The sequence below is a fragment of the Silurus aristotelis genome (assembly GCF_946808225.1).
Source record: "Silurus aristotelis genome assembly, chromosome: 6".
Taxonomy (NCBI): domain Eukaryota; kingdom Metazoa; phylum Chordata; class Actinopteri; order Siluriformes; family Siluridae; genus Silurus; species Silurus aristotelis.
Window position 1 is genome coordinate 26,547,832 of NC_139579.1, and position 144,179 is coordinate 26,692,010.

A 144,179-nucleotide genomic window follows, 5' to 3' on the forward strand; every position below is an offset into this window, starting at 1 on the left:
CATGAAACCACCTGAGGCGTTGATGAGACACCGTCCCCAGATGCACAGAGTTGCCTCCAATCGAAGAGGACACTATCCAGAGGCAGGCCTGGATGATGTGGGAGGAGGGGCATGAACAGTGGTCACTGGAACCTCAGGAGCATGTTAAACTTGACCAGAGCACCAAGCTTTTGAAGCAGCCACACTCCGGGTGGAGTGAGCTCCGACCCTGAAAGGAGCGGGGAGACCAGAGGACTCATAAGATTATGAGATGGCATCAATGATCCATCTGCTTAGTGTCTGCTTATTAGCAGGAAAACTTCTCCTGGGAAAGCTGTAGCAGACAAGCAGCTGATCAGTTTTCCTCCTAGGACCCGTCCTGTGGACGTAACTGTTCAATGCAGGTCATGGGACAACCGAGGGCTCACTGCCCAGAGAGCTAAGGGGGCGTGATATGCCGAAATGGCGGACGCGTACACTTTCAGAGTGGATGGAGCCAACCCCTTGGCGAACTGTCCTTGGAGGAACTCCAGCACTGAGCTAACCGGTCAGTGGACTGAATCCAGCTGGTGGCGCTCACACTATGAGCAGAACAGATGCTATCTGGTGGCATACAACCTCCTCATGGAGGGAGCTCTGGAGTGGAGAATGGTTGGAATTGGGCCTAGAGGAGTAAGGGAGACTGCTGTGTGCATGTCTGCTGCTTAGTTTAACTGACCCAGGATGTGAACTGCTCTCAATGATAGGATCTTCCCCTGGGCCCAAATGAGGATCTGTTGCACCAGCCTGTACAGGGAGCATGAGTGCAGACCTCCTTGATGGTTGATGTAGGAGACCATCACGGTGTTGTCCGTATGGATCAGCACATGGTGATCTCCGAGGTCTGGGAGGAAATGCTTCAGTGTTAGAAGCATCTCTAGGCAGTTGATGTGCCAAAGTAGATGGGGCCCTTCCCATAGACATTGGGCAGAGTGACCACTTATGATCGCTCCCAACCCCGTGAGGGATCTGTCGTTAGCGTTACGCAATGACCAGGGACTCCCAGCATGGGGCCTAGAGATAGGAACCCGGGATCTCTCCAAACATCTAAGGCACGCATCGCAACGAGTAGCACCATGTGAGCGGCGTGGAAGGTACCGCTGAAATGTCGCTGCCTGTTTCTTATTTTTCTGAAACCTCTTGACCACCGTGCTTACGGAATCGTCGAAGAGGACAGAAGTAGCTAGTGGGGCGTCCAGCAGTATGGCCCCGTCTCTATCAGACATTTGTGACAGAGTGAGCCACAGGTGCCTCTTTGTAGACAGCAGGGCAGCCATAGACTGTCCAATGGACCTAGCAGTCTCTTCAGTGGCTCTAGGAGCCAGATCCGCCGTGCAGTGGAGCTCGTGAACATGGCTGCCCGGGGCACCTCCCACATCCAGCTCATGCAGCAGGTCAGCCTGATACGCCTCTAACACCGCCATGGTTGCTTCACTCCATCTGTGTTTTATACATCCTGGTCTTGACGTCACCCAACCGGTGATGTCCGGCTTCAAATTTTTGACTGATTACACACCTTAGCGTTTTGACACAGCCGAGATTCTGAAAGGTAGTTGGATTCGATTTCCAAAGATGCTAAAAAACAATCTTCTCAAGGAAACAAGAAAACAAACAAACAAACAAACAAAAACAAAACAAAGCAAAACTTTTACTATATTAGTTATTACACCATTTATTTGAAAAATCTGCTATACAACACCCAAGATACAAGTAGGTGTTACTACTCAATGTATACTATATAAAAAAGGTGTGAGAACTCTCAAAATGTGAAATCCGGATCTGGAACACACCGTCAACGTGGTTAGGAGTTAAGAGAGGCATCAGCGCTTCTTCGCAGTCATGTATGCAGAAGATAGCACTTGTGTGTGTTACACCATTCTGTGTGGCTGGATGTACAGTATGTCAGCATTCACTTACCTTCACTTAGCTGGTAGCTCATGTATACAGCTGGTGGTACAATGACTGATATCAGCACATCAAGATTAAACTATTTGAACTGATACCATGCTTAGGTTGAGCCTAAGGCTTCTATTAATTTTGTATCAGTGCTGGATAGATGTGCCCAGATGTTACATGCTTGCCTGCTCCCTGTGGCGATGCTAGTAAAATATCCTGATGCACATCTGCCGTGATACCTATTTACACCTAATGCTTTACCTCAAGCTCCTGCGTCTGTTCCTCCTGCTGTTTTCCCCTCTACAGCTTCCTGCTGAAGAGGGTCATCTCAGCTGGATACCTTGGAGAATTGTACTTCCGGAAAAATGCTTATGCTTATGATTCACCTTCCTGCTTCAGCGATTTGCTTTCCCTGGATACCCAGGAGATTTGCACCACCTAGGAACTGATCTCAAAACTCCTATTTACAGTGTGCTCATCTTAGTATATCTTTAATATACAGTACATGCAATATGTTTAGTCTCTTACTTTATATACATAACTAACCATTGAGTGTAATTTTACACTCTGCTGTCAGCCAGGGTCCTTTCAACCTCTATAAATGGATTTCTGTAAAAATGTATACTATAATAAAAGCCGGATACACCTACAACTTAAAGAATGAAATAAAAAAAGAAACCTACTGTGTCAACATAAAACTAGACATAAATAGACTTAGATACAATGAACATCATGAAAAAGAGACCGATAAACAAAATGACACCCAAATGATCTCTATTACAGTTGTGGTCAATTACTGTTCTTAGTACTTGGCATTTTTTGTACATTTCTCATCTGACAAAGCTTCCAAAAGAAAAGGGGATGGTGATGATGCTGTAAGTCAATTCAATAATAACAAAATAATGTGCTATTTGTCCGTAATAAGAGGTGAGCATGAGGTCATTAAAAGAAATGTTTTGGCATTACACGTGTCAGCAAGCTCTCTTTAGATCAAGAACCCTCTCCCCTGCACAAATCAGATAAAAAAAGTTCATAATACTACTAGCATTAGATGTGATTTAAGGAATTAGGTGGGAGTTTTAATACCTACTACCCAGTAGGGATCAGTTATTATTTGTAATCTTCAGGTGTGGAAAAGGAGCTAAAGTAAATTCGATGTAAGCAGGTCAGAGCATATTATTCTTGGATTTTTCTTTTTTTTACATTGATGAATTTGTTTGGATGTTTTAAACTTTAAATCACATAAAAAATATAAATACACAAAATCCAATTGTTACACAATGTAATAAGGAGTACACGTGTTAATATATTTTTTACTAATGCCAATACAGTAGTACAGTATGCGTTTGACATTCAAAAATACACAAACTTAAACTGCATAAAAAGGTCTTATAACAAACAGATACTGTTTGCAATAATCTAAATCATCATTCTGGTTGACCTGTTTAGTAGCTTAATAATTTAACAAGTTTGAGCATATTGATAATGAGACCAATTACAGACCAGCATTCTCATTTACATTATATGACTTGTCTTTTAGACATTTAGACATTATATGTCTTGGTCTATTAGAGCTTAAACACAGAAGCTTCTAACTTAATATTGATACCTATAACTCCCAGGTTTATTTTTAGCAGTTTGTTGTTTACCAGATAAACGCTTCAGTTACACAATAGATACAAATGCTATTTAAAAAGCTATTTTTTAAAAGCCTTAAGCATGTACACTGTATAGACAATGTACAAGTATGTGGTTTTTGAACATCCTATTCCACATTTAGTCACCAGGTTGCTGTTTTAAAACATTCACTTGTTTGGGAAGATGTTCCAATTTATGTTGGAGTGTGTTTGTGGAGATTTGTGCTCATTAAATCACAGGTGTGTTAGTAAAGTCAAAAACTGATGTAGGGTGAGGAGGCCTGGGATGCAATCAGCATTCTGAATGATCCCAAAGGTGTTCAATTGGGGTGAGGTTAGACCTCTATAGCAGGCCATTCAAGATCTTACACTCCAAACCATGTACATCATTCTTCATTAAGCTGACTTAATGTCCAGAGGCATTGTCTTGCTGGAACAGCTTTAAGTTTCCTAGCTCAAGTAAAGGGAAAATGTAATGCTTCAACTTACAAAGACATCTTGTACAATAGTGTGCTTTCATCTGTGCAATTCATGGGGAAAAAATCTAGAATGGATAGAAAAGTCAGTTTTTTCAATACTCTTGTCCATTTCAAAATAAGAATAAGTTTTATTGTTCTATAGATTTTGGCACTCCAACAATAATTAATTACACACAAGAAAGGGCTGCTAATGTGCAGGAAAATTAAAGTTTACTGATCTAAAAACAATAATAATGTGCTGAAAATAGAAGAATGGAATGTAATCTGCATACCAAAGAGTCAGAGAACGGATACAAATGATAATTACGCTCCAACTACCGGATTTTCAGTTAATTAGAAAGTTTCTCTCTCTAGAAAGTACTCTTTGTGTGCAAGAAAGAAAAAAAAGCACAGCGTACGATGTTCAGGAATATACATATTATTTCCTTCAACATTTGAAGCATCCCTCAAACACTTCCTTACAGTCCATACAGTATGTATCATGTAATCTTGTAGAAGAGCATAAGAAAAGGACAAGTTGATATAGGTGATTATCTGTTATCTTGGCTCTCTGATCAAAACCATCCTTTCTAAACCTGTTCGGGCTATTCTCATTCGTTATGTCTAATGATGGGTTTGGATCTAATCCCGAATTCTAATGCAGCTTCTGTACTATTAGACATCAGCTGGGTTGATTTCTTTACTTGCATTCAGTACTAGATAAACCGAAAAACCATTTTCTTCTACTAGAGAGATTTTTTGGATGTGGTGTTCAGCTAGAATTCTGAGTTCAGGAGAGACTAAAGCAAAGTCTCTACCTGGGGGAACAGTGGTAACAGGGAGGTGTAGGTGGTACACTGTCTCTCTCCAGTGACATGTTATCCTGCGTGATGCCCTAAGGCCACATGATGCGAAAAAAACTCTGCCTTGTTAACAGTTGTGTCATCCCATCTTGTTAGAAAGGCATTGCATTGCTTTAACTTGCTCTGAACCTATAGTTCGAACCTGACCACTGGAGACTGAAATTATTTTTTTTTGCTTCATTGGCATGCTCACAGAAGCAATCTCATCAGTTTTATCTGAAATAAGACATCCCTTAAGGCTGCATATTCCAGTTAGCTAGAATACCTGGGCCAAATCTCAGCCGAAAAATAAGTAAAGCATTTAAAATGAGCATGTATGATGTCTCAAAGTATTAAATGGAAAGAGTATAGTTTGACTTCACGTTATAAGAATTGCCATTAAAGTGTAAAAAAAAAAAAGTATTTTGTTTTGTAGTAATCAAGAAATATTGAGTTAATAATGACATTGTCTTATTTGTCTAAGAAATTTATTGTGGTCACATTTTAAAAGGTGTATATGATTCCATGTATAATTATTGCTCTGTATTTGAGGTTAATGCTTCAGCTGAGTTCAGATAATATAACAGAAAATACTCTAATTTTTTTCTAATATGTCTTTTGAACCCTAGCAGTCGGGTTGAGCTTGAAAATTTAATGCAGCACTTCAAGAGGACAAGCTCATATTCATGAGATGCATCAGAAGTTATCTCTGATATTTACAAATGCATTTTTAAAAAGAGCCACGATGTGCTAGCCTTTAAAATCACTACTGTACAATTTTGCATTGCACAACCCAGCACAATTGAATGACTATGTCTTAACCTACAGTATTTCAGAAAACAGTTAAATTTTTAGGTTTCTTTGACAACAATTAGCTTAAAAATTTATAATAAATCCCCAAAGATAGCAAATGCCCAAAGCATGGTTAGCTTTATATTGGTATATATAAGGATATTACAGGCTTTCTAATAAATTGCTCTATTGCTATTTTAAACAAAATAATTATATAATTTGGCAAACAGGTGTTACAACCCTTATGTTTCTGTGCCTGTATTCTGTTGTATATGAGAACCGGAGTTTCCAGCCTGCCCAAGCCTGCCTTGGTCCCACCTCCAATTAATGATCTCATAGCTGATGCCTCTATTTAAGGAAGAGAAGCCACTGGGACAGGGTTGTTGTTGTGGCAGCGGCGGCATTCATAGATGTGGCGGTGTTTGGTGGTATTGGGTGTTGTGGTGTAGTAGTAGTGGGTTTTGTTTGGCTTAGTTATATAAGTTTGTTCTGGTTTTTGAGTTTGGCCTGTATTTTGACCATGAGCTTGGTTTGCCCTAATGGACTTAGTTTCCGTTTCTGTATATGGATACCACTGTTTGTATATCAATTAGTTAACTGGCAGTAGGGGTGTGGCTGCAATTTCCTTTGGGGCGGGGATTAATGATCTGTGTTTTGTAGTAATTGTAATTTATTGTAATTTTGTTCATTTTCTTTCAGGTAAGGAAACTTCTAAACTAATGTTTTGTTTATTATTTTGGCCTTGGCCCATACTAAAGACAAGCCATTGTACAGTTGTGTGTGTGTGTGTGTGTGTGTGTGTGTGTGTGTGTGTGTGTGTGTGTGTGTGTGTGTGTGTATATATCTGTAATAATCCCACTTGTCTTATTAATATACCAACAGTTTCAATACACTTTGTTTGTCTGATTTGTATTATTTTTTATGAAGGTGTTCATTCTCTTGAATCCTAAACGAGTTACTCTGTGTGGCCTAACCCTAGATTGGGTCGTAACACAGATTTGTACCTCATTAGTCATTAACAGAGTATCACAAAAAAAAAAAAAAAAAAAAAAAAAAACGGGGTCAGACAATAATGCTTTACTTTCGAGTCCTCTGGTCTTGCTTTTAAATTTGTACGCTTATTTTATTAGTATCTTGTCTTGTTTTGATTAAAGTCCTTTGTTTATTCATCCCTACATCTAATCATCCATCTTCAGTAACCGCTTTATTTTACTCAGGGTCAAAGTGGGTCCTAAAAAATCACTCGCAAGCCCAAGGCTGGAATTTACTCAGGATAAGGACACCATTAGAAGCACCACACAAACCAGCTCACACATCTTTTTTCATTTAGGGGCAATTTCTAAGACACCCAGAAAAAAAAAAAGCCTAAATATAAAAACGTGCACTACATAAAAGTTGTGAATTAGATCCCCTCAACTAAGTGTGTACCTGTTAGAAATGCTTTCAAGTATAAATCATGGAAGAAGTGAAAAGCTCCTAATTACTATATATAAAAATCCCAGGAAGACATTCCACCAAAACCAAGACTGCAACCAATCTATTCACTGGAGTACATGGGGGGAAAACGACATGAGTTTATAATCAAACCCCAGGAAATAAAATCTAACTGCTTTATTTTCAGTAGTATATAAAGCATGTGCTGTGCATTTCTTGACAAATGGGTAGTACCACAGTTATCTTAAATAGATATAAGTACTAACCATACACACTGTATATCACTGTCTACTTATCAAAAGTGCCATTACATCTCATTCTTACTCACTGCCTGAAGCATTTTATCTTAGTCAGGGTTGTGGTGGATCTAAAGTCTATCTCTGGAACACTGGGCATAAAGCAAGAATACACAAAAGGTAATTAAATGTACCCAGGGGCTTTAGAGTGGACTATCCACCATGTTTTTGGGATGGGCGATGCACAACTCCACACAGAAAAAAAGAACAGGCTGAATTCAGGATCTGGTGTGCCACTGTGAACAGAATGGGGTTAGGGTTTGTTGGAGGTTTCATGATTTTGTGTTTATACCCAGACTGAATAAATAATGCATCAAAATCCAGTCAGAAAAACACAGCAATGTTCAGCACACATAACTATTATTTCTTCAACCATAGCACCCGCTGCCTCTTTCGCACTGTATGTCTTATTTTTCGATCATTAAAGTGTATGGGAAAATAGCTGTTAAACAAACAATGAGGCGCACTCCTGATTAGAGGATGTTTTTGTTTCACTTATATACAGACGGGTCACAAATTTAACAGTAAACTACTGTCTCAGGCATCCTGGCAATGCTATGAAGGGTGTGTCCAGTTACTTAAACATCTATACAAGGTTTTTAAATGATTTTCTAGACAGCACTCTTGACTAATATCAGCAAAACACGATTTTAGGTAACAATCTTTAAAATATGGTGTTCACCATTCTAGTTCAGCTCTAAATACATATATGTTGGTTTATCCTTAACATCAAATGCAGTCTTCACAGGTAAAACCCAGAGCTCAGTTTCTTTAAGAATCCTTGTAAACTGCACTAACTGAAGCTATTCACCATACTGTATTTATTTTTTATTTTTTTGAAGTACTTGTATTTATTTTTTATATTTTTTTTATTTCTTCCCCCAAAACCAAAGATATTTGAGTTCCTAAAGTTTATCCTAATGGCATTTGGCTGAAATTCCACCTGCATGCAGAGGTGTTATAAAGCTATCAATAAACATATCCTGATACTGGTTCAATAGGTCATGGACGAATAATACCATCACTTGAAAAAATCAATTTCTAATTAAGCATTCATTACATTTTTGCTCATATACCAATTTATATGCATTTGAGAGAAACATTTTAGATCTAGATTAGAAATTTTGTTTATGTTGAAAATAACCTAAAAGAATGTCCTAGGACATAAGCTCTGTAATTTGTGGATTTTTGTGGGGAGAAAGCTTGTGTTAAGAATACTGAAAGGAATGTACATGTGCCAGCTTGCATGACTAATAACTTATCAGAGATGCCTTGCATCTACGAAGGATATTTCTATGCTGTTTGAGTGATTGTACCACAGACAAAAAATCAAACACACAAACAAAATTACAACAAAACAATCTAAATAAATTAACGAACATAGTGTTTTGCGAAGCTGTGCACACAAACATGACATATGCCGTTGTATGATTTAAGCAAATGTTTTTTTTTTATTGATATTTGACATTTTCGATATTCAAACATTAAACTTTGCCAAAATCAGCTTTGTTTACTTAAGTGCTTTTTGGCGATTATAAATTCTTAGAAGGACTACATAGTGTGACAAAGTTATGTATATTTTCTTTAAAAGAAAGAAAGTTTCATCTTGTGAAAATTTTCATTTATTTTTTTTGGTGTTTTATATAAAATATTCACAAAATACAAAAGCTGGACCATAACTATTACTCTGGAAATAGAAAAAAAACAACAACTTATATGTGTAATAATTGAATAAATAAAATAGAGCTAATATTTAGATCTTTTGCAATCAGCTTCTTTTGGTGCTGGCTGTATATAACCTCTGTTAATGTTAGAACTGTAGGAAACTAGCTGATATTTTAAATAATGTTGTTTTTGCCTGGTGTCTAATGTGCATATTAATGGAGTTGGAGTTCTCATCACTTGAAAACCACTTGCTGCTGCTGAGGATGTCTCCACATCGAAAGCTGGAAAAAAAAAAAAAAAATACTTTTTCTGTTTACTGTGGATGGTACCACTTAGTAGACATGAAGATTTCTTCATTGATATTTGACTGCCATAATATGAACATTTCTTTTACAATGTGTTTTGCACTCAAGTCTCCATTAGTGAACAGATGACCTCAAAAATGATGAAATTATAGTGAATGAATGCCCAGGGCCTCCCTGATGAAGATAGGTTCTTTTTTAATTTAGGTTTCTTTCCCATATCATCTCAAACAGTCGATCCTTGCCACTGCTGCTTCTGACTACTTATTAGAGATAAAATGTAGGAATTTTAAATTTAATGTTTGTTTGTTAATGTTTGATTTAAATAAAATTAATTTCATTAATGTTTATTTGTACATTACAAATAAAATAACATTTAATTGAAATCCAAATCCATGATCTAATAAAATATAATATAGGGCCTTACATAAAGTGTGCATTTTGATGACTTTTTCAGATCCACATCAATGGGACTTTGTTTGTAAGATCACTCACTACAGCATAGAGTGACTATTGGGAGGTTATTTCGAGGCATCAGTTATTTAAATTCAGAGGCATGGAAGGAGCTTGGCACTACCAAAGCTTCAATCAGAGCTGAGCTGAAAGCATGGACGTGTGCTGCATCCTCACATCTTTATGCCTTTCAGAAGGCTAATTTACACCCATGATAGAATATGGCATAGTTCTATGAATTCACTTTGATTGAAAAACAAAAAGAGTCAAAATATAAACTCAAAAATGACAGCCCAAACATTCAAATATCAAAAACAATAAGCATATAAGTACACTCTTTAAATACTACTAGCTTTCTCACATTATAAAGGTTAACACTAATGAAGGCAAATTCCAAACAGGTGAGAGCGATGCCTTGGTAACTATGGAAACAGTTTAGTATTCCTTGTGTGTGCATGCAGGTTTATACAATATCCTGTAAGGTTTGAACTCTTCCATGAGCCGTCATAACCTGCAAATGGTTTACACCATGAGAAACAATACATAAGTGTATTACATCGATTTTAATCACTTGTCCTGCTTCTTAAATTTGTGTGAACATAAATTAAATTAGAATTTGCTATCGATTTACTGATTCAGTTTTTGTCTTAAATGCCCGAGAAGAATTTTAAACTATATTTTAGAATAAAAAATAAAAAAAATCACACCACTTGAACACACCAATTATGTATTAGATTTATTGGCTGTAAACTGTAGATGTTTACTCTGGCTGAAAATACCAGCTTGGTATGAGCAACTACCAGCTGTCAAAGCATAGGCAAAGCTGATTAAACTGGTGGACCATCTTTGCCAGTTGGTCAAATTTCCAGCCTCCTTATTATGTTGGATTACATTGATACATGACTAAAATGCTTAAATTTAGTTTCTACTTTTCATGCTGTTGAGTGTTTTTCTTTAAAACAACTTAGTCCTTACTCTAATATTTGCATTAGTAGCAGTAATTCAGCTACATGTCCATTACAGCCTGCGTTTTGGCAAATCAGCTTCATTCTTTGGCAGCTCAGATTCCTCTTTAAGAAGCTTCAAGCTTTTTAGAATGCAGACAGTATGTTTGTCCTCATGAGGAAATGTTTAAGGCTCCAGTCAAAATTATTTTATATATATATATATATATATATATATATATATATATATATATATATATATATATATATATATATATATACAGCAACATCTTGCTGGTGATACTCTTTTTATATCTTAGAATATCTTGCTGATCTCCTGAAACAACTGGCCTATTGTGAGGTCTAATTTGAGAATTAGTCACATCTCTGAAATAGTGTTTGAGAAAGCATGAGTAATTTTAATATAATCTGAATTAATTAGTAAATATATTACAGAATTGTATACTGAGATGTACATTTATTATTTAATGTCATAAAATAACGTCTCCAGGTTACGTATAAAACCATGTTTTCAGAGAAAATGAGACACTGCCCTAAAAATGCTTTGAGAACACGTCCGCATTGTCCACACTCTGAATCATGTGTATAATTATCCAGTTGAAGGCGTGGGGTCACCGGCGGGTCACCTGACGTCACGATCAGGAAGCATAAAAGCACATGAAGTGAAACCAGCACTAGCTTCTAAAAAGAGAAGGAAGGATTGACCAATCCCTGCCCAGTGTGGATGGACACAGCTGGGGCAAAGGACAGAGGGGCCAGGCGTGGAACTGAGGTCAAGGCTATAGAACCTGACAAAAGTCAGCTGGTTGGACCAGCTCGCAGCATTGCAAATGTCCTAGAGGAAAACTCCAGAGGACAATGCCTTAGAGGCAGCATCAACAATCTATCTGCTGAGTGTCTGTTCCGTGGACGTATATGTCCAGTGCTTACATGGTCTGGGGCCTAAAATGGAGGAGGAGAGAATGCTGGAGAATAACAGGTTGTGGGAATACCCTGAGCTAGGGTAGAGAAAGGCACTGGCTAAGCCTGGAGTGAATTCCAGGAAAGAATGGGCCACAGAGAGGTCCTGAAGTTCCTCTACTTTCTTAAGAGAGGAGATGGCCAAGAGGAACCCATTTTTCCTTCATGTGGGCAAGAACGACATCTCGATGCCAGACCGCTAGCTGCTCTGATTGAGCCAATGTAAACCAATCATCGATATAATTTAGAATGTGGATGCTCCAAAACGGGGCCAGTGCTGCATCCACACATTTTGTTAAGGTGCGGGGTGAGAGGTCAAGACCAAACGGAAGGACTCGATATTGGTAAGCTATCTGTATATATATATATATATATATATATATATATATATATATATATATATATATATATATATATATATATATATATATATATATATATATACAGTGGGTACGGAAAGTATTCAGACCCCCTTAAATTTTTCACTCTTTTTTATTTTGCAGCCATTTGCTAAAATCATTTAAGTTCATTTATTTTCCTCATGAATGTACACATAGCACCCTATATTGGCAGAAAAACACAGAATTGTTGACACTGTTGCAGATTTATTAAAAAAGAAAAACTGAAATATCACATGGTCCTAAGTATTCAGACCCTTTGCTCAGTATTTAGTAGAAGCCCCCTTTTGATCTAATACAGCCAGGAGTCTTTTTGGGAAAGATGCAACAAGTCTTTCACACCTGGATTTGGGGATCCTCTGCCATTCCTCCTTGCAGATCCTCTCCAGTTCTGTCAGGTTGGACGGTAAACGTTGGCGGACAGCTATTTTTAGGTCTCTCCAGAGATGCTCAATTGGGTTTAAGTCATTGCTCTGGCTGGGCCATTCAAGAACAGTCACAGAGTTGTTGTGAAGCCACTCCTTCGTTATTTTAGCTGTGTGCTTAGGGTCATTGTCTTGTTGGAAGGTAAACCTTCGGCCCAGTCTGAGGTCCAAAGCACTCTGGAGAAGGTTTTCGTCCAGGATATCCCTGTGCTTGGCCGCATTCATCTTTCCCTTGATTGCAACCAGTCGTCCTGTCCCTGCAGCTGAAAAACACCCCCACAGCATGATGCTGCCACCACCATGCTTCACTGTTGAGACTGTACTGAACAGGTGATGAGCAGTGCCTGGTTTTCTCCACACATACCGCTTAGAATTAAGGCCAAAAAGTTCTATCTTGGTCTCATCAGACCAGAGAATCTTATTTCTCACCATCTTGGAGAACTCCATGCGGGTTTTCATGTGTCCTGCACTGAGGCGAGGCTTCCATCGGGCCACTCTGCTATAAAGCCCCACTGGTGAAGGGCTGCAGTGATGGTTGACTTTCTACAACTTTCTCCCATCTCCCGACTGCATCTCTGGAGCTCAGCCACAGTGATCTTCGGGTTCTTCTTTACCTCTCTCACCAAGGCTCTTCTCCCCCGATAGCTCAGTTTGGCCGGTCGGCCAGCTCTAGGAATGGTTCTGGTCGTCCCAAACGTCTTCCATTTAAAGATTATGGAGGCCACTGTGCTCTTAGGAACCTTAAGTGCAGCAGAAATTTTTTTGGAACCTTGGCCAGATCTGTGCCTTGCCACAATTCTGTCTCTGAGCTCTTCAGGCAGTTCCTTTGACCTTAATGATTCTCATTTGCTCTGACATGCATTGTGATCTGTAAGGTCTTATATAAACAGGTGTGTGGCTTTCCCAATCAAGTCCAATCAGTATAATCAAAAATTTCTGGACTCAAATGAAGGTGTAGAACCATCTCAAGGATGATCAGAAGAAATGGAGAGCACCTGAGTTAAATATATGAGTGTCACAGCAAAGGGTCTGAATACTTAGGACCATGTGATATTTCAGTTTTTCTTTTTTAATAAATCTGCAAAAAGGTCAACAATTCTGTGTTTTTCTGTCAGTATGGGGAGCTGTGTGTACATTCATGAGGAAGAAGAATGAACTTAAATGATTTTAGCAAATGGCTGCAATATAACAAAGAGTGAAAAATTTAAGTGGGTCTGAATACTTTCCGTACCCACTGTATATATATCTCAAAGCATTGTTGTTTAGTATCGAATATTAGTATAGTGTAGTAACACATGGTTGAAGGACACTGTTGAAAATGCCTGGGCTGGCAACAATACTGATGCCTGTAGGGCTGACAGGATACTCTGACAGGATAACTGTTTATCATAGTCAAGTCAAAATTAATTACACAGCTTAATTCTTCATGTGTGGTGTTTGGGTTGATCAGTTGCTTATTCACAGTTGGTGAGAATATCCAGCACTCTGCCATTGTACACAGATGTGAACAGATGGTCACAACATGATTTAATTGAATAAAAAGTATTATAGCCAGAAGGATCTGGCTTGCTAGGTTTGGTCAGGGTTCAGTTACTGCTAGCTTTCTGCAAAATGTTTTTAAATATTACAAAAACATATTTTAATGATGGACAGATTGTCAAGAGGTCTGATATGCTGGAATAACAATGTGTGCTGTTGGATTAGTTAAATTAAATTATGATTTGTGCTTTAAGACGTTTTTAGTTTTTGGTTTTAGTGTTGTAGCACTTACAAAATATAGACATATCTAGAGAAATTTGTAAACATGCATGTGTCTTTTTTAATTTATCCAGATAGTTAAATAATTAATAGCTTGTTTTGGTGATTCGACACAGACAGCTATTTGAATAGCTCTGTAGTGAGTACTGAGCTATTTAGAGGGGAATAACAAGGTATAGTGGGATCACCAATATGCTTGATGCAGATTAATAAGACACAATAAATATTACTGAAATATATGCACAGCCCTGTGCATAGTCAGGCCACTCGTTCAGATAGACAGGGGAATGTTTTAGCTCAGTGTGCAGCTATTGAGCTAATGATGAAGAAGATGATATTAACTCCTTTGCCTCCACAGGCTTATAATAAACGGTACCTCTGCTCTCTAAAATAGCCTCCCACAGCATATTTCCGACCCAATTTCAAGGGGCATTTAAAAGAAATTCCCCCAAAGCCATCTCTCCCAAGTCAGTCAACTAACCAGTGTTTCCATTTCTCATTCCTTTAGCAAAGGCCATTACTGAATGCTTTACAACACGCCGTCATGCTGACAGTCCTCAGGGTCTGAAGGATATGAATCAACCTGAAACAGTGTGTACACTCGAGCCTGCAGAAATGCTGAATTCTACTTTAGGTTTGTAAGAAACTAGACTTTCTGTCAGACCTTCACTTGTTTAAGAATGCATTGAGATTCACTTCATAAATTACAGACTCCTATTCTCTCGCCCATTCACTAACCCTTCTTTCTTTCTTCTCTCTCTCTCTCTCTCTCTCTCTCTCTCTCTCTCTCTCTCTCTCTCTCTCTCTCTCTCTCTCCACATGCAACTTCTTCTCCTAAGATACTACTGAACCTGTCTGGTGTTCTTATAACTTAAGCCTAAAGATGCATGAGATGATTCTGTGGATGGTACTACTTGAAGAAGAAACCATGCATATTGGTATGGTTTAACACTGGGACTATGAATACCAAGAACATTAATTACTCAAGTCTCCATCAGTGGACATTTGATCATTTTAATCAGTGGCGGGCCATGCATTTGGTACCTGGGCCTTCAGTGGAGACTTACCCGACTTAATCCACCTCTTAATACCACCACTATCATGTCGCAATTATATAAACCATCAATACTATACAAAAACACAATATAACAATGCGTGGCATTACAGAGAGAGAGGCATTTCGCATATGGAGGGTGAATACCATTTCACCACAGCAAGAAACCCAGTTAAGACAACTCCAAACCTCTATACTACAACCGCGACCGTGCACCTACATCATCTGGAGCAGTTCAGAATCAATATTTGTCTAATAACATGACAAAAACATTAAAATGTAAATAAAATACAACCTCACCAGAAATGCAGACTCATAATTTGCAGCACTCCCCAGAGGCTGTAATCCAGTGGTGCCTGCTCGTTTTTACTGGTCTGGAAGTGAAGAACAAACCTTTTCCCAGGCTGAGACTAACTACTAAGTGTCAGGGTTGGCCGACCTCCTCACGGTGTCTAGCTTTTCTTGAAAATTTATTTTTATGTATGTCTATGACCAAATAAATTTATTTTCCTCCGTAGGCATTAAAAAAGTCTAACTGTATGTATTAATGTGTGCAGACAATTACGCACGTGTTTTGCCAGTCGAACTTGGCTGTAACAGTTTCCCCTCTGACCAACCAATCAGAGGAAGGAAAAATGCTGACACTATTCTGGGTTAAAGAAACAGAGCTATTTCTAAAGGAGACTATGGTAAAAAAAGGCCAGCACTACAGACTTTGAAGGCCCTGGGCAGATTAGAATGGCATGGCAGCACATAGAGGCTGTTATCTGATTGGACAAAAAAAAATATCATCCACATACACGTACTGGAAGGAGTGCAGCCAGGAGAAACACTACGAAATGAAGAGAATAAACTGTTGGGAATAAATGTATAAAATTTCATGGAACAAATATTAGAATTTAGGTTGTAAATGTAGGTCAGTGCTTCTGATAGTGTTTAGGCAGGCAGAGAAGACTTTGCTGTCCTTGACCGCACAGCACTGATTTTAATTGACAAATGCTGGGATTTATATGCGCTATGTTTCTTTCTTTCTTTCTTTCTTTCTTTCTTTCTTTCTTTCTTTCTTTCTTTCTTTCTTTCTTTCTTTCTTTCTTTCTTTCTTTCTTTCTTTCTTTCTTTCTTCCTTTCTTTCTTTCTTTCTTTCTTTCTTGAAAGACATTAAGAATATGGAAACATATACATGTAGGAAGGGGGCTTTATCTATTTAACAAAAGAGAGAACATGTATCCAAATATACTTTGTCTTATATAGTACAAAATCATGCTGGTGAATGTCTACTTATTTGTTACTTAGCAGTGAATTAACTTAAAAGGAATAATGAGGGGTTTTTTTTTAAGGATTTTTGTTTGTTTATTATTTAATCTTAAATTTTTACTATTATATTATATTATATTATATATTATATTATATTTTTCTGAAAACCTTTTCTCATGGGCAGTGATGTGATGGAATTTATTTATGATCTTGCATCACTGTATATGCTGTACATGTATTTTTATTTTACTGTTTACTGAACATTGTACATGACTTGGATGACAATAAAGAACTGACTTGATTTATTTTCTTTATTTTCCAAAACAAGGTGTAGATTTACGGCATGATTATTCATCAGACAGCATGACTAGTATATTAGTTTTTTTTTTTTTAAATCAGGGTAAAAGAGCTGCATTATTAAAATGGTACTGGTATGTGCATAATTGATAATGTATTTGTTGAACATTCTATTGCAAGCCTATGGTCAATAACAAAGAGTGTTCCCCCGTCTTTGCAGCTATAACAGCCTCCACAGCCTCTTTTGAGAAGGCTTTCCTAGTTTTTAGTGCATGGGTATATGGATTTGTTAATTGTCTATGATTCTGACTTTTTTTAATGGTTTAGAATTTATAAATTATTTATCATAATTGACTCTTTAGTAAGGAACTTGCTTTTTCATATTCATTTTGATGTTTAATTTATTAGTTTTTAAAGGGTCTATATTGGGCTGCTTTACAACAACTTTTATACACTTAAATTCAACATACTGCACATTTGCATTTGGTTCCCAGTGCAATGATAATCTAAATCTAATCTAAGACTTTGGAGGAACACACTTTACTGAAGTCAAGGCTTATCCCTATAGAATGAGATGCAATCATAAATATGCATGCATGCTAGGTGTCAGGGAGCACCCTGCTTCTTCTCCCGTGCGCTCCCCGCCCGCACGGAGCTTATCACCATCATACTGATTTCGAACACCTGTCTCTCATTACACACACCTATATAAACACTTCACTCACTCCACTCCAGCGTCCGTTATTTTTTCAGTTTGGACTCTGTGTGTAACTCTGCAAAACTATCATTAAACTCTGTTTGCTGGTGCTTTCGGCTTCCGCCTCTATCACTGCCGCCTAACAGAATAACGGACCGAAAGAAAAGTACGACACGAGAGAGAGGATTTACCCGGCTCTCACCTCGCGATGGATCAGCCACCCAGCACGGCATCCGATTCGGTTTGGGATCTCATCGCCGCGCTCCAGGCAGCTTTCCCTTCTGCGGCGGCTCGGCGAAACCCCCCCGCTTTCACCGGCAGTCCCATTGCGCTCCCGGCTGCCTTTTCAGGAGTAGCTTCCGAAAGCCGCAGATTCCTGCTCCAGGTAAGTTTACATATTGAGATGCAACCACAGCGATTCCCTACCGAATGCTCAAAGGTGGCTTTTTTCATCTCCCTCCTCACCGGGGGAGCGCTGGCGATGGCGCCGCCATCCCAGCCACACACACTCCTACCCTCAGTTTACCGCGCACTTCCTAGAAGTTTTTTGTGCCTCTTCCGGAATCCTTACCACAGCCGACCAGCTGCTTAGCTTACGTCAGGGGAATGAGAGCATCACAGACTGTAGCCTCCGTTTCCGCACCCTGGCGGCATCTCGTGGCTGGAACGAGTCAGAGCTGCTCAGGCTGCCACCCGTCTCCCCCCTCATCGACCTTGGGACTGCTGCATTGACCTGCTCCCCGGTGCTAAGCTACCCAAGGGCCGTGTGTACCCGCTGTCCGCTCCAAAACACCAAACGATGGAGGAGTACGTGCAGCAAGCTCTCCGCCAGAGATTCATCACGCACTTATCCTCCCCGGCTGCATCAAGCTTCTTCTTCGTAGGGAAAAAGGATGGAGGTCTTTGTCCCTGTATCGATTACCAAAAGCCAAACTCGCAGATCGCTCCTCTTCTGTACCCCCTCCCGTTTGTACCCGCTGCTCTGGAGGACCTGAGGGAAGCGAGGATTTTCACCAAGATCGATCTCCAGAGCGCATATAACCTGGTGTGCATAAGGAAAGGAGACGAGTGCAAGACTGCCTTTATCACGCCCTTGGGACACTATGAGTACCGGGTAATGACGTATGGCCTTTCCATCGCTCCAGCAGTCTTCCAGGGGTTCATAAACAAGGTACTTCGGCCCTACCTCCAGAGGTTCGTCATGGTTTACATAGATGATATCCTTATCTACTCACAGAACCTGGAGGAACAACTAAAACACGTGCGTGCCGTCCTGAAGGTACTTTGTTCACACCGGCTCTACTTGAACCTCTCAAAGTGCGAGTTCCACCGCCCAACGACCTACTTCCTGGGGTACATCATCAGTGCGGAGGGGATCCAGATGGACGAGAAGACGGTGAGGGCGGTAAGGGAGTGGCCCGTTCCTGAGTCGATTAAGGAGCTCCAGCGTTTCCTGGGTTTTGCGAATTTCTATCGTCGTTTCATCCAGGGTTACAGCTGGATCACCGCCCCCTTCACCTCGCTCCTCAGGGGTAAGGCACGAACCCTGAGGTGGATCAAGGAGGCTAAGGAGGCATTCCACAAGCTTCGCCGGCGTTTCTGTAGCGCCCCTATTCTGAGTCACCCAGACCCCCGGGAGCCTTTCGTGGTTAAGGTCGACGCCTCCTCAACCAGGGTGGGGGCCACTCTCTCCCAGCTAATGGGAACCCCTTCTCGGCTTTACCCATGTGCCTTCTTCTCCCACAAGCTCTCCGCCGCCAAGCAGAACTACGACATAGGCAACCGCGAGCTCCTGGCCATCAAGCTGGCCCTGGAAGAGTGAAGACACTGGCTGGAGGGAGCTGGGAACCCCTTTACAGTGGTCACCGATCACAAGAACCTCCAGTACCTACGGGAGGCGCGGACGCTCAACCCCCGACAGGCACGCTGGGCCCTCTTTTTCACCAGGTTCCGGTTCCACATCACCTACCGGGCTGGTGCACTGAACGGCAAGGCAGATGCCCTATCCCGGATGTATGGGCCGGACAAACCCAGCGACCTGGAACCCATTCTTCCTCCTGCTTCCATCCTGGGGCCTATCGTCTGGGATATCGATCGTGAGATACGCACGGCGTCTCTCCATGAGGCCACACCTGCGGGGTGCCTGGAAGGACGTGTCTTCGTCCCGACCTCCTGCCGACGCGGTCTCATTAGATCAGTCCACGAGGGACCAGGCACGGGCCACCCAGGTGAGAGGAGGTCGGTCCAGCTCATCCAAGCGCGATACTGGTGGCCATGAATGACGGAGGAGGTCACTCAGTATGTGCAGGAATGTTTTGCCTGCGCCATATCCAAGGTCCCGCGCCACCTGCCCGTGGGCAAGCTGATGCTCCCCGTCCCTCAGAGCCCGTGGTCCCCCCTGGGAATCGACTTTGTGACGGATCTGCCCCGGTCGGAAGGCCACACCTGCATCCTGGTGGTGGTGGACCGATTTTCTAAAGCCTGCCGCTTCGTTCCCATGAAGAGCCTGCCTACCACCCTCGAAACAGCGGGAAAGCCCTGTTCTATCACGTCTTCCGGAACTTTGGACTCCCGGAAGAGATCGTCTCAGACCGGGGTCCCCAGTTTACGTCTCGGGTCTGGAAAGCGTTCTTCAAATTGCTGGGAGTGTCAGTAAACCTGATGTCAGGATACCACCCAATGGCCAGGCAGAGCGAAAGATCCAGGAGTTAAGCTTTTACTTGAGGACCTACTGCGGTCAGGATCAAGGGGAACGGTGTCAGTTTCTGCCATGGGCCGAGTATGCGCAAAACTCGCTCCGCCAAGACACTACGGGACTCACCCCGTTCCAGTGTGTGCTGGGGTTCCAGCCGCCCCTGTTCCCCTGGTCGGACGAACCCAGCAACGTGCCTGCAGTGGATTCCTGGTTCCGGGAGTTTGGGAGTCGGCACACACCCCGCTGCGTCGGGCCCTCCGCAACACCCGGCGACACGCTGATGCACGGCGGCTGGACTCTTCGCGCTTCCGTCCCGGTGACCTGGTGGACTGGGAGGGTTATGGTCCGGAGGAGCGGTCATGGGCAGGACGTGCTGGACCCTGCGCTGCTGACGGAGTTCCATGCTTCACGCTGCCTGGCGCCCCGGGCGAGGGGCCCTCGTTGCCGGGTCAGGGCATCTGGTGCCGCCCCTGGGGGAGGGGGTGGTGTCAGGGAGCACCCTGTTTCCTCTCCCGTGCACGCCCCGCCTGCACAGAGCTTATTACCATCATACTAATTTCGCACACCTGTCTCTCGTTACTCACACCTATATAAACACTTCACTTACTTCACTCCAGTGTCCGTTATTGTTTCAGTTTGGACTCTGTGTGTAACTCTGCGAAACAAGCATTAAACTCTGTTTGCTGGTGCTTTCGGCTTCCTCCTCTATCACTGCCGCCTAACAGTAGGTCACATTATAATGCCTTTTTAGAATATCGATTCTCTTGTCATCTTAGATATGAATGCGATTTTTAGAATTATGTATTGAATTTCAAAGAATTCATACTGCATTCCAATAATAAAAGCAGCTATAGGCCTTTGTAAACAGGCACCTTAAGAGTGCTGTGCCTCTAGTTTCTGCTAAAACTGTATTTGATGCCTTTGCTTCAATGCATTTTGGGATGTTTTCCTCGATTCCTTCTGAGTTCTTGAACTTTTTCTGAACTATGGCGTTTATTTCACCTGTTCGGGTGGCATACGTGAAAGTGAAATTGTGACCTGTCTTTTATTCAGTTAAAACAACAAGCATCAAACACCACACACTGTCTCTTTTCATGCAGAAGTGATTTTTCTTCAATGGAGTCTAAGTTTTCCTCATGCTTTACTGTCTGTATTGTTATATCTAAATATATACAGTAGCTTAGTAGTGATACAGTTGTGGCTTAAGTTTTTAAGTACTTTTAATGCATGTTACCAAACATTTCCTGTGTTCAAAAAGGTCAAGAAAGGTTTTGAATTTTTTTCTATAGGAGGTATTTTCTTTTTACAGATGGTGAGTTGAGACAGATGCAAATGCAATTTAAATGTTTCAATTAGGATTAAAGCAGATATATTCAAAATGGTAAGCAAAGACAAGGTCAAAACACAGATGAGGATGATTTGATGTACAAAAAGGATGTACAAAAAGGAAAGAGCTTTAGTAGGCAAGCTAAAGCCATAAAGCAAAAGACTGGCACAAGAAGAAATGCTTGGCTACATTCAGGACTGACAGCAAAAAATAAAAATTACTTTGTGTCTGTTTTCAAAGGTGAAGTTTGTGGTCTTGAAAAAAAATCCAAATAATAGATAAAAAAACCCCAAAAAAAAAACACTTATTTCAGATTTCATTCAGTATTATACATTTTCAGTCGGTCAAAAGTTTACACACACTTGTCTTTGCTTTTTAATTGCTTGAAATTGGATCAAACTCTTTTCACAAGCTTCCCACAGTACCAGAATCTTTTAAGCCATGTTTTTATTGCTTCAGTCAACAGGTTGTCTCTGGGATTTAAGTCAGGGCTTATTGATAGCCACTAAAATACCTTTACTTTGTTGTCTTTAAGTCAACTTTATAGATATGCTTAAGATCACTGTCCTGCTGGAAGATCCAGTTGAAATCAGGTTTTCACTCTTGGGGTGATGCTATTTCGAGATCTTTCTTCTTCATGATACCATCTATATTTTGGCTCCACCAGTTGCTTTTTTAACAAAGCACCAGTGCAACATGATGCTACTATCTCCAAGGACAATACACCAGCATACCAAGTTCTTCGCTTCTCAAAATCAAACAGATTAAATAAGGCTAACCATAAGTAAGCAGAGCAAGGTTTGTCTGTGTTTTTAAACAGATGACATGTCTATTGTTTTTATACCAATTTTGAATAGCGATTATAAACAACTAGGATGTAAAGGAAATATGTTTAAGCTGATCTCTGCATGATTAATATATGTAATGAGGGGAAAAAAATATTTTGCTATGTAGGCTTTAAGGATATCATGTTTGAAATACTTAATGACTTTGACTGACCATTGGGTGAGGTTAAGGAAGAAAAAAATGGCAGCTGGGTAACTCATATGTCTCATGAACTACTGGTGGCATTGCTTAAGTTTGGCCGATTGGTTAGTTCAACCCTCAGTGATTTGTTGATGCATTAGTTATTGTTATATATATAAACTGTATCACCAATAAGAGGCCGGGTCTTTTTCTTAACACTTTTTATTTTCAAATCTTAGCTATGTGGCGCACATGACAAAAAGGTGATTAGCATGAAAAAAATGGTGAGACCCAATATAAAGATGTTTAACGTTGGTCACAATAATTTCTCCAATCACCTCTTGTGTTAGTTTGGTTGGTTATTCTCTCTCTCTCTCTCTCTCTCTCTCTCTCTCTCTCTCTCTCTCTCTCTCTCTCTCTCTCTCTTTCTCTCTCTCTCTCTCTCTCTCTCTTTCTCTCTCTCTCTCTCTCTCTCTCTCTCAGACACACACACACACACACACACACACACACACACACACACACAGACACACACACACACACTACACAAGATACTACTCCTGAGATACTACTGATTCTGCTCTTTAGACCTGCCTGATGATCTACTTCTGGGTGGTGTTCTTATAACGTGGAAACACTTGATGCTGCTAAAAATGGTCCCTAAACATCCATGAGATTTCTATGAATGGTACCATTCAAAGAAAAAACATGATGGGTTTGGACTGCAATTGGTACAATGGTTTAGGACCACAGTTTCTCTGACAACTTTAGGACTGCGATTACCACGAACAGTACTCACTCAACTCTCCATCAGTGGACCTTTGAGAACCAAAATAGACAAAATGTTAAAACAATGGTATGATGAGTCTCCTGGCCCATATAATATACATTTAGAAAAAGGAATTGTATTAGAATGCCACCCAGCTTGAGACAGGTTCTATGTTTCCTCTCATGTTTTCTGCCTTGCATCTTCTCAGGGAGTTGACACAACCAAGCATTTGGCTTGCTCATTAGGAATAAAATTTATAACTGAAAGAAATCGTAGTCCTGAATTGATATATTTCTCTAATTATGCTTTGTGAAAATGTCACTTACAAACAACATTTTAGTAAATGGAAATACATTTTATAGAATAAAGCTACCGCTGAACAGAACAAAGCTATTATAATTTTCATGCCAGATTTTAAGACACTTATAAACATTACTAATAGTTGTTTGGAGGAGATAAATTAACCTTTCGAAGATGGATACAAGGATGAATAAATTCCACATACCCTCAGGAAAATGAATGGATGTTGAAAAGAGAAGAAATATTATAAACATAACTATAATAAATAGATAATTGCATTCCTGTATGTCTATTTGTAATGCTGTTGCAATGAAAGTGAAATTGATTGACTTATTGATCATCAGGAGTGCAGTGGACCGAATGGGATTACACTGAATTACAATGCAATTATTATTTAAAGTGTTAAATCTTAGATATTGGATGTAGTCTCCACAGACAAAAAGCAGTCTATGCTCACATGGTCAATCAGCTAGTTTGTTGAAAATTTAAAAGGGTTATACCTACTCACTTTCACTGGTGTTATACCTCTGCCACAGAAACTTTGGGAATAAAGCTGCCATTGCCGAGCAAACCAGATGCTTTCATCATCACCATAAACATTGTAAAAATTATATTACACTAATTCTTTATGATAGTTATGATTTAAGCACTGAAATACTGGCACTTTCCTTTAGCCCAGAAGCTTAAATGTTGTGATAATCTGTTAGAATGGTTGGGAGATAATTTAGCATTTGCACCTTTTTTTCTAATTTGCAAATTTTTTTCAATGCCGTAGCCTTATAACTATTTACTTGCACTTTTTAACACTGTCTACACATCTCTTCACTGCCATAGCCTTTATATGTATTCACTGTACATATGTTTACACACGTACGCACGCACACACACACACACACACACACACACACACACACACACACACACATCACATATATATATATTTTACTGCCATGTTTATTCTCTCTCTCTCTCTCTCTCTCTCTCTCTCTCTCTCTCTCTCTCTCTCTCTCTCTCTCTCTCTCTATATATATATATATATATATATATATATATATATATATATATATATATATATATATATATATATATATATATATATATACACACAGTGAGGAAAATAAGTATTTGAACACCCTGCTATTTTGCAAGTTCTCCCACTTAGAAATCATGGAGGGGTCTGAAATTGTCATCGTAGGTGCATGTCCACTGTGAGAGACATAATCTAAAAAAAAAAATCCAGAAATCACAATGAATGATTTTTTTAAATATTTATTTGTATGATACAGCTGCAAATAAGTATTTGAACACCTGAGAAAGTCAATTTTAATATTTGGTACAGTAGCCTTTGTTTGCAATTACAGAGGTCAAACGTTTCCTGTAGTTTTTCACCAGGTTTGCACACACTGCAGGAGGGATTTTGGCCCACTCTTCCACACAGATCTTCTCTAGATCAGTCAGGTTTCTGGCCTGTCACTGAGAAACAGGGAGTTTGAGCTCCCTCCAAAAAGATTCTCTATTGGGTTAAGGTCTGGAGACTGGCTAGGCCACGCCAGAACCTTAATATGCTTCTTACAGAGCCACTCCTTGCTTATCCTGGCTGTGTGCTTTGGGTCATTGTCATGTTGGAAGACCCAGCCTCGACCCATCTTCAATGCTCTAACTGAGGGAAGGAGGCGGTTCCCCAAAATCTCTCAATACATGGCCCCGGTCATCCTCTCCTTAATACAGTGCAGTCGCCCTGTCCCATGTGCAGAAAAACACCCCCAAAGCATGATGCTACCACCCCCATGCTTCACAGTAGGGATGGTGTTCTTGGGATGGTACTCATCATTCTTCTTCCTCCAAACACGTTTAGTGGAATTATGACCCAAAAGTTCTATTTTGGTCTCATCTGACCACATGACTTTCTCCCATGACTCCTCTGGATCATCCAAATGGTCACTGGCAAACTTAAGACGTGCCTGGACATGTGCTGGTTTAAGCAAGGGAACCTTCTGTGCCATGCATGATTTCAAACCATGACGTCTTAGTGTATTACCAACAGTAACCTTGGAAACGGTGGTCCCAGCTCTTTTCAGGTCATTGACCAGCTCCTCCCGTGTAGTTCTGGGCTGATTTCTCACCTTCCTTAGGATCATTGAGACCCCACGAGGTGAGATCTTGCATGGAGCCCCAGTCCGAGGGTGATTGACAGTCATGTTTAGCTTCTTCTATTTTCTAATGATTGCTCCAACAGTGGACCTTTTTTCACCAAGCTGCTTGGCAATTTCCCCATAGCCCTTTCCAGCCTTGTGGAGGTGTACAATTTTGTCTCTAGTGTCTTTGGACAGCTCTTTGGTCTTGGCCATGTTAGTAGTTGGATTCTTACTGATTGTATGGGGTGGACAGGTGTCTTTATGCAGCTAACGACCTCAAACAGGTGCATCTAATTTAGGATAATAAATGTAGTGGAGGTGGACATTTTAAAGGCAGACTAACAGGTCTTTGAGGGTCAGAATTCTAGCTGATAGACAGGTGTTCAAATACTTATTTGCAGCTGTATCATACAAATAAATAGTTTAAAAATCATATATTGTGATTTCTGGATTTTCTGTGATTTTATTGTGATTTCTGGATTCTCTCACAGTGGACATGCACCTACGATGACAATTTCAGGCCCCTCCATGATTTCTAAGTGGGAGATCTTGCAAAATAACAGGGTGTTCAAATACTTATTTTCCTCACTGTATATATATGCTTAATGGCATTTTGCTGCTGTGTACCTGTACTATGCAATGACAAGAGAAACTAATGCTGGAGTAAAGCTATTCATCTCACTCACCATGAGGATGTTGCAGTGCATAAAAGAAGAAATCATCTTACCATTTTCGGGAAAAAGATGCATTTCTTGGTAGCAGCCAGATATTTGGTTTCCTTAAACTTGCTGGAGGGTAGTGTTTATATTCTAATGTCTCGCTCAGTGTCTGACATTTCACACACAGGTGTCCATTGTACTGCAGCTGTGTATTTACTGATGTCTAAAATTTATGAAGAATGTACCCGCGACCCGGCCTCGGATAAGCGGGAGAAGATGTAATGCAATGTAATGTACAAACAAGACACTGAAATGATTTTTTTAGTTATATTAAATATTGTATACAAATATTTAATGATTCTGACTCTACAAACATTTCATGTTTAAACAGTAAGAAGCCTGAAGTCAGGATGAGGTTCCAAGTTTAATCCTTAGCTTGGGTTACTGTGAGTTCTCCCAGAGTGTTCTCATCTTCATACTTCCTCCTTATGCCCAAAAACATACAGGTAGGTCAAATGGCTATGTTTCTGTTTATGTTTAGATGGGAATTAGTGCATGAATAAATAGTTACTAAAGATGAGATATGAATGCAGAACTATTTATCTAACTGCTTCTATCACAGCATTGTGACATACCATTTTAATACATTATGATATAATTATGATTCTTTTTTTTAACATAAAACCATTACACATGAAAATAATTAATCACAAATCAACAAATGCATGAGGTATGATTATGGAAATGAAAAAGTGGGGACACTTTAACAGTCGGAGGACTTCTGGGTAGCTTTCGCTTTTGTGCCATATATTCTAAAGAGTTTTGAGTAAGAGGTGTTAAATAGTATGGCGAGATGAGGAAATAGTGAGTGTGAAAACTACCAGTGGAGGAGATGGAAATTTATAGTCAATTATAGGAAGAAGGAGAAGCCTCAGGAGATGTATTTCTCCTAAATTGCACAAGTAATATCTATTCAAATTAATTTCATGCAATATCACTCAAAGTATAACATGAGCAACCTGAGTAGCCCAAAATCAAGAATATAGCTGTGCAACTTTATTTTTTATTTCTCCAAGCTCTTAACCTACTGCTGCGTTTCGTGCACTGGCTTCCTGCTGTGCCGGCATCAAGACTGAAACACTTTTGCTTGCCTAAAAAGCAAATAGATTTTTGCACCACTTTTTCTTTAAGCCTCTAGCCTAGCTCAACTTAACCCAACATCTTTCAATGTACAAAGAAGCCATTCATGTTCTTCCCTGCCTTAATAGCCTGGGTGGTCAAACAGCTGAGTCACTGGCTATCTTTAGATAAATATCTACCTCTTCAACAAACACCTGAGTAAGTTTTAAAACTCTTGCCTTTATTGTTGTTGTTGCTGCTGCTGTACTTATAAACCCACATATTCAAAATCTTAGATGCCGTCCCCATTTGAAAAGGCATTATTTGCAAATGTTTGAATCAGTCTGCTAAGCCTGCACTCTCAAAGTTCAAGGTTTAAAGATGTTTATTTGTCACAAACATATTACATCGCATACATGTGATGTAATATTCATCTCACAGTCAAATTCCCTTTATATAGTCATTCCTTTCATCTACCATAGTTGAACCACGGTTCCGAAGCATTCGGGCCGCCACATCCAGACTGTGCAACAGTTTTTTCCCGCAAGCCATCAGGCTCCTCAACAAAGAACTGAACTGAACTCTCTCTCTCACACACACACACACACACACACACACACACACACACACACACACACACACACACACACACACTTACACACAACTGTGTGACTGATCCGCACAAACCGGACTCAACACCCATCATACACTTCGTTCACCCAGGTTTTCAATACCAATCACATTTTTCACGATCGCAAAATGTTTACATGCCGTCTGTTGCTGATTCCGGGACTTGTTATTTTGCACAATATTCTGTCCAAATCCTTTGGTCACTGTTCACTTTATTTTTGATTGCTGCTACTGCTGAATTGCACAAATTCTGTTTACATTTTTCTGTTTACACTGCACCTTATTCTGTTACGACAGGTTTTACTGGCGGAGCTATTTCTATTTTTAATTTTATATTTTGTGTATTGTGTATTGTCCTGCACTGTCCTGTGTTGTCTTGCACTGTCTTGTGTTGTCTTTTGCACTGTTTGCACCAGCTGCACACATGCACTTTATGTGGCGAGGATCTTAGTTCTCGGCCCTGTGTTCTTCTGTTCTGTACTGTTTGTTTTATGTTGTTTTATGTAGCACCTGGGTTCAGGAGGAACGTTGTTTCATTTCACTGTGTACTGCATCAGCTATATATGGTTGAAATGACAATAAAAGCTTCTTGACTTGACTTGACTTGACTTGACTTGAAATAATTTTCTATAGTGCAAAGAATGTTTAATTCAAGCTCCTTACATTCCAGACTTTAAATTTACCTGGATTAAGGTCATTATGTTATAAAAAGCTTACTGCTTGCAAATGTTCAAACATCCATAATACTTTTTCCTCCTCACATCAGAGTACTTGTCACTGAATAGGATACTCAATACATGCAGAATTTAAAGACATCAATGTCTATAGTATATCATGGACTAATGCTAGTCTCATATATAAAACTGTTACTTGTTAATGCTTTTTGTATTGTTGCTGTGAAAAAAAAAAAAAGATGTTTTGCTACTGGTGTAGATTTGAGTATGCACTCCAATCATCATGCAAGTCATACACTCACATTGTGCTTATGCATTTGCCCAGATTCTCCTTCAAAATAATTTCCCCGATAGCCATTTTGGCATGCCAAGAATTCAAGCAGTGAGATAATTACAATTCGGGCAAGATGACGCTGGCAATCAGAGCGACGCCAGCTGCACCTGCTCACTTCACATCCGCAACACGACACGGAGAAATAATTCCTTGCCACTCTCAAGACCCCTGCTCTCTCATTGAAGGTTGCGAGTGAAAGGCTCTCTTTGATTTCATGTCAAGAATCAGTTTGCTGTTTTCTCTCTCCAGCACCTGCTTTACATACCCATGTTTGATATTTCTGGAGCCTTAGCTCGCACAAAGACATGTGTCAGGAGCTCATCCATAGGTTTGGTGAAAATGTCAAATTTGCTATCTTTATCTATAAGCTGCAGGGACATGCAAAGATGGAATTCTCAATAGTGGCACAGAAAGTGAAGAAAATTGGGCAGTAATTCATTGGGACAAGCAATCAAAATGCTAAGGAAGGTTATAAAAATGTTCGCCAAATATGGTTTGAGTAATAAGATGAGACATTTATTTATTTTTTCAACACATATTTATACATTGCACAAATAGATGTGTTCCGAAGACACTGCAGGAGCAGGAGATGAACTGTGCAGCTTGAAATGCTGTTATACTCTCTGTTCTGGTGCGAGTTCAGCAGTAGAGCATTAGACAGTGGAATAGCAGGGGTTTCGAAAATAAAGCGCGTAACATTCCTATCAATAATCTTGCCTCCATGCTGTCCTCCGTGCTGGAATGAGATGATTCACTGCACGCCATCTTTCAAGCTTTAAAAGGTTTATACAGAATTGGTAGAAGTGTGTTGATGTGTGTTAGAAGGGGGCTAATAGACTTGAAAAGGATTTGTTAAAAGAAACCACATTTCATAAATGTCTAATGTTACATGCGACAAAAACACAAGTCCTATCTTTGCTCGCACTTTGACATGATTTCTTTTGCTTGTTGCCTTCAGGCAAATATAAATACAGAGGTTAGCCAATTTTCCATATCATGTCAATATCTAATGTAATTATTTTCATTTGTACATTTGAACCATGCCATTTTTCCTGAATACTTCTAAGGGTTATAGACTCTAGTGTATGTTGTTGAATTATAAACAGAAAATCGTTTTGCGATTCTTAAAACTTACCATGCAAGCCTTAATGCTGGCAGCTAAGTAATAAAAAAAAATAATTAAAAAATACAGTATACAGTATTTATTTAATTTAATTATTACAGTTTATTTAAAAACTGTGTACACATTTAACATCAGTGCACTTGCACCTGATACTAAGACTCGAATTCCTAGTACTTTAAAATGCTTTTTGCTGAACTCTTTGCTGTACCTGGCAATATAACTTTTTTTTTATTCTGATTCTGAACAAATTAGGTCTCCAGGAGTGCCGAGTGATGTTGAGATAATAATATCATTACATATAACATTATTTAAGGAAGCTTGGGAAAACAATTTACTTTTTTTTATCATGTCTCTTGACAACATCACAGTTAGCAAGCAATGTAGAAAAAAAGAGAAAACTTTTAAGTCTACATCCAGATTAATACAAATATCAGGGGTGACATTAACAAGGTAATGTTGGTTAAGTGGTTGAACTTCTGATCAGAAGGTCATAAATTCATAAAAACCCAACCAATCTATCACTGCCATTGAGCAAACAGCTTAGTTGTGTGAAATGAAATAACCAGGCTGCTCTGGATAGGGCCGTCTGCCAAAATGCCACAAATATAAATGTAGATAGATCTGAAAATGGCAGTTTCATTTTAACACGCTTTCCATCCACAATGGTGTTTTTCCAAAACTTGCTCCTCCACATTGTATTGTCAGAAAATGCTTACATTTCTATACTGTGCATCATGCAAACATGAGAAGCTTTGGCTTGCATCGTTTCCGCTTTGCATTCATATCGAGGAAAAGCACCTTTTAAAAGGACAGATGAAGAGGTGGAGTTGTTGCGAATGAAAATTCTGTCCTCTCTGAGAAATGCAATCTAAAGGTTGTACAAAGTGACATTTATTTTTAACAATGTTGTCAAACTGGATAACAGTACAACCCACCTCCTTTCAGTATCTGCAGTACAACCCACCTCCTTCCATTGTTGCAGGTTAAATGAGTATCATGACTAAAAATATATGTTTAAAAACCTTTTTTGAACATCTTTTTTTAACTCATACGTTTTCAACCCATGCGTCGGAACGACAGGCTGCACGGTGACGTCAAGACTAGGGAGTATAAACTGCACCAGGAGAGAATGCCACAGCATCCAGTCTCAATGGGGCTGGTGGATATAGGGAGAACCATAGAGCTTTTGCCGAAATCTCCAAAAAATGCTCCACCACCTGGGTCTCAACAGGGTGTCTGCTGCCTTTTTCAAGTGGCCCGGGATTTAAGCTGCTCTGAAGGAGAGGAGCTTCCTCTGGGCCCACAGGAGGATCTGGTGCACCAGCCTGTACAGGGGTGCGAATGCAGACCCCCTTGGTGGTTAATACAAGACCACCGAGGTGTTGTCCGAGCGGAACAACACGTGATGGCCTTTAAGGTTCGGGAGGAAGTGCTTTAAAGCCAAAAGCATGCCAGCATTTCTAGGCAATTGATGTGCCACCTCAGATGGACACTGTCCCATAGACCTTGTGCAGAGCGGCCACTCATGGCCACTCCTCATCCCGTGAGGGACACATCCGTCGTAAGCACACGACCGGAAACTTCCAACAACAGGCCTTGGAGTAGGAACCCGAAATCCACGTATCTAAGGCCCATAGGCAACACCATGTGACATTGATCATGCAGAGGGGATTGCTCTTCCGAAAGAACCCCCTAGTTCTGAGCCACCACTAAATGGGTCTCATGTTCAGGAGGCCAAATGGAATGACACTGGACGCTGCTGCCATGAGCCCAAGCAGTCTCTGGAACTGCTTGACAGTGAGTAAATGCCTTTCTCTAACCTTCCTGACTGCCGTGAGTATAGACGCTATGCGGGCAGGGAAAAACTGCACGCGCATAGTTATCTAATCCCAAATGACGCAGAGATAGGTGGTTCTCTGTGATGGAGAAAGCACACGCTTCCCGGTATTCAGCCGAAACCCCAGCTCCTTTATGTAAGCGATGCCAGACCGCTAACTGCTCTGCTTGAGGATACAGATGCCCTGAAGTCTCAGGGAGCCATCAACACAATTCATGAAGACGCGGGGTGACAGGGCAAGGCCGAATGAAAGAACCCAATATTGGAACTTCCTGTGAGAAGGGAGAATGGGTATGCGAAAGTACGCATCCTTTAGATCTACTGTGCCAAACCAATCCTCGGATCTAATCTGAGACACAACCTCCTTGAGGGTCAGCACCCTGAACCCTGACATAGATCTAGGATAGGACGCAACCCACCATACCTTTTTGGGAACTATGAAGTACCGGCTGTAGAACCCAGACTCTTTGTCTGATGGAGGGACTAGCTTGATGGCCTCTTCCCTCAGGAGAGTATTTACTTCTCGTTCCAGGACCAGAGCCAGTTGAACCAGCGTGGGCGAGACCCAAACTGAATGGCGTAGCCTCGCTCTACAGTACGCTGGACCCACAGGGACACGTCTAGCAAAGCCCTCCAGGCTGCCAGGATCTACTATAAGGGTATAGGGTCTCGAGACTGACCTCTGGTGTGTCCAGAGCCGGGCAGTGCCCAAACACCGCTCTAAAAACGAGACCTCCTGGTCCGCAACAATGCCAGGCGGGACCAAAGGAGGGAGCTCGGTTGAGCTGGCCGTGCCCTGAAGCACATTTCATGGCAGGGTTAACAAACCAGGTCCCTGAAAGGCACAGAGAAAAGCGGTGCTACACGCCTCCCGGTCATCCCTCCACAGGTCAGGTCAGGTCAGGACCTTGTTGGCCAAAGCCCTCTTCCTGGAGATGACAGTTCTTAGATCTGTAATCTCACGGGGCATTGACACAGGGCGCCGCGCGGGATCTCGCACAGGTGGAGAGTCAATTTTGACTGATTAGAGTAATTACTCAGAGAACCCAGCCATTAGGGAGGCACAAGCCAGTGCACTCTTAGTGCCGGTCCCAAGCCTGGGTAAATGGGGAGGGTTGCGTTAGGAAGGGCATCCAGTGTAAAACGTGCCAAATCAAATATGTGTATAACAAATCAGAATTTCATACCGGATTGGTCGAGCCCCGGGTTAACAATGACCGCTATCGTTAGCCGACAGGGTACCGGTGGAAATTGGGCTACTGTTGGCCGAAGGAGGAAAAGGACAGGAGTAAGACGTCTACAGAGACGGCAGGAAAAGGAGCAGTGTAGGAGAGTGGAGGTTTGGGTTGGTACTTTAAATGTTGGTACTATGACGGGTAAAGGGAGAGAGATAGCTGATATGATGGAGAGGAAAAGGTAGATATGTTGTGTGTTCAGGAGACCAAGTGGAAAGGGAGTAAGGCCAGGAACATTGGAGGTGGGTTCAAACTGTTCTATCATGGTGTGGATGGAAAGAGAAATGGTGTAGGGGTGATTCTGAAAGAAGAGTACAGTAAGAGTGTAGTGGAGGTGAAGAGAGTTTCTGATAGGGTGATCAACGTGAAGCTGGAAGTTAAAAGGATGAGCCAACTTGCTCCACAAGTTGGCTGTGAGATGGAGGAGAAGAAAAGATTCTGGAGTGAATTAGATGAAGTGGTAGATGGTGTACCTAGGAAAGAACGATTGGTGATTGGGGAAGACTTTAATGGGCATGTTGGTGAAGGGAACAGAGGTGATGAGGAGGTGATAGGTAGGTATGGTTTTAAGGAGAGGAATGTGGAGGGGCAGATGGTGGTAGATTTTGCTAAAAGGATGGAAATGGCAGTGGTGAACACTTATTTTAAGAAGAAGGAGGATCATAGGGTGACGTATAAGAGTGGAGGAAGGTGCACACAGGTGGACTATGTTCTATGCAGGAGATGCAACCTGAAGGAGATTGAAGACTGTAAGGTGTTGGCAGGGGACAGTGTAGCTAGGCAGCATTGGATGGTGGTCTGTAGGATGGTTTTGGAGGCGAAGAAGAAGAGAAGGAGAGTGAGGACTGAAAGAAGAAAAAGATGGTGGAAACTAAAGGAGGAAGAGTGTAGTGTAAGGTTCAGGGAAGAGGTCAGGGGCTCGGTGGTAGTGAAGAGGTGTTGGGTGATTGGGAAACTACTGCAGGAGTGATGAGGGAGGCAGCTAGAAAAGTACTTGGTGTGACATCTGGAAATAGAAAGGAAGGCAAGAAGACGTGGTGGTGGAATGAGGAAGTGCAGGAGAGCATAAGAAGAAAAAGGTTGGCAAAACAGAAGAGGGATAGACAGAGTGATGAGGAAAGTAGGCAGGAGTACAAGGAGATGCGGCAGTAGGTAAAGAGGGATGTGTCGAAAGCCAAGGAAAAGGCATATAAGGAGCTGTATGAGAGGTTGGACACTAAGGAAGGAGAAAAGGATTTATACCGATTGGCCAGGCAGAGGGACCGAGCTGGAAAGGATGTGCTGCAAGTTAGAGCAATAAAGGATGGAGAGGAAAATGTGTTGACTAGTGAGGAGAGTGTGTTGAGAAGGTGGAGGGAGTATTTTAAGCATCTGATGAATGAAGAAAATCAGAGAGAGAGAGAGAAGGTTGGATGATGTGGAGTTGGTAAAGCACGATGTAGATAGGATTAGTAAGGAGGAAGTGAAAGCAGCGATTAAGAGGATGAAGAGTGGAAAGTCGGTTGGACGAGATGACATACCTGTAGAAGCATGGAGATGTTTAGGAGGGATGGCAGTGAAGTTTTTAACCAGATTGTTTAACAAGAAGGTGGGAGGATGCCTGAGGAATGGGGAAGGAGTGTGCTGGTACCGATCTTTAAGCATAAGGGAGATGTGCAGACCTGCAGTAACTACAGGGGAATTAAGTTGATCAGTCACACCACGAATTTATGGGAAAGAGTAGTGGAAGCCAGGCTGAGAGAAGAGGTGACCATCTGTGAGCAACAGTATGGTTTCATGCCAAGGAAGAGCACCACAGATGCCTTATTTGCTTTGAGGATGTTGATGGAGAGGTATAGAGAAGGACAGAAGGATTTGCATTGTGTATTTGTGGATTTAGAGAAAGCGTACGACAGGGTGCCGAGAGAGGAGCTGTGGTACTGTATGAGAAAGTCAGGTGTGTCAGAGAAGTATGTGAGGATGGTGCAGGACCTGGCAGACAGGAGTCTCCCTGGACTACGATGTTTGCGGATGATATTGTGATTTGTGGTAATAGTAGTAAGCAGGTTGAGAAAAGCCTGGAGAGGTGGAGATATGTGCTGGAGAGAAGGTGAATGAAAGTCAGTAGGAGTAAGAGAGAGTACATGTGTGTGAATGAGAGGGAGGGCAGTGGAGTGGTGCGGTTGCAGGGAGAAGAGGTGGAGAAGGTGGAGGAGTTCAGGTAGCTGGGGTCAACAGTGCAAAGTAATAAAAGAAGAAAGGCCAAGGAAGAGGTTCATGGATGTGGTGAGGGAAGACATGCAGGTAGTTGGTGTGAAAGAGGCAGATGTAGAGGACAGGGTGGTATGGAGACGGATGATCCGCTGTGGCGACCCCTAATGGGAGCAGCCGAAAGAAGAAGAAGAAGAAGAAGAAGAAGAAGAAGAAGAAGAAGAAGAGTAATTACTCAGAGCATAGACAACGCAGTCGTGTTCCCTGAAAGGGAACTACATTTATTTCCCTTAAAACCTTAGGTTTTGCTAGACAAAAACATCAAGAAACTACATTGATCTGAATTAATGTAGATGTGTGCTTAGACAGACTAAATAACTATAGAGCTTAATTTGTTAATAGCAACATGAGATGTAAGTAATGTGAAGGCATTGCTTTGCTCTGTTTTAAAATGTAAGATATTTAAGTCTTTATTGTTTGAATGGAGGTTGTCCATACTCTACACTAGATATAATGTTGCTAGCAAAGAAAACTGTTACATGCTATTTTATGCTACAGTATATGCCATCACTGCCGGCTCTCACAAATCTACTATTATGTTTCCTTGCATTTACTTAATAATGTATATCAGTAAACATCCATAATTTCCTAAAACTCACTTTTGACCTTTATTTAAACATTCAAAACTATATCTGTGTAGATACCTGCAGTATTAACACACCTCTTACTTCAGCAAAAAAAAAAAAAAAAAAAAAAAACATTTTACAGACACATCTCAATAGAAGCCGGAGATAGAAGAGGTGTTTAACACATCAAACCCTCTTCATTTGCAAGGACCTGATAAGTGGCCAGGTGTTGAACCGCAGAGCAAGGATCACGTGAAAGCCACATGGAGAAAAATGATAAGCATTTATCTTGGGATACTTGAGCTGTTCCTATTAAAGTTATAATTACAAATTACACATCTCCTCAGGATGAATCACAGAGGTGAAGCAGTCTAATACAACACATCTAATTTAAATCTCGTTGCTGAAACATGCCTAAAGAGATCATTCTAGAGAAACTTTTTTGAGTATCTTGTGAGAATCATAGCTAAGTGATTGTGGCAGCAAGGACATGGTCCAGCACTGACTGTGAATGGGAGGTGGAACAGCAGGGAAGTGGTTAATGAGTGAACACCTCAAGTGTTGCATAGGATGTACATATATAGAGTAGGTGCCTATATAGTGGAAGATGCCTGTATTAAAATCAATCAATCAATCAATCAATCAATCAATCAATCTATCTATCTATCTATCTATCTATCTATCTATCTATCTATCTATCTATCTATCTATCTATCTATCTATCTATCTATCTATCTATCTATCTATCTATCTATCTATCTATTATTTTCTTGTAACATTCTTCGTATTATTTCAAATAATTACAAAATTATTAGTATTATTGTTATTGTCATTATCACTGTTGTCATTTTTCTTCATTTTCAACATTTGTTAAACAGCAATATGACAATTTTTGTGCATTTACAGTTATATTTAAAACCAGATTCTGTTATCACTTATAGCAGCTATAACAATATTTTTCCCTTCTCCTTATCTTTTTCTTTTTCTGCATAAGTATTAAAACATTTTACAGCAAAATTAAACAGCAAACAACAACAAAATAACACAAACAAACAAATAAATAAATACACAGATTGTGTTGGTCCCCTTTTTTTTTGCCCTGACCGTTAAGGCATGGACTCCACTAGACCCCTGACGGTGTGCTGTGGTATCTGGCACCAAGATGTTCGTAGCAGATCCTGTAAATTGCAAGGTGGGCCCTCCATGGATCGGTTTGCATTTGTCCAGCACATCCCACAGATGCTCAATTGGATTGAGATTTGGGAAATATGGATGCCGTCAACACTTTAAACTCATTGTTGTGCTCCTCATACCATTCCTAAAGCATTTTTGCTAAAAAAAAAAAAAAGGTCATAGTTATTAGGGAATACCGTTTCTATGAAAGGGTGTACATGGTCTGCAACAATGCTTAGGTAGGTGGTCATGACAAAACTCACTTTTTCATTGTTCATGTTCACTTGCTGCCTAATATATCCCACCCACTAAACAGGTGCCATGATGAATAGATAATCAGTGTTATTCACTTCACCTTGTCAGTGGTCAAAATGTTATGCTTGATCAGTGAAAATACAGCATATTATTTTCTAGAATCACTTTCCTTCAACAGAACTTGCTGACTGTTTCAAAGCAAGAAGTTCTTACTATTGTTTGTGCCTTACGTTTATAGAAAATGAATTCACACCTTTTAATTAATTAGTTTTGTCTGATGAATATCACTGAGGTGGGACTTTTGGTATAGTTTGAGTGCTTGCCTTAGAGTGTGTTTTGTTAGCAATGTAGGCCACAGTGCACTTTGCACATTGCAGAAGAAATACCTTTCAGAAATTCATCACTTTAATTTTATTTTTTACCTACTATTTGGCTGGGTGTGAAAGTTAAGACAACTCCCTTTCCCCAATTCAGTCAGAAGAAATTGAGTTGACACAGAGTCAGCTCAGATTCTCTTGCTGATAAAAGCTTGTGTGGAGTCTTTCACATTCTTTAAATCTCAGTGCACATCAAGCTACAGAAGTTTAGACTCAAATAACATGCTTGCTCAGACATAATGGGATTAAGTCTATTTGATGACCATTTTTAAATCCAGTTCAGAAAATTCTCCTCAATTGGATGTTTGTACTACATTGGGTATCTTTTAAAAGAGCAGGTCTTGCAATATCCATCTATCACTCATTTATATGTGTGCCAGTAATTTATTCAGTTCCTTTCTTAGTTCTTCCAAGGCTTAACCACTGAGCTCTTATGTGAGCCCTTCATTCCCCACAGACCTGGTGTTTGTTTATCTAAAATTCAAATGTCACTGACTGCCAGTAAAAAAAAAAAAGAAAAAAATTATACTAATTTATCTCTGCAGAGTCGTTAAAAAGGTCAGTGTTCTCAAATAGATTAGATTCTTTTAGTCCTCTCACTTCTTACAGTAATCTGTTTATTCATCTATACACATTTATCTTCATTCAGAAACATTTTAGGGAATGACATATTTACTTTGGTTTTATTTTATACAGTTTTGCAAAAATATTCCAATATTTCTTCAGATAAAAGTATTTAATATCACATGATGATAGGCTGTAGGGAAGGTGTAGCTCAATGGTGAAGGTGTTTGACTGCTTATCAGAAGGTCATGACTTCAAATCCCAGCACCACTAAGCTTCCACTGCTCCACCCTTGAGCAAGACCCTCAACGTTTTTTTAGAATTAATAAAATAATTGTTAGTCGCTCTGGATATTGGCGTTTGCTGAATGCCGTGAACGTACATGATTCTTTTAATATCACATATTTAACGATTTCCAATAGGAATAAGGACTAATAGCTTCATTTGCATAAACGTCACATGCTAGCCTCGAGTCATTAAATGTGTCATTTACCAGAATTTATAAAGATTTTACCACTGTAATGTTAAATGATTGATTTAGATTGGTCAGGTGTTGGTTAGTTGTCTTTAATTATAACCCAAAGTTAAATATTTTATTCTGATTGGTTGATAGTTTGCCAAGTTGAGGGAAATAATGAAAGGCTAGCCTACTGTCCACCACAGTACAGAGATCTAATAGCAACAAAAATGACAGATGATTTAGATTATTTTGATTAATTATTTATTACTGGAAAAATACAATACATATTAATACCTGCTTTTTCTGTCTAGTTTCTGCAATAACATGCAGCACTCTCTCTCTCTCTCTCTCTCTCTCTCTCTCTCTCTCTCTCTCTCTCTCTCTCTCTCTCTCTCTCTCTTTCTTTCTCTTTCTTTATTAATTGCATTTCAATGGCTGAAGCCTCCATCACTTGTTCTTAAATGGTGTTTTGAAATTAGCATTTGAGACTTGAGATCGGATCATTTTAATGCAAAAACTGGCATGTGTCTTAAAACAAAACAACTCTTGTCAGTTTAATAGCAAGGCAGGCACAGGACTACACTTCCCATCATCCAATGCACCTAACTGAACCATATTCATGATCACATATAAGTATCTTCTTCTACCTTGCACTATTCACTATTCACTTATTTCTGTTTTTCAATGTAACTGTTTGCTTATGTTTCTTGTTTCATTCTCTAGTTATGTAATGTTTTGTTTTTTTGGCTGTGAATTGTAAATGCACAGTAAATGAAATCTGCACTTGCATCCGCTTCACCTCATTACATGATGTGAACAATGTTTTGAGGTGTAATTAGTACTTCTGACTCCAACTTATATGAATGCACTTAATATGATGTTTTGTATATACCCTGTGATCTGTAATTAATGCCATATTAATGTTGTGAATATTTCTGTAAGGGGATATTTATTAAAAATTTGGGGAAGGAATCACTAGCAGTGCTAAAGCTGTTACAATGGTGGAAGAAGATAGAGGGAGAAGAAAAATACACAAGATGGTGAGGGAGTAACTGTTTATAGCTGTTTTAATGAAAGTCATAACAAGAAGAAACTTGTTTCACAGATGTTTCACTACATATAAACTATGCATACTTAAAAATATAATTTACTTTACAAAATTAAAGCCTACTAAATAAATTAACTAGAGATTTCCATGCGAAATCCCTGTAGTATTTGTAGAAATAAATCATTTTGAAACATGATGTTAGTCAAAACAACTTCAGGGTTGTAACTCTTTGCTACATCGTTACTAAATATACCGTTTAACGTTTGTTTTTTATTTTTTTCATCTATCATCTATAGACTAACATCTAGTCCTATCACATTATCAAATCTGGTTAATGTGGACTCTATTGACAGCTTTAAAGTAATATAAAACCTAGTTAAACATCATTTGACATAATAGGAAGCAGCTGATTCATGGTAGATGGATTTGTAGACCACTTTTTATTAGAGCTATGCTTAAATTCTCATGCAAGCAAAGACAAATATGAATATTCATTATCACTCTTTGTTGGTTTAGGGGAAAATATGAAAGAACAAGCATGTGTATTATGGAAGAAAAGTAAGGGGTGAGAACCAGGTGGATGTAGAAAGTCATATAAAATGGGACTGATCTAAAAATCTGTCTTATTATGATGTTATTCATTGGCCTGTCTGAGAAGTTAAACCATTTAAGTATTCGGCGACTGGGTTACGGTAGAAAAGTGATTTTTTTTCTTTATGGTGGCTTTTCTTTTTATTTGTCACCCATCTGTGTGTGTCTGCACAGTAGCTCTGCGGTATGACTTGGAAGCAAACAGAGATATTTGCAATAGGAAATCGAATTTATTTTTGATATTTTTTTAGTGATTTCACATTTACCGTCATGCCAACTAGCTATTCCTCGCCAATTCTTGCATTAAGTTGACGAAAAATGAAAGGATAGAGGTGAGGACTGAAAGATGGACAGCCAACAAGATTGGGGGATGTCATTTTATCTGCAATGACTGCTTATATTGATAGCTAGACCTCATTCCCACTATATATATATATATATATATATACTGTGTGTGTGTGGTGTGTGTGTGTGTGTGTGTGTGTGTAATTGTGTATTTTATTTTTTCACTCTAGCCTTTAAAGTAAAGTTGCTCTACAGTATTTCTAAAGGTCAACCAATTAGCAATGTATGGCAAACCATGTTCACTCATCTTGCTGTTTACCCTTCAGGAAATTAAATAAACATCTAGTAAATTAAAGAATGTCTTTTTGTGTACATTTCCCTTGACTCCTCATGTAAGAATGTACTGAAGGAGTAAAAGAATCAATAATAATATCTAACAGCCACATACTACAGGACACATCCAAAAAAATCCAATATGTTCAAACCTGAGGTATTAAATGAGTTGTGTTTTGGTGTACTCAATGGAATGGCATGCCACATATGGTATAATGCTGTCCTACTTTATTTACCTGGATATTTGTTTTGTGAGTGTGCAAGTCATTTCAGGGTTTGTTGTCCTAGATTTGTATGGAGGCTTATTGTGTATATGGCAGCTTGAGTATAGCGGTGTATTGCATGTGTATATTGACTTTTTAGGTTTACCCGTAAGGTAGCGATCTTTATGTGTTTGAGCTTTCTGGCAAAAAACAACTTGGTCATGGGTGAATGTTCACAACTGCATTTCTTTTATTGCATTGTTCTTGTAATGAAAACAGTGCTAGGCAGATGCAGGTGCAGGTTTAGGCAGCTTTGATAATGTCAATGAAAAAAAAAGGGGAAAAAAATATGGATCATAGTCAAAGTCATATGAGGGCAATAAGTCAGGTGATCTAGACTTTGTATAAATACAGAAACAAGAAGCAATTAGTGTATTCTTTACAAAATCTTTTTATAGTGTGAATGTAGGTGTGGTTGTTTATAATTGGGACCATGTGTTCCTAATCAGTAGTTTCTTGATTGAGAATGTTGTAGTGTTTTGGGAAATGGAGTCCATGGTGGCTATGTTTGACAGCCTGCAGTGTTTGCAGGGGAAGTGTAGTTTATGTTATATTGTGACCTGACAATTTATTGACATCAGGATGACAGAAACATAACCAAGGATTCAAAATACTATTACATTTTTGAAAATCAATAAAAACATACATCTCAGATAACTCTTATAATCTCATTATCTTGTAGACGGACTCACAAGTCTGTTTTTCATGTACACTCTGTCATTGTTAGTTCATGGCCACACTGCATAACATATTTTGTAACAGATGTGTTTGTCAGTACTATAATCTTCTTCTTGTAGTATCATTTCCTGAGAATGGTTTTCACCTCAACTGATCCCGGTGCAACTCCTCGCAATGGCACTTAAATCTGCACATCTTTACATTTGCTATTTACAAATATATGTTAATTAAAAGCTGTCTTATAAACCAGGCACATTCAGAGCTTAATGAAGCACTATGTTGTTCTTTGTTCATCGCTTTTTCCAGTTTATACTCTGTAAAAGAAATGGTTCAAGCTACATTTAGGCTGTAATGAGATCAATTCATAAAGTCCATTAGGATTCATTTCATTTTGGTACATGAATGAATATCTAAAGCCTCTGCATTATTTAAAGATTAGCCATTTTCACCCGTGTATTATTTTTAAGCTTGGATTTTATTACAAATCGCAGATTGGATTTTTCCTGTAACAGGATTTTGATTCATTAGAATGGAAAGAAGACATTGAAATGCCTCTGTCATATCTCGGTAGGATTTCATCGATCATTACTGGGAAATTGCATAGTGTTTTTGAAGGATTTAGCTGACAATTAATCACTTATAGAAGCTCCACTATTTTAAATCCTTTTTAAACAAAGCTTATGCTATTCAAATGCCTTTTGCAAGTTGCAAATGTAGAAAACCTTTTTACACTGCACTGTGCTCAATGCAAAAAAAATATATAAAATAAAATATCCAGAGCACGAAGCAGCACTGATCTAGCAAAAAGCTGCTTAAGTTTCCTGGCTTTGAAAATCAACATGACAAAACCATTAATGTGGAACTAGTACACTAAAAATGCACCGGCTTGAAAATCTTACAGGAAACATTTGGTTGCTGAAACAAAATCGAAAAATTACCTTCAAATAATGAAATCCTATGTATATTAACTTGGCCTATATATATATATATTATGTTAATACAACACTATACAGCTGTCTTAGTGAATGTATGTGTTCTGTGGCACCTTTGCACTTAATTATGCTGCAGTAAGATCCAGAGATCACAATTTGTTCGATACAAGTGATAAGCAATAAAGCCAATATTGTGCAAGCAAATGTAGTAATAAGTAGTAATAAATGTAGTAAGTTAAAAAGAAAGAAAGTAATATTGATTTACAAACGTTTGGCAAAATAAAATTTGAAAATAAAATGATGTACTGGATCAATTACTGATAGAGAACAAAAAATGGACTTAATAAGCTCTATCACCGCACAGAGTCATCAACTCTAAATACATCTTTATGTTGCTAACCTGAAAGCTTTTTGCAGCATGCATGGTAACACACCTTTTTGCGAACACACACGTGCACACACACACACACAGTTGGAAGTGATATATACATATATATGTAATATATGTACTGTTTATAAATCACACTGATGCTGAAGGTGTTGAATGTTATAGGCATACAGAAAGTGATGAATGGAATGTGTTAAAACTGGCTGATCTGCATAAAGAGGTGCTCTTGTGTTCAGGTGTCAGCCACAAATCCAACTTTTTTACGGTGCATCGCATTCTCTTTAAGCAAGCCAGTGCTTTCCACTAGCGCTTTCTGTTAGCTTTTGCAAAATATTAAACCTAGAATGTACTTAATCTTTCCGTACTGAACACTGCCTCTTTCTGTGAGTGCTGCTCTAGCGTTCTTCTGCTGATTTCAGTGATTTGTCTCCACCATGTTCTCAAACAGATACAGACTCTTCATGTTGAGGCCTCTCTGCAGGCACTGTGTAGGAAGCAAGTGCTTAGCTGATGTCTGGTACTTTCTGATAAGAGCAGAACCTGGGTGAGGGGGTGGCTGTAGGACTAAATGAGAGAACTTCCATTGTGGGCTAGGATCTCTCAAAGATGAGAGTGAAATAGAAATAGACTGTAGCGGTAAATTGTAAAACTGTGACCTAGGTTGTGTAATCTTACACACACACACACACACACACACACACACACACACACACACACACACACACACACACACACACACACACACACACACACACACACAAAAAACAGCACTACATACCTGGGCTTTGTTCATTAAATAATTTACTTTAGGCAAATGGTACTAAAAAATACAACCCATTCACTATTCATTCATGTGGAGAAAGTTCATTAGGACAACTGCAATTGAATAACTGTGTGAGGTTTCTAACTTACTCAAATTAACTAGGCCTATGATCCCAGGGCAAAAGTCAGATGATAGAGTCAGCTAATAGAGACAGATAATAATGCTAATTGTGAGTAATACATTCCTAGAGAGAGTCGCAACAGAGGCAGTGCAGGTCACTAATTAGTCCATGTAGAGCAGTTAACACTGTGCTTGGGGAAGTCAGGCTGTTTTGTGGCCATGTGTGACCTCTTTTTTTTTTTTTATACCTCCTAATTTTTAAATAATAACTGGCTAAATAGTAATAACAAAAAATAATAATTTCACATATGGATAAAAGTAAACTTAAAATAGTAAAATAAAAGCAGTCCACATAGTAGTAGAGCCACTACAACTACTTTAGAAAAAATGATTGTACATTTGGCAGACACCCGTATCCAGTTATCTCAATTATACAGCTGGTGAATTGTGGGTTAAGGGCCTCACTTAAGGGTCCAGCAGTGGCAGCTTGGTGGTGCTGGGATTCAGGCTGTTTCTATCCCCCCCTATTGACGCCATCCTCCCACCAAAATATTTTCATGGTATTTTCTAAATATAATAATAAACGTGAATCCACTGTGTTGTTTTTTTGTTAATTTTGCTAGCTTGTGGGTTTCAATTTAGCGGTAATGTATTACGTATTACCAGCCGGAGCAGCCCCTTTAAGAAGGTAGCGGATGTAGGTGAGACATGTGACCAAGGCAAGCACCTTGACATGCATCAAGAGTGAGTCATAGAGAGATGTGGCAGAGAGAATCCGGTAATTTTCAAAAATAAAACATCGTTCAGAATTAGATAAAAAAATAAAGCGGAAATTATGTAAGTAATGTATTCTTTCTCTGCGGCCCAGTACCAATTGGCCCACGGACCGGCACCGGTCTGCGGCCCGAGGGTTGGGGACCACTGGACAAAATAGCACAGAACAACATCCTAATTACATACACACCACCATTTAATTCAAATCAATTAGCAATTAAATTATTGGCAAACTTGACTGTTCATTACATAACTAGTCTACAGGATGTGTATATACATAGGTCAATGGTTCGGTGTAACAACGACTACAACTTTGTATTATATAGCAGCCTGTCTATTTAAAATGTATTATTTTTTAAATAGCAGCCTGTCTATTTAAAAAATAATACATTTATTATTTGATGCTGGTCCATTAACTTAAAAAAAAATGAGCTGGAACATATGAACCACAAAGGTATAATGGCTACAAAAAACTTTTTCATTACAATGAAGTCAAGATTTTAAAATCTTTTGCCTGCTCCAGCTAGGGGTCGCCACAGCGGATCATTCGTCTTCACACTACTCTGTTCTCTACATCTCCCTCTTTGAAACCAACATGTCTTCCCTCACCACCTCCATAAACCTCCTTGGCTTTCCTCTTTTTCTCTTTTCTGGCAGCTCCATCTGCAGAATTCATCTATTGACTTCTACCTCTGCACATGCCCAAACCATCTCAATCCCTCAATGCCTCCTTCACCTTGTTTCCAAAACATCCTACATTCGAGGTCCCTCTAATAAACTCATTTGTAATCCTATCGATTCTTGTCACTCCTAATAAAAATCTCTGCATCTTCAGCTCTGCTACCTCCAGCTCCACCTCCTGTCTTTTAGTCAATGCCACTGTCTCTAAACCATACAACATTGCAGGTCTTACCACAGTCCTATAAACTTACCCTTTTACTCTTGTAGATACCCTTCTATTACAAATCACTCCTGTCACTCTTCTCCACCCACTCCACCCTGCCTACACTCTTTCCTTCACTTCTCTAACACACTCTCCATTACTTTGCACTGTTGACCCCAGCTACCTAAACTCCTCCACCTTCACCACCTCTTCTCCCTGCAACCGCACCACTCCACTGCCCTCCCTCTCATTCACACACACGTACTCTGTCTTACTCCTTCTGACTTTCATTCCCTTTCTCTTCAGCGCTTACCTCCACCTCTCCAGGCTCATCTCAACCTGCTCCCTACTTTCACCACAAATCACAATATCATCCGCTAACATCATAGTCCATGGAGACTCCTGTCTGACCTTGTCTGTCAATCTTTCCATTACCACTGTGAACAGGAAAGGGTTCAGAGCCCATCCTTGATGCAGTCTCACCTCCACCTTGAACCAGTCTGTCGTTCCTACTGCACACTTCACTGCTGTCACACTGTCCTCATACATGTCCTGCACCACCCTCACATACTTCTCTGACATACCTGTCTTTCTCATACAATACCACAATTCCTCTCTCGACACCCTGTCATACGCTTTCGCTAAATCCACAAACACACAATGCATCTCCTTCTGACCTTCTCTATACTTCTCCATCAACATTCTCAAAGCAAATATTGCATCGGTAGTGCTCTTCCTTGGCATGAAACCATATTGTTGCTCACAGATTGTTACCTCTTCTCTCAGCCTGGCTTCCAATACTCTTTCCCATAACTTCATGGTGTGACTGTTCAACTTTATTTCCCTGTAGTTACTGCAGGTCTGCACATATCCCTTATTCTTTAAAACTGGTACCAGCACACTCCTTCTCCATTCCTCAGGCATCCTCTCACCTTCCAGAATCTTGTTAAACAATCTTGTTAAAACTCCACTGCCATATCTTCTAAACATCTCCATGCATCTACTGGTATGTCATCTGATCCAACAGACTTTCCACTCTTCATCCTTTTAATAGATGCTCTCACTTTATCCTTACTAATCCCATCCACTTTCTGCTTCACCATCTCCACATCATCCAACCTTCTCTATCTTTCATTTTCCTCATGCATCAGCTGCTCACAATTCTCCCTTCATCTTCTCAACACACTATCCTCAATTGTCAATGCATTTCTATCTGCATACTTAATTGCTCTAACTTGCAACAAGCTTATCCTTCCCAGCTCAGTCCCTATACCCGGCCAATCAGTAAAAATCACTTTCTCCTTCCTTAGTGTCCAACTTCTTATAAAGCTCTTTATGTGCCTTTTTCTTTGCTTTTGCCACATCGGTCTTTACCTGCTTCTGCATCCTCTTGTACCCCTGCCTACTTTTCTCATCTCTCTGCTGATCCCAACCTCTTTCTCCTTATGCTTTCCTGTACTTATTTATTTCACACCACATCTCTTTGTCTTTCTTTCTCTATTCAGATGTCACACCAAGTACCTTCCTAGCTGTCTCCCTTATCACTTCTGCAGTAGTTGCCCAAACATCCAGCACCTCTTCACCACCACCTAGTCCCTGTCTGACCACTTCCCTAAATCTCATAAAAACTTTTAAAAATGTTTCACTTAAAGATCTGATCTGATAGCAATTATATTTTTTTGTATTTTATTTCAAGAAACACATTGCAGGCCGTGAGGCTGCTTCTTCTTTGTCATACTGTCTGTCACTCACATGTTTATGTTAAGCATGAGTTATCTGCCACCCTTCACATCTCTGCTCTTTTATGCTCCAGAGGTTCGGCAGGAGTTTCAAGGAGATCACTCAAGTAAAGAACACAATGTGCAGTGCACACCAATTCAAAACCTATATGAATATTCCATGTTGTTGCTAAAAAGTGTAAACCTGCATTCTGACTCTGTGCGTTTCTGAACTACGGAACGGATTCCATGTATTGTAGTTTTAAAAAGTATTTAATTTCAGAATTATAGAGGAAAGAATTTACATTTATGGCATTTGCTAGACACCCTTATCAGGAATGACTTTCAATTACAACTGAGCGGTTTAGAGTCAAAGTCTTGCTCCAGGGCCTAGGAGTGGCAGCTCGTTTTGGTGGTGCTGAGATTTGAAATCATGACCTTTTGGGCCAAAGTACAATTACTTAACCAGTGAGCTACCACTTCCCTCTTTGGCCTGAATTAAAAAGATACCATTCCTGTACTTGAATAAAATGTCTCTAGGTTATGTATATACAGTAACCCTAGTTTCCTGAGGGAACGAGACTCTGTGGGAGATGCATTGGGAACGTGACCACGTTGTCCATATTCTGAAATAGTGTGCCTCAGGGAGGCTGCGCTCACTGAGCAGCTCCATTAGAGTGGCATAGGAGGTACCGCTGGAATGCCGTTGCTTGTTTCTTGCTCTCCTGAAACCACCGCGTTAATAGAATCGCCAAAGAGGCCAGAGGGCATGAGTGAGGCATCCAGCAGCATGGCCTTGTCCCTGTCAGACATGTCAAAGAGGCTGAGACAAGGTGCCTCAATGTGGAGACAAGGGTGGCCATGGACCGGCCAATAGCCTTAGTGGCCTCTTTCGTGGCTGTGAGAGCCAGGTCGACGTAAGGCGGAGCTCTTGAATTTGGCCGCCTGAGGCACGTCCCACATCCAGCTTGTGCAGCGGGTCAGCATGACATGCCTGCAGCACCGCAATGGTGTGCAGGGACGCAGCGGCTTGACTGGCTGAGGCGTAAGCCTTACCTACAAGCACCGAAGTATTACAAAGGGGCTTCATGGGTAATGTCGGGGTCTTGAGGGAGGAAGCAATCTCCGGGGATAGCTAGCTAGCTAGTGCCTCCTCAACCCGTGGCATCGCTCCATACCCCTGTTCTTTCAGCCAAATGACATGTGAGTACAACATCGATCTGGGGCTCAAAGGGTGGGCGGAAAAAAGGTTTAGCCCAGGACCTGGACACCCCAGTGTGCGTGGACAACACAGTCCCGTTTCCAAAGCGTTGTGATGCAGCTTGAGTTCATTAAACGGAAATATAAGTACTCTGCTTACATACTATTCCAGTAAAGCTCCTCCTTTCATATATTATAAGTAAGAGTAAAGTAGTAGTTGTTTTTGAATGTACATACATATAACAAGTAAAAGTACTGCTATATAAGAACAAAATTTTAATAATTTATGCAAATCTATTATCTAGTCTCCTGGGAATCATAACTTTTTAAAGAGAGAGCTTTCAATGGTTGCAGACACACAGTGAGCAAACCCTTTAATTCCCACACACTCTTACAGAACTGCTCTCGTGACAGGTTCTCATTTAACAAAATGTATGTATTCACTTCCAAGTAGTGAGGAATGGCATGTTTTTTTCTGAAATGTAGTGAAGTAAAAAGTAAAATATTATGCATTAAAATGTACTGAAGTTAAAGTTCCCAAAAAGAAACAAACAAAAAAGACTTGAATAAAATGTGGATACTTGAAAAACATATTTATGTAAGGAGGTAAAGAAGTAAAATGACATCATTAGTGTCCACTACAGGCTGAATACTTATTTTAAGAAGAATGTATAAGTATATTGAAGAGTTGTGGTCTTGTATGAGGAAGTCAGGTGTGTCAGAGAAGTATGTGGTGGTGCAGGACATGTATGAGGGCAGTTTGACAGCAGTGAAGTGTGCAGTAGGAACGACAGACTGGTTTAAGGTGGAGGTTGGACTGCATCAAGGATCAGCTCTGAGCCCTTTCCCCTGTTTGCCGTGGTGATGGACAGGTTGACAGGCGAGGTCGGAAAGGAGTCTCAGTGGACTATGATGTTTGCGGATGATACTGTGATTTGTGGTGAGCGTAGGGAGCAGGTTGAGAAGAGCCTGCAGAGGTGGAGGAACGCGCTAAAGAGAAGGGGAATGAAAATCAGTAGCAGTAATACAGAGTACAAGTGAAATGAGAGGGAGGGCAGTGGAGTGGTGCGGTTACAGGGAGAAGAGGTGGTGAAGGTGGAGGAGTTTAGGTAGCTGGGGTCAACAGTGCAAAGTAATGGAGAGTGTGTTAGAGAAGTAAAGAAAAGAGTGCAGGCAGGGTGGAGTGGGTGGAGAAGAGTGACAGGAGTGATTTGTAATAGAAGGGTATCTGCAAGAGTAAAAGGAAAAGTTTATAGGACTGTGGTGAGACCTGCGATGTTGTATGGTTTAGAGACAGTGGCATTGACTAAAAGACAGGGGGTGGAGCTGGACATAGCAGAGCTGAAGATGTCAAGGTTTTCGTTGGGATTGACAAGGATAAACAGAATTAGAAATACGTTTATTTGGGAAAAAAAATTAAATTTGGGGAGGGCACAACATTAGCCGCTCTCTCTTGTTGTTCATATTACAGAAAATACTAATCTCCCATTACTTTCATAATACAAAACTTGTCATCATCAGAAACAAACAAAAAAATGTTTACTTCCTATATTCACTATATACTTTCTATATAAGTGCTAACACTGGAGAGACATTGCAGTTTGGGTTGTCCTGACAAAACAGTGAATATTTAACTTTATTTTTGTTGTTTTTGCAGGATAATGATCCATTATGCTGAGAAAGTAACATCCATTTATTTTGAATAAATTCTTTCATGATTTTCGCTGAAAAGGAAGTCGTAATGTTGCACATCAGTGGAAATGTGAATGTTTACATCCAGACAGATGCTAAAGATACACAGCCAACAGTACTAAAATGAACAGCATTAAGCATCTTAACAGCATACAGCATTATGTTTAATTAGCCTGCTGACAAGCCCAAGAACATTCTCTCTCTCTCTCTCTCTCTCTCTCTCTCTCTCTCTCTCTCTCTCTCTCTCTCTCTCTCTCTCTCTCTTCTCTCTCTCTCTCTCTCTCCCTCTCTCTCTCTCTCTCTCTCTCTCTCTCTCTCTCTCTCTCTCTCTCTCTCTCTCTCTAAAAATCTCTCTCTACATCCACTTACTTTAAAATGTGGTTTTCACTTCTACTACAATTGAAAGTAATGTTGTTTTTTCTTATGTGGCTTGGGTTATAAATGTAGAGGTAATTTTTTTTGGAATTGAAAGTAACTCTTTACATTAGTAAATAAGTGTTTAACATTGAATCTAAGCATTTATATTGGATTGCCATGTACAAATTTTTATCATATTTCATACATCGTACTGTATTGTTACCTCGACCACAACCTACTGCAATATGTTTTATTTGTATGATTTAATCTTAACGCAGTTTAAACTACTGATGCTGTATTCACCATACTGTTATCACATCATATATATTATTTTACAATTCAATCCTTTTTTATTTGTAGAGTGCTTTTAGTAATGGACATTGTATCAAAGCAGTTTTACAGAGCTAAAGTGATCATAAAGCTGTATAAAAGAATGGATGTTTAGTGCCTATACGTTTATTCCTTAATAGTGTATTCCTAATGAGTGAGCAAGTGGTAACTGTGGCAAAACTCCCTGAGATTGTGATAAGGAAGAAACCTTAAAGACTCTATAATGAAGACAGCCTCATCTGGTTGTCACTGTATGTCCATTTATTACAGTTTCATCATTGTTGAAGTGTGCAATGACAGGAGCTTAAATGCAAAACTGTCAATGAAGCCGGTGGTCTTCAATTGAAGAGAACTCTGTCAAGTCAAGTTTATTTCTATAGCGCTTTTCACAACAGACATTGTCTCAAAGCAGCTTTACAGAATTTAACAGTTAAAGTGAACAATGTATATTTATCCTTGATGATCATCCATGGTGACTGTGGCAAGGAAAAACTCCCTAAGATGTTATGAGGAAGAAACCTTGAGAGGAACCAGACTCAAAAGGGGAACCCGTCCTCATTTGGGTGATATCAAGAGTGTGATTATAGTCTTTACAGTACAGTTCAGGTACAGTATGGTATGGGGATGTATTGGGACAGGAACACTGGTCACTGGTACCCCAGGAGCATGTTTAACTCAAAAGAGAGAGAGAGAAGAGAGAGAGAGAGAGAGAGAGAGAGAGAGAGAGAGAGAGAGAGAGAGAGAGAGAGAGAGAGAGAGAGAGAGAGAGAGAAGAAGAGAAGAGGGGGTGGCTGTACAGCTTGAAATAATTGCCTTTTCAATTTTCTTTAATGTATTTGCAATCTGCACTACTGGTATGATGCTAATGCATTTTATTATTTTACTGTCTAATATAGTGACAGACAAAAAAGTTTCCTTCTCCCTCAAGAAATACTTGGAAGTTTTCAGTATAAAATGCCCAGATTTGACCCTGTGAAGGGTTTGCCCACATGACCACAAAAAAAATGTTATGAATATGGATTAAATGATACGTATTGTAAAGTATGTGTGTAAAAATAGAGTTATCCAAATGACAATGAAGTTTTTCCCCAAGCCTCCTCTGTGATGCTGATATTACTGCACTTGTAAAATGTTCCTGGATAGTGAGGCAGTGGCTAATCTGTTTTGGTTGTCCTGGTCGATTTGTATAGACAGGAGTGTACAATTGGCTATAGAGAGTCTGAAGTCTGGGGCCCTTTGTGTCTTTTTGCGATTAAGTGAGTAATAGAGTGTAAGAAGGTCTGCCCATGTTACTTCATCTACAGTGCTATTCCTCGACAACAAAGCAAGTAGAATCTTTGATCATTTAGCTCGAAAAATGTGCTCAGGTGAGGAGATTTACACTGCACTTTCAGAATTAAGGACCTTAATCTTTGACGCTTCAGATAAACTGGATTACTTGGCAGAATTAAAGTGAAGTAAGTTTGATAACAGTAGGTTGATTCGTAGTATTAGCATTGTTATCTCTGAAGTGAATTGAATAAGTGGATTAAGTTTGCAAGCATCTTACAGCCCAAAGAAATGACAAAGCAGAGACAATGTTGGCTATATCAGTTTGGCTGTATCAAATTGTCATCAATGCTTTCAGCAAACAATAGTTTTCTAAGTAAATGCTCAGCTGAGACGCATTCCAAAATCGCTGCATTGTTCAAGCTGTTAGGTCTCTGCTAATTTACCACATTTGTTTCTCCCACTGATTATTTTGTAATTTTTTATATTTATTTATAAAGAAAAAATTGTGGCACAGTGGTCAGTGTTGCCACCTCAGGTTAAGTTTCTGTTGAGTTTTGCATGATAGCTCAATATATGTAAGTTTCCTCTGGGTTCCCTTGTGTGAATGTGTGTAAATATGATGGACTATGTCCTATTCAGGGTGTATTTCCAACCCACACCCAGTTATTCCAAGGTCCACAATGATACATGGTGATAAATGATCCATGTCAGTTGCTCATTTTTAGTTTCATGCCCACTTGTCATATTGCTCACATATGAGTTTGTGGTTTTATGTTGCCTTTAGTGAAGTTTTGCCATTTATCCCAGTTGTATAACATGCAGGGGCCATAGCTATCGATTATTTTAGTAATCGAGTATTCTTCTGGTTATTCCAATGATTTATCGGATAATCAGATAAGAAATATTTTTTTCTTTATTAATGGGCAATACTAAATATACAAGAGAAAATAAGATGAGTCTCCTAAAGTCCGTCACTTAAAAAAAAAGTTTGTGTAATTGCGTAATATTGTCATTTTTTTTTTTTTTAATTCTGACTTAATTCCTCTCAATTCAGACTTTTTTTTTCTTGAAATTGCGATTTTATTTCTCATAAACATCTAACATTTGTGGTGCATCCACCTGTAAGCATGTTGTTGGCCTAAAGTTTGAAGCCGTTGGTGTATGAACGAGGCTCCTCTGCTTCATCTGTCTTGTTCAGTCTCCTTCAGAACTGATTTTTAGACAGAGTTCTCTCTAGAGATTAGAGGCTTAATTTGATACCATGCATATTTATTGATTGTAGCCTATTTCATTTTCAATTAATAAAGTTTTCTGGCACTACATAAAAAACGTCAGAATTGCGAGGAAAAAAATTTGGAATTGTGAAAAATAAAGTCAGAATGGCGGGAAATAAAGTTGCAATTGCCAGAAATAAAGTCAGAATATTAAGAATTTTTTTAAGTGCCAGAAACAGGCTTCCATATGAATCTTCTCCTCGCCCCTCACTGTTTTCTCCCCGTTCCTCCATTTTTTTCAGGCTTCTATGTTTACATGTCTAGAGCACTCCAGAGTATAGCAGGTGGTGCGTCAGTAATAATGGTCCGCAGTGAAACACATTGCTACGGGTATGGTTTAATGGATTTAACAAATAATTTGCCTTGATAATTTTTTTCTATTCGAGTTACTCGAGGAATTCGTTATTCCTAATAACACATGAGATGGGTTTTCTGAGCTCGCTACTGTTTTGACCACTATTATACGGCACTTTTGACCATGCTTTGCATTTAACCATGCTTTGTTGATGGATGTCAATACTGTGATAGACCAGTTCCTGTTAATGACTTCAACTTTTGGATTGTGATACAATAAACTCTAACACTCCTGGAAACTTTTTACAGTATATCTTAATTATTACTCAAGCAATGCAATGCCTGCAACACACTAAACCCCACTTGCTTATAAAAATTTCAGTGCATATTAGGTTGTTTATGTGCTTCGCTAAAAAAGGGTTGTTTATCTGTCTTCTGGTGTGTTCATAAAACCTGAGACCTGATTTATGAACTTTGTGAAACAAATAAAATGTGCAACATTTTCAGTTTATACACCAGCATATATAAAGCATCTTCTGAAGCATATCCTCAGAGATGCTCTATATAGTATTAGGCTGTATTGAAAGAAACTGCACAGAAATGAGTGTTCTGCCACTCCATGCATACAGGCCAGGCTTAATTCTTTGCTCAATATCTGTGAAGCACTTTCCAATAAAAAGTCTGAAGTGTGCTTTGGGCTATTGGTGTTTCAGAGCAAGGAATAATGGATGCCTTCTAGTGTTTTATTTTTTGAGTGCAGCAACAATGGTAAGTAAAGATTTTCAAGACTGGATATTTTTGACTGGATAATATCTTACATTTTGTTCATGAGCTCATTTTGTATGTCTTTTGATATATTTTTGGCATATTTTTGTGAAGAAACTGGTTTTATATCCAGTCTTAGTTATGAGCAGCACCATTTATTTTTAGTCATTTTTTTTCTCCATCTTCTAGCTGTTTTATAACAGCTGTAAGAGATGGTACAATTAGAAGGTAACCCTGATATACAGGATTTCCTTACACACAGTGGCAAGTGGCCAGGAACAAAAAGGTAATTTGAAGTGATTGCATTTGTGATTTTTCTCCACATGCAATCAGCACAAGTGACTGTTCCCATGTCGCAATTAAGGCACAGCCAGACAATGATTTTTCTATAAAAAATTATCACTCCATTAGTGTTCAAGTGAACTGTGTATGCAGATGACCGACTTAAACGGGTAAACTTTCCTGCATCTAATAGAAATAGTACTATTTAAACTATCTATTCTGCTTTATGCATTAGTAAAACTACAGTATTTATAAATGGATAAACTGAGCAGTGCAACCCTATTTATATGTAAATTAGATGATAAATAAACTAATCAAGGTTTATAGTTATTCAAGAGTGAAGACAGCATAGGACCTTAAGCTTTTAAATGTGAGCTTTGCTGGCACATAGTTACACTTAGCAGTGAGATGACAGCACTGGTAGAGTAATGCGCGAAGGATTTAAATTTTTTGCTACTTTCTGTCTTATAAGGAAGTGTCATTTTTAAAGTTTTTCTTCTTTACACACTCAACACAAGGCAAATCAATACTGACAATCCAGGTAAACACACCAAGGTCAGCACTAAGAGGACACAAGATATTATGAGCCAAAACTAGAGATGAAGTAGAAAATAGAAAATCCAAAGGAATATATATTAGGAAACAATATTGCTTACAATATTTGTCCTCAGTGCTTCTTAAACTTTAAAGAAACAGTTTATAGATCAAACTTTAGGATATGGTACACATATTGTTGCTGCACTCAAAATGACACTAGAAGGCATCCAATACTATATAGAGCATCTCTGAAGATATGTTTAAGACCACAATGAACTGTACAATAACTGAAAAAATGCTTTAAAATGTCTTAAAATCTGTACTATGATCAACACTATGACAAATATGAAGAGCTTGAGAGAAAGAAGACAATAATTCTATCTATCTACCTACCTACCTATCTATCTATCTATCTATCTATCTATCTATCTATCTATCTATCTATCTATCTATCTATCTATCTATCTATCAATCAATCAATCAATCAATCAATCAATCAATCAATCAATCAATCAATCAATCAATCTATCTATCTATCTATCTATCTATCTATCTATCTATCTATCTATCTATCTATCTATCTATCTATCTATCTATCTATCTATCGTCATTTTATAGATATTTCAGGCATATGTGTATTGTGCAGATAAATAAATCTACCAGCACAATGAAAACACAATGACAAGACATGCCTTTTTATTCCAACTATAGTATCATGTACAGCTAAAACCTTAACATCTAGGATTTTGCAGATATACAAGTTGAACTCTGACTAAACATTAGTCATTGAAAATGAAGTGCAAAATGAATGAATTAATTAATACAGTAGGAAAAAAACATCTTTACACTTTAAATCTGTACCCTGTACACCTACAGTTCTACTCAAACAAAAAAAAAAAAACATGAATCATTAGTTGACTCAGATCATCTTCCTCAAGATTTGTGCATTACAGATATGACATTGCTGGTATAAAATTGTTTTTCTCTGACATAAGCCAATGTTATTTCTTGAAACGTGTGCAGCTGTCCTTGAAAACTGCACCATGTTCACATGATTTAAAACATTGTCATGTTGCTATGCAACGAAACCAAGTCAAATGTGTGCAAGCATACGGTAGTCTAGATATGACATAACAGTAATTCAGAGCAAGTTTTCTTTCCTATTATGCATAGCCATAGATCTGGTCAGAATGCTAACTGCTCACACTACCCATGCATTTTTATTTATCCTACACAGGGCTGTGGGAAAGCTGGGAGCCTATCTCAGGGAACTTTGGAGAAACTAGGAGGTTGACACCCAGGTTGGGGTGCCAACCCATTGCAGGGCACAATTTTACACACACACTTACACACACTACAGACAATTTGGAAATACCAGCCAGCCAACAAGCATGTTTAGACTCATAGAGGAAACAGAGTGCCCAGAGAAAGTTGCCAAATCCCAGGGAGAAAATGCATACTCAGAGGATGATATTCTGTATATTGCTTGTAATCAGGTGCAGCAGGAACCAGTTTGGTGAAGATCCTAGAGCTGCTGGTAGAGATAAAAGCTGAAAGATGAATGAGGAAAAACAGGATTTAAGTGTCTGTGGAATAATAATCTGTGTATTATACTGTTTATTGAAACGATACAGATACAGAAAATGGGAAGTATTTATAGCTCAGAGTCTGAATGGTAACACACAGGTACATCAATCAAGGACGTAATGACAAATTAATTACAACATGCATAATTTTGCATATTAAATAGTCAGATCATTTTGGGAAATGTTTTCATATTTCCATTTGTCAGGCTACTGTGTGCAAGCCACCTGCAAAAGAAACACCTCTGAGGCTAAGCATCCATCAACATACACAAATATCCTGTGTTAACCATTAATTTTCAATTAGGACACATAATTATCAGTGCATTTTTCAAATCACTATTGTCAAGCTGCATTTTGGCTGCAAGGACAAAGGATTAAACAAGTTTTAAATACATGGAAATGTTTTATCTGAGCATAAGGATCAGTAGCCAGGGACACCTGGGACAAGCAGATTTCATGTCTGGGCTATCAATTATTTTATTCCTAGTTGGAAAGTGGAAAAAAAGATCTTGAAAAAGAACCAAAGCTATTATCTAGCACAACAAACAGTCACCTTGTGGGTTTTAATATATCAGGAAAAAAATTAAGATGATACTCAGACCCAAATAATAAATTTTTATATATAATTCAAGGACATAGCTCTGCAGTTCAGAGCCAAAGGTTTGGCCAGCAGCTTTCTTCTTCTTCTTCTTCTTCTTCTTCTTCTTCTTCTTCTTCTTCTACTTCTTTTTTTGTAGCAAGAGTGCACATTTAAAGCTTATAAAACAATCAGCCATAACATTAAAACCACCTGCCTAAGTATTGTGTAGGTTCCCATTGTGCCACCAAAACCTTTTAAGGTGTGCTATAGTGTCTTAAGATGTTAACAAGGGTGGACTAAATTTGTTTGTAAAGCATATCTTACAGTTGCTTGATGAAAATAAAGTCACTGCCATTAGAGTGTTCTGTTGCAATAAAAATGTGTACTACTGTAGATGTGAATCCCAGATTTTAAAACATAACATCATGCTATTGTATTTCCACCAACTTTCTTTTATGTGTGTCCCCAGTTGTCTTTCCTGAGTTCACTTTTAGTAATTACTAACCATGACAAACCAGAAACACCTACTATTTTGAAAATTCTCTAATCCAGTCATCTAGCCATCACAATTCGACATTTGTCAAAGTAGCTCAGATCTTTACTCTTGATCTTTGTTTTTTTTTTGCTATCAATGCATCAACTTCAAAAACTGACTCTTTAATCATTGCTAATATAACATTTGACAAGTTCTATTATAATGACAATGTCAATTCTTTTAACTGTAAATAGTTTTAACATTATGGTGGGTTTATACTTCCTCATTCCTCATAGTCTGCATTAAATAACTTACTATAACTAGCTAACTAGCTTGGAGTACATATTATTGCACATTATGTTCACTCCCATTGTATAGCCTTTAGTTGCCAGGCACCCAAAACATTGAGCAGAACACACTGTAGTCTAACTAAATTATTTGTCCCCTCCAATGCATGTTTAATCCAGACACACAGAATAGTTAATGAGATTTTTTATTTTTTACTTCTTTTCAGGGAAAATTGATGGCTGAGTGAATTTAAAAGACAACTTTGGTTAATGGTTGGTGACATGTTTCAGAGGGTATGACAGCTCAACTGTGAAGGTGAACTCCGGATCTTCCATGCCTCAAAGCTTTTTGCTGCAGGTTGATGACAAAGTAACAATTCCAGAGTAAGTAATTGCGAGGACAGAGAAGATTCCCAGGGGGTCCAATATCGCTGTCGGGCTCATGATGGGTTTGTTAAATACAATGATTTAGTAAATGGATCTTCAATGACTAGTGAGGAGAGTGTTTTGAGAAGGTGGAGGGAATATTTTGAGCAGCTTATGAATGAGGAAATTGAGAGAGGGGGAAGGTTGGATGATTTGGAGATGGTGAAGCAGGAAGTGCATAGGATTAGTAAGGAGGAACTGAGAACAGCTATTGAAAGGAATGAAGAGTGGAAAGTCAGTTGGCCCAGATGTCATACCAACAGAAGCGTCGAGATGTACAGTGGCGATCAAAATTTATAAACAATTGAACAATTCTGAAATAATGTCATCTTCACTGCTCAACAGTTGAAGGAGTTTTTGTCCTGTCTATACCATGCTACCAGAACACCTTTTCCACAAAATAACTAAGGCATTTAAAAAAAAAAATAACATTATTTTGCAGAAATTTTGCACACTGATCAAAATTAGAGAACACTTTCAGATACCTCCCAGTTAATGGTGTTAATCTGGTACCTGGTGCTAATTTCCTTGATTATCTGTCAACCCCTATTTAACTGGCAGCCTAACTTCCAGTTTCACTGACTCTGCAAGATGGTGGGTCGTTCTAAAGTGATTGAAAGCCTCCCGCAGCAGGTTGTCCAGATGAAGGCCAAAGGGATGACCCTATCAGCCATAGCAAGACAAGTTGGTCGTTCCAAATCTGTAATTTTAAGAATATTGAATCTTTACAACATCACAAACTCATTCAAGTCCGCCAAGAAGGTTGGTCGTCCACAGAAGACAAATACAAAAGAGGACAGGATACTGCGGAGGATCTCAATGGGCAATCGTTTCCACACTTAGTTATTTTGTGGAAAAGGTGTTCTGGTAGCATTGTATAGACAGGACAAAAACTCCTTCAACTGTTGAGCAGTGAAGATGACATTATTTCAGAATTGTTCAATTGTTTATAAATTGTTCTCTAATTTTGATCGCCAGTGTATATAAGAGATGGCAGTGGAGGTCAGCCACACTATGAAGTTATGTGAAAGAGTAGTGGAAGCCAGGCTGATAGAAGAGGTGACCATCTGTGAGGAGCAGTTTGGTTTAATGCTGAGGAAGAGCATTACGGATGCAAAATTTGCTTTGAGAATGTTGATAGAGAAGTATAAAGAAGGTCAGAAGGAGAGGCATTGTGTGTTTGTGGATGTAGAGAAAATAGAAAGTGTTTAAAACTCTGGCCCAACAAAATTAATGAAAATGGCTTGCCAATGCCAGCCTTTGCTCGTTCTCACATATAAACAAACACATGCACATCCAAATGATCAGGGATGTATATTAACTTGGCCTATATATATATATATATATATATATATATATATATATATATATATATATATATATATATATATATATATATATATATAGTAATTAAAGAAACACAAACCAGAAGCCAACAAAAGCTATAGCAATATTTGTCCTGAACTTCAACTGGCCAGCTAATACCTTCTGTATAGTTAATGGAAAAGTTTATTAAATTTAGCTTTGGGCACTTGCGTTTTTGTTTTAGACAAACGAGTGAACAGCACTGTAAGCAATTTGACAGCATGTATAAAAAAATACAAATTGTAGGACCTAAAATAACATTTAATCTTGAGTCTTTTGGTTGTTTCTGGTTGTACTAATTTGTTGCAAACATTAGAACACTGATTATCTCTATAACATGGTATCTGTTAGTGGGTGGAATATATTAGGCAGCAACTAAACATTTTGTCCTTAAATTTGATGTATTAGAAGCAGAAAAAATGGACAAGCGAAAGGATTTTAGCGAGTTTGACAAGGGCCAAATTGTGATGGCTAGACGACTGGGTCAGAACATCTCCAAAACTATAGCTTTTTTGGGGTGTTTCTGGTCTGCATTGGTCAGTATCTTTCAAAAGTGGTCCAAGTAAGGAACAGGGTCATTGGTGGCCGAGGCTCATTGATGCACGTTGGGAGGCTGAAACGTTTGCTCTGATCCAACGAACAAGCTACTATAGCTCAAATTGCTAATTTCTATAGTTTAAATTGCTATTTACTCTAGCTCAAATTGCGGTCAGGACTGTTTCGGCAGCAAAAGGGCGACCAATACAATATCAGGCACTAGGTTCATTATGTTATGCCTGATCAGTGTAACTAAGATATTCCATATCTTCCATGAATATAGAGAAATTTACATTTTAGAAAAAGATGAATATAGCTAAATACTTCCATGATTGCTTTTTATTGTTAAGTAACTCAAGTGACCCTGAGTAAAAAAAAAATTATTTACAGCCTAGAAAGTTTTTGGTTGACATTGACTACATATTAGTGTTTCATGGTTAAACTTGGTTAAAAAAACTTTTTTACACTTTGCTATCCTTCCAGTAAGATTTGTCTTAATATGCACTGCAAGTCTTGGTTATCAAAAATAAAGACCTTGAAAGAGAGAGGCAATTATTTGGGGAAATTGCTAAAGACTCCTTGACAGTGCAACATACCTGGCAGAACTTTCCTTTTGCGTTGCGAAGAAATAACCCATTCTGTGATTAGCAGCTGCTTGAAGAAAAAGGAATAAAAAATGTTGTGCTGGCTTCAACAATCACTTTAACACACTTGAAAGAAGCAAAACCATTCATTTAGTCACAAAGTCGCATGTTCTCCAGCTGTCATTTTATCTTTAATGTTATTTCAAAAAGTAGTTCAACCTTCCGGTGTACATTGCTTCCTTATACTTTTTGTTGATTTGGTCATGTTAAGCCTGCTTTTCTCTTTTTTCCTGAAGATATTTATCGTGTAACCATTGTTAGATTTAAAACATCTTGACACTGATGCTTTCATCTACAAGCAGTAAGCACAATATCGAGGGGTTTACTTTTTACTTTCTTACATGCTGTTGCCTAGCAATGTAAAGACTACATCTAATGAATCACTATCATTAACAGTACTGTATATGGTCCAAATTACAGAGGATAAATTTCATTACTCATCATACTACAAAATACTACTGGCAACATAATTATAAAATGTTCTAATATACATTATTTAACTATTGATAACAATGGAATTAAAGTTAAAAAAATACACTTTTAATTGTAGGGAAATATCTGGTTGTTGCTAAAGGGTTTTACAGTCAAGAACCCAGAAATTCTAAAACACAAGAAAAATTTTATTCTTATATTATATTATATTATATTATATTATATTATATTATATTATATTATATTATATTATATTATATTATATTATATTATATTATATTAATAGTAATTTATTACATCTTGATGTTTATTCATTATTCATATTCATAATTACTTTAAAGATGGTAAACTGATTTTACTGAAAGTGCCACATATTAGCAAGCAAAAATATTTAGCATATTCATAAAATCTATTCAGTAATTACGATTATAAATATAAGAAATAAAGATAAGAATTTTGATCAGTTTGGCAGGATAAACAAATTTTATTGTTTTAATGAAAAAATACAAAAATATTAAACCAGTGAACTGTGGATTAGCTTAATGACTCTATCCATGATACTCTAACCATGATAACCATTAGTTCATGTCTTTGGGCTGTTAATTGGTAGGTTGGATTTATTTTTCTGAAGCATCATCTGTATATGTTTATATATGCAATATATAATCTATATAATTTTCATACTATTTAATACAAAAACTATCAACTATTTAGTATTAAACACAATAAAAAATGCTGAGATGATTACTAAATAATTATTTATGTTAGAACAGCATAATAGGTTGCATTAAAAGTACCATGACTATACAGAACATCTTCAAAACCCATAATGGTTCCTCAGTAGTCCCTCAGGGTTCTATGAAAAGTGTGAACAGAAAGAGATCATAAAACCCTTTTAGCAGTCTGAGAACCATTAATGATTTAATGAACCCTTGAAGAACCAGTGATTAACTTTTTTTTCAAGAGTGTAAGCATAGTAAAGTTCTTTTAATGGGAAAAGTGAATTCCGGAGTGTACTGTAGGCAGGAAAAGCGTTCTAAAATCATTATGTCTTCCATATATTTTTTAATAGTAGCAGCTTGTATTGTTATGAACAAGTGACTTTAACAACTTATCAACCTAACAACTTACTAAACAAACTGCATAATAAGACATTCTCTGTTTCTTTGTTATTACATTTTGTTCTACTTTTTATGGGGAAAATCACTGATTCTGGACATCAAATCTTAAAAATGTATCTCTACTAGGGGTGTAATTATCCAAAATTCACAGATCAGTAAATACCTCGGGTTTTAAGTCACGGTTCGGTTTGATTTTGGTACTGTTCGGGAAAGAAATGCTAAAACATTAAATTGCTTGTTGTTTTTATTAGTGCAGTATATTATTATTAACATTTGTGAACATCAACAGTTAATAGTTTATAAAAAAAGCACAAAAAAAACCTTTTAAATAAATATTTTATAATATGTAATGAAAAGTTAAAATTTTATAAATCAAATCAATGCAATACACATTTTTATTATATTGATTAAATTGAGTAATTGATTAAATAAAATAAATAAATGGAAAAATTATTAAATAGTTTACATTTGTTAGATCCCATTTCATACAGGTAATACATGTGTATATAAGTGTGTGTGTGTGTGTGTGTGTGTGTGTGTGTGTGTGTGTGTGTGTGTGTGTGTGTGTGTGTGTGTGTTTTATATCTAATTTTCTAAAGATATGTTCTACTTAACTATTCTACTTATTTCAGCATACCTAAACAAATGTCTTCATTCCATCCAACCTTTTTTTTATTCACTTCCCCGATATGTGGAATTGTCAGGACGTTCTCTTTTTAAGAGAAATTCCTGAAGCTGTACATAAAATGCTTAAGAATCCATAGCTCCATTGTTAGCTGCTAGCCACTGCTTGGTTAGCCGCTAACGCTAGCGCTATCAATTCTTTAACGTTTCAATGCCTGCACTAAACAAATCTTATTTCTGTTACTTAGTGAGTAGCCACAGTGACACTGCACTAACTTAAGTTTCTATTTTATACCCCTGGCTTTGTTGTGTATTTTGTCAAGTTTAATAATTAACAATTAAAAAATTTACCTCAAAGTGTACCGAACTAAAAGCCCTGTACCAAAATGTTGGTCAAATGTTGGTCTTACTGTTACACCCCTAATCTCTAAATCTCAATTTTTTACTGTATATATATATATATATATATATATATATATATATATATATATATATATATATATATATATATATATATATACAGTAATTGTATAAGTAAACATGGGGGGACAGATTTAATATTTGAATGTTACATGTACTCACATGCTACCTACCTTTGTGTTCTCAGCAGTCAGTGTGCACAGCCAGCCAGTGCATTAATGCCATTGTTCCCATTAACAACCCAAGACAGTGTGTAGCAACAGTACATCATTACAGGTGTTCAGTATACTTCTCTTCTGATATATAGCCTGCTGATATCTAACCCCCACTGCTTTTTCTAATAAACACCCATTCTGTTTGAACAGGCAGCTGTTGTTTCTTTATATTTTCTTCAGAGCTTGGTCAGATAATTATCCTCAAGTGGCTCCTAAAGTAACCAATATTTTCTAGGGAAACAATAAAAAGCACAAAATCAAATACAAAAGTATAAAAGTTTTATAGGAAGTGAAACAAGCAAAACAAATTTCAGTTGGATAGCTTTTATCCTTTAAAGAATCCACAGGACTGTACTTACTGGATCCTATGAACCTTATGCCAGTTCCCCTAAATGAACTATAATGTTCACCAGAGATTATTTAGTTTTTCTTGTGCATCATTTTCAAATTTTTTACTTTTTTTTTTTTTATCTTACCTTTTCTTGCTGAACTTTCTTCCTCCTTATCTTTTTTCCTCCAAGGAGGCACAGAACACATATAGAACCAGGACAGAATGGATTCGGTATGAACTTGTGCAATCCGTGTAGTAAATTAAAGAAAGTTTAGATTCCATTTCAGGAATTCGAGCTTTGTTAACAATGCTTTGGGAACGCAAAAATTTGAGGTACGAGCTCGAGACGCCGCTTCTAGATGGCGAAGTAAAGCCAGAAAGTGAAGATTGTGACGAAAATTAAGATAAGCAAAGAAGAAAAAGTTAAAAAGTTAAAGTTTAGGGATACGTAGTTCTACAGTAGTGATAGTAAAAAACGAGTTTTCCCTCCACCTCCGCTTATCACCTCAACCCCGCTCGTTAGCTCAAGTCGACTTATCTCCAAGGTAAATACACTGAATAAAACATTTTTATATCTTTACATACTCTTTCTATTATGTTTTTATACAAGATTTGTTATTTAGAAATGTATTTTCCTAATTTTATAACATGAAACATAAAAACGGGGTGGCATTTTGAGTATATACTGTAATATATATATATATATATATATATATATATATATATATATATATATATATATATATATATATATATATATATAATATAATATATATTTTATGTGGGAGATACACACAGTCTGGAGCAGTGCACGCTAATCTGGTTTATGAGGAAGCTGACTGTGCACATTGGCTTGCATGTCTTTATGAACGCTCCGGTGGGCACTCTTCTCGCTAGGGTCCTGGCTCTGCTCTCACTGAGGCAGAGAGGTGCGCTGGTTCCTAAGGCTTGCAAGTGGACCTTTCCAGACGGGTTTGTCACTTTCTCCTACCTCACCTGCCCGTTTCAGCACTCTGCGAGCCGAAAGTTGTGAAGCTTATGGAGGTTGTGACCCATGCCGTTGCCAAGATGAGCAGAAAGCCGCTCCATCCAGTAAGCTCGACAAGCATTTTCTGCAACCTACATCCGTGTCATGCTCTGCTGTTCTTTTTAGACGTGAACACCGGGGTGTCCAGTTTCTGGGCAAAGTCGTATTTAGCCCACCCCTTTAGTCCCAAATCCATGTTGTACTCCAATGTTATGAAACTAAAAGTGGTCCCTCCAACATTGCTCTCATGGGGCTGCTCAGTGGGCACAGCCCCAGGAACAACCCAGCACCTCCCGTCATCGGAAGGTTCAGAAACAGAGCGTTGCCAAGATATCCTGACATGGGACATTCTAGGGATCCTGTCGGGTAAGGGCGTGATGCCCCTCATCACACAGTGCCCGCCCCAGCACCCCTATGATCCTAGTTTGTCAACCCTGCCACAATTAGTGCTTTAAGGCACGGCCAGCTCCACTGAGTAGCTTTCTCGATTTCCGCCTAGTATCATAGCGGACCTAGAGAACTAACAGCCTCCTTTGAGGCTGCTTACTGTAGAATAGAATAGAATAGAATAGAATAGAATAGAATAGAATAGAATAGAATAGAATAGAGCATTCTATCCTCCTCCTTTGCAAGCCTCAGATCAGAAAAAACTGAACTGGCTATATCCGGTGCGAGGTTGTGGAAAAGTCGGAACATCTATTTATCTGCTATGGCCCTGCTAAGAGAGAACTCTTTGCAAACAAGCAGAACCATTGCAGGTGGATTGCTGATGCAATCGCATCCCTCTACGAGTCCTCTGGTTGCCCCACTTCCTTTGGGGTCAAAGTGCACTCAACCCTGAGTGTGGCAGTCTCTAAGGATTGGTCCTTTAGAGTTTCCATCCATGACATCTGCAAAGCTGTGGGCTGGTCCACTCTGCTGTCTTTCCAGTTCTACAACCTGGACTGCAGTGCCACTCCTGGCCCCTCTGTCCTTCAACCTACCTGTGTTTATACGCACTAGTCAGGGACTGTTCAATCTGGCATGATTGGACAACTCGTTCCCAAAGCATTTTGACACAGCTCGCTTTCCTAAAAGGGAACCTCTCTAGGTCACGTATGTAGCCCTGGTTCCCTGAGGGAACAAGACGCTGCGTCTCTAAGCCACACTGCCAGCATCCCTGCAGTGCTTCCTTCTCCCTTACAAAAGCTAATGCTCGCCTCACTCCATGTGCGTTTTATACTTCCTGGTCGTGACATCACCTCGCCGGGTGATGGCCAGCATTCAATTTTTGACTGATGAACACTCGGGCGCGTTCCCAAAGCGTTTCGACACAGCGTCTCATTCCCTCATGGAACTAGGGTTACATACGTAACCTAGAGATATTTATTTTGACACACTTAAAGTAAGGTTTTCCGTATTTTATTTTAACATACATTTTGATATATCTTTGCCTAACCCTGCTACTCCATCGGATTTCTTCTGTATGCATTTCTGGATTGCTTGCATAAATACATTATTTGGTTTTATTCTGCTGACCTTGGCCACAACATTGTGCATGAACATTAGCTAGTTTTGACCTTGAGCCTTTACCCTTTAAAATGTATTTAAATTACTTTCATACTGATGTATCTATTTAATCAAACCTTTGCATGAAGAGCTGAAAAATGCACCTGTATTTCAGACACATATATCATCCTATTGACTTTTCCATATACTTTTTATGACGTTTTTATGTACATTGCACAAATATGAAATCTGAAACTGTGTTGAGTACAGCTCAGTGAAAAAGAAAAAAAAATAAGTAGTTCCAAACTAGCAAGACTTTAATAATAGATTTATATGGACCTCAGGGCTGCCATTTATCTAATGACTAAATGATAGGCTCTGGGGAATCACTGAACATTTAACAATGATTTTTAAGGCACATGTAGGGCAGGCTTCAAGGATTTCTTTAGTGGTTAACATTAATCAGGCCTGGATGATAGATCTGTGGTTTTTCATTTGCCATTTAAAAAGCAAGTGGGTGTGATGATTTTGTAAGATCTGGTTCATTAGTAGTAGTGGAGTTGGTGTTCAGAAGCGTTAGATACATAAAAATAAATCTAAAAATGCATTCACCTTGGAGATGTCATTGACTGCATGTATCTCCTTTGTAACTTGGTTGTTAGTGATTCTAGCATTTACACCTTTCCTACAAATGTGTAATGCAAAAAAAAAAAAATTATTGATATCTAAGGCAGAGGTGTTCAAAATCTAGCCCCAAGGCCAAATACTGCAAATGTACAGATGTTAATTAGCTTAAATAACTGACCACAGAATCTTTGTTTTCTATGGGATGAACTGACAGTACATACTACAGTTTGATAGCTCTCTTTCTTTCTTTCTTTCTTTCTTTCTTTCTTTCTTTCTTTCTTTCTTTCTTTCTTTCTTTCTTTCTTTCTTTCTTTCTTTCTTTATCTCTCACTCTCTCTCTCTCTCTCTCTCTCTCTCTCTCTCTCTCTCTCTCTCTCTCTCTCTCTATTTCTAGCTGTCTCATTACAGTAGCAACTGTAACAGGATAGAATATATTAGGTGATTAGGTACACCAGATGATTTTTTTTAAAACCAGTTTTTAAACTTGATGTGTTGTAAGCAGGAAATAATGGGCAAGGATAAAGCTCTAGGTAACAAGGTCCAAATACTGATGGCTTAGTCATGGCATTTCCAGAATTACAGATGTTTCACAGTTTTCCCAGTATACAGTGCTTTTTACCTGCATAAATTGGTCCAGGAAAGGACAACTGGTGGTCCAATCCAACAGAAGAGTTACTGTACAAAAAATTACTTGGAAAAAAACTCTGGTATCTGCAGTTTGTGGACACCTCTGATATAAGTTAAAATCTTGGATTAGTACTTTTCCTAAAGCATTGTAATGCACTAAACAAAAAATAATCATATAAGGCACAGGTGTCCACATCTAAAATATCGCAAAACATACTGTTATGTAATCAAACTAATAACTGTTTTTTCCTACTTTTTTCTTTCTTTACACTAAACAAGAGTCGATGATAAATTTCATTGTGTCTCTTCATACACAAATGCTTTATTTAGTTTTTATGCTTTGAATTTTTGGATATGGTATGTTTTCCTGTCACAGCTTTGATACTACGCTGCAGGTGACTGTCAGAAACACTTTATCTATCAGTGGAAAGCTGAAACTTTATAAACAAAATTCTGCCTTTTGTGAAAATGAGTGTGTTACAAGATGAAATGTTAAGAGGGTTTCATTTTGGCAGACTTTTCACTGTGGAAAGCATCTGTTTTATTGATCTGGGCGACTCTGTTTTCTCGGAAAGATGTTCTCATGTACCAAGATTTTGTAATTGGCTGAAAACAAAAAGGGCAATTTGAATAAACAGAGGACTCTTTTGTTTGGCATTGGAAACATCCTTCTATTCTTTAGTTTTTTTAGATTTAAAGTTAGATATTGTAAATAGTTCAGTATTTGTAGCATCGTCTCTTCTTTTTAAAAAATCTTTCTTTTAACTTGTATAGCACTTTAAAATGCTCACTGCAACTGCAAAACCTAGGCATTCAAAGTTACTTCAAAAATAATTGCCCACATGCCTAAATCTATTCATGTCAATTGTGTTTTGGATAAAGACTGCTATTTTAAAGTTTCTAAAACTACTAATATAATGAGACAAGTGTAAAATGCATTTAAAAAATGCATGCTTGATAAGACTACCTTAAAAGCAAAGTTAATGACTTAGCCGTTAAGTTGAGAAAATACGTTTTTTTCTGTCAAGGATGAAATGAAACATCACAGTAGCATGCTATTATTCAGATAAATACCTCACAGAGAAGCGTTACAACATATTATATATATATATATATATATATATATATATATATATATATATATATATATATATATATATATATATATATATATATATATATATATATATATATAAATATATATGTCCACACATGTCCTCTAATTAGCTACTACTTTTACAAGGTTTACACAACTGTATTTGATGCCTTAAACAACGGGGTGGACTTTCTAGAATGGTCTTCTATACAGCTCTGACCTTAACCCTATTGAATATCTTGTGGATGAATTGGAATGTTGATAGCACCCCAGGCCTTCCTTACCCTACATCAGCACCTGACTTTATTTACGCAATGAGCACAAGCAATTCTCCACAAGCACACTAGTTTCTCCCAGAATAGTGTAGATTCATTTTAAAGCAAATCTTGACTAAAATTGGAATGGGTTGTTCAAAAACCACATACAAATCTTATCATCAGGTTTACACAAACTTCCATTTATATAGTATATTTACATTGCACATTTACAGAAATGTGATCAAGAATAATTTTTTTTTCAATGTTGCTTCACCTTTTTTGCTAGAATATTTGCTTGTTTACCTACAATATGTGTTTTTTTTTTTTGTTTTTTTTTTTTGTAAGAAATATTCTCTCTGTAACCAATACAGCTGTAACCACTACAGAAGACCAACCCGTCATTGTATTAATCAGAATATATTGTGCATTGTTTCACTTTGGTGGCTGATGTCATACCTGGTCAGATTCTTTCTACACCTTTGCATCAGACTGATGTGTTAAGGTTGCATTTATAGAAGCACAAAGGGCTGACCTTCAAGCATGTACCCTATGTCTAATTTAATTAGCATCTACCCATGTTTTGTTTGTATTACATTACAGATGATTGACTCATTCTTGTTGAAGATAATGGCACAAAATGTATTCACCCTAGTCCAGTGCATTATGTAGACTCGTTACGGTTGACGACTCAGTTTAAAATTTGTTCGACTTCGAACAAATTTCACTTTGAGGACAGGTTTGTTTGTATCCACAGAAGTCCGTAAAGTGAATGTCGTAAAGTGGGGAACGTCTGTAATAAATAAGCATATTGACAGAGTTTCAGAATCAGATATGTAAGTCTATTTGTCATGTATGATACATAAAGTGGATGCAAGAAAAAAAAAAGTTTTATAAGAGTGCACAAACAAAAAACAAACACAACACAAACGAATTAAGACAAACACATGAATAAGCAAACATGAGTGAAAAAACCTAAAACACAATACAAGACCAACTATGAGTTGTAGATAATAGATAATTGATGGATACAAAAATGCAATAAATGGTAAGACTACTCTTTACAGGAGCTAAATAATGTGAACGTGAATCCAGTACACATAAAGAAACTTCAGCAGATGATGGAAAATTTAGTTTGTGTTCATAATTTTAAACATTATTTTGCTGTTGCTTGACATTATGTATAATTTGAAATTATCTGTATTTAAAAGCATAAGGAATTCAGAATCATGGTTATTAGAGATTTTTTAATTAAGCTTTCCCGGTTTGCCCACCGATAACTGATATGAGACTTAGGCAGTGAATGGTAAAAGATGCTCAGTGAGTAGATGCCCTCATGGCTTGTAGGCTCCTGCTGCCATATAGACATAATTACATTTAGAAACATTCTTGTACATTTGTTGAATGTAGTTCATTTAATGAACAATTATTTAATACAATCGAATACATTGTTATGTGCATTTTTATTATATTGATGAAATTTAAGAGTATATAAGAGTGTGGACCATTTAGTGGCAGACCACCAGAATTGACCAATAATATTCCTTATATACCGGGAGATGCCATGCATGAAACGGTAAACTGGGTTAAGCCCCAGTTGATTTGGCCAGGCTAAAGCGTTCCACTTTTTTTTCCTTTAAGTGAGGTTTTTTATTTTGTTAGCAATGTGTTTTGGATCAATTTCAGACATTGTGTTTTTGTAGATTTCTAAATAAATTCTTCTGACAACACTACAAGTTACTTCAGCAAAGAAGCAGTCTTTATGTCACACACACACACACACACACACACACACACACACACACACACACACACACACACACACACACACACACACACACATATATTTTACCTTCAGATCTGAAGGTCATGAGTTCAAATCCCAGCCGCACTAAGCTGCCACTCCTAGGGCCCATGAACAAAACCTTTAACCCCTTTAGCTTCTCAGTTGTATGAATGAGATAAATGTATGTCCACCTGGATAAAGGCATCTTCCAAAATGCTGTACAGGTAAGATAGTCTATTATAAACTAAGAATTTACAATTATATAATTGTGAATTTTATCTGAGACAATCGCATTTGTTAAAGCATTTCTTACACTCATGTGTGTGTATAGATGAACTAGCTATCATTTAATTCACAGAAACTTTTTAATGGATGACTGTTTTTTTTACAAAGCTGCAACATCATCCATTCGTTCTATCTTGGAACTCATAGATCTTGCCAACAACTTTATTTTTTGAGAATCACTATGGAATACCGCATGAGAGCCACCTTTTTAGATTTTGATATTTTAAGAAAGAAGCCATGCTGTTTGTTCTGAGGTGTTCCTTTACACACACCCTCTCTCTGGGTTTGTCTACAGACCTGTCTCAGTTGTAGGTTGAACATGAAACCGATGTGGGGCTAATTACAGTCACCTGCAGGCTGTCTCACACAAAAATCACCAGTTTGAGGAAAGTTATCTAATGACAAGCTCTAAAAATACAATTAAAGACAGAATACAAAAAAAATCTTATGATGTTTTAAGGCATTCAATACATATGTGCATTTTTCATTCATTCATTCATTCATTCATTCATTCATTCATTCATTTATTCGTTCACTTTATTCTATGTTTGTTGATGGGGGTTGTGGTGGCTATGGGCTGTGAAGGTCAATCCGAAGTTTTTATCTCCAGCCACAGATTTCACCTTTTACTAGGAGAAATCTCCTACCACAGACTTTTAGCAGCCAGCAATCTCTCCAACAGGTCTTGTGTATTAACCCAGGGTCTCTATGCCTGAGACATGCCTAATAAAGTTCTACTGGAAACAAACCAGAGGGCATCCTTAAAGGAACCCTAACCACTTCAACTGATTCCTTTCTATTTGGAGTGTAAGATTCTCCTGGATTATTAAGCTCCTTACCCTATCCAACAACCATGCAAAGCAATCTCATTCTGCTACCTGTACTCACAACCTTATTCTTTCATGCATTATCCACAGAGCATGACAGCATATGCGGAAAGGAATGTAGAATGGTAAAATCACTGGCAAGACCAGTGCAGTGTGTAACACTGCTGCTGACCTTAGTTTAAATTACAATCTCACACTCACTTTTTTCATCACTTGCGAATAAGATTCCAATATCCTCAAAACTCTTCTACCAGATGCAAGTCCTCTCCCCTCAGACATGAGTCTCATCCTCTCTACTTCACACTCATCAGCAAAACATTCAAATCCATGTCAAAGGTCTACTTCAGACTGCGCCAAAGAGAACTTCATCATCAAAAAACAACAGGGATGGTACCTCTAGCCGCAAATACCGGGCAACTCTCCAGCCTATGCTTTATAGCTTGCTCATAAAATCCACAAACAACAGCAGAGATATGATACACCCTTGAGTCTGACCCCCAATGTTGGAGTTTAGGCTAGAAATGTAGACATGACGCTTACTGCATTCAGAGAGAAGATATAGGATGTAATAAGTCAGACACTCATTATTGTAGCACCTCTGAAAATAAATACAATAAAAAACTGCCTTATATAAATCTATAAAACATATGTAAACTAGATTAGTATGACCCACTCACTAAGCAGTGAAGTGAGATTGATAAATGAATGTTAATTTATAAAGACTTTTACATCAATGTTATCTTAGAGTGTCTGAAGATTTACTCAAGTCTGTAGTTATTGACTAAACATTTCCTCTTGTCATTTGTAAATTTAGATTTAGACATATTCGTGGCCTTGTGTCAGGGATTCACCAGCCACACCTCCACCTATCACTCCAAGCAGCTCTCCTACATACTAATCAGCTACACCTGGCCCTTATCAGTTTGCATGCTACTTAAACCCCGTTCCTCCTCCAGTTCTTTGTTGGTTCTACAGCTTAGGCTAAGGAACACTGTTGGACTATCCTAGCACTCTGTTTAGGATTATCATTGGTTACAGGACTCTGTGTGTTTTGTCTGACCATAGTTTTCACCAGGATTATTGAACCTGGAGTTTTGTTGCGGTTTTGCCGTTTTCTGCCCTGCTCTTTTTTTTTTTCATTAAAAACCTTTGTGGATTGCACTTCGGTTTTCCGGCACATTCTTTCACCTGACTCCTTGATTATATTTGTGAGTTTTAAAGTTTCAAATAGGCAAATTGTCCAACTTTGTTTGGCCTGCCCATTGCGGTTTTTGAAAAAGGGAAGTAATTTTACAGCAGGAGTTTATTACTCTGTACAAAATTGTATGATCTAGTTTTGCATTGTCCATCCAAAATAAAATATCAGTAGAAAGCAGAAAAGGATGAACAGTCATTATAGATGGGTTGCAATGAAAGGAGTCAGCAGGAGTTCCTTAGTTGGAAAAATAAAAACCACAGCTATTGACTGAGTGAAGTTGAACAAGATGTTTGAGTACCTAAGATTCAGGTCCCGCTTTGACTATGGTCATTGCATCCAAATATGCATTGCTTTCATGTGGACTATGAGCGGAACTAGTGCATATAACTTTGTGCACCAAAGATCCAAGAAGCCATTATTTCCTCCAGAGTGACTTTCCAAACAAAATGATTTCCTTTGGAGTTTTACATATTTATGTTTATTCAGCTTCCAAAGTCACACTGACAAGCTGGTTGGTGGATTGGATTTAATGTATGTTTGCATGGTGCCATTCAATGGAAACAGCATTTACATATTTTCAAAATTCTAACAGTATATTTCATCACTCTCTGTCACATAATTTTGAGCATTACATTGTATCCTAAATGCTTTAGCCATGGGCAAATATAACCTCCATGTTACCTTAAAAAAAATGATACCTTCCAAAACTGCTTCCATGAATCAATATCTGAAAGTGTTAAAAGTGTCATTGTTGTACCAGAAATGTCAGAGCATTTATTTAGATCTGCTATTCATCCAGGTAATACAAATGTAGCAGAAATAAAAAGATTGGAAGAAACCAAAAAAAGGAATCCTATACACACACTCCACGCATTCTGACCTGAAATAATGATTAAACAAGGGGCCAGATTATGCAATTTAGAGGTATTGACAATACTACAGCAATACACCACTGCAATATAAAAAAATTCTTAAGGTCATTTAAATTGGAGAAGCTAAGGAAGCAGTATACTGTAGGAATAGTATTTATATTTAATTTACGACATTTAGCAGACGTGTTTATCTAAAGGAACTTACAATTGTTTGATTTATTCACCTGAGCATTTGAGGGTTAAGGGTCTTGTTTAAGGGCCCAGCAGGGGGAAGTTTGGTGGTGTTGGGATATGGACTCATGGCCTGCTGATCAGAAGTCTATCATCTTAATCACGTAGCTAGAGTACCACATCAGAGGATTGCAGAATGTGGCCAGAACCTTAACAAAAACCTTTAGTTCAGATTCTAGGCTGTGGCATCACTCATTAATCTCCATTGCCAAGATATGCTAATTTCTTTATTGATTTGGGATTTTGTGTTGCAATCACTGATAAACCCATTAGGCACAGAAAAGGTTGGCTTTGGTCCCCTTTTCCCTCTAAAGATCTTGTTCCACAAGCTGATACACAGTAGTTCAAGGGACTTCTTTGGTGCCGGTTTGCTACAGATCATGAATCTTAACAAGGAGGAAGTCGAGAGAAGGCTGTGTTGCCACAGCCATCAGCACATTTAACAAGTCACTAGGAGCAGATATGTGAGAAAAGATAAAAGCCCAGGAGATGGTGAAAGCCTATTTGTCATTCAGACAGTGGCAGCTTTTTTTGTAAAATTGCCACATGAACATAGCCATTGGTAGTGATTTGTTTACTGACCCGGCATGTGTGCAATTGTATTCGACATCTCTGTAATTTTATCCTGCTATTACAAATCTATCTAGCCATTTTCAAAGCATAATTCTAACAAAATTATAAATCAGGAAATTGAAGGTCTAGTTAATGTAGTAAGTAATACAGTGTTAAGACATATTTTTGCATGCAATTGTTAAATTCCTGTATTAAACTGAAGGAGCAACTTCAGCAATTGACTAAGAACACAACGAGAAAACGTTTATTTATCCACAATGCCAACACAAATGGGAAACCAACAGTCCAGGAAATTAACAAAACACAAGCAAAGAAAGGTGAACAACCTTAAAGCGCAACCCAAAAGGGGCAAATGGCTTGTGGAAAACACATAAGACATAAGACATGAGACCAGGACCTATTTGGTAGGCTGTAATTTACCAACTGTTGACATGAATGGGAACATTTCTTTTATGGTACCTGATGTTAACCGCTGGTTGCTCCAAACATAGAACAGTTTGATGTCTTCACTGAATTAATTAAATACTGAAACTAAAATGCAGGATGAAAAAACTGCCAGTGCTGCTCCCACTGCGCTTAAAAAGTTAAGTAAGCCCGAAAGGTTATTTCTTATGAAAAATTAGGACCAGGCTCACAAACCACTTCCTGCTGATAATGGCAGAAATGAAACAAAACATTGATAAGGTGAGGCAGTTCTTTGGTTTTGTGTACAAGATATTTTCTAGGCTTCAAATAACTTGCCTTAGGTGTCGGAAACCTTCTGAAAGCAAAATATCTATGCAAAAGTAAGTCACTGTAAGTTCTTTTAAAGACATTTATTATGCAAGTGTATTTTAAAGATACATAATTATTCACTTTAAACATTAGTTAACACAGTTTGATGGCCCTAGCTTGAAAATGTTGTATATTAGGTAAGAAACCCCTACAGGACATTATTTGGATGACAGTGGACCATTCTCTGTACATATATAATATTATTAACATAGCACAACAATAAAAAGCCAATTCATTAAAGATGCTGGAAAACCATAGGGCATTATTTACTCCATAGGGGTTTTTCTTGTTATCCTTAATGAGGTGCAGCAGTGGAAAAGTATCCTTTATCTAAGCTCCAATAAGACCACTTGCTTTAGACATCTGTCTCTTTCCTTTACTCTTTCTGTCAGTTGTTTACTTTATTTAAGTTTATATATTTAAATTAGCAGTTCTTCTTGGTACAAACCCAAAATCAGCTCTAAGAGTATGAAGAAGATACACATTTTTAAATTAAATGATAATAACGATGATTAACTAAAAGAGCTAATCAATGTAAGAACTTTGTCACTGACATAGGCACAGAAAAAGACAGGGGTCTGATTCTATAAGTTAATTTTCCATATATGTAAGCATGCATTTATTTCTGTTTTTTTTTTTCTTTCATTCTCACATTCTTATATTCAAAAGAAAAATAGTACTGATAAAATAGCCTACTCATTATGCAGTGCTAGTTTTAGCCACAAACTGACTTTTTTGCATATCAATCAGTTCCCTAGTTCTGTAGTCTGGGCACTGATCAAGTAGTTGGCTGTCTCAAAATTCACAAAATTCTTTCAGTGTACAGGAATATTTATCCCTAGAAAAATCGCACAATCCATAAAAAAAAACAAGGCAGCACCAGAACTTAAGAACTATAAGGATAGATTTAAACTGTAAATAATGTCACTATGTAAAACACACACACAAAGAGTTTTTCCTTGCCACAGTCAACATGGCTGCTCATCAGAGATAAACGCACACCATTCACCTTAACTCTAAAATTCTGCTTTGAGACAATGTCTGTTGAATGTGTGCTAATTTGATTGATTACTTAATTAAATCAAAATTATTAAATTGATAGATTTTTACCAAAAGTTCCGTTATGAATAAAAAAAAGCTGCATGCATGAACAGTCTTGCATTTAAGTGCACACCATTGAACAATACACCTTAGCAATGATGGACATATAATGAATGGACTTTAAGCACCACCCAGTTGATGATGGGTTTCCTTTTGAGTCTGGTTTCTCTCAAGTTTTCTTCCCCATACCATCTCAGGGTACACAGTCCACTGGCTCACTCATTAGGAATACACGTATAAGGTATTTTTTAATAAACAGTGAAACTATACATTCCAACAATATAACCTCGTTTTCTTTGTAAAGCTGCTTTGGGCCAATGTTCATTGTAAAGGCACTGTACAAATTAAACTGAATTAATTTGAATGTAACCATGTTCTCTTGGAGAACATGGGTCTCCTGGAGATGAAATTATATTTTCTCTCAATTTAAAAAGTAGTTAGCTTTGTAATTGGCACTCTCACCAAAAATGACAATTTTCCAGGAGCCTTATAAATCACATGACTCAAGTCGCATAACGTGTAATCACTCGCACCTGTGTTGTGTTTTCCCTAAAAAGCACTCAATTCAGTTCCCTATTCCTTATTTTTTGTTTAGCTTTTGTAGTATTTACCTTGTAATGCCTGTATTTGTGTATGCACTTCTTGATTTGTGTCTGTACTGTAAATCTTAATATTTATGATACTTTCTTCTACCTTCCATTGTTTGCATTTGCATAAACCTTTAAAATCTTACAACTTCTCCAAGACAGATACTCATAACCATTTACTAAGGTATGTTCTTAAGTGAATAAACAAAACTAATAACTGAATTAATGAAATAGATCTATGCACTAAACACTATGTGGTCCAGCAGTTATGCTATACAAATATATATATTGTAGTATATTAATATTATATGCACTATATGTATATGATTACATACAGTGGGTACGGAAAGTATTTAGACCCCCTTAAATGTTTCACTCTCTGTTATATTGCATCCATTTGCTAAAATCATTTAGGTTCATTCTTCTTCCTCATGAATGTACACATAGCACCCCATACTGACAGAAAAACACAGAATTGTTGACATTGTTGCAGATTTATTAAAAAAGAAAAACTGAAATATCACATGGTCCTAAGTATTCAGACCCTTTGCTCAGTATTTAGTAGAAGCCCCCTTTTGATCTAATACAGCCAGGAGTCGTTTTGGAAAAGATGCAACAAGTCTTTCACACCTGGATTTGGGGATCCTCTGCCATTCTTCCTTGCAGATCCTCTCCAGTTCTGTCAGGTTGGATGGTAAACGTTGGTGGACAGCCATTTTTAGGTCTCTCCAGAGATGCTCAATTGGGTTTAAGTCAGGGCTCTGGCTGGGCCATTCAAGAACAGTCACGGAGTTGTTGTGAAGCCACTCCTTTGTTATTTTTGCTGTGTGCTTAGGGTCATTGTCTTGTTGGAAGGTAAACCTTCGGCCCAGTCTGAGGTCCAGAGCACTCTGGAGAAGGTTTTTGTCCAGGATATCCCTGTACTTGGCCACATTCATCTTTCCCTCGATTGCAACCAGTCGTCCTGTCCCTGCAGCTGAAAAACACCCCCACAGCATGATGCTGCCACCACCATGCTTCACTGTTGGGACTGTATTGGACAGGTGATGAGCAGTGCCTGGTTTCTCCACACATACCGCTTAGAATTAAGGCCAAAAAGTTCTATTTTGGTCTCATCAGACCAGAGAATCTTATTTCTCACCATCTTGGCGGTCCTTCAGGTGTTTTTTAGCAAACTCCATGCGGGCTTTCATGTGTCTTACACTGAGGAGAGGCTTCCGTCGGGCCACTCTGCCATAAAGCCCCGACTGGTGGAGGGCTGCAGTGATGGTTGACTTTCTAAAACTTTCTCCCATCTCCTGACTGCATCTCTGGAGCTCAGCCACAGTGATCTTTGGGTTCTTCTTTACCTCTCTCACCAAGGCTCTTCTCCCCCGATAGCTCAGTTTGACCGGACGGCCAGCTCTAGGAAGGGTTCTGGTCGTTCCAAACGTCTTCCATTTGAGGATTATGGAGGCCACCGTGCTCTTAGGAACCTTAAATGCAGCAGAAATCTTTTTGTAACCTTGGCCAGATCTGTGCCTTGCCACAATTCTGTCTCTGAGCTCTTCAGGCAGTTCCTTTGACCTCATGATTCTCATTTGATCTGACATGCATTGTGATCTGGAAGGTCTTATATAGACAGGTGTGTGGCTTTCCTAATCAAGTCCAATCAGTATAATCAAACACAGCTGGACTCAAATGAAGGTGTAGAACCATCTCAAGGATGATCAGAAGAAATGGAAAGCACCTGAGTTAAATATATGAGTGTCACAGCAAAGGGTCTGAATACTTAGGACCATGTGATATTTCAGTTTTTCTTTTTTAATAAATCTGCAACAATGTCAACAATTCTGTGTTTTTCTGTCAGTATGGGGTGCTATGTGTACATTCATGAGGAAGAAGAATGAACTTAAATGATTTTAGCAAATGGCTGCAATATAACAAAGAGTGAAACATTTAAGGGGGTCTGAATACTTTCCGTACCCACTGTATATATATATATATATATATATATATATATATATATATATATATATATATATATATATATATATATATATAATAAATTATGATATATATATATATATATTTTTTGTGAAGTAAAAAGTTAAGAAGCAAAGTTAAAAGAACTGAACTAAAATAAAAGAACACACTTCGATATCCACGATTGGTTGGGTAAGTATTAGAATCTCTATCTTCCAGTAATCTTTCTAGTGTCTTCAAAAAAACCATAAGGTTGGTACTGTCTCAGGGTTCCTGAGTCACACAACAGAAAAACATTTATCCCATCCATTTTGTGTCAAAAATTTATGCACCTCTGGGAGGCCCCTCCAGCTGCACTGACCCTTTATCTCTGGATAAGGGAGATGGCAGTACTCTCTGCCTTGTCAATCAAAGCAACAGTAACCAAGCACAGGTGGCTGGATGCAGTGTAGTATAGTCAGCACTTTCCTCTGTTCAGCTGTTCTGTGACACAGCATGCACAAACAGTCTGAAATTATGCTGTGGCTGGCTTTATATGTCTTGGAGGAAGCACATATTAACCTTCACCCAGCACAGTTGGTTGCTGTCATGTGATAGGGAAATTAGTTAGTGGAAAGAAAATGACTTGGGGGAAAAATCAATCTGTGCCAAGACAAACTGTGAATGAATATTCAGCAGTATTTTTATGCTTATCTGGCTTATAAATTAGGATTTGGTATATAAAGTGGGAGTAGAGAAATATTTAACTGTGCCCACAGAATTACATCTTTTTTTAATCTTGACCAATTGTGACGACACATAGACAAAATGTATATTGAAAAGTTATTTTAAGGTAAGACATACAGTAGGTGATAATCATAACGCCAAACCTAATACAAAAACACAGGCATTGCAGTGAAAAGGGCTATTAAACATCTGTTGTTTGTAAGAACATTTGCAAAGCTTGAGAAAGACATCAGACTATATGCTTTGTTATGGGAGAGAAATTAAGAAAACATAGGGTGTAAGTGATGGCATAAAGAGCCAGTGGAGGCAAAGGAAGTAAGTGGTAAATATCCTACACCTGTACTAAGTTTGACAAGTTTTTTACTAGTGTTGAAGAAATAAAAGGTAGAGAGACGAGAGCCTTGAGAAAGAAAGAGATATGAACACAAAGCCATATGTGTGTGTGTGTGTGTGTGTGTGTGTGTGTGTGTGTGTGTGTGTGTGTGTGTGTGTGTGTGTGTGTGTGTGTGTGTGTGTGGGTGTTTGTGTGTGTGCGTTTATAATAAGGTTTACTGAAAAGTGAACATAGGAAAAAAATAGTCATTTTTCTGTGGGAACATGACGCATGCCTACAATTTCCTCTTTGCTGAACCATCTAAATCTCCACATACCTATTCATAGAAATGAACACCCAAGCGAACATTAGCCCAACAGTATGACTTTAAAACCCAATGATGTTAGATTCTGCTGTTTCTCTGTACAGAATATAAATAATTCTACTTTAGATATGGACAGGAAATATGTAAATGAACTGAGCCTAAGCAGACGATTGCATATTCATTATTCATATTCACCGGCGGGGTGACATCACAACCAGGAAGCTATAAAAGCACATTAAGTGAAGCCGGCAATAGCTTCTGTTTGTTCATGAAGCACTATATTTGTGTGTTTGTCCCCTTACAGGTTTTTGGTAAATGGTAAATGTCCAGAAAAAAAGAATAAGCAAGCGATTGTGCCAACTGTGCACAAAAGACAACCAATGCGTCGCTTGCTTGAGAGTGGAGCACTATAGGTCGGTTCCGAGGGAGCCAGATGCGCACATTCTGCGCATATTCTGCTGGTTGTGAACTGTGCCGTAGCCAAACTTGATATAGATTGGCCGCCCGATGAGCAAAAGATTAGGCATTTAGGGCCACAAAAGAGACCGATGTGTCTGTTGGCCAGTCTATGGCCGCTCTAGTCTCCTCTGAGAGGCACCTATGACTCACCATAATGGATCCTTCCAACAGGGACAGAGCCGTGCTGCTCTACACAGTCGGGAGCATTTCAGCAGTTCCTCCCACGTTGCTCTCATGGGGCTGCTCGGCGAGCGCAGCCCCAAGAACAACCCAGCACCTCTTGTCACTGGAAGGTTCAAAAGCAGAACATTGTACAGGATCTCTAGCAGGGAGAGTGCAAGTTGTGATGCTCTGCTCTCGGTGACTGGGCCTAAGCCCTGTGAGATGACAGATCTAAGGACTGTCATTTTCAATAAAAGGGCTTTGGCCAAGATGTCCTGACACGGGATGATCTGGGGATTCCACCGGGAAAGGGCATAGTTCACCTCATTATACAGTCCTGGAGATTACTCACCATCAAGCCTATGTTCCTCCTAGCCATTTCCTTTCTTTAGAGAGTTGGGGATCTTCAGGCCCGCTCTGTGGCGTTCCACGACCTGTTAGGCTCCAGGCATTCTATCCTCTTTCTTTTCAGGCCCCAGACCAGGAAACTATACCGGCTGTGCGAGCTCTGGACATAACAAGTCTGTGGAGGAAGTATCTATCTATCTTTCTTAAAAAAAAAAAGGTGTTTCTGTCTGTTATTTGCATTAATTTAAAAGCAGACAGGAATACATTTCTCAAAAACATTCCATCCATTGAGAAGTTCTATAAATGGGAATAAGAAATTAGACGCACATTTTCTGTGTTTTGTGTTGGAACAGTAGAAACGGGGGTGAATATGTGCTGGTGAGGCCCTGAGCTCCTCCTCCACCAGCTTCTAAAAGTCAAACATGCTTGGATATCAAGCGGAAGCAAACTCTCTGTATTTTTGTGAGGCGAATGGTGTGCTACTCTCATCAACTTGCAATTATGGCTTTGTTTCAGGTCACTCTTTAATTATTGCAGAAGGCTGCATTTAACAAGCAACATGATCCAGGAAATGAATAATGATATTAAGGAATAGGACATTCCCATAGGTGTCTAATCAATAGTGGATAAGGGTGAAGCATGGTTGTTTGGTTATTGAACCTTTTGCAATATCTATCTATCTATCTATCTATCTATCTATCTATCTATCTATCTATCTATCTATCTATCTATCTATCTATCTATCTATCTATCTATCTATCTATCTATCTATCTATCGATCTATCTATCGATCTATCTATACATCCATCCATCCATCCATCCATCCATCCATCCATCCATCCATCCATCCATCCATCTAGTTTTTCTTGTTTTTGCAATAATATTATACAATAACTTTAGCGATGAGCGAAGGCTTGTCAAGGTGCATCATTACTTCATGCATAAGAAGGAGTTATTTTTATGCATTTTTTGTATGGATAATGATTTATGAATATATCTGTCATTGACACAAGAGAGTATGAAAGGAGACTGCAGAAAATGGCAGACGTAACTGAGTACTTCAGCCAAAGCATAGCTAAGAGCATAGAAACTCAGGTAGTAAGAGCGGCAGGTAGTCCAGGTCATCTATAGTCGTAGACTATATATATTTACAGTGAGGAAAATAAGTATTTGAACACCCTGCTATTTTGCAAGTTCTCCCACTTAGAAATCATGGAGGGGTCTGAAATTGTCATCGTAAGTGCATGTCCACTGTGAGAGACATAATCTAAAAAAAAAAATCCAGAAAACACAATGTATGATTTTTTTAACTATTTATTTGTATGATACAGCTGCAAATAAATATTTGGTACAGTAGCCTTTGTTTGCAATTACAGAGGTCAAACGTTTCCTGTAGTTTTTCACAAGGTTTGCACACACTACAGGAGGGATTTTGCCCACTCCTCCACACAGATCTTCTCTAGATCAGTCAGGTTTCTGGCCTGTCGCTGAGAAACACGGAGTTTGAGCTCCCTCCATATATTTCAGCGGAGGTGTACAATTTTGTCTCTAGTGTCTTTGGACAGCTCTTTGGTCTTGGCCATGTTAGTAGTTGGATTCTTACTGATTGTATGGGGTGGACAGGTGTCTTTATGCAGCTAACGACCTCAAACAGGTGCATCTAATTTAGGATAATAAATGTAGTGGAGGTGGACATTTTAAAGGCAGACTAACAGGTCTTTGAGGGTCAGAATTCTAGCTGATAGACAGGTGTTCAAATACTTATTTGCAGCTGTATCATACAAATAAATAGTTTAAAAATCATATTTTGTGATTTCTGGATTTTTTTTTTTTAGATTATGTCTCTCACAGTGGACATGCACCTACGATGACAATTTCAGACCTCTCCATGATTTCTAAATTGGAGAACTTGCAAAATATCAGGGTGTTCAAATACTTATTTAAAAATCATAAATATATGTATATTTACATTTTACATTTTACATGTTTATTGGATGCAAATTAATTGTATATACTGCATTGTAGTTGTGTTTTTTAGACAGTCATTTTGAGATATATATATATATATATATATATATATATATATATATATATATATATATATATATATATATATATATATTCAACGTCAAAAATTTGATTTTCTTCTTTTGTTTAACTTTTGCAGGTAATGAGACTTTAAATGTTTTAGCGTCACTTTTCATTGAGATAGGCAAAAGTCCAAAAAAAAAGGCAGTTAAAGAAAACACATGGCCTATAAAAGTAGAAGATATAAGGTGCCAAGAAATCACTCAGACATTCTTGTAAAAGCTTGCATAAAATTGTTATGGTGAAATCTGCAGCATGAAGGAGAGTGCATTGACTTGCACTTTGCGAAACCTTTATTATCGATTTATTCATATTCACTATTGATTTGGACAGCAAGGCCTACTATTTGTGTTGACTTGCAGCAGTGTGAGGCTGTTATTAATAATATCACTATATAGGTTTATAAACCTCTACTTCTTGTGAAGTGTATTTTTTTCTCCAGTAATGTGTATTTCAGGATCCAGTCAGTTGATTGTCCTGCCAATTCCTGATAAAGTTGGAGCATGGACATGACTAATGTTTAACTTGCTTGAGACTGGAACATCTTTGGCAAGTAATAACACAGCTTTGTTAACTGTAGCATAATGCCAACTGTGCAAGGATAAGAGTCACCTTGAAGCAATAGATACACTCTAAACATTAGAAAATGAACCAATCACCCATAACATTAAAACGATTTGCTGGGTCCGGATTGTCCTTCTTGTGCTCCCCAACAAATCTCTGATCCACAACAAACCCACTGAAGTTGTGCAGGGTGAATCTGGCATGAACATGTTAGCAGCAGATACTTTCATTCCTGTAAGACGCGAGGTAGAGCATCTATGACTCTGAATTGTTTGTCCAGCACACCCCACAGATGCTTGATCAGATTATCTTGTGAATGTTGGGCTGAATAAACTCCTTTAACTCTTTTACACATTTGTCAAGCCATTCCAGAACAGTAAATCAAATTCAAGAACTTTCCAATTGCCTAATTTATCCCATCTCTTAAAAGGTGCGATTGTAACAAGATAATCAATGTTATTTTCTTTCAGTGGTTTCAATGTTATGGCTGGTCAGTGCATGCATAATTTCCTTAATGATGTATAATAATTATTTATCTCAAATATGCTCAAATTTCAAGCTCAGTGGATGCACAAAAAGCATGGAAGACATGTATAGCACAGCTTCATTCATCTCTACTCCTGTGGAGCTTCTCCAATGACCTGAAGATAAATTGCGTGTTGGACCTTGAGTGACACTCCAAGGACAGAATTAGATGTGTAGGCAAAACTCAGCACATAAAATATGGAACAGGGCTCCCTGCTGGTATGGGCTCAAGAAAGGTTTACCTATGAGTATAAATGTGCTGAACACAAGCCAGAATGCAAACGAGAGCATAAATGTGTCTGTGCCAAGGCGGTCTTACTGTGTATGGACAGCTGTTGGTGAGTGAGTTGAAGTAACAGCCAGGGGTATTGAGAACAGAGGTAGGGGCATTGTATACGTTGACGGGTCTCTGCAGTCATTTACTTTTCTCCTCTGCTGCCTGCTGTGATTCAGTGTGTATTGCCAGCAGAGTCTAAGGGACTCAAACTTCAGTCCTTGCATTCAAAGTTAAGAAGTGTGAAGAGAATACCTCCCCTGAAGTTATAACATGCATACTGCAAAATTAGATGTCTTTTGTAGATACTGGAGAATTAAAAACCTTTAGAGTAAAAAGAAAAGGATGAAAAAAAAAAAACTTGTTGCATGCAGCTATTCATGGTATTTTACTGGAATCAGGGAATAAACTCTGATCTGCTCAGAGGTGTAGAAAACAGCACTGAGGCTATTATGCATAGAGCAAGTGTTACTAGAGCATGTCATTTGGGACACAAGCCTAGGCTTAATCAAGCACAGCATGCACTGCTGAACAGCAGGAATGGCAAGTAGTCTTGTCAACATCAGGGTGAAGGTTTATTTCTCAATTAAAATGCAATTGCATATCATTAATCAAGGCTCTAGTCTTTGCATCTTTGCATTTTTTAGCCTGGAAATGCTTATAAACTACAATTCGGGTGGTAAAATTGCAATTGTTTGACTTGCATTATACAATATGTCATGCATGGACAATAATAGGAAAATACATAAAAACATCACAAGGTGAAAGAAATAATTGCAAATGAGCTATTTTGGCCCATTCTATTTCTGCGTCACAGCTTACATTATTCCCACAAGTAAAAGATGCATTGGTTGTAAATATTAATAGCAAAGTCACAGCCAAGTGATTGCTGTGACCTCTATCTCCATGTTACATTATAATAAAGTGTTAAAAGTGACTGAAATTTATTGCATTAGAAATTTGATTTGCAACACTGAAGGGGATGGTGGTCATTTATATATTAGGAATATAAAGGCCATAGAATATGAGTGGATTCTAAACAAGCAGATTGTATAATTTTTTTTTTTTAAACTATTCATTATTTAAGTAATTCTAATTATTTATAATATACACAGCAGAGTTTAATCTGTGATGGAGAGTCTCTGGAGCAGATAGAGTTAAGTGTTTTGCTCAAGGGGCTTAAAACTCTCACCTTCTGTTCTGTAACCCCAATATAATATAACGTATAATATCAGCAAATAGAAACAATATATAATATGCAGTAAATAAATACCATGGGCCAACAATTATAGTGTTTTGTCTGACTAATTCAAAGGATGCATCCAATGTGACTGGCAAAATAATCAGTAAAAAAAAATTGCCACGTGTGAGAACTGAAACCTTTGTGGCCTGTGGTGAGTGTAACAAGACATATAAAGTCTACAGGCTCAGCTGCAGTTATAGGGATCAGTTGCTTTACACAGTTTCAGGTGTCTCTGCTTTAACAAAGGCTTACGATCTGATAAACTGAAGAAGGTTCAGTGAATTCTTTGGTCATGACCAAGATTTGCTGCTCTCTTTTTCAACAGGTCAGTTTTTGAGTCGGCAAGTCTTTTGGTCATGACCAATTTGCTCCTCTCTTGTTTAGCAGATTACTTTAGCCAGTGAGGCCAATAGGTCCTGTTTTATCTTATTCAGTTTAAGCTGGATATTTTCAGCGTATTTAGTTTTAGGCTGGGGATATCTCTTAAACATACAATCATATAATAGAATAATAATTATTAACTAGTTTTACATTCCAAATTGATCTGTTGTCTGTCTTAAATAGTTACATGGACACAAGTTTTGAGACACCTTCACTGGACTGTATATTATCAATACATTGACATTAATATGGAGTTGGTCCCCTTATTATAGTTATAACAGCTTTCATTCTTCTGAAAAGGCTTTCACAGCATTCTGGAGTGTTTCTATTAGATTTTTTGTTAATTCTTCCAGTAGAGCATTTGTGAGGACAGACACTGATATTGGATGCAAAGACCTGGCTTCCAATCTCTGTTTCAGTTCATTCCAAAGGTGTTTCATAGGGTTGAGGTCAGGGCTCTGAGTGAGCCAGACAAATTCTTTCATGCTAAACTCATACAACAATGTTCTTATGAACCTTCCTATGTGCACATGCTGGATTTAAAAAAGTTCCCCAACCATTTCTGCAAAGTTTGAAGTTTGAATAACATTGTCCAAAATGTTTTGTATGCTGAAGTATTAATTTTAATCTAAAAAAGTGAATTTCTCTCTGGGATGAATAAAGTGATCTACTTATCGAGTTTCTTCTACTTCAAGTAAGGAGCCTAGCCTAAAATTCTTGAAAAAACAGCTCATTACCATTATCTATAAGCTTACAGTTGTTGTGAATTACTGTGTGAATGGTGGTTTCTAATACATTGTTTTCAGTAATTCTAGATAGACTTAGTGCCACCCTGACCAAGATACAGTTACTGAGGATGAATTAATTAATGCAATTATAATTAAATTATAACTGGTTGAAATATCTATCTAGAATGACTTTTTCTCAGAAAACAAACAAACAAAAATATTATGGTGTTGCACACTTAGAGTTTATTTAGTACTTGTATCTAATATTTGTGATTAATGGTATCTCACACAAACCTCCAGTAGCAATGAGCTAGTGTGGTCTAATAGTAAGCCTGAATGTTCTGCAGATGCTACCAAAAGATTTATTAACAATTCAAAAGAGCCAATTGATGTGAGAAGTGTTTCCTATGTCTGTAGTTTTTCAATAAACTGTCCTTGCCATCGAAACACGTTTGCTAAAGTTGCATTACTTTGGGGATTAAACCTGAAAATGTATGAAGGGTAAATTTTCATGCATATGAGTAAAACAGAAGTGCAAATAATAATAATTTCTAAACCAGAATTCCAGAACACTATTATACTACAATCTTTTTTTGCTGAAGAATTCTCTCTTACATAACTAACCATATATTAATCTGGAATACATTAGTTTCTACTATAAAATAGTTTTTTCAATGCAAGGATTGAAGTTCTATTATCTTTAGAAATATGCTGCTACAGAATAGCAGGGTTGTAAAGTTACTGGTAAAAGCTGAACATTTGTCCTTATAGTTCCCAAAAATTGCTTTATGTGAATACTTTGCCACTGGATATGGATTATTTTGCATAAGCTTGATATTTATTTAATGTAAATATGCAAACCAAAACTGTATTTTACATATATTTTTTGGCTAATACCTTCATTTGCACATGGTTGATGGATATTTGAAAATAGCCAGGGATATCAGGACAGATCAATCACATCGACAGAAGTCATGTGGGATTTAGAAACCACTATGATTTGACTGGAGGTTAATGCCATTCACCTGTGACATTCAGAGAAGGGGTGTGTGGTCAATAACAAAGGGCAAGAGTCAACTGATCAGATAGCTTCATAAATGCTTCACTGTTCACTTGATGATTAGAGTCTAGAGTTCCACCGTGGCCTTCCCTGTGGTTGAGTGCAGGGTGAATAACGGGGTTAAGAGGTATCCGAAGTTCAGGATTATGAGCAGCGGTTTTATTATTTGCTGATAGTAGAATGCTGTCTTGGCACCAGACTTTGCTTCACTTTGTTAGGCTGGCCCTTTCTCATCAGATCTTAAACAAAGATTAATGGAATGAGAAAGATGGCTGAAACAACTTGTAAGATGCAAACTCAAATAATATATTTTCTTGATCTTTGTAACCAACAGTAAAAGAGAATTACTTTACTCTGTCTTTTCATAAGGCGAGTAATGAGGGGTCTATTGTGTATATTTGTTTGTTATTGTAGTGTACTGTTATCGTATCTGGGTTTCTTGGTGATGTTCAGAGACAGGTTTTTGGCTCCACACCAGACTGTTAACTGATGCACCTCCTCTCTGTAAGGTGGCTCGTCGTTCTTGCTGATGAGACCCACCACAATCGTGTCATCTGCGAATAAGACAATGTGGTTTGATTTGTGCATTACTACACAGTCGTGGGTCAGTAGAGTGAACAGCAGTGGGCTGAGCACACAGCCCTGAGGGTTGCCAGTGCTCAGTGTGGTGGTGCTGAAGATGCTGTTGCCGATCCGGACTGACTGAGGTCTTTCAGTCAGGAAGTCCAGGATCCATTTGCAGAGGGAGGTGTCAAGGCTCATTAGGCTCAGTCTTTGAACAGCATTCCCACACATTAGTTATTATTGTTCAGGTGGGTGAAGACCAGATGGAGAGTCGTTGAGATGGCATGTCTGTAAAGTGGTTTGGACAAAATGCAAACTGCATGGAGTCCAGTGAGGGTGGGGGCAGGGTTTTAATGTGCCTCAGTACCAGCCTCTCGAAGCACTTCATCACGATGGGTGTGATGGTGGTAGGCGTAGAAGTCGTTCAGCGCACATGGGAGGGAGGCATCACAGTCACAAGCAGGTGAGGTTGTCTTGTAGTTCATGATCGCCTGGATGCCCTGCCACATATGCTGGGTGTCTCCGCTATTCTGGAAGTGGCCATGGATTCTCTTGGCATGTGTGCGCTTCACCTCTCTGATAGCTCGGGACAGTTTTGCCCTTGCTGTTCATAAGGTTGTCTTTTCCCCAGCGTTGTCTCTTGATTTTAGAGGTGCACACACCTTGGCAGTAATCCACGGTTTTTGGTTGAAGCGTGTAGTGATGGTCTTGGAGATGGTCATGTCATCAATGCACTTGCTAATGTAGCTGGTCATTGATGATGTGTACTTTTCCATGCTGGCCAGGTTTTCACCTGTTTTCGAGCTGGTCTTGAACGCCTGTTGAGTGGTCTGTATGTAGGGCTCAGCATACAGAGATGTAGTCTTCATAGCCGAGGTGGGGGTGGGGCATCGCCCGGTATGTGCCCGGGATGTTTGTGTAAGCAACATCCATCGTGTTTTCTCCTCCACATTCTGGTAAATTTAAGGGAGCCTAGCACTGGCCACATGCTCACTTTCTGCTTCCTTGCACACTGCTTTCTATTCCTTCTCCTCCTTTCATCTGCCGCAGGCAGCGCCGAAGATCTGGAGGCCTGGTCCTCATAAGGCAGGCTACAAAAAGAAAGTAGTACCATTTTGGATTTGGAACAGCCGCTGCGGATCCTTATGTGGGCGCAGTTGTCACCTGCTTGTGTTGAATCCATCCACGCCGCCATTAAGAAAGTGAGGGAAGGCCAATCACTTACTGTAAAGCAGTTTTAGAGACTGCTGGGTCTGATGGTGGCAGCATTCAATGTGCTTCCACTTGGCCTCCTGAATATAAGACCCCTCTATTGGTGGTTCAGGGCCTGAAGGTGCCCTCGGAGGGGCAATCCACTCCATACCATCATGGTCACACAGTGAGCTTTGTGTGCCTTAGATGTATGAAGAGATCTCAGGTTCCTGTCTAAAGGCGCTGTGCTAGGAGTTCATATACATTGTGTAATGCTTATGACAGATGCATCCCTCACAGGGTGGGGGGCGGTCATGAGTGGCCACTCCACCCAAGATCTCTGGGAAAAGCCCCATCTAATGTGGCATATCAATTGTCTAGAAATTCTGGTCGTGCTTTGAACTCCTAGATGCATTTCCTCCCAGACCTTAGAGGCCACCATGGGTTGGTCCATATGGACAACACCTCTGTGGTTTTCTACATCAACCACCAGGGGGTTTGCGATCTCGCCAGCTGGCATGTCAGATCCGCCTGTGGGCCCAGGGAAAGCTGCTCTCCTTGAGGGCAGCATATATCCCAGGCCACTTAAAAAAGGGAGCAGACACCCTCTAAAGACAAGGGCAGAGGCCCGAGGAATGGATGTGGTGGAGCAAATCTGAAAGAGATTTTACAGAGCACGGTAGACCTGTTTGTGACTCAATATACATTGCACTGTCCCCTTTTGTTCTCCGTAACTCCCCTAGCCCCTCTAGGACTGGATGCCAGCCCTGTTGTGCTGCTCCCCGGACTTCTGGAGAGAGTTTACCAGGATGGAGTCCGTCTCCTTCTGGTGGCCCCACAGTGGCCAGGCAGGCAATGGTTTGTGGACCTGGTAGTCCTTCTAGAGCACCCTCCCTGGGAGATTCCTTTCAGGAGAGATCTTCTCTCTCAGTCAAGCGGCACAATATTTTACCCCCTCCCAGAGCGGTGGAGGCTGTTGCTGTGACCACTGAGGGGGCACAGCTAATAGCCACTGATCTCTCCACCAACACCCATTGATTAAGAACAGAATATGGATGAAAAAAGCAATGATACCAGCTTTCCTTTATTTGCCAGTGCAACCTGATTAGTGACCACAATAATGCTTCCATTTATTAAAGAAATGCCCAATTTGGTTCAATTTAGGAAATTCTCTGAAGCAGTGAACATAATTTCACTTGGCTAAAAGATGACCATAGTGAAACCCGTCCTGTCATTTCCCAGACACTTTTTTATGTTTTTAACAATCAGCCACTAAAAGCCTAAGGTGTATTGAGTGTGGAGGCATTGATCACACACATTTTAGCTGCTTATATAGAGCTGTGAGAAGCTCAGGGAGTTAAATGGACAAGTTTGAGCAGCAGCAGCAGTAGCTTGGGGACAGTCAGCAGGAGAGCAGTGAGGGTCTAGAGCCTGGAGGGAATGACACAATGAACAGCAACATCAAGAGAAAAGCTGTACTTTACACAAATTCGAACACTCATGTGGATGCAGAAACTGAAAAAAAAAATTGCTAAATCTAAAGATTTAGTGTAGGAAGTTGATGAAAGCATTGGGGCTAGCAGTGACCCCAGACTTAATGTTTTAACACTGAGGATGATTCTGACATGGTAAAAGAACTGCAATGGAACCCAGAGAGCACAATTACAGTTTGAGCTTGAGAGCAATATAGAAGAGCTGAAAATGTTAAAACAGAAAATAAATTTTTGCGTTTCTGAATTTCAACTAAACAGAAAAACCTCCAGTGAATATCACAGTCATGTGAATATCACAATGTAGGAGAGTGAAGGACCAATGTGTAATTTAGATGCTATGGATAGAGAACAGCCCATGGAGAAGGAGAAGATAAGATCAGATGTGGCAAGATTTTGAGACAGTTTAAAAACACAAAACCAATAGGCATGTACACAACAAAACAAATTAAGAACTGTCAACATTGACCAAATAAATAGATACATTAATACATCCTACAAAAATGTGCGCTCAGCTCACACAGAAGATTTAGACTAAAGGAGTGGTTGCAATATACTTTCAGCATGCAACCTTTCTTTAGTTATCTGCTGCAAATATGGGCAATAACCATATATAACCTGCTTTTAGAGAAGAGAATAGCCTTTATTTGTCACATATACATTACAGCACAGTCAAATTTGTTCTTTGCATATCCCAACCTGCCCAGACATGATACAGCATCCCTGGAGCACAGAGGGTTGAGAGCCTTGCTCAGGGTCCCAAGAGTGGCAGCTTAGCAATACTGGGGCTTGAACCTCCAACCTTCCGATCAGTAACCCAGCACCTTACTCACTGAGCTACCACTCCCCGAGTGGTATTTTACTCTTACTCTTTTATGCTCTTTAAAACTGTGTTGTATAAAATTTAATGATGTGACTGCTGTAATCAGTGCTTTCTCCATCTTTTTTTTTTTTTTTCAAACTGGGCATTTCATTATATCGGTCACATGCCATTACATAATATGTATTCGTAGGTCAGAGCTCACCAAACTTAACATTAAAAAGCAGCAAAATGTTCAACTTCTTTGTATAGAATTTAAATTCCTTATATTTTGTGTGATTTCAGCAGAACAAAGTATTCTGTAAACAAGTCTATGGACTTTATTTAGATTCATGGAGGAAAACATGGAGGAACTGAGGAGAGGAGGGGGGGGGTGTAGTTGAGGGTTTGACAGGCTATTAAAACATAAATATGTACATATATGAAAGTAGGTGATCTTAAATGTCACTCACTCTCTCTCTCTCTCTCTCTCTCTCTCTCTCTCTCTCTCTCTCTCTCTCTCTCTTTCTCTCTTCCTCTCTCTCTCTCTCTCTCTCTCTCTCTCACTAAGCATGAGCTGAATGTGGCAGTATCATGTACAGAGCTGTCTGGCACAATTCCAACTTTGTAATTGTTCATCTTTTACTTTGCTTTACTTTAATTAAACAGTGAAACCTACAGTTGGATATGAAGTCTAAGTATATTAAATAGTAGAACACAATAAAGAATTAACATGACATACACTTTTTCTCCAGCATAGTGTTCAGTGTACTGGAGAGTGGAAGACAGGTTCTCTGAACCATTGAGAGCGTCCTGATGGGTAGCACCACTTCCTGGTTTGGAAACACCACCATGCAGGACAGACGAGAGGGTGGTGCGTTCAGCTGAACGTACCATCCACACCGAGCTTCCTGACCTGCAGGACATCTACAGCACGCGGTGCAGGACCAGAGCTAGGAAGATTGTGAAGGACCTCAGCCATCCCAAAAAATAGACTCTTTTCGTTGTTGCGTTCAGGGAAACGCTTCTGCTCCCTGAAAGCGAACACAGAGAGAATGAGGAGGAGCTTCTTCCCGCAGGCCATTTAAACCAGGAAACACCCAGGATCTAAAAGCTGGTCCACTCTCTCCATCATCACACTTCTCCTCTGTACTGATCTCACCTTTCTACTGCCATAAATATTTTTTTTTTGTATATACATTTTTCTCTTTGTTCACATACATATCTTTATATATCCTTTATATCCTTTTCTCCCCACCCTATTCCCCTCTTGCCAGACCATCGTATAAAGCATTTCACTGCATGTCGTACCCTGTATGTATGTGTATGTGATGAATAAAATTTGATTTGATTTGATTTGATTTGACAGGTGGAAGGCATGATGTTTGCAGTGGGAGATAAAGTCAGGTGTGAAAACATTATACTCCTGTAGGAATCTTCTAGTGGTGTTCCTAAAAAGACAAAGTCTGAACAAACAAAGTTATAGCAATTAACGTTACACACACCATAGCAAGTGGTAGTGCTAAACCTGGAACAACTGCAGGTGTTAGCACTGACAGCAACCCTTTCCTTAGTGTCTACACTGGAGCTTTTACCAATAAACAGGAACACACAGACAACCAAAACACTGTCAAGGTTAAGGATAGTAGTAGAGCTCAAATCAGGGAAAAATAATCTAACTAAGGTTATGTAATTGTTTAAATTGTGTCACAACAGTTAAGCAGTTAATGCAGTGATGAAGGAGAATGAAGGCCTGGAGTGCAGTGCAGAGCTACAGGCAAAATGCATTTCACAAACATAGAAAAGGCTGAGATTAGCTCAGATAAGCCAAGTCTCTGTGACTGTTCAGAACATCCTGGGGACTTGCTCACTGTAGGACAGATCAACTGTTTTTAGATCTGAATAAAGAAAAAATTAATGTCTCACTGACAAGGTAGTTGACCAAAAAATAAAAAATAAAATGAAAGTGGTCTCACTGCAGAGATTTGTAGTTCAGTTGTTTTAAACAGGAAAAAAGCACATCTGCTGCAAGAATAGCTCCATTCCCAACTGTACTGTGGACTTTCATGTGGATTAATAGATGTGTGGGAGGGTGGGAATAGGCATGTAAATGCAAATATGTAAATATGCAAAAATGATACATTAAAGGCATATAAATAACTCTCTCCTTTGCTCTCTTTCTTATACAGAGTGTTGGAAAAACAACTGGAAATGTTTTTCCCCCGGTTTTCCTTATTCAAATATTGAAAGTTTTTAGTTCAATGTTTGTTACTTGTTTCTGATTAAAAACAGTGGAGAGTAAGCACCATGGCTTCAGAAGCCGCTGGCTGGGAGATGCTGTCTTTCTTGGATTTCATCAGGTGTGTGCTAGAGTATAGGCCACACATTCATAAAAGAAATTAGCCTAAAATAAAGGAGGTCACATCTTTGGAAAGTTTGCCAGCCTCATGAAAACCATTCTGCTTGTATATAAAAACTCTGCAGTAAAACAAGTCCTACTGTTTTACAGAAATATTTTCATAATTCGTCAAAATGTATTAAATCAGCCAAAACCAAAATTATTACGTTTTTGCTGCATGTTAATATTCTGCTTTTGTCCTCTTTTTCAGCAATGAGGTAAAAATGAAGTGAATATACATATACTGTACAAGCATACTTAATGTATATAGCTATTTATAATGACTGAAGGTACATAATTGGATCCTTTACTAAATTAGAGCTTTAAAAATAGTATTCATGCATATTGAATGCATATATTTCTGGGTACACCCTATAGGTAAAATCCAGGGTTCACTCTGCATCCAGTAACATGTGATGCAACATAGTATGGAATAATAGTAGTATGGAATTCATTCTTCAATCATTAAACCAGTCAGGTATGATCTCATATTATCTCGCTAATAAAATTATCTGTCATGCATAAAAATGGCAGCAAAAAGATTAGAAGCCATAAACCTTTAGATGGCATAGAGTTCTCATGGCCAAATGTAAAAATTCAAATGAACATTAAAGAAATATTACTAATTTGAAATGCTCTCATTGCCCTGTAGGTAAAAAAGTTGAAGTACTACAAATGTAGTAAACAAAAAATTAATGACGAACCTGGGTGCAGTCTAATGGATTTGGGCCCAGTGTAAAAACGCCTTTAGTTACCCGCAATGCATTCTCAGTATTACATTTGTGCTTTGTTTTATACTCTCCTTCAATGTAAAACCTCGCCAGAAAAAAAAAACAAAAAAAAACATGTACAGCAAGTCTGTTTGGTTGATGCTGAAAAACCTCAGTGTGAAAGTGTTAAATTAAAAAAACATTTAGCTTTTTATCTCTCCTATCTTAGGTGTGATATTGAATTTACAGAATTAAGACTAAATAATTCTGATTCTACTTACACAAAGGGCTTTAAATGTGAGGTTTTGAATGAGTGACTATGTTTATTTCAGAATGCAGCAGCAAGAGTCCTCACTAGATCTAGGAAATATGACCACATCACACCTGTTTTAATCAGTCTACACTGGCTCCAAATCAAATCTCGCATTGATTATAAAATACTACTACTGACGTATAAAGCACTTAACGGTCTCGCACCGCAGTATCTGAGTGAACTTCTGTACCAGTATGATCCTCCACTCAGGTTTGTTAAAGGTGGTGTGGTGGGTCGTCTTTTATCCCAGAGATCCCTCATGTCAGTGTTACCTTCTGGTTCTCCCTTTTAGCTATGCTGCACTACTATTGCACTGTTTGCACTAGTTGCACACATGCACTTTATGTGGCGAGGATCTTAGTTCTTGGCCCTGTGTTCTTCTGTTTTGTAACTGTTGTTTTATGTTGTTTTATGTAGCACCTGGGTTCAGGAGGAACGTTGTTTCATTTCACTGTGTACTGCATCAGCTATATATGGTTGAAATGACAATAAAAGCTTCTTGACTCTTCTTGACTCTTGACTCTCTTGCAATAGCGAGCCTTGCCGGAGTCCAAACTGCACAGTGACATTAACTTCCATACAACAATAAAGATACATAATAATCCATATCTTTTTCTTTCTCTCTCTCTCTCTCTCTCTCTCTCTCTCTCTCTCTCTCTCTCTCTCTGTCGAGTTAAACATGCTCCTGAGGTTCAGTGACCACTGTTCCTTCCCCTCTCCCCTCCGTGGATCTTCCCACTTCGTCCAGGCCTGCCTCTGGATGGTGTTCTCTTCGATTGGAGGCCACTCTGTGCAGCTTGGGACGGTTTCTTATCAAAGCCTTGAGTTGTTCAATGAAATTCTGGAGTAAGAACGAGAGCTTTGAGGATGGATTGGACTGTAGTTAATGTCAACAGACTGATAACATTGACTCAGGACTACATTTTGCTTCTGATCATCATCACTGTACCCCGCAACATCGTATATCTGCTATAAATGGACATTTGGTGCAACCCAGATGAGGATGGGTTCCCTATTGAGTCTGGTTCCTCTCAAGGGGACTTTCTTATGCCATCTCGGGGAGTTTTTCCTTGCCACAGTCGCCACCGGCTCACTCATCAGGGACAAACTTACACTTATAAAGAACATCTTATTCATTTTTATCACTACATTATCTGTGTAAAGCTGCTTTGAGACAATGCTCATTGTTAAATGTGCTATACAAATAAAAATTAATTGAATTAAATTGGTGCAAGTAGGTGTATTGTCTCAAAACAAGTTTCAGAGCATCAGCTCAGGCTATGTCAAAAAACAAAAAAAAAACACCAACAGACTTTGTCACAAAGCAGGGTTACAGAAATCCGGATATGAATTTAGTTTGATATTGAGAATGCAGATCAGAGTAGCAGCAAAACATTTCCTTACACCATACATAAGAAAACTTGAGAAGAATCAGATTGAAAAGGTAAAGTATTGATTTCATAGTGACACCAGATAGTGTGATTATAAACTCTATAACTCTCATTTACATAAGGCAGAAAAAGAAAGATAAGAAAAACATTCTGGGTGACAGAGGGCATTGTGGGAAACAAGTAACTGTCACTGCCAAACATAAGATATATATTTTTTTACTTAAAGAAAAAAAAATGAAATTTTATTTATTACCACAAATGCATTCTTTTTAAAGATGTGATCATGAACCAACTGAAAAGGATTGTTCATAGAGACAGGGATGGAGCTAAAACAGCTGAGGATGATCTGCCACACATTCTCAAAAAAGGTGTCCCCTTGTGGAGACTCTCACAATTTATATGACTGACAGTAAAAACCACCAAAAACTAATAAGTCTGCATATTTTGAGATGGTTGTCAAGAAGGCAATACTGTGCCTTTACTATCCCTGTAGATTGAGAATGTTCATATGTGTCCTTATGTCTCCTCAGTTCTACTGGAACACCTACATGGTGCTTCATCATGGAACATATGTATATAAAGCTGTACCATGTGCACAGTACCTTTCAATATTAAAGAAATGTACTAAAGGTACAAACTGTATAGTTTGATTAGACTACCCCGGTGACACAGACTGCTTATATATTTGCTTAATATTTTCTAAAAGTTATCCCAGTCTTTAAGATAAAGTTTTTTACTAACAAAACACTTTACTTTGTAACACAGGAAAACCAACGAGGCCAAAAACAAGATTCTGACATGAGACATGATGAAGCCACAGACTCTCAGGCAGCATGAGATTCTTGAAGCCAACTGTAAATAGCCAAGAGAAGATTAGCTAAATGTCACTGATTTTCAATGCCCTTAATAACTAGGGAACCCATAGTTATCTGCATGATTCTCAATATTGCATTTGTGCCCTGCTTTACAGAGTCTCCTGCTTCAGAAACATTAAATGCAAGTCCAACATTTCCTGATGAAAAGCCCAGCCTAAAAAGCAAATGCTCAGAGAATGTGTGCTAAGCAACCTTCCTGCAAATGTTATTAGGTGAAACATTAAACTCTACTAGATTTATTATGCTGGAAAGGAGATTCCCCTCTTTTTTTCTTATACCTGTTATGTTCACATTAAAAAAATATATGGAAAAAAAAACTGTTTAAAAAATTCTAATAATATATAAAATCTAAGATATGATGAAACGCTGAATATTTGACTTTTAGAAAGAGGATTTTGTATCAGGGCTTAAAAAGTCTACAAAGTGCTCTGTTCTTCCAGACAAAAGTATGCCCTGCATGATCTTTGTGGATGTGTGTGTAGGTCAGGTTTCTCACGTGAGAGAGGAAGCATTTGGTGTCTCTCTAAAGAGCTGCCTCTGCTAGTTTCTCATCATGAAATATTCCAATGATTCTCTTGCACAAATGCCAAGATCAAGATTTTCCTCAAAGCCCTGAAGGAGCTTAAACTGGAGGAAAATGTAGATACTGCTGGTAAGTGCTTATTTCCAATTCATTCTCCATATTGTGTTTGTTTTGTATTAAGCATGTTGCCTTTCTTTATAGGGCCTTCTGCTACAAAGGACTTGAAATCAGGAAAATTAAAGAAAATTGGTGGCTTGTGGCACAACAAGTGTTTGGTCCACAACAGAATACAAATGCACATTCCCATTAATTAATTTTGCATTGCTAAATACAAGGCCCACTCTAGCTATAACCAGAGTATATAAAATAACTGTTATTACCTGAAAAGGAACAAGTTAATATTGCTGTTTAAATGTGGGTCTCCACCCCCTGAATGCATAAAGAGACTGTGTACAGTTATGAACGAAATCCAACTTTTCTGCATACTGCCTGATGGTGCCGAAATGAGTGCATCCCATTGGGGGCTTCTAAACAAAAAGCTAAATGGAAATAAAAAGCACAGGTATGTGAGCTTCTGTAATGTATTATGATTGTAATGTCTATAATAAAAAAAAAAAAGGAGCCTTATTTTGCCAATTCACATCAATGCCTTTTAAAGATGGATCACATTTGCTGCTGGAGTTCAAAACAGCTGGATCGCAATGACGCAGTTTGACTTTAAATTCGCATATGTATAACGATTTGAATCGGAGCTGATTGAGTGTACATTGATATTGCAGGAGGTGAATTTCAAAATACTCAAGAAAAATAAAAAGTTAATTAAGAAAAACAGCAATTGCAGCTAGGTGCATTTAAAAAAAGTAACTTACCTTAACTATCTGTATAAATTTTGGTGATGTTTACATTATCATAATAACCTACTTCATGTTTACAATTAAAAAAAAAAAAATTCAAATAAAATGTGCAGCTGTATTTACTGATTAAATACAATTTAAGCATACAAAGGTTACACTATAAAATAATACAATTGTTTAGATGTTTTTTTTTTTTTTCATTACTTAAAAATGAAAACTAACTTTAGCTAATTTAAGATTATAATTTTATTACAAATTACTCTCACTGACAAAATCAAACTGGACTTTTAGTAATTTGTTCAGAATTTTAATCATAGTAACCCACTAACCACTAATATAATGAACATTTTGCCTACTCTATACATTAAAATGGAGGGTAAATAAATGCTATTTTTATGGCTGGATATGGACCCAATTTCCCCTCCTACTAAAGCAATATGGGCTGCATCTTATTAAAAGATTGTTGTATTATCTATTGCAATTAGAAACTTTAAATATGCACTATAACCAAATAAACAGTATAAGTGAAAAAGACAAACTACTAAAAAAGGAGAGTTAAACACAACCTGTTGTAGGATCACTGATGAGATTTTAAAAAATAAGTGGTGAGTCAGACGAACAACAGGGCAGAGAGAGAGAGAAAGCGAGAGAAGAGCAATAGAGTAGCCTTGAGGTACAGAATCAACAGGGCAAAGAAAGTGAAGATCCAGAGCGTGATTATGAGAAAGACCAACTACAGGGCAAAGAGCTAGAGAGTGTTTGTGAGGAACTCAGCAGAGAGTGTGAAGGACCAAAGGGTATCCATAAGGTTGAATGCAACAGTAGTGAGAGACTAGAAGTCACTGAGTCTGGACTAGACATGAATGATGCAGTCTTTTGCTACAGCTGCAAACTTGCGATGACCCTTTTGAAGCAAGAAAGACAGCGGTGGTGAAATGTTCTCACCAGACTGTTAGCAATTAATACAGTCTCTTGCTGAGAGGAATCTTGGATTTAGAGGATCCACAGAAAAACTTTATGTTTCTGATAATGGTCAATTCTTCAAGAAAGTGGAACTTCTGGCAAAGTTTGATCCAGTCATGCAGGAGCACTTGGCTAAAATCAAAGATGGAAGTACACACACACACACACACACACACACACACACACACACACACACACACACACACACACACACACTACTTGGGTGAAGACATTCAAAATGATAACCCTCGTTAATCCTGTTTCTGGTAGATGCTGCAAGAACTTTTTATGATATTTTTTCAAGAACAAATTATGCCATTGGATTCTTTGCACACTTGCAGAAACTACTGAGCCTTTTTTTTAGGATCCATTTTGATGGTCTATTTTGTCGACCTCACTCCACTTAATTCATGGAGTGACACAAGGCATGAGAGCAGATTACAAAGTGTACAGGCTGTGAGGTTCCAGGTTGCCCAAATCAGGAAAGCAATTGTAGAAGTACGGCAGAGTTTGTTTTACCCTTTTTCTTAAGTTTAGGCCCAAGCTTTTGCTGAATAATTGGGGTCTTGTCGCTTTTTGATTTGTTCTGTTGTGTGGTGTGACTTTCTGACAGTTCTTAACCAGGTCAATAAGCTGTTCCAGTCATCCTCTATGCAACTGGATGTTGCTTCAAACCTGATTACTTCCACCAAAACAGTACTCTCACAGTATAGGCCACAGGCTTCTGGCTTTACTGCAGCACAAGCAACTGCAAAAGATCTCTGTCAGAAACTTGAACACTATATATATATATATATATATATATATATATATATTTTTTTTTTTTTTTTAATAAACAAATCTATGTGGTTGAAAGTAAAAATCTAAATTGTTCCTCTTTCCCTTTACCTTCTGCATGTTGAATCCAGTGAACTAACATCCCTCAATCTTTTCTGACTTCTGGATTACAAATACATATGCATTTTTATACATTCTGGGTGTTTCTACAATTTCTTCCTGCAGACAAATTCTATCTCACATTGAAAGATGACAATGAAAAAGAAAAAATATCCCAGATAATGCCACACCTGTTTTTTCAACTTTTCATTTCAATTTCTTTTTCAATTTCGCTTGTTGTCATAAGGAGAACATTCTGGGTAGCAGGGGGGCATTGTGGGGAAAAAAGTGTCACTGAATAAACATCGGATAATATATATTTTATAACTGTGTTTAGGCTGTAAGAAAAACACCACAAGGTTTTTTTGTAAATTGATTTCAGATTTAATTTGAAATTTTATTTTAATTTAAAAAATGTGTCCATGGACCAACTGAGAGGACTATCATAGAGACAGTGGTGGTTAACTTTGGGGGAAAAGTGGTCGAGGATGATCTGCAGCATGCTTTCAAAGAATGTCACCTGTAGAGATTCTCCCACAATTAAAAAATCTGAGAGTACAGATCACCAATGACTCTAATTAGTCTGCATACACTGAGATGGTTCTCAAGAAGGCAATGCTGAGTCTTTATATCCTGCAGACTAAAAATTTTCAGATTGTCCTTACAGTGTGTCTCCTCAACTTGTTCTACAAAAGCACCACTGGAAACATCCTAGCATGCAACATCACACATTTTTAAAGGGGGTTCCACAACACACACACACACACACACACACACACACACACACACACACACACACACACACACACACACACACACCTGAGGCCATCATCTGAATGAAGAATGGAGAATTTTGGGCATCTGGTGAAAAAGTTGAAGCACGATCTCAGGCAGCTATGACTGTTTTTTTTTAAGACTTTCTTTTAGAGTTGTCCTCTGTAATAGATAAGCCAAGTATTCACACCTCACCTAGCCTTTACTGGCAGGTCTAGTACTAACCAGCTAACATAGATGCCTTAAATGACAAAATGAGAAGATATGCCAGAGACTAATTATGGGTTTAGATGCAGTGTGGAGGTATAGTTATTTAGAAAGAATTCTCAGATAACTAAATGCCTGAATGTTTTTGTCTCTTCTCATTGTTCTACAAGCACACTCCTGAAAACGTTCTGGCATGCAAAATAATTTTTTTTCTGGAATGTTCTAACTCATCACAGCACATGCATCTCACACACACACACACACACGAAACAAGACTTAATTTTTTTAAGGACATTCATATCTGTATACACAGTCACCTTGACCTATACTGAAAGGTGCATTCTGCACCAGGATATTTATAATTGATTATTTAAAAAGGTAAAAATAATAAAACCTACATTAGCAGAATTTGTTTCACATTGTTCAAGATCACAAAAGACTGCATGCACATTGGACTGCATCCTTATTCAAAACTTCTTTGACTAAACTCAGCTTTATATAATTACCACAAAAATGTTCAATTATATCCATATTTGTTGTTCAGCAGTGACACAGAGCATGCACATGCACTTGTAGCACAGGCCCACTGTCATGGCAACTACATTTTGGTGAGAATTCTATTCTTTCATCTAGTCATACTTCCCTGCTTTCTTTGCAAACAGAAAGGTGTTTATATGCTCATTGGGCCAGAACAAGGGGTCAGTTAGTTCAATCCCAACTAACTGACAACAGCCAGTTCACATAGATAAAAAACAAGAATATATCCCTGGATAAACCTCTTCCTCTGCTTTTATTCTATTGAGACCAAATTAGGGCTTATTATTCTAAGAATGGAAACTCAGTAAAGTCTCTTTGACACAGTGTCAAATACTTAATACTTCACAGATTCAAATAGAGAACATTTAAAACATTATTTAACTGAATCAAGATATTTTATTATAACAAACATACATGAACATGAACATTTAGATGAAAAAAGTCAGAAATTCGGAACTGAACAGGGGGAACAAACAGGGAAATTGAACACAGGTGGCAATAATTATATAACTAGCAGCAGAGGACAACATGGGGGAACAATGGAAACATCTGGTAGACAAAAGACAATATTAACACAAAATCCTGCCAGAATTTCAAGATCCTGACAATCCACCACTGTGGCCACACTTTTAAACTCTCTATATAAAACATTTTTACGCTGACTTATATGGTTATCTGATGCAAAAGAGATGTTACTAGGCAGCTGAATGGAGTATTTTTGGCATCTGGTGAAGAAGCTACTGTATGACTGGTGTCTTCAAGACTGTCTTCTAAATTTGTCCTTTGTAATAGATAAGCCAAGGGTTCACACCTCACCAATCCTCTAGCACGATTTCCAGTGCTAATCAGCCACCATATGTCCCTTGAACAACAAAATGAGGAGAGATCCCAGAGGTCAATAACAGGTTTAGATGCAGTGTTGAGATATAGCTCTTTTAGAGAGGAACCTCAGATGACTAAAAGCCTAAATGCATGCAATAAGAGAGCTTTCCACTCAAGACATCCAGTTGTGATTTCTATCTAATAACCTATTATCATGTTTCTCTGGACCGCTGAAAGTCATAACATGGTGACAAAAATTTCCGTTAATACCTCGTATCTATGTATCAGCATCCGTTCATGTTTCTCGCCTTTGGCCTGTGGTTTCCAGAAACATGCAAAATGATATCCCATTATAAAAACAACCTCCAAGATTCTTGGTCAAACAGTCCTCAAAATTCAATTCAATTCCAGCATCTTGAGGGGTGGGAGGGAAATGGTCTGAAGAAGTATTCTTGGGTCACTGTTGAGGATGTTTTGGACTGGACCCATCTTCTAACGGTTCCACTACTGTCACCTAGATTATCTAGCTTATTGTAGATAAGGATGTCTAATTTCCAAGCCAATGTTTCTAAGTCCATTTTGTGTTGATGCTTAAATAATTTCTGTTGATATTCCAATGTTATCCTTTCTTATTTCAATTTGAGCTTCATAAATAGTTAAAGCTAGACTCAAATATTTAGGTTATTTAGACTAAAAAAAAGAAGATTGTGTCTTAGCAACCAGTTATCATTTGTATTTGAACTTTGTGTTCGCAAGTTGTTGTGATGTTCTGTAATAAACTCTAATTTCTTCTCAAGCTGCCTTTGTTTATTTTGTTAGCACTTGTAAATAAACTCCTACACTTGTGTCTAACATCAGTCTTGTCTTTTTACAATGAACAATAATTTTGTACTGTTGGCTCCCAAAGTATCTCTATCATGATGCTGATGGTGGTGGCTGATGTCAAAAACAACTAAATATACATTTTATTAAACATTCTAGCACATGCTATAGATGGCTATACTACTGACAATGTACAACAGTGCAACAATGATTCCATAGGTCTCTTCTTAAATTACATAAATTCTTAGAAATTTTTAGAAAGCTGACACATTTACAATTTTGACAGGCAGCTGAACTGACATTTTTTGAAAAACTATGTCTCTTTTTTTCTCTGGAGATTTGACAAAAAATCAGAGTCTGTTGTATTGCTGTCACCTGTTCTCCACAGCTGAATAGCCTCTCACTATCAGAGTGTAAGGGCTATTAAATTATGGAAATGTGGCCTAGTGGATATTTTTGGCAGTTTGAAGGAATGAATTTTACCTACTTTGCTGATGAAAAATGATCAAATGTTGTATGTATATAGTATATTTCCCTCCTTACAACACTGATTGATCGATCGGCTGATTATCCATGTGGAATTTTCACAGCATCTACATAACTATAACACACAGTATATGCATGTAATGTGTTTTGATTATGTCTGTAGATTGAAACTTTGAAAACCTCACTTAGTATATGCAGTTTTTAATTATTCGTCAGAAGATTATTGCATTATGTGTATATGAAAAGGCCATTTCAAATGGAAAAGTATCTCAAAATGCACAACACATTAAACTTCGAGCCACATTGCACAACACAGTAGAAAGCCATGTCAGGTTCCACTGCTGTCAGCCAAAAACAGGAATCTGAGAATACAGCGTTCTTGAATTATTTTGTTTTTGCAAACTAGTGCTATTTCCATTCCCCAAAATAGAGCCACTGATTTTGTTATTGATATGGAAATAAAAGAATCCTCTGTTCCATCATATAAACGCAGGTGAAACCATCGCTAAGAGAAGAAACATATGAAATAGAAAGAATTAGAATAAATTATTATTGGACTGGAGGTTTTTGATAGCTCTGAGATCTCAGGAGAGTGCTGGCTTTTTCTTGGATGACTGCTCTCATCTATCTCAGCAGATCAAATGCGATTTTGAAGTGCTCAAATAGAATGGTAAAAAGAAGACTTTTTATTTTTTTAAATGAGCCTGTTTAGCATTGTGTATAATAATCTTTTTCTAAATTTGGGTTTATGAGTGTGCACTGTTTATATAATTACAAACACGGTACAATTTGTATCTGAAACTCATAAAAAATTAACAACTTTTTGTTAATAATATATACGTAATCAAATATTTTAATAATCCCTGCCCACAATGTTAAGCAAAAACTAACCAAAATTCACTACAACATACCTAACGTGTGCTGCAGTGGGCGGCCATCTTTCCATTTTTCCTGTGCCACCTGGTATTTAAGACAAATGTGTCAAAAGACAAATCCTCAGGACCTTTCAGGTTCATAAGATTATTATTGCCACCCTGCCTGCTCTGGTTCCTGTTTCTGTTCCTGATACCTGTTCTGCCTGCCTTGGTTTGGCTTTTGGACTTTGGTCTTTGGTTTGTGTTTTTTTGCTCTGCCCTATTTTGCTCTGTTTGCCAGCTCTTGGATTTTTGGACTATTTATTTCTGATTTCCCTGCATTGCTTAGTATCTGATTTCGGACTGGTTCTGAGACTGTGCTCTTTCTTTGCTTCTTCTAATCTCCAAGTTTGAATTTATTTATTATTTATTTTGGAATCAAGGCTTGATTTTTGAGGTGTTTATAAGTTTTTGGACAGTGGGGAATTTTTGCTATGCCCCATGCCTTTATTAATCTTCAACCAGACTTTTTAAGTTTATATCTGCCTGCGTCCTGCAATTGGGTCCTTCCAGTCTCCAATCCCCACCCCTGACACCTTTCTATTAAGTTTTCATTTTCAATCACATCTCCTTAATGTATTTTTGTTGTATTTCTGTAATTGCACTACTCTGTCACAATAAATACGAGTAATATATGATGTATGAGTGGGCATCTGGAGGTCCAGAAGCTCATTGTCGCCCTAGGTCGAAGCCCAGGGAGGTGACGGATCTGAAGGCCGTCATCTTTAACAAGAGGGCTTTGATTAAAAGGTCCTGACTTCTCAGTGTATTCCTCAGCACACGGCGCCCACATCTCCTCAGTGCCCTCGATAGATCGGCCTGTTAACCCTGCCACCTCTGGTGCTTCATGCCACAGCATTCTTCAGTGAGTGCCTCCCTCAGCTTCCGCTTGGAAACGTATCGGATTTGGGGGCCTTGCCGCCTCCCGGAGGGTCCTAGAACAGCTTCAGGGCACTGCTCAAGCTGCTCTAGGCATAACAGAGGTCACTTCTCTTAAAAACTATCTGGCAGCCTGGAAACTCAAATAAGTCCCCATGGGTCCCTCCCCTGACAGAGAGTCTGGGTTCTACAGCCGGTAATTCATAGTGTGGGGCTGCGTCCCATTTCAGATCTACATCAGCTGAACCACTCTCTATTGAGACTCAGGTTCAAGATGCTCACGCTAAACAGGTCGTGTCCCAAATCAGGTCCGAAGAATGGTTTGTTATGATAGATTTGAAGGACACTTATTTTCATGTATCTATCCTTATTGGGGCCAAAACTTACCAATATCGGATCCTTCCGTTTGGGCATGCACTCTCACCCTGCACCTTCACAAAGTGTGTGGATGCGGTTTTGGCTTCTCTGAGACGCCGGGGCATCCGCAAACTAAACTATATCGACGATTGGTTAATATTGACTTGATCAAAGCACTTGGCGACCCGGCATCGCCAGGGCCTGAGGTCTAATGGCAGCTGCATCCGTGAGTCTCCCTGCAAATAGGAAACTCGACGCTGCGTCTCAGTGCCACACACTCTGCATCCCTGCGAGCACTTCATTCACCTTTGAAGCTAGCGCTGTCTCCACGGCATGTGCTTTTATACTTCCTGGTCATGACAACAAGCCCTTTTCCGTTGGACTGATTACGCACGTGGTTCAGAGTGTGGTCACGCAGAGGCGTTCCCAAAGTTTTGCTGATGCAGCGTCTCTTTCCCACTGGAAACAAGGGTTACATACGTAACCTAGAGATGGTATGTGGGTATGGCCCATACTAAAAAAACAGCAAGTACTAGCGAGACTAATATTAACATGAGCAGCTCTTCTTCAATGCAACATAATCTGTTTCCTTAAATAACTACATGCAAAGCTAGCAGTTTCGTGTCATTAGGTTTAACTTTTATACATGCAGCGTCATGCTGTACATTTCTATATTTTTTGTTTCTGACTTTCCAAATAATATATCATACCAGAATCATGATTTATGTTTTTTTCTGAGATATTTTATGTTTGTATGGTATTTCCCTTTTAACATAAGTCACCTTTACCTTATTTGACAACTCGGCATAAAGGGGGGGATTAAGAGCTTTCTTTGCTATTGGCAAATTGCACGCATTAGAAAAATACAATATGGTGTAATTTGGACATTTCCTACTATAAAAAGTTTTGGAAACTATGCTTTCCTAAAATAAAGTATGCTTCCTTTTGCATAACCACAGTGGGGTAATCGAATTCTGAATTCATGTTACCCCTAAGAGTCTGCAATTGGAGGGCCAAATTACAGGTGTACCAATCAGTACTGCCCAACCAAGCCGACCCTAATTTCCCTCTATCTATCTATCTATCTATCTATCTATCTATCTATCTATCTATCTATCTATCTATCTATCTATCTATCTATCTATCTATCTATCTATCTATCTATCTATCTATCTATCTATCTATCTATCTATCTATCTATCTATCTATGTGATCCTTCTCTCTTTTGCTCTTTTTGCACTTTTTATTTCATCCTCCAACCCATTTAACATCCTTAAACCCATTTATCACTTAATCATTCAGCAAAAATTGCACAGTCAATACCAGTGTGTCACAGGGAATCTGAAAAGTATGGTGCTCAGGCAGTCTGCTTTGGTGGTTGTCTCCAATGTAATAAAGTAACAGAGAACCTCTCAGGAGAATTCATACAGCACCTCCACACCCCACATCACACAGACCATGGTCCCTGAGGGTATCCACTTAGATGTTAGATCACATGGCCGATGTTTCAGTATGGGTGTGCTTTGACATTAAAGGAAAACTCCAACAGGAAGGTACAATGGTGTCGATGGGGGTATTACCATGAAAGTTAAAACTTTGAAACCCGATGAGACTGTAAGAGAGCTGCACCGAATAAAAGACTAAAATACTTTTTTTTTCGTTTCAGTTTATATAAAGCAAGAGTTCATACCAGTATCAGTGGGTAGAAATATGACATTGTGGGTAAAAAGTCAAAGAAAAACTAAGACATTTAACATAAAATAAATCTACAACAGTGAGGATACTTTAAATATACTGTATAGGCTGCAGGATATTGAAACACTCACATATTTATCAAGACTTTTGACCATAATAGTGCAATACATTCAGATAACCTTTTTTGGGTTCTCCCCAACACTTAAAGTAACATCAACTTCAGTTATTTTACTCCATGAACAAATAAGTGATTGGAATATAAAATGAAATGGCTAGGATTGCTTTCCGCGCATTCAATCCATCCAGGCCTCTCATTGAATGACTTATCGGCTGTGCAGTTAAAGAAGGAAAAAGGAAAAAGCATTCTGATTTGTGTGGATTAATCTGTATTAGTGTTCTTTTGCACCTTATGAATCTCTCCTCTATTCTGTTTAAATATAGTGCTTAGGGACAGTAATACAAGAGGGATTTGTTCCCTGACCCTCCAGTCACAAAATTTCCACACAGATTCATGTGTTAGAGTCTTGACTTGTGAATTAACCATGACTGTCACTCAGTTACCAACTGTTAAAAGGGAATGAATACCCAAGTAGCTGGCAATTTTTTTCTCACCTGCATTCCCTTGAAGATAAAGTTGTAAAACATACATTTTCCACATTGAACCTGCCTTTAATTTTAAATCCAAAGTGAGATGTTAAGTGTTTCTTTTTTGTTTCTTTTTCTGTCATCTACATGTGTGTCCCAGTTTTTCATTAATGTGCGCATGTGGATATGGCTGGTGTCTTTTCATGCTTGCCAAAACACCCCGAGGCGGTTATTTTGATCTCAAGAATGAAGGTAAGAAAATATGGCAGCGACGTTGTTCAAGTTTTCAGCATGCACATGTGAGCCTTGAACTATTCATCAGTGCAGTGGTGCTCCACTATGTGTCTTTGTCTCAGTTCTGACAGAATGCAGTCATGTGCTGTAACTGGATTAGTGAGGCAGAAAGCCATCCAAGAGGCGAAGGGAAAAATGGGCAGACTCGACCATCTCCATAGCAACTGTGTTGTCTAACAGGAGCAATTGAAGTTATGAGGAAAAAAAATAGCATAAAATGATTAATCATATATCAGAAATAAAAGTGTCTGCTTTGTACAGATATGTAGAGACAAGAGCAGTTAATATAGCAAATAACATATATATATATATATATATATCACAGTTTTTATCTAGTATAGCCTTGTTTACCCTGTTGGCTGGTCACCTGACCTACTGTCTGTTTTTATTTAATTTTTTTTACCTTGAGCCTGTTTCTAACCTGCATCTGCATCTGTTCGGTGCATCTTACATGACACATACACACAGTGGGGGTAAAAACTCTACACACCTCGTTAAAACGTAAAAAAAAATTTAGAATTTTTCAAGGAATACAGCCACCAAGAAAATTGAATAACAAATTTACAAACAATTTAGCGAGGTGGAAAAACTTTCCTTAAAAATACCTTTATCCATGACTGTGCACACCCCTTAATTAAACCCTCTTTAGCGAAATTCGCTTTTATATAGCAGAAAAGTACCTGCTTCAAGTTCTTTGGCAGAATTTTAATAGTGTTTAGATCTAAACTCTGACTGGACCATTAGAAAATGATGATCATCTTCTACTGAAAGTATTCCATTGTTGAAGTTGGATTAGCTGTCTCCTTGTTGTTCCAAACATATATTTTCAAATTATAGCCAAAAAAAGCTTTGGTCCCACCAGGCTATTTCTACCATTGTGGTTTTGGATGTTTTCCCCCCATTATCCCAATGCCCCATGTGAAGAATACAAGAGATTGTTGTCACATGCAGGGAGTAAAAAGTACTTGCCAGAGATTCTTGCAGCTTCTTTAATGTTGCTTTAGGCCTCTTGGCAGCCTCCCTAATATCAGTTTTGAAGGACATCACTGTGGTGCTCCATTTTCTTTATTTGTTGATGATGGCCTTCAGAGTGTACATGGTACATCTAATGTTTTGGAAATTCATTTGTATGCTTTTTATGCATGAGATCTTGTGCATGCTTTGACAGCTCTAGCAGTTGGATGAAATGTCATACAGAAAGACAACTGATCCTTATTTGGAGTTCACTATCACTTCATTGATGACAGGTGTATGATGAGGAGTTTGAATGTGATTGGTTAATTCTGAGCACAGTCCTGTGGCAAATTTTTTAAAAGATGTGCACACACATATGCACCAGGCTATTTTCTTTTTCTTTTATTTTTATTGTTTTTTACATTTGGTTTGCTTAATTTAAAAGTTTTAGTAAAAGCTAAACCTACACTTGTGCCTGTCCATTTTTCATTCATATTCTAAATTCCCATATCATTGTCACTTAGTACCTCTGTATCAATATGTGGCTGTGAAAATCCTCACTAATTAGCCAAATGTGAGTAATATGTGATTTGCATAATAGTCTTTGTGAGTTAATAATTGAATAATTTCAGGTAATTCCCTGTTGCTAAAGCAAAATGTATGAGGCAATTTGCATGCAGTAATTATTGGTAGCTGTTTGCCTTCTGGTGCTTGTGATAGCCCCACTTTGGCTTATGTCTAAGATAAGTCTTTGTACAAATGAACCACCTGATTTCCCTCTCAGAAGTAATGGAGAAAAGGGATCGGCTGCCCTATTGATAAACTAGGGGTTTTTAAATGTCTTTACGTGTTCCTTTCAACAGTCTTTGTCTGAAGAGATGCACTTTGCTACTTCTTCTTCCTTAAACAACCTCTTCTGCTGTAAAGATAAGCGGGCTGTTTTATTGGCGTCATGTGGTGAGGCACACACTCGGTGAAGACAATGATGTGAACAGAGTGACATTTTTAAATTCTACCCTTTTGTGCACGGCAGGCTTGATTTGTAACCTAACTGTCATCCGCACCAGAAAGCATGCAGATTTACATAGGACGTGTCGTAGTGAGATCAAACGAAGGGAAAGGCGTCATCTGCTTTTAGCGGTTGAAATTAAAATAGGTGTTTCATTCGATATCCAATTAATTTAAATAAAGCTGAAAACCGTTATTTGTCTTTTTAATTTAAAACAATGAATTTTTATACTAGAATTGTGTTGAAACATATTAAATGTTACTTTATATATTATAGAACCTGGTCTGAAAATCAGAGGCATAGATATACATTAGACATGTAGATTATGAATTAATCAATCACAGAGAAATACACACTAGGTGAAATGTTCAGAACACCATGTACTGAAGTTATACATTTTATATGTTTATTATATTGTATGTGTGTATGTATTTGGATATAACCAAATGCAGATACATTTAAATACAGATTAACTTTAATAAGCAAAAGTAACTAAAAGTCTGGATGTAGCTTACAGTTTTTCTCAGTTGCTTTAGAGCATTTCTTGAATCATCCTTAATATTTGCAATCCAGTAAGTGCATTCTCAAAACAATGTGTACAAACAGCACAATACATTGGATTTCTTGCAGAAGACTATACTTTTCTCAAAATCCTTAGCTCATCTCTCAAAAGTAAGTATTTGTGTCAATGAGCATATCATTCCCATCAGAATGAAAAGTCCCTTTGTCATTGTTCACAAACAAAATCATCAAAATGTTAAGGCATGTTGTCAGTATTCAATTCAATTCATTTTTATTTTTATAGCGCTTTTAACAATGAATATTGTCTCAAAGCAGCTTTACACAGGTAATATGGTGATTAAAAGTGAATATGTTCTTTATAAGTAAGTTTGTACCTGATGAGCGAGCCGGTGGCAACTGTGGCAAGGAAAAACTCCCCGAGATGGAAGTTTACAAGGAAGAAACCTTGAGAGGAACCAGACTCAAGAGGGAACCCATCCTCATCTGGGTTGCACCAAATGTCCATTTGTAGCAGATATATGAAGTTGCGGGGTGCAGTGATGATGATCAGAAGCAAAATGTAGTCCTGAGTCAGTGTAGGAGACTGTTGACATTAACTACAGTCCAATCCATCCTCAAAGCGCCCCTTCTTACTCCAGAATTTCATGGAACCACCCAAGGCGTTGTTGAGAAACCGTTCCAAGCTGCACAGTGGCCTTCAGTCGAAGAGAACACTATCCAGTAAGCAATTTAAGACAACTAGTTGAACATTGGTTGATCTGATGCCATACACTCTCCTTCATTAGTGACAATCGAAATTCATCTGCACAATGCATCAATTCAAGTCACATTTACAAAAAAAATGGTTTTATATACAGTACATATTAGATGACAGATTCTGACAACTGGTTTAATCATTTTGCATTCAATGACTTATGCAATGAACTGATGCAAAGATGTGGTTTGAGGGTAAAGACTATTTAGGTGAAATAAGTATAATATATTTTAATCATCGTGAAATAAACAAATGATAATGTTGAAAACAGCTGACAACTGTACAGAATCAATAACATTAATGTACAAAAGCATTCACAATTTGATCAAAGCAACAAGAAATATTCTTATGATGAGCACAAATGAATAAATGATGTGGTGGTTAAACAAGTAATTTTAAGAATTTCATTTCTGATCTGAAAAACAGTTCAGAACAACTGAGAAGAACTATAAAAAATGAAGCTTTTTTTTTTAATAATGCTGCTTCATGGAAACAGTTTGATAAAAAAAGCTTGTGGGGCAAAAGCGCTGAATGATCTGTTAGTGTTCAAACATTTGTTTACATTTGGCTGGTGGGTTTATTTTTGAGAAATATAACAAAGTAAAATCATTAGAAAACCCTCAGAGTGGATAGAAATGATCAAGTAAAAATAAAAAGTTACTTTTTTTTAAGATCAGTTAAGCATAGATAGATAGGTAGACAGACAGACAGACAGACAGACAGACAGACAGACAGACAGACAGACAGACAGACAGACAGACAGACAGACTTGCATTTTGATTTTGTCTTTCCCAAGTTTAAATCCAAAAGCAGACAGGAATAGCATTTGGAGCATTGGTAAATGTAAATCTATATAAATATCTTTCAAACAACAATACAATGACTCTCTTACACAGGATCCCTTTATTAACCAAAAAGATACATGATTATAATTCATGTTGTACTTATATGTCTATTTTACCTGCTGAGAAAATGTATATATCTCATATAAGGGAAATAACTAATGAAAACACAGCTAAAAGTTCTACTTTTCCATAATTGAATTGAATTTGCTGTTACTTCCTTCCCCACAGCCTGGGGCGTACTTTTGTTTTTTTTTCATCAGGTTTAAAGTAGAAAAACATGGATAAATAGACCAGGCAAAGTGATATCATGCTGATGTTATAATTTTGTACTTTAACGCAGAATTTTCTGATTTTCCCGTGTCGCCATTTGGTTTAAGCAGTTAATGACATCCAGGGTAGTATTTTACTTTGAGTTCAAGATAAGGAGAATGAGTTTAAGAGACCAAAATTGGCTCTTAGTGTAGCAGGCATAGCATTTCTGTTTTTTGCTAATCGATCAAAGCGATATTACACAATCAAGAGCATCTGTGAGATCCCTGGAATATTGTTTTCCTCTGAGTGTTTTATGCCAACCTCCCGACATTGCATGAAACGTAATTTGGAAAGTTGCATTCAACTTGCCATTTGTGTTTACAAAAAATGCACATTTACTGCATTTTTAAAGACTTGAATTGTAGTGGCTATTAAAAAGGGATTGTTTTTCTAACAATGCAGTAAATTATCATATCCTCTGTTATTTCGTTAGCATACACCTGCACCTTTCAAAAACCATCTCAGACAGCTGTTGTGCTCAGTGTTCCGCTTAGACCTTGCAGCAAAAGTACTATACAACGCAAGCATATGGCAAATTATAATGATCAAACAGAGTAAATATGGATCCCCAGCTACTGGATTATGCATGTTGAAAGAGTAAGTAATGTTTGGTTAGCTGCCAAATTAGAAATATTTGCAGGCTTTATTGAAATCAATGTTTTGGTGGCAGAGTTGGATTGTAAAGTATTGATGATCCTAGATAGAACATTCATTTCAGGACATAGTTTTATGTAATAAGGCAAATAAGCAGATGTTAGCAGATATTTCGTGTGGGAGAAATTACTGTATACAAAAAAGACAAAGAAAAACAAATATGAAAAAAATAATTTATATCATTCATTAATCAAATTCTTACTATAACTTTATCTGAGGTGCAGTTGAAGGATCCCTGGGTGATCTTAACTTTCATGTCCCCCGATGAGCCTGTTCTAAGCTGGCAGGAGTGGAATCTAAATGCTGCTGTAGCCCGTCTGCTTTAAGGATTGACAAGTTGTGCGTTGTAATCCTTAGCTTCTCACTGTGGTTGGAAAGAGTGGTTGTTTAAGGTACCTCAGCCCTTCTTGTCAGCTTGAATCAGTCTGCTTATTATTCTCTAAACCCTCTCGTCTAGAACTCCCAAAACTCCCACTCATTAGATGTTATTTTTTCTCCCCACCATTCTGTGTAAACTCTAGAGACTCTCGTGTGAAAATCTCAGGAGATCACCACTTTCTGATATGCTCAAACAAGCTCATCTGTGAGTGCATATTTGATGCACGCAAAAAACCTTTAAACCCAAACAGCCTTGTTAGAAACTATTACAAAGAAGTGTTTTTGCCTCTACCACCCTACTTCCCAGTGAGATTTTTAAATATATCTATGCATTATTAATTACCTTTTTTATTTTTTATTAGTTGATATACTAATTTCCTTGTTTATCAGAGAAACTTGTATATTGTGTATACAAATTTATGTATATATTTATGTATATATTTATGTATCTATCTATCTATCTATCTATCTATCTATCTATCTATCTATCTATCTATCTATCTATCTATCTATCTATCTATCTATCTATCTATCTGATTTATTTTTATTCATTCATCCTTCATTCATTTTCTCCCGCTTATCTGTAATTTGGTCGCGGGGGCAGCAGTCTAAGCAGGCCCCCGCCTTCGACTGCTGCCCAATCCTCACAGCACCGTCCCTTACGGTCCCTCCTGCAGGTGGTGAGCCCACGAGAAGGCGGCCCCACGTCATGGACCTTGATATTTCCCTCATAAGGGACCCCCGGAGCATAGAGGGTAAAGGGCCTTGCTCAAGGGCCCAAGAGTGGCAGCTTGGCGATACCGGGGCTTGAACCCCAGACCTTCTGATCAGCAACCCAGCGCCTTAACCGCTGGAGCCACCACTCCCCCTTTTTTTATTTTATTTTATATTTTATTTATTTTTATTTTTATATATAATCATTGGCTGCAATTCACTTTGAAATATAATCAGTTCAATCTTTTGCACCAATGACTCTTACAGCTGTCCCAGAATTATTATATTATATAAAATATTATTATTATATAAAATAATTTTGTTGTGTGTTTCACAAGAACATTGTTTTTTTTTTTTTGTGTGTGTTTTCGATTTTTCTTATCATTGGTTTAAAGTCAACCAAAGGGAAAACAATGCATATGAGGTTATGGACCAGTGCAAGTATGTTCATGAATTTGGTCCATCATCCTGCAAGCAATCTGCATAAAAAAGCAAAACGCTTTTAATGCAAATGTGAAATTGTAATAACAGAAGCTTTCTATTTTATGCATTTCTTTTTTGAAAGGCAAATCAGAATAACATTTGCTCCATTTGCTGTGCACTGATTGCAAATTTAAATGGTATGCTAAGAGGAGGTGCGTTCCTGTTGTTGTTAAAATCTTATTTTCTGGGCCATTGCTTGCTTTGTTTGTTTTTTCTCTGCTGTGCATTAATACAGCAAGTCAGACTTAGGTTTCTTAGGTGAGGTAACACTGGATCTACCCATTTCTTTTATTCCTACCTCTTTGTTAATTTCTACTGTGTACAGTTTGTGCAATTCTGCATTTCAGCGAATGCAAATTTCACCCTAGTTTTACATGAGCGTATAAATCAGGTATTTTTGTCTAAGTGAGAAATGTTTGATTTATTAGAATTACGACATGTGAATGGCCCATAAGAGCACAAAAAAACATACATTTGTAATAGTCATATAGTCATAGTGTCATATAAATAGTGTCATAATCAGTGTTTCCTTTTATTCTCAGATTAACAAAGTAACACTATTTGTATCTGTGTGTTGTTCTATCTCTTTTTGATCTTGAAGAGGACATGATATAGCCGGAATGTTGTTGTTGTTGTTGTTGTTGTTGTTATTATTATTATTATACAAATTTTTTTTTTTTTTTTTTTTTTTTTGTAATTATAAACCTACCAGTTCACTAACCCAGCCATTAGGGGGGCACAAGCCAGTGTACTCTTAGTGCCGGTCCCAATCCCGGGTAAATGGGGAGGGTTGAGTTAGTAAGGGCATCCAGCGTAAAACATGTGCCAAATCAAATATGCGGATCACAAATGAGAATTTCATACCGGATCGGTCGAGGCCCGGGTTAACAACGACCGCCACAGGTATCGTTAGCCGACAGGGTACCGGTGGAAATTGGGCTACTGTTGGCCGAAGGAGGAGAAGGAGAGGAGGAAGGCGTCTACAGAGACGGCAGGAAAAGGAGCAGTGTAGGAGAGTAGAGGTTCGGGTTGGTACTTTAAATGTTGGTACTATGACGGGTAAAGGGAGAGAGATAGCTGATATGATGGAGAGGAGAAAGGTAGATGTGTTGTGTGTTCAGGAGACCAAGTGGAAAGGGAGTAAGGCCAGGAACATTGGAGGTGGGTTTAAACTGTTTTATCATGGTGTGGATGGGAAGAGAAATGGTGTAGGGGTGATTCTGAAGGAAGCGTACAGTAAGAGTGTAGTGGAGGTGAAGAGAGTTTCTGATAGGGTGATGATCGTGAAGGTGGAAGTTGAAGGGATGATGATAAATCAGGGGACAGTGTAGCTAGACAGCATCGGATGGTGGTCTGTAGGATGGTTTTGGAGGCGAAGAAGAAGAGGAGGAAAGTAAGGTTTGAAAGAAGAATAAGATGGTGGAAACTGAAGGAGGAAGAGTGTAGTGTGAGGTTCAGGGAAGAGGTCAGACAGGGGCTTGGTGGTGGTGAAGAGGTGCCGGATGATTGGGCAACTACTGCAGGAGTGATGAGGGAGGCAGCTCGAAAAGTACTTGGTGTGACATCTGGAAATAGAAAGCAAGACAAGGAGACGTGGTGGTGGAATGAGGAAGTGCAGGAGAGCATTAGGGGAAAGAGATTGGCAAAACAGAAGTGGGATCTACAGAGTGATGAGAAGAGTAGGCAGGAGTACAAGGAGATGCGGCAGCAGGTTAAAAGGGATGTGGCGAAAGCCAAGGAAAAGGCATATGAGGAACTGTATAAGAGGTTGGACACTAAGGAAGAAGAAAAGGATTTATACCGATTGGCCAAGCAGAGGGACCGAGCTGGGAAGGATGTACTGCAAGTTAGAGCAATAAAGGATGGAGAGGGAAATGTGTTGACTAGTGAGGAGAGTGTGTTGAGAAGATGGAGGGAGTATTTTGAGCAGCTGATGAATGAGGAAAATCAGAGAGAGAGAAGGTTGGAGGATGTGGAGTTGGTGAAGCAGGATGTAGATAGGATTAGTAAGGAGGAAGTGAGAGCAGCGATTAAGAGGATGAAGAATGGAAAGTCGGTTGGACCAGATGACATACCGGTAGAAGCGTGGAGATGTTTAGGAGAGATGGCAGTGGAGTTTTTAACCAGATTGTTTAACAGGATATTGGAAGGTGAGAGGATGCCTGAGGAATGGAGAAGGAGTGTGCTGGTACCGATCTTTAAGCATAAGGGAGATGTGCAGACCTGCAGTAACTACAGGGGAATTAAGTTGATCAGTCACACCATGAAGTTATGGGAAAGAGTAGTGGAAGCCAGGCTGAGAGAAGAGGTGACCATCTGTGAGCAACAGTATGGTTTCATGCCGAGGAAGAGCACCACAGATGCCTTATTTGCTTTGAGGATGTTGATGGAGAAGTATAGAGAAGGACAGAAGGAGCTGCATTGTGTATTTGTGGATTTAGAGAAAGCGTACGACAGGGTGCCGAGAGAGGAGTTGTGGTATTGTATGAGGAAGTCAGGTGTGTCAGAGAAGTATGTGAGGGTGGTGCAGGACATGTATGAGGACAGTGTGACGGCAGTAAAGTGTGCAGTAGGTACGACAGACTGGTTCAGGGTGAAGGTTGGACTGCATCAAGGATCGGCCCTGAGCCCTTTCCTGTTTGCAGTGGTGATGGACAGGTTGACGGACGAGGTCAGACAGAAGTCTCCCTGGACTATGATGTTTGCAGATGATATTGTGATTTGTGGTGAGAGTAGAGAGCAGGTTGAGAAGAGCCTGGAGAGGTGGAGATATGCGCTGGAGAGAAGGGGAATGAAAGTCAGTAGGAGTAAGACAGAGTACATGTGTGTGAATGAGAGGGAGGGCAGTGGAGTGATGCGGTTGCAGGGAGAAGAGGTGGAGAAGGTGGAGGAGTTCAGGTACCTGGGGTCAACAGTGCAAAGTAATGAAGAGTGTGTTAGGGAAGTAAAGAAAAGAGTGCAGGCAGGGTGGAGTGGGTGGAGAAGAGTGACAGGAGTGATTTGTGATAGAAGAGTATCTGCAAGAATGAAAGGGAAAGTTTATAGGACTGTGGTGAGACCTGCGATGTTGTATGGATTAGAGACAGTGGCATTGAGTAAAAAACAGGAGGTGGAGCTGGAGGTAGCAGAGCTGAAGATGTTGAGGTTTTCGTTGGGAGTGACGAGGATGGACAAGATTAGAAATGAGTTTATTAGAGGGACAGCACATGTAGGATGTTTTGGTGACAAGGTGAGGGAGGCGAGATTGAGATGGTTTGGACATGTGCAGAGAAGGGACATGAATTATATTGGTAGAAAAATGCTGAAGATGGAGCCACCAGGTAGGAGGAAAAGAGGAAGGCCAAGGAGGAGGTTCATGGATGTGGTGAGGGAAGACATGCAGGTAGTTGGTGTAAAAGAGGCAGATATAGAGGACAGGGTGGTATGGAGACGGATGATCCGCTGTGGCGACCCCTAATGGGAGCAGCCGAAAGAAGAAGAAGAAGATAAACCTACCAGTTCACCCATGGAAAAAAAAGAGGAAATCATTAGAGACAAAAACAGGGCTGCTGAAAAGGTTTTTTTTTCCCATTCCTAAAATATAACAACACATCGAAAATGTGTTAATTCCAGTGATCAAATTCATAAGTCTCAGGCAGCTGTGCTCAGGAAATTCTGGAAAAACTTGTCATCTAATGTGACTGATTGAACCAGGGAATTATATTTCCAAACCAAGTGGTTATTACCAAATCAGGGAATGATTACAGTTGTCAGTGATCTGCCTCCTAAAAATAGTTCATTAGAATTTATTTTGGTTTGTTATGTACAGTATGTATGTATGTATATATTAATGTATGTATGTATGTATGTATGTATGTATGTATGTATGTATGTATGTATGTATGTATGTATGTATGTATGTATAATTTTGGAACATAAACCAAAATATACATATTCATATAACTATGAATGATTTAATCAGCCAAAACTCCTTAAAAGCCAGAAAGACAACATTTTCATCTCCAGGTGTAATAAAATATATTATGAACCTTTAAGAATGATTTCTACTTATTATAACTATTAACTTTACTAAAATACTAAACAGTTATTTTTCTGTTTCCATCCACATCCATTTTTGACATATTGAATAAATATGATATATCGATGTTAAACATATTTAATGTTTAACATACACTCATATACCTGTATAATTAATTTCCATTAATGAACTCAAAACATTCTTCATTTACAGTAACAGAATACAAGGATTGTGATCAGAAATTGGGGTGGAGCTTAAACCACCCATGCAAATCATTACATATTTGCATTATTGCAGGAGAAAAATACTCCTCTTTTTGGCGTATTTGTTGAACTTCAACCTAGTATTAACTTTCTTGTTTAGGAGAGATTCTGAAAGCTTCAGGGTGGGGGTGCACTAAACTTTCTGTCGCTCAGTGGTAATTTTCATACTTTCAAGTATTTTCCTTTCACAAAGCTGAGTCAAAAAAGAAAAGAGGGCTTCTGAATAGCTGGCATTCATTCCATTAGGCTTTCACAGACAATAAAGTGATGACAACAAAAAAGAGAGAGGAGCTAGACACCATCTTGGTTTAGCTCAATACACTTACAGTCCCAAAACACAGTTCATCTGCACTTTAACCCTTTTCTGTACATTTGTCAGTGTAATATTATGTAAGGTGTTATTTTTTTTTCACTATTATGCAATGCTGATTTTCTAGGAAAGTTTTATCCTACAAAAACATTAATTTATGAATGATGCAAAACATGCAGAATTAACATACAAGCACAAATTTGTAAATATTTCAATTATTGTTTGTGAGACTCCAGCAGAGAGAGACTCTGTGCTGTGCCCAGCATGTGAACCACATCAGCTATTGAATGGATCTATAAATAAATTAGATTTCTTGTGAGTATTTCAGTCCAGTGTATACAAAACTATTGCCAAAATCTGGTTTTATTTTAGTGGTCAGTAAATCAGGGTTTAGGTTAGACTGCTGAATCAAAACTACTGACAATAAAAGAAAAAATTACTTAGTATTTAAGTCTGTATTAAATGATGTTACCTGTCCAAATAATGTAGTCCTACTCAGACATATACAGATGGCATACATCTTAAGTGGATAAGATCTTGGTCATATGTTCAAACCCCTCTTCCACCAAGGTGCCACTGTTGGGGCCTTGAACAAAGCCCTTAACTCTCAATTTCTCAGCTGTATAAATTACATGACTTAAATCACCCTGGATAACATTGTCAAATGCTATAAATGTAGATGTAAATATTAAAATATGCTAACCAGAGCTGGTGGTTTCCTTGAGTACTAGCGCTGACTCAAAATGATAACATTAAAAAGCATCTAGATAATTGTACCATTCTGGCTTTCAACTTCTCATAGTACTATTTTAACTTCCTTTCTCACACAGCAGCGCTTTGAGATAACCCTTCAAATATTAGAGCAACTGTATGAATACAAACTAATGCTCAACAGCAATGTGACTATCTTTTTCTAAATACTAAGTGAAAGGTTTAAACCTCTCTTTGAAAGCAAAGACAAAGGCTAGGGCAAATGAGTTGAACCTGTTTCTTAACAAATCTAATGCCCCTCCCTGAGTGCTGCTGTCCACCTTCCAACCTCAACTGTCACTGTCTGAACATCAACCTCAAATCCTTTTATGTATCAAGCTACATATCTGCAGCACATCTCCACAGTTTCCACTGGCAACAAATATAATCCCTTTGGCTCAATCCATGTGATTGGTAGTGAGACAATGCGAATCATAGACATGGTCATTATCACCTACTGAAGCATTCTGTCCATTACTGTCTCACAGGTAGGACAGAAGTTGAGGCTTAAGGTTAACAAATTAGCAGGTTCAGAGTAGCCTTCTTCCTCTTTTTTCTCTTTCACATAGCCTGATCTCACATCATGTTCTTTGACTTTTTTTTTTAGCACTTTCAACACCATCCAGTCCAACTTTAAGACACAATGGCATGTAGTACAGGATGTCCCCAGTCGACAAACCATTTTTATTCATTATATGTCAGACATCAGTTAAATATTCAGTAAATGCTCAGTTTCAGAAAACCATGAATGAGTGTTGGTATAGGTTTTATGTGCAGCTGTGGCTTTTGACCATTTCAAATTGGGCAGGAACAGAGATGGGAATTAATGAAGTACAAATACTTACTGTACTTTAGACTTTTTACTTTCATTAATTACATTTCTACACAAATATCTTTACTTTCTACTTCATACATTTTCAAACCAGACTCGTTACTTTAGATTGAATCTATTTGGTGAATTGCCTGGCCGTTTTCAGCCCATCAACTTTTTTTTTTTTTAATGGGTGGCTTTTTCAATCTACCACTGGTGTATCATTTGCTGGCTCTCACACACCACAGACATAGGTTAGTTTACAAAGCTAACAATAAGAAAGGCAGAAGGCAACAAGAAGTATGGGACTAACATGAATGAGACAGAAAGCGTCAGAAAACATGACTGAGAACAAAGACATTCCTGATCACCTGATCGTCATCATCTTTTCTCTGATTGTGTTCTATAAAGAATACTTTTGTCCAAAATAGGCAGCATAATAAGCATACTTTTATGTAGCATACATTTTATATATATATATATATATATATATATATATATATATATATATATATATATATATATATATATATATATATATATATATATATATATATATATATATATACACATAGCAGCCGTGGCGACTGTGGCAAGGAAAAACTCCCTTAGATGTTATGAGGAAGAAACCTTGAGAGGAACCGGACTCAAAAGGGGAACCCATCCTCATTTGGGTGACATCAAGAGTTTGATCATAAATCTTTCAACAGTACAGAACACTGGAGAGTGAGAACTAACATGATTTAGCATTTGTGATCGTCACAGATCCAGCATCAGCTTCTCCATGCCAGAGCCTTTAAACACTCCAGGAGGTCCAATGTCAAACTCCACACATGTAGCGGGATCCAAATGGCACTGGTACGTCTCTAGATGGTTCGGGATGTTTGCGAGTTCGGCATCTACTTCTTTAAAGGTCCGTAATCATCACGAGGTGGGACGTGACTGGAGCTGGCCAAACCTCAGGAAGCCTCGGGATGGGGAAAGAAAGAGAAGCAGTGGAGAGGAATTAGCGTAGCTGCTGTTCATGATATTAACAGCACAAGTTGATAATGTGCAGGTGATCAGATGTTTTTGTCCTTCATAGATGGAAAGACATTTTGCAATGTATCTTACAAGTAAAAAGAAAACACTGCATTAAGAGACTTATTTAAAGGCAAGTCTGCACTTATGGTTTGCATTTTTTAGAAATCTGTTGAATACAGTTCTAATTGTTCACTAGAAAACAAGATCTTGTCATTTAGAGAACATTACTGAACTGACCCAATGTTGTAAAAACTAAAAAAATACTGCTATTATGTCATTCACTGACCAGTTTGCTGCTCAAAATCTATTAGAAATATTTACCAACTCTCTTTTTAGTCATTATCTTTTTAAATAAAGTAATACATATTTTTACAAAAGTAAACTTGTAAATTTGTTTGCTTATTTATTATCCTATACAATAGTGTGGCTTCACCTTTTTTTTTTTTTTTCTTTTTTTTTTGGAATGCTTAAGATTAACAAGCAAATTAAAAAAAGAAACTCATTTATTATAAGATTTATTAGTCATTTAGGAAATGTTAATGCTTTAGAAGAAAACAAAGCCTTCACACATTTCATAAAAACAGAACTGTTGGTGGCATTAATCCTGTATTCCACCCATTTATTCACATTTACTAACGAGCAGAACATTATCAAGATGTCTTGTGATGCTCTGCATGTTCAGATGCCATGTACCTGCCATTTCTGCTGGCAGTCATGAGTAGAGTCATTCATCCATTTGACACGGTGCATGGATATCTGAGAAACTGCACATGATGCATTGCAGGAGATTTTGAAAGGTAGAGTCCAAAAGCCCACTAACACTTTAAACTTCAAACTAACATGAGACTGTTAGATACTTGTCTTGATATATTTATGTAAAATTGCTGTCGATATCATTAGATTATTGTAGGGATGTTAGCTATAATAGATTATAAACAAAAACAAGACATTTCCTTATGAGGTATGAAAGAATATTAGCCCTGAATTGTAAGGAATGCAAAACCAAAAAAAGTCTTACACTATTGTACAGATAAACTAATATGGTGCACAAAACAAATGTGGTGATATATAAAGCTCATGGGACAAAGGTAAACCATATGTATTTACAACATGCCCTGAATTCACATCTTTATTACATGTATCTCTAGTAACTGCCTGGGAAGGATTTTAGTTGTTCAAATTAGAATACTTGGTTTTAAGGGAAAACAAATTTTTATAGAACATAACATTTGATCCAAACACAAAAAAGTGAGAAATCACTTAATCTGGATTTAGATGTGCGTATTTGGAGCCCCAAACAGATTTTTTTACACCCCTGCACTAGTTAGATTTTTTTGGTTAGTTAATTAAGGACTAATATTCTTTTACACCTTAAGAAAAATTGTCTCTTTTTTTAATTTATCTTAAGATGGCATGTGTATCCAAGCGTTATAATTTTATTCCAAGATTCCACATCTGCTCAGCTGTCCAGATTTTTCCTATGGGGTCTCACTGCCAGCTATTTTAGTCACTTCCCTTCACAACAATGTTCACACTTGTAAACTCCAGATCTTTTTGACATTTAGGAAAATAAGTGGTGAATTCCATGCACACACTGTATGGCAATCAGAATATTACTATCATTACACAGCCATGATGATTCCAGCCTAAAGTAAATGACTATTACAAGATGATGTAGAAAAGAAAAAAAAATACGCTTTTACTAGGTTCCTAAGAACAAAACATGGACATATTGTTTCCTATCAGTCTTTAAGTTTGAAGAACATGAGCATAGATCATTAGGACCTAAAGGGACCTTTCTGTCTAATTAGTCTGTCATAAAAGAAAGGATTGACTTGCATTGGTTATAATATATTCATTACCCAAAATAAAAAAAAAATGAGTAAAAGGTTTTGATAATGAAAGGCATGGAAATATGATAAGGTATATTATATTATATGCATATAATTAGTACTTTTCAAGGTCTTTCCATTTACAATGAAAATCTAGACTTGATTCCTTCCTGTTGCAAAGAAAAGAAATAATAATTGACAGAATTATTTAATTTTTGTTTAGAACAGCTCAGAAGCATGTAGAACAGATAACAATTCCACAAAAATAGAAAGAAAGGTCACTTAGTGCATAAGGTTGTTGTAACATTTGGGTAGAGGCAGGTCACTCATGTGTTTAATTGGCATGGGCTTCTATACTGTGAGTAATCCAAGATTCTAAACACTCACAGTCAGAGTGAACAGAGGGAAGGGTCAAAAATAAAAAAGGCACTAGGAACTTGTAACTAGAAATGAAGCAATTAAGAACATTTTGTGAAAATTTGTAAAATCAAGAAGAGAAAAGAAACAGATGACTGCAATCAAGGGAACAAGCCGATTACAAGACAGGGACAGAAACAGGGTTATAACTGGAGCAAAAACACATATCGCAATCATCGCGATAAAAACAGAGCTATTTATTAAGGAGACTATGGTAAAAAAAAAGCCAGGAGTACAGACTTTGCAGGCCCTGGGCAGATTAGATCGACATGGCAGCAAATCAGATTGTACAAAAAATCTAACATCCACATACATGTACTGGAAGCAGTGCAGCCAAGAGAAACGCTACGAAATGAAGAGAATAAACTGTTGGGAATAAATTAATACAATTTCATGGAACAAATATTAGAATTTAGGTTGTAACGGTAGGTCAGTGCTTCTGATAGTGTTTAGGCCAGCAGAGAAGGCTTTGCTGGCCCTGACCGCCCGGCACTGATCATATACACATATATATATATATATATATATATATATATATATATATATATATATATATATATATATATATATATATATATATATATATATATATATATATATATTAGCATTCTTTGACTTTCTACCTTGGAAACCGGCACACCTATTCCTGGCGTCCATCCAAGTGCACTCGCTTGCCGCCACATCCCCAGCACCCGCCCACGCTCAGTCACCCTGCTTGGTGCCTCATCTTTATGAGGCTGGGATTCCCCTGACTATTTTGAAGGTGGTAGTGGGTAAACATAGATAAATAACGTTTTTTCTTCTAAATAGAGCTTTTTTTGGAACTTTTTGATACCTCCTTGTAGATGTTGAAAGGAAGTGGTAGTGGCAGTACATACATGTGTACATACAAAGGAAGTGAAAGATCAGGGGTTAAGATGTTGGACATCTGAGAAGGTGTGGATTCAAATCCCAGCATCACCAAACTGCCACTGCTGGGCACTTGAGCAAAGCCTTTAACCCTCAATTGCTTAGTTGTATAAACAAAATAAATGTAAGTTGTATGGATAATCCACCAAATGCTGTAAATGTACATGCTAGAAAAAAGATTCACTGAAGCGATATAGTTATTTATTTGTGTGGCAATAAAATTATATATTAAGGTAATTGCTGTTTTTTTAAATGAGCAAGACTACGATATAAAGCTTGCAGATGATGACACCTAATTTGAATCTTGGAATGATGATCTTGGAAGGATGTTCTGGAATCAGTGGCATTGCTACATGCATATACCATTAATTTGTCATCTGATTTGCCCCTGACTCTATAATCATTTGCTAAACTTGTATGTTCATTCATGTGTTGGATTTCATATTTTTCTGGACTGGTTTGTCTAGGTTTATCTGTCTATGAATTTCATATTTCTTATTACTTGTGTTTTAAATATGGTGAAAATGGGATGTAGGAAAATGTTTGAGGCTATGCTTCTTTTAGTAAAAATAAATAAATAATAAAATAAAAATAAATAAATATTTTAAAATGCATATAAATTATGATAAAAAAATATATAGCTCAAAGAAAGCTGTTATATTGTGTATATAGGTTTAATTTAGCAGGTTTATTTGAATTAAAATAAATAAAAATTAAAATAAAAAAAGAAAATTTTTGGTGGGGGGATTAAAAAATGTGTCCTCCATTTTCATCACAGTGGACAATGATGGTTGATCTAGGGGTGCATAGTGAGCTTAGGCTTTGTTATAGCTTTCATTATTTTATTTTTTATTTACGTTATATATTATATCTGACGTATCTGAATCCTTTTAATAAATAGTCTTCAAAAAGTCTCTTGGTATTGAAATTGTTGTGCTAACTTTCCCTCACAGACTCCATAGTAATTCCACAGACAATAAACAACCCAAAAAAGTTGTTTTTTTTCATTTCAAATAAAAAAATTTGGTTAAAGAAATACAAATCATATAATTTTATTATTTGTCTGTTAGGACGAGATACGTTTTTTAAAATTCTGCCTCGTTTGCATCTTTATTAAATAAAACTACAGCATAACTCGAAGTATAATTGGCCATGTTTTACTAAAAATTGCTACTACTGCTATTACATTTAACAGACATTTTAACAGTCAGTATATTTGATTTGAAATATATTATTTTCTAGAATTCAGTCTTGGTAATATATATATATATATATGGTTTATGGTTCCCTGATAATTTGCTTATACAGTATAAAATCTGCTGTCTGCTTTTTTTTTCCAGCTTCCAGTTTGCCATTAGTAGACGTTATAAAACATCCTGTTTAACTAAAAAAAACAAGTACTGATACTAAAGAACAGTCAGAGAGAGAGAGAGAGAGAGAGAGAGAGAGAGAGAGAGAGAGAGAGAGAGAGAGAGAGAGAGAGAGAGAGAGATGATTTGACACTTCACATCAAACCTCATGTGGATGTTGACAAATAACGGCCTCCCAGCTATCACTTTTCTCAGTGGTGCCCAGTGACAGGTGTCCATGCCAGGATTGCACAGGAGCCTGGCAGCAGGAAGCAGGAAGCATCTCTCCCTCTGTGATTTACTAATTGAGCTAAGCAGATATAAAGAGAGGCTGATGCACAGACCTCATTTAGCATAGCCAATTATGTTTTGCTTGGACAAAAGAAGGGCACACACTTTAGTAATCTGCAGAGGACATTGCTATTTAGTCAGGATTGGGGCTCAATCCTTACAGCCTTGATTATTAAGGGGCCAAGAATATTGTGCCAATTTCAGTGCAAGCAAGTAATCCACATCCAGTTTAGGAACAGTTAGATATGATCATATAATAATGAACAAAAACAAACAAGAACAAAAAAATACTTTCACAACAATCACAGCACAGTTTCAAACCCACAAAATATTTCACATAATTATTATTTTTTTGTTTACATAAGGTTGTGTTCTGACATTTCAAGGGCTCACATAAAAGAAAAATCATGACAATGTTTTTTTTCAATAGTTGTTTCAAAGTCACATTTACCCATAGAAACCTTTAAATGTGTAAACCTTATGTAGCCTCATGAAGCCTAAATTCATAAATCCTTATAACAAATGAGCATGCATATATATCTTTTTTGGTTAGTAATGGTTCCTTGCACTCCTGCAAACTCTCAAAAGACCTTATAAATCTCTAATAATGTGCTATAATTCCTAGATAAATCAGAACCTTGTTGTACCCAAAGTGTCACTATTCATTATAATGCCATACCACTATTCATACACGTATAATGACAAATATTCCTCATCCAATGCAGTTAGTGTATCTTCAGTAATCGTGAGTGACACACATTCCTGTTGTAATAAAATATGAAACACTAACATTTATTGAAAAATTTAAAATAAGTGTAAGTGCAAAGCAGATGCTAATGTTATTAGAAATGTATAATAAATGTGTTTTGTTCTACTTTATACAGTACTATGACAAGCTGGGATCAAGTGTTCTCATTATCTAATGCAGCGGTCCCCAAACCTTTTTAGCACCACGGATCGGTTTAATGTCAGACAATATTTTCACGGACTGGCCTTTAAGTTGTGGCGGATAAATAGAACAAAATAAAATGATACGACCAGCATAAAAACTGGTATTTTCTAAATATAATAATAAACGTGAATCCACTGTGTTGTTTTTTGTTTATTTTGCTCACTTAGGGGTTTCAATTTAGTGGTAATGTATTATGTGTTAGCGGCCGGAGCAGCCTCTTTAAGAAGGTAGATGATTTAGGTAAGACATGTGACCGAGGCATCTTGACATGCGTCAAGAGTGAGTCATAGACAGATGTGGCAGAGAGAATCCGGTAATTATCCAAAATAAAACAGAAATAATGTAAGTTATGTATTCTTTTTGTGCGGCCCGGTACCAATTGACCCACAGACCGGTGTCGGTCCGGGCCTGGGGGTTGGGGACCACTGATCTAATGTACACCCCTTTAAAATGCTGTAGCATTAGAGTATACCTTATAATCCAATTAACTTTTGTCTTAGTTTCTGCCACTCTGATCGTCTCACATAAACACCCTAAAGATGTGCATTCCCCAACAATAGTTTATTTCCCAATCCCGGGCTTGCTTTAGTAGATAAACCTGATAATGTATTTCTACTTATGGACTGTTGCTGTAATCATAAAGACTTTCCCCTCCACATCCCAGAACTTTTATTCTTCATTATTTAAAATATGCTTTATGTCGCCATGGCTTGCTCATTAGGGATAAATGCACACTATCTTTGTGTGGTTTAATGGATTTTTTCTTGGAATTCCAATCTCTGGCTTGCCCATTAAAGATCTAAATCTATACAGTTTTAAATCTAGGCTTTATTAAAATGTATATTTTATATCATCTCACAGGCTTTTCTATAAACTGCATACACTATATGGAAAAACGTTTGTTGACACCTGACCATAAGATTCATTTCTGATTTTTAAACATCACATTTGACATTTAGTTCCCATTTGCCTTTAATAATCTTCACTTTTTTGGGAAGATGCTCTACTAGCCTTTGAAATGTGTGTCTGTAGAGATTTCTGTTAATCTAGCCAGGGCTTTAGTAAAGTCAGGTACTGATACAAAATGAGGAGGCCTGGAATACAGTCAGTGCTTCAATTCAACCCAAAGTGTTTAGTAGAGTTGAGGTCAAAACTCTAATGCAGGCCAATCAAGATCTTTTACTCAAACCAATATAAACCATATCTTCGTTGAGGTGGATTTGTGCACAGAGACATTGTCAAGCTGGAACAGGTTTGAGTCTCCTAGTTCAAATGAATACAAAATGTAATGATACTGCAGCCAAAGACATCCAATACAATTGCCTCCAACCTTATGGCAAATGTCAAGAGTCAGGTCAAGAGTCAAGTAGCTTTTATTGTCAATGCTACCATATATAGCTGATGCATTACACTGTGAATTGAGGCAACGTTCCTTCAGAACCCTGTTGCTACACCACACAACATAAAGCCACACACAGAACACAGAGTTAAGGACTGAAGTTTTGAGAAGAACCACATATGGCTTGAAAAGGCAGATGTCCCAATATTTTTCCATGTAGTGTATCTTCCAGTATTGATTTATGAAATATTTAGCAAAGCATTTAAATTTGTAATGGAGACAAAATGTATAAACCTTTCAACCACACCGAGATCTGTAAAAATCAATGATTTTAGAATTCTCTCCACCCTTCCTAATGGACCTGTAACTACAGTCCCAAGCTAATTTTAACTGCTATGTCTAAAGTAAACGTTCCCTTATTTTTTCTGAACTTGCTTTAAAATGCCTGTTGGATAAAAAATAGCTTACTGTGACAGCATAATGCAGTGCCAGCTAAAAATTTATATATAAATAATAAATATATAAAATTGCATGAGTGAATGTAAAAGAGAGAGGCATTTTACTTAATTATTTAACTGCAGATAGTGCCTCTAGATAATTTTTTTTTTGTCTGGAATGAATTTATTAACCTACTCGTGATTATGATAAAATAATCAAATTATTTGCCTGGAAATGCATTAGCATGCGTCTAGATCGTTTGCATGGTCTGTTTTACTGACCCTAATTTGGGGTTCCTAGAAACCCACTCCATTACAATTGAGAGGATTATTTGAATTAATATTTAATCTTACAAAATATTTACTGATTATTGGACTTCCATTAAGCATACAAAAATATTAGATGTAAAAGCAATTTTGTGATGAAAATATTTTATGTAAAACACTTTTTAAATTATAAATTGTGAATTACAATACATAGATCAGCTAGATGTTGTCTTAATATGATAGTAATGGAAATTATACAAGACAGCAAGGTAGCAAGGCTTGTGAGCAACTCAATCAACCAAAGCACTGCTTATATAGCTGCTTTTCTGGAGTTAATAGAGTCACTGAAACTGATACAAAATACTTTAAATAAACAAAAACATGTCAGTACCTGCTGTTATTGGTGGGAAAAAAATCCAGGTTAAAATATGAACTCTGTGTCATAGCACTGCTACTCTAATCATACATCTCAATAGATGATTGTCAGGGCTAGCACTGTCATCTCTGCTGGACTTAACTTTATATTCCCAATAGTCCATCTCTTAATTTACTCGCGTTTCTCTCAGGTTAGCTGCTGCTGCAAGTGTATGTTTTCAGATTTCAGCTGTCACATTTTGTATTGCTGTAGGGACTGCAGAAATGAACAGTGAGAGCTTTTGTTAGATTAAAATCTATGTTGCTTGAAGCTGTTGCTTTAACCATTCTGACTGCGATTTAGCCACTCCAAGGCCCATAGAGGGCATCCTGTCATGTCAGCATTTTCATATCCTTTGGATCGTCAGAAAGTGTGCTAGTCAGAGCTTGCAACCCACATCTGCTGCAAACTGCACAAGCTCAATCAAGTCAAGTCAAGAAGCTTTTATTGTCATTTCTACCATATATAGCTGACTCAGTACACAGTGAAATGAGACAAAGTTCCTCCAGAGCTACATAAAACAACATAGAGCTACAACACACAACATAGAGTTACATAACAGAACACAAAGCTAAGGACTAAAGTGCACACATAAAGTGCATCATGTACAACCTAGTGCAGACCTAGACAGATGACACAAGACAGTGTGGGACATATACACATAACATATAATAGTGCCGACCAGTAAACCTAATGTTATACAGTAATGTGCAAAAGAGAGAACGGAAAACAAGATTCTATGCAACCGTTGTGCAAAAACAGCAATAGCAGCAGTCGAGAGGCACAAAACAGCATGCAAACAGTAAAATATGATTCAATATTAATATAATATGGGAGGTGGACTGGATTGAGATGAGTAATGAGTGTGTGTTGAGTTCAGGTTGCACAGTTTAGTAACACACAGTTTGAGTGAGTGTGTGTGTGTTTTGTACAGGTCAGCTCTGTGGGTTGAGGAGCCTGATGGCTTGAGGGAAAAACTGTTGCACAGTCTGGATGTAATGACCCAAATGCTTCCTAATGGTAAGAGTGCAAAGAATGTGTGTGAAGGGTGTGTTGGCAACAATTCTGTTGGCTTTTCAGATGCAGCGTGAGGTGTAAATGAATGCATGAGGTGTAAATGTCCGTTATAGCGTGGAGAGAGACTCGATAATCTTCTCGGCCATCCTCACTATCCTCTGTAGGGTCTTGCAATCCGAGACAGTGCAGTTTCAAAACCAGGCAGTGATGCAGCTGCTCAGGATGCTTTTGATAGTCCCTCTGTACCTCAGTCCCTTAGTACTACAAACTGTTTACATGATGTTTTTTTTTGCACATCTTTCCTGAACTGCTGCTATATTGCTCTTTTGCACAACATTTTGTTTACAATTTGGCTACTGTTCAGTTTTGTTTACTTTGTCTTGTTATGACAGGTTTACTTTGGCGGAGCTATTTTGTGTTTTGTCCTGCACTGTCCTGTGTTGTCTTTGCACCGTCTTGTGTTGTCTTTGCACTGTCTTGTGTTGTCTTGAACTGTCTTGTGTTGTCTTTGCACTGTTTGCACCAGGTTGCACAAATGCACTTTATGTGGCGAGGACACTTACTAGTCATTAGCCCTGTGTTTTCTGTTTCTGTGATTGTTGTTTAATGTAGCATCAGGGTTCAGGAGGAACATTGTTTCATTTTACTGTGTACTGCGTCAGCTATATATGGTTAAAATGACAATAAAAGCTTCTTGACTTGACTTGACTGTAGAACATGGTTAGGATGGGGGTAGGGAGATGGACTTTCCCCAGCCTTCTCAGGAAGTAGAGATGCTGCTAGGCTTTCTTAGTGATGGAGCAGGTGAAGTTCTTGCTGATGAGACCCACAGCAGTTGTATCATCGGCAAACTTAATGGTGTTATTCAAGTTGTGTATTGCTACACAGTCATGAGTCAGCAGTGTGAACAGCAATGGGCTGAGCACACCACCCTGAGGGGCCCCAGTGCTTAGTGTGGTGGTGCTGGAGATGTTGTTCCCAATCCAGACTGTCTTAGGTCTTCCAGTCAGAAAGTCCAGGATCCAGTTGCAGAGGGAGGTGTTCAGGGGCAGTAGACTCAGCTTCTAAATCAGGAATGATTATGTTGACTGCTGAACTTAGGTCTATAAACAGCATTCGTAAGTATGGGTCCTTACTGTCTAGGTGGGTGAGGGCGAGATGTCCGTGGAACGGTTAGGACGATATGCAAACTGCATGGGGTCCAGGTGAAGGTGGAAGCTGGGTCTTAATGTGCTTCATGATGAGCCTCCTAAAGCACTGCATTATGATGGGTGTAAGTGCAGCGGGAAAATAGTAATTGAGGCAGGAGACTGTAGACTTAAAAAAAATAGTCAACAAATATTTATGTGGATTTTTTGTCCTACCAAAAATGATTTGGATGCAGACACACTTACAAGGACATTTACAAAAAAAAAAAAAAGCTGGACATTCTGAGGAAAGGTCAGCAAAAATGGTCCAAAGCAGTCGTTAGGCTTTTTCATGAACCATCCATACTTTTGTGTTTTTCTTTCCCATAGAATTTGCACAAAAGCATACAATTTGCCTTAATTTCAAACCTCCCAACAAAGCCGTAATGCACAGAAAAAATTAGCAAAAATGAACATAAAACATGGGGTTAATATTAAGGCTTCTGCTTGAGATGATGTATGATTGTTTTAAGAGATAGATTGGTTTAGGTAGGACGTCACTGGAGGCCTAGATAGGAAATGCACAGCTTGCCATTGACTCTTATTAATCGTTATTTGGAATATGCTCATGATAAATACACTTGATACTGATCAGTACACTTGTTACTGACAGTAAAGAAGTAATGGATTAATTTTTGCATCTGCTTCTCTCTTTGTGTCATTTAATGGAGTTTGACTTGCCATTGTCAGTCCAACACCACTTCCTTGTCACTTTGTTAGTTATGCAAATTTGCTCAATACTTTCAAGAAATGCCTTAGAACACAACTCGTTTGCACCTGAAAATAGCTTTCTAAAGCTTTCTCTTTGTGTATACTATATACATATACTTTTCTTTGCAAATGTTCCTCGTTATATCAAGCGGTTGACTGTCATTTGAATAGCATTATTTTACTGTTATGCAAGTTTATTTATATGATCTTTTGTGCAATTTGTTTCCAGCACTTATTTTTAAGAACTGGGTACTTGTTACTCTTATGTTAGATGTTCTTCTTCTTCTCAGGCAGCAGCGATCTGTATCACTCTTGAGTCATCAAAAATGTTTATTTTTACACTTGTCCTAAACTGTCAAGAATTTGCCTTTCCATTTTCAGTTTTGTCATTTAGTCTTTTACACATTGTATACAACATGCCCTGAAGTGTGAATTAATTAGGGAATGTGTGCATATGTAAGGCTTCAAAACCGTCTTAACTCATAGCAGGATTAAACGACCACTGATGAATGTATGTATAAATGAATGAATGAATGAATGAATGAATGAATGAATGAATGAATGAATGAATGAATGAATTAATTAATTAATTAATTAATTAATTAATTAATTAATTAATTAATTAATTAATTAATTAATTAATTAATTAATTAATTAATTAATTAATATGAATTTGACAGTTTAAACTGACTTTTATACTTAGTGGAGTATTCAAATTAAAATCTGTTCTCACTGTGCAATTTGATTAAAACAAGCCTTAATTACAGTAAAATAGATTCTGCCCCTTGCTGTAACAGGGACCTGAACCCACTGAATAATATTCACTTATCAGAACCTTAATGATCCTTAAAAGTTTGGGGAAAACTCTATAGCTCTTCCTTCTTTTAGAAGTCAGAAGGTACACACTGAGCCTTTGAGTCTAGTGAATCTAGTTATTTTAAGCTCAAACTGTGAGAAAGCAGGAGAACTTTTCTTGACCTTGGGCTTTGACCTCTTTGCAAACCAAACAGCCTTTTTTATTGTTGAAACGACCTCAACCAATACACTATATAAGTTAAAAAAATAAAATAAAAGTAAAAGTAAAAAAATAAAATAAAAATTAGTGTAAAGTTGTTAAACATGGTATGAATGGGAAGAGAAATTAACAATCATGACATATTTACATAATGATGGATTGAATATTGTTTTGGAAAGAGCTACAATAATTCCAGTGGTTGCTGATAGGAAGATCCTGAACTCAAATTCCACTACCAAGATACTCTTTTTGAAAGGTTGAGCTAGACATTTAAATTCAAACTTCTCAGATGTACAATCTTTTAGTTGTAAGTTGCTTTGGATAAAAGGATCAGCCGAATAATTGTAAAAAGAAAATAAATATCTCTCATAAACAATTCCCCTTAATTAACATCATTTATTTAAAAAAACTTTTTTTTTTTTTATTCATCTATGCATCTTTAGGAAATACTATGGTGGCATCATGGTAGATTTGAAACCAGTTTGGAAAACACTTAATGCCAGGAGAAATTTGGAACCCAGACAACACAGAACATGCATAACAATTCCATACCCAGTGTATCCCATGCTCAGGATCGAACCAGGGACCTTGCAGTGCAACTTGCAATGACACCATGCTCGCTAGTAAATAGAAAACATTTCCCTGCACAGCAGTATGCAAGAACCTGTAGAAACAACAGTCAGCAATCAGCAGGAAACAGAAGGAAATGTTTCTCAGCACTTGAATCTCCCAGTGTGCAGTTCTGTAGGTCTTTTGTGGGTAGTTCATAAGGCAAAGATGAGAAGAAGTGGCATAAAGCCCTCAGAGCAATGGGGAGCAATGCTTTTATCACCTAGTCCCACTGGGAGACACTTTTGAGAAAACTAAAATAGGTTTAAAACCATTTTAAGGCTAGAAGGTTGTACCCAGCTGCAGGTCCACACTAAAAGGATACTGCTTCAGTTGATCCTTGTTTCAGTGCCATGCCCTTTCATCTGAATAACTTCAGACAAAATGCTCTTCGTGGGATTCCAGTCATGCTTGATAATGCGTATCGATCATGAAAGTCCAAAAAACTTGTGTTATTGTCCTCAGTTGATATGCATATTGTACTGCCAAGATGTAGAAGCACATACTGTACAGATGTTATATTGGTTACTGTTGGATGTTTGTTTCTGGATTTTGGCAGAAAATCTGCAGGTGAATAAAAAAAGTGAATAAAATGTGCACCTTCTAGCAAAATAATGATTGAATCCACAAATAACAATTCCACAAATGCCCAGTCAGGAAATGACCCAGTCAGGGCCTAAATCTAAATCCTATCGAAAACATGTGGAATGACTTGAGGGCTGAGGGAGTATAAAATCCCACTCAGAATGTAATAGATCTAAAGCTTTTCTGTAAGGAAGAGTCACGTCTGAATGTGCTAAACGGGTAGATTCGTACTCTCAAAAATTTTGTGCAGAAATAAACTGACATTTTAACAGGGTTGTGTAGACTTTTAAACATTTACTGTATAATCTGATGGTCTAAAATGTCCACATTTTACTTTTATCAAACACAAATTTAATGTCAGGTGAACTGATCTGGTTGATTATGAATACCACCTTATTTGTGGAGCAGAAATGAATTGTACCCTCATTTCCTAGATCCTTTCTGCAAGCAAAATGTAAAGTGACTGCCATGAGAAATAGCTTCTTATTACGCTGCCATTCCCTGTGTAATGAGATGCCACTCACTGTCTAGTAGCTTAGTTCCTCGCTGATGCACTTTATGTGAGGGGAGTCCTTGTAAGTGTTTAGGGCATCTCACATAAAACTTGCATACAAAATCAATATGATAAATACAATATTCAATAAAATATTGTGGGGGAAAAAAGGCAAAACATTTATCAAAGAATTTTAGAAGCCCCCAAATAAATTTGCTGTTAGGTATGGGCTCATTTATAATTAAATATATTGTAGAGAAGCACATACCAATCTATAATTAAATAACGATCCTTTAATTGATTATTTAAAAAAAAGATGGATCCTGGCTGCATTAATGGTGCAAAGCTTTTCTACTGTCCTTGAATACGTGTCATTGAGAGCTGGGCATTTGAAGAACATGGCATTTATTCTAGGACTTTGATTAATCTTTCTTTTTCTCTGATTCAATTATTGTTCAAGGCAGAGGCACTTTACAAAGAGGCCTTTATCAGCTTCTTTAAACCCCTCCATCTCATGCTATCAATTACATGAAAATGGTAATTGATAAAAGAGTAAAAAAAAAAAAAAAAAAGCTAGTTAAAGTTTACTTGTGCTGTGGGTGCAAGTAAAAGTCTTGCTTTTTTCCAGTGTATTCTGTATTTTCCAGATTGTTATATGTGAAATGTAAAGTAGTCTAAAATGCCATTAGATGCTGAATATAGGTTTGCAAATATCTGTTCCAACATATACAGTATATTTGAAGTGAACTTTAAACTTAGTCGAGTAATATTTAAATGCATTGTAAAAAAGTGTTGATTATAAAAAAGATGTTTATTTTTTTCATATTGCTGTTGCTTTTTAATCTCTGATTTACAATCATAGCTTTGAGGCGTTTTCATTCTTCAAGGTTACACGGCAATGGTTGTCTCTGTGATCACTGATAGATCAGAGTTTGCAGAGAACTGTGTAGGTGAGTCAACAAAGAAGAAGTGAATAGCAAATGTTTGAATGGTTTAAAGATTTCGAAATAAAATACAGCACATATGCGATTACAGAATGGGAAAATATTTAAATTGGATTTTTTTATACATGTTGAAGCCTTTGTTTTCTTGTATTCACTGTTTAAATAAATAAAAAAATGGCACTCACCATTAATTTTCTATTTTGTAACAGTGCTTTCACACTTTCTGATGTTTTACCCTTGTTTGGTAAGTGTTAAATGTAAACATTGTGTTTTCTGTCCCAGATCTCTGCCCTAGATCTCTGAGTAACCCAAAAGACCATTCAGCAGAAATATCATTAGATGATATTGTCAGGATTATGAACAGAAACTGTTTCCCATCAGCCACAGCACCTCACTGAACCATGCAAAATGATAGCTTGTGCTCCTGATTCATATGTACAGTTAACTATCAATTGCATGAAGACTGACCTTGCATCACACTCTGTCTTACATTTATCTTTTCATGATCTTCATGCCCAGGTTATGTTTTTTTGTTACCTTAGATTATTTTCCTTGGCATTAAAATAATATCTACAATATATATGTTTTACTATTATTGCCACTTGCATCTGCCATCACCTTTCTTCAGGTGACTAAACAAAAGTAAATAAGTACTTATTCATTTTGTAGGGCACATATCTTAATCTGGATTGGAATCTGATATAAAGCTTAATGGGAGTGCTGGTAGGGAAATAATCAACACTTGGGTGGAGTGATGATGATCTCAAGCAGAATATCATTATCCCCTGACATTTCAATAAAAGCATGCCTGGAATTGTTTTTCTTTTTCACCCTCTTAAAACTCACTGTGCTAATGCACATCATCCATGTTGTGGAAAGTCCAGAAAACAGGTCACATTACCAAAAAACTGCAGCATCCAAAGCCCTCAATTTAAAAAAAAAAAAAAAAAAAAAAAAACCTGCTCCAGGTTTAGCTCTGACTATTTTAATGTGCTGACTTTGCAGAATGACTGTACAGGTGTTTTTGTTTAGTTGTTATATAGTGTCCAAGTATAAGGTATTGCAAATTAGAACGAGTGGTAGGCCATCAGGGCCAGCAAGGCCGTCTCGTGGCAGAATCACTGGCAAAAGCTTTAATATATTTTTATCCATAAAAATGATAAATTATTCTCAGTAGTCTATTTGTTTAATTTAATTGGCTAAAGGAGGAGAAGGGGAGGAGGAAGACATCTACAGAGACGGCAGGGAAAGGAGAAGTGTAGGAGAGTGGACGTTAGGGTTGGTATTTTAAATGTTGAAACAATGACTGGTAAAGGGAGCAAGTTAGCTGATATGATGGAGAGGAGAAAGGTAGATATGTTGTGTGTTCAGGAAACAAAGTTGAAAGGGAGTAAGGCCAGGAACAATGGAGGTGGGTTTAAACTGTTCTTTCATGGTCTGGATGGAAAGAGAAATGGTGTAGGGGCGATTCTGAAGGAAGAGAACAGTAAGTGTGTAGTGGAGGTGAAGAGAGTTTCTGATTGGATGATAAACCTGAAGCTGGAAGTTTAAAGAGGAGCAATGATAAATGTAATCAGTGGCTATGCTCCACAAGTGGGTTGTGAGATGGAGGTGAAGAAAAAAATTCTGGAGTGAGTTAGATGATGGGGTAGAAGGTGTACCTAGGAATGAAAGATTGGTGAGGTGGATTTCAATGGGCATGTAGGTAAAGGGAACAGAGGTGATGAGGAGGTGATGGTAGGTATGGCCTTATGTGAAATAGAAATGTGAAAGGGCAGATGGTGGTAGATTTTGCTGTATGGAAAAGTATGGAAATGGCAGTGAATACGTATTTTAAAAAGAAGGAGGATTATAGGGTGACGTATAAGAGCGGAGGAAGGTGCACACAGGTGGACTATGTTCTATGTAGGAGATGCAACCTGAAGGAGATTGGAGACTGTAAGGTGTTGGCAGGGGACAGTGTAGCTAGACAGCATCGGATTGTGGTCTGTAGGATGGTTTTGTATGTGAAGAAGAAGAGGAGGAAAATGAAGACTGAAAGAAGAATAAGATGGTGGAAACTAAAGGAGGAAGAGTGTAATGTGAGATTCAGGGAAGAGGTCAGACAGGGGCTCAGTGGTGGTGAGGAGGTGCTGGATGATTGGGCAACTACTGCAGAAGTGATAAGGGAGACAGCTAGAAAAGGACTTGGTCTGACATCTGGAAATAAAAAGGAAGATAAAGAGACGTGGTGGTGGAATGAAGAAATGCAGGAAAGCATAAGGAGAAAGAGGTTGGCAAAACAGAATTGGAATCGACAGAGTGATAAGAAAAGTAGGTAGGGGTACAAGGAGATGCGGCAGCAGGTAAAGAGGGATGTGGCGAAAGCCAAGGAAAAGGCATTCTAGGAGCTGTATGAAAAGTGAACAATAAGGAAGGAGAAACGGATTTGTACCGATTGGCCAGGCAGAGGGACCGAGCTGGGAAGGATGTGCTGCAAATTAGAGCAATAAATGATTGGAGATGTGTTGACTAGTGAGGAGAGTGTGTTGAGAAGATGGAGGGAGTATTTTGACCAGCTAATACTTTCTTTTGGCTTCTCCCGTTAGGGGTCGCAACAGCAGATCCTCCGCACGTTTGATTTGGCACATGTTTTATGCTGGATGCCCTTCCTAACGCAACCCTCCCCAATTTATCTGGGCTTGGGACCGGCACTGAGAGCGGCTGGGGACGGTTCCCTGACTGGGGCTCGAACCCGGGTCACAGCGGTGAGAGCGCTGCATCTTAACCACTAGACCACCAGAGGACCTATTTTGATTAGCTAATGAACGAGGAAAATGAAAGAGAGAGAAGGTTGGATGGTGTGGAGATGGTGAAGCAGGAAGTGAATAGGATTAGTAAGGAGGAAGTGAGAGCAACAATTAAGTGGATGAAGAGTGGAACGTCGGTTGGACCAGATGACATACAGGTAGAAGCATGGAGATGTTTAGGAGAGATGGCAGTGGAGAATAAGGGAGATCTTCAAGAATAAGGGAGATGTGCAGACCTGCAGTAACTACAGGGGAATAAAGTTGATCAGTCACACTATGAAGTTATGGGAAAGAGTAGTGGAAGCCAGGCTGAGGGAAGAGGGGACCATCTATGAGCAACAGTATGGTTTTATGCCGAGGAAGAGCACCACAGATGTAGTATTTTCTTTGAGAATGTTGATGAAGAAAGTATAAAGGTCAGAAGGAGTTGCATTGTGTGTTTGTGGATTTAGAGAAAGCATATGACAGGGTGCCAAGTGAGGAATTGTGGCACTGTATGAGGAAGTCATGTGTGTCAGAGAAGTATGTGAGGGTGGTGCAGGACATGTGGTGCAGGACCCCTTTCCTGTTTGCAGTGGTGATGGACAGGTTATTTCTATAGCGCTTTTCACAACAGACATTGTCACAAAGCAGCTTGACAGAAATTAACAGTTAAGGTGAATGGTGTGCATTTATCCCTGATGAGCAAGCCATTGCGACTTATAGGATTGTGGTTAGATCTGCGATGTTGTATGGTTTAGAGACAGTGGCATTGAGTAAAAGATAGGAGGTGAAGGGATTCAATCACATCTGCATTTTCATGTACTTTGATGGGCTGGTCAGAGATATTGCAACTAGTCAGAGTTCACAAACCGCATCTGTAGCAAACAGCACAAGTTCAAAAATACTTGTGTGGTTTTTATTCCACAATGGCTGGCAGAGGAGAAGAAATGGATTTGGTCGCAAATATACTTACAAGGACATTTATAAGATGAACATTTTCATGAAATAGCTTAACTACAGTTTTGAACTGCAGTTAAGCTATTTCATGAAAATGTATACTTTTATGTTTTATTTCCTGTAGAATTTGCACAAAAACACATTTCAAATCCCCAGGAAAACTGTAATGCCAAGAAAAAATGCATTAAAATGCCCCAAATTCCAGAATCATTTTATGGGGTTATTAATGCTCCTGCTAGTGATGATGTATTAAGCTCAGCTGTGGCTACAGTGAAAGTAGACTTGTTTAATTGTGTTATTTGGGTTTCCTGCTTAGTAAAGGCATACATTCTCACTGTATTAGAATGTATGTAAAGCAGCTCATTTTTATACTGCATTTCTGTATAACAGTGATGGTTTCTATAGCCATGTTGTCATAATGCTGGTATTAAGAGGTGCATTGATTCAGGCAAGACACCACTGAAGGCTTGGGTGTAAAATGCATGGCCTGCCACTGTTTAAAACACATCTTGCTGCTTGAATTAAATGAACTGAGCAAAGCTGTTATAGAAAAATGATTAGAATAAGAATTAGAATAAAGAATTAGACAATTAGAATAAAGCCTTTAGGAGTGATGGAAATAAAATAAAAAATACAAATAAATATGGACAATAAAGGGATGCTGTCCTGCTGTATGAAAAAAAAAAAGATTTATTTCAAAGCACATTTTAAATTATCTGATTAGTCTAAATTAGAAAGAATATTTTTCTCTGTAAAACCTAACCTGCGATAATGATGTCCTTTTCAATATAAGACCTTAATCAATCCTGGGTATGGACTTAATTATTCACACTAAGAGTAGACACACCCAAAATATCCAGCATCGTTATTGTGATGTTTTTCTTTTGTGAAACAGTATTTGTAGGGCAGTCCATTACTGCAGTAGGAATACAAACCAACTGACAACCTGAGCTTTTATTGAAAGGATGATTTTCTCTAGAGAGCAGTTGACAGCTCGTCAGATAAATATTATTAGGGCAAACAGGTGTCAAAACAGCAGATGTGATTTGGTAAAGGCCCCTGGGTGTAATGAGGACACAAACACACTGAAAACAATGGAATTATAAACCCAGGAGTTTATTATTTACATTGCAAAAAGAAGGATGAGAGTACAGAGAGCCTGTGCATTGTTCTTTTGT